Consider the following 144,179-nt stretch of genomic DNA (forward strand, 5'->3'; position numbering starts at 1 on the left):
TCACTTATCATCTTGGCTTTTAGAAAGCCTCACACTCACTCAGATACCTCCCATCAGAAAACCCCAGCCGTATCTAACCCAAAGAAGTTAATTTTCAGGAGAGTCTAGAAGGAGAAAACTCCTACTACCAATGTTACTATCTCATCATTCTTTCAAGATTCCTAATCCATCTCCCAACACGGTGTCATTCACTGCTAAGAATTTACTCCTAAATTCTTGACATACCCTACAGAAGATGATCTAGAGCATCATGCCCCCAAATCAAAGATCAAAGAGGAAGAAATCTCATTCACAACTCCTTTTCTTTCATTTTCTCATCCTCCTGAGTTTGGAAAAGGTAAATCTATCCTCAATAGTAGAAATATTCACTATACCCTTAGTCATCCTGCTCTCAGTCTAGTTACTCCAACAAATATGGTTTTAGCCCAAGTTCCTCCTGTAAACCTTAATCCTCCCCCATTAATATAGATGGTTGTTCCAATTTTCTTACTAAGTAAATATGCCCCTATTGATTTACCTCAACGCCTAAGTTCTATGCCTTAGGAATACCTAAAGCTTTTGCCTAGGTTCAATGGGGAGGATGAAAACACTACAGAGAGACACATTGAAACCTTTTGTGATTTTGTTGAGAATCTAAATGTGGAAGAACTGGATGTGGTCCTAAGACTCTCTATGTAACCCCTTGATGGAGAAGCCATAAAATGGTTTAAATCCCTACCCAATTCATCCATCACCACCTGGGAAGAAATCAAAAACTCCTTCACACAAAAGTGGGGTGAAAAGAGAGATCATGAGTATGTCCTCACAAAGTTAAATGCTATAAGGAAGAAGTTAGAAGAGGATATTTCATAATTCATAAAAAGGTTCAATAAGTAGTATAATAACCTGCCTGTTGAGATAAAGTCTCCTCAAGTTGTTGCTCATGTAGTATTAGTGGGAGCCTTTGAGTCCAAGTTTGGCTTTACCCTAAGGGAGAGGAAGTATCGTACTTTGGATCAACTACAAGTTGATGCTCTTGAAGTAGAATAAAGTTTCACCTTGGCAGGGAAGTCAAGAGGAAAGAATGAACCTACTAAGAAGAAAATGGGAAAGAGGAAACATTCTCCTCTGGTCAAGCTAAATAATTACCAGATCTGAAATGGGAGGAAATGGATAAACTCATTAAGAGTTTATCTCATAAGGTGGTGAATCTTGAGCTCGAGAACAAGAGTCTCCTGAAACAAAATGCTCAAGGTAACAAATGAGGTTATAACCCAAATTATAGAAGGCCACCATTGCAGATACTTCAAAGGGAAAGAAAATATCAACTTGATCAGATCCATCCTCCTCTATATATAGAAGATGATCTAGATGAACAACTACTAGATACACATGAGATGCAGGGAAACTTGTATTCCTCCTTCTCTGAAGGAGAACAGGAAAACATGGTTCACCAAGAAATATGTCATGATAGGGAAGCAACAATAAGTGAGGAATACATAGGTGATTATTGTAAGCAGTTTTCAGATTTTATGCAAGCACAAATACATCGAAGGTATGACATGAAATATTCAAGAAATAGGTCGAGGGAACCTGAACAAAAAGAGGAAACAACCCCCCAAGATATTCCCCTAGTGTTGGAAAAAGGGAAAGGGAAGAAAAATCCTGACTCATCCAAAATAAAAGTCTCCTTAAGTAAAGAATTCAATAGCTCCAAAGAACACACAAAAGAGAAGGCACTTTTTCTGATAAAAATTACCTATGTTAAGGAAAGATATGTGGAGCTTGGAGGCGTAGAAAAGGTCCAATCTGAATTCAATATTTAGAAAGAACTCGAGAAGGCAAATATCCCGGCTCCCCTAACTAAACTTCTAAAACAACCCACTTATAAAGCTCAAGTCTCCCAGTTCATGCTTTCATCCACCTCAATACAATCCCATGGCTGTTTAAACCTTCAAGAATAAATACCAATGGTTGTTTTTGGGCCTCATGTTGAAGAACTTGATCCTTCCATTGCATCCTTCTATGTGACCCTGGTAATTCATGACCTCTTGTTGCATAACTGTATGTTGGAATCTGGATCCTCACATAATCTCATGACCTTAGCTGTTGTTATCCTCCACAATGCCCCAAGGCTCAGAAGGGAGATCAAAGGAGGTATCCTCAAACCACTTGGGTTTAGCAACTAGCCTTGCTAAACTAGAGAGGGATCTCTCTATGAATTCATAGCTAATGAAGACTGGAATGGTAAAATATTTTAGGCTAGATATGCTAAGATTAGGTATCGTTTTGATTTTTTAGGATTTGATGCTGGATAAGGGATGAAAACCATGTAGCTATGTCAAAGTATCAAAGAGATATAACAAAAAAGATATAGAGGAGAAAGGTAGAAATGCTTTTGTGATGGCTTTAGGGTTTGTCGGTGTAGTGTAGTGTTTGAAAGAAGAAAAACGTATTAATGAGCATGTGCACCATGAATTCATTAATTAAGAAGGAAAATTACACAAAAAATGACATTTCCATCAAAGAAAAGCTTTATGCAAAGAATTCTGCTTATAACCTTTAAGGAAAATCATTGAAGAAATAAGATATGGAAAGGAGAGATGTATATCATTCATAAAAAAAATAGAATAGAAAAAATACTTCATCACAAACTCACTGCACAGGAATTCCTAGATAATATCTGCAAACTGCTCCTTTAATTTCTTGGAATAAAGTGTTGAAATACAAGCTACAAGTGTTCCCACCTTTGATGTCCAACCCATTCTATGACTGAGGAAATGATACATATAAACCAAAACAACATCTCCCTTCTCTTATGGGTCAAATCCACGAGTCTAGGAACTAATACATGAGGTGTTCCAACCAAACCCTAATGTCTAGGGAGGTTAAAACAACTCCTTCATTTAAACTTTGACTCAAACTACTCTCATAAATGAGGCCTAAACTTACATAAAAACAACTTAACAAGCCTATTTACCCTTAATTACATCATAATTACATCAAATTTAATCAATTACATCATAAAAACTCAAATTGAACTCATAAAACTGAGAAAACGTTGTTACAAGAAAAGACGCAGTGAAATCAGTCAAAAGTGTAGCGTGCCAGGAGAAAGCACAACAAATTTGGGAGAACTGATTTTTGAAGGCCTTCCCGAGGTCCAAATTCTGATCTTGATGTCTCATTGGAAAGTTGTGGATGTCTACTACTTGATGGAATCTTCAAGAGCTGAAAAAGGTTAATTCTAGCCCTCAAAACATGCATTCTCCCATAGGTACTCTAAAAACACAACATGCTCTTCAATAGGAAGGCAGAAAGGTGATTTTTAGGTTTTTTTTGGCCATTTTTACCTATCAAAACCTATTGAAGGTCTTCTCCCATAGTCTAGATGCGATATACAAGTCCTAAGGAATCTAGATAAGAAAACAAAATGTGATTGGAGCTCCCCATCAAAAGCGCAGCATGGGGCACACTACGTTTTTTATCGTATGACTGTGTCAAAAATTTCCAAAAATTCATAAAATACCAAAATTCTCCAAATATCTTCAAAATTGGTTTATGAAGTCTTGAATTTCTATTCTATGCTATTAGGGAGGCATCAACAAGAAAATCCAACTTACCATTCTCTTTTTTCCTGATTAGGGTTTCCTTGAGTTTTTCATTCAATTGCTTGATCTTGATCTTGGAAACCTGATTCCTTGTTTAGTAATGAGCAGCCATGTGTCTTTGTAACCTGTTGTATTTGTTAGCCCTCTTAAGAATATTTTCCAAATGAAAATTCATTTTTTCAAGCCAAAACTCTCTATTTTCATTGATTGATGTTACAATTAGGTAAATTGAAGGCATTTGTTCTCTTTGTTGCTGAAGTGCCCTTTTGAGGCCTCTACTCCTTGGCCTTTTCCTTGTTTCCTGCTCTTGATTCTCATTTGAATCCTCTGTATCAATCACTTCTTTTCCCTTTACATCCTCTTTGCCAACATCAACTTCATACTTTTCCAAGAATCGTTGATTTACCTTCAATTGCTGATTCTTCTGCTATAGGAATGAAATCAGGAAATGGGCCTTAGACAAGCTGTCCTTAAGCTCTTTGATATCAAGATCTTTCTCCATTATGACCTGATCTATTGTCTTATTCTCATCATTAACCTTCAAGTCAACCATATCAATGTCAAGATGGAATGGCTCCTCATCTTGAAAAGGTGCCTCATGCTGTGATGGTGATCCCTATTTTGTTGGTTCTGCTGATGTAAGCTTGGCTCCTTCGACAATATGTGGAGTAAATAAAAGCCTATTGCCTCTCTGATATGTTTGAGTCACCTCAGGCCTAGGTGTCCTCTCAACTGTAGGTCTTCTAAATGAGCTACTCTTCACATGCTTAGATGGTGTTGATGGTGTACTTTGGATTGTAGATTGACTAGCAGAAGACAACAAGATATCTGACTGAATGAATATCTACCAAGTGATGTTCTTTTGTGAAATATGATGCAATACAATTATTTTGATGAGGGCATGGTGAAAAAGGTTTTTTTGATGATCACTTTGTCTATGTTGCACCTTCTCTGTCATTTTATCCAAGTTTTAGGGGTAGTAGGGTAGGTTTAGTGGCTTTATCCCTGTGAAATGCATGAGCAGTCTAACATGGTATTTGTGCAATCTAGAAAATATGCCCTCACATGTAAAGTACTTCATAATAACCCTCATCAATGGAGAAAATTTCTCAAGGAGCTGTCCAAAAGGAAAAACCTTCTTAATGTTGTGTTTATAGTGACCTTTGATGAAAGGTTGATAGTTTTGCAGATCCAAGTCCAAGATCTTAAGACATTTTTCTCCACTGTTGAGTATCCTTGTGGCTCTTGCTATTACTTCAGTTGAAATAGTGAAACTAACTCCTGTAACAATAACCTTATCTCTCCTAAGATGAGTGGAAAACAAACTAGTCAACTTGGCATGGTATTTGACTTTTTGAACTAGCTCACAAAACCCTAAACACCCTACATTCTGAAAACATTTCTTGGACAATGGGGAGGACATAAGCTCATTAGTGTTGAGTGATTCAAACCTTGAAATTTGACCTCCCTTATTATAGGATTTCCTTTCCTCCATTTTGATAATGTGCAAGAGAAAACCCTAATTAGGAAAATAGGGGAATTGGATCAGGGGATAGGATGAAGGGTTTGGGCAAGTGAAAAGAGGGTAGGAAAATTTAGGGAAATAGGTAGGGGTTTTAGGAATGTTTGGGAAGTGGAATGGAATGAAATGAGTGTAGGATCTGGTCTAGAGAATTTTTACATAGTCCTAGTTAGGGAACTGCTAAAAACGCAGCGTATGGATTTTTGGAGGGTATGCAACATGAAAAAAGGGAAATGAACTGATAGGAGGTGTATAGAGACTTGAACTTACTTGTAAAATGTTGATTAAACTTTAATTTCCCGTTTGAAACCTTTTAAAATTGGTTTTGTGACCGTAGGAGAGAAAACACAATGAACTTCTAAAAGCACAGCGTGGCTGCCTAAAAGCGCAGTGTACGTTCTGGAAAACGCAGCGCGGATGTTTTGGAGTGACTTTTGGAGTATCATTTCCTATGAAAATGTTGAGGAAATGACTTTTTGGTGAATGAGAGCTCTCTACCAATGAATATGAGGGAGATAAATGAAATGATATGGTCTTTATAACTTGTTAAAATCAAATTATTCATAATGGTAGGGTGGCCCACCATGTGTTTTCACTTTAGATCTTGGAAACTTTGTAGATTTGGAACATTTGAATGCAACTTTAGAGAATTAGAACTTGTTACATCATTTTTGAAATAAATTACACTTTGGAACAAAACCTTTGAGCAAAACCCTATTACTACTCCTTCATTTGCCAGATTTATGAATGACATGACAAATTTTGATGACTTAACCCTAATGACCTAATGGTGACACTGAGCTGAATGAAGACCATGATGACATGAATGAGATGATGATGATGATATTTCAGTGATGGCAGATCAAAATGAGTGATGGTAGTGACCAGAACATGAAAATTTTGAAGGAGCGGTAATAGACCTAGACACACTAGCCAGTGACCAAATTTTATTCTAAAAACCTAATGAAATGATTAAAATTTGGCTTGAGACCCCTAACAAAACCTTGTAAGAGCATATTTGATCATTGTTGATAGGCATAACTGACTAACGATAACATCCGTGATGGAACAACTTGGCTTGCATATCACCAGACCCTAAAAGGACTTGCACTCCTTCGACTCTAACAGGGTCAAATGTTTGGGAATGATAAAAGATCTAGTGGTGAACCTGGATCAAATCCATATGAAGAGCGTAGTGATGGACATAGTAGTGGCATATATTCCTCCTCGATTTGGCATGCTTCTATCTAGATGTTGGGGTTCCAAAGTGGGGGGTTCTATCAAATTAGAACTAACTTATGCCACTATTCCCACTTTTGGAGGCGAGGAAAGGAGGTTGTACAGAGAGTCAAGATTTATAAAAATTGTGACCCCAGCTGAAGGTTCTAAGAATTCTCTTGTGTATGGGAAAGGGAGTGACCTATCCTACCTGTTGTTAGAAGAAGATGGGACTGCTTCAGAAGAAACACAAATACATATAATGATGCAACTATACGACCAACACAAATACAAAAACAAAGTATGGAAATTATACTTTGATGGAGAGAATTCCAAAGAGGGAAACAGAGTAGGGATATTGTTGGTAAGTTCGGAGGGTATCTTGATACCCCTCTCATTCAAGATAGAGTTTGAGGCAACCAAGAACGTGGTAGAGTATGAGGCATTACTCCTTAGGCTACAAACAACTAGGAATATGAATATTGAATGCTTAATCGTGTATGGGGACTCTAAGTTGATTGTAAAGAAAATAAAAAATCAGTGCCAGGCTAAACACCCTAGATTGAGGACCTACAGAAATGAAGTATGGGAATTTAATTGACAACTTCTTCCTAACCTTTAAAATCCAATTTCTGCCTAGAGAAGGAAACAAAATGGTCGATTCCCTTTTTGTAGCAGCAAGCAATTTCAAACCACCTCAAAATCTTCTTCTGAGATATGAGGTGGAGGTCAAACACATGCCCTCCATACCTGATAATGTCAAGAATTGGTAGGTATTCGAGGATGATGATCAAATCAAATGATTTATAGAGGTTTTTGGGGAGTTCTATAACTCAACTATTGATCAAGGGGAGGAAAAATTGGCAGAACAAGAACGAACTCCATGGGAAGGCACAATGGTTGGACATAAAATTCTACAATTGAAAGGAAATACCATTCCTCAAGGGCTAGTCCCACTGGAAAGATTATTTAAAAATAATTATGTAGCCTCCAAACCAATAGCTCTAGAGATGAAAAAACACGTAGAAGATTGCAATATTGGCTTAGAAGGTGATCCCCAGATGGTCAGACTGTCAAAGGGAATCCCCTTGCAATATAAACAAAGGTATTTAAATCTCTTTAGACTCTAAAAGGATGTTTTTTCTTGGTCTTATGATGATTTAAAAACATTTGATACTAACAGCATAAGATTCCTCTAAAAAGTGGAATAAAACCATTTAAGAAGAAGCGCAGGCAGATTAATCCACTCTTATTCCCCTCTATTGAAAAAGAAGTGAGGAAACCTCCACAAGCTAAAATCATAGTGCCTTTAAGGTACTTGGAGTGGGTGGCCAACTTAGTCCTCGTCCAAAAAAACAATGGAGAAATAAGTTTATGTGTAGATTTTTGTAACCTCAACAGGGCATCTTTGAAAGAAAATTACACACTGACCAAGATGGATTACATATTACAGAAGGTGATTGGATTAGTTAGAATGTCCATGATGGATGGGTTCTTTGGTTACAACCAAGTGGCAATCCACCCTGATGATCAGAACAAGACTGCTTTCACGACCCCTTGGGGAACTTTCATGTATGCTCGCATGCCTTTCAATATTATTACTGTAGGGCCATGTTTAAAAGAGATATGGATATAGATTTTGTAAGGGAAAAAGGCAAGTTCATAGCAGTCTATTTGGACGATATCACAGTCTTCTCTAAGACTGATAAAGAACACATCCTCCACTTGAAGGTCGCCTTTTAGAAATGCAGGCGGTATGGGCTATCTTTAAATCCCAAAAAGTCTCAGTTTTCCTTGAGTGAGGGGAGGCTACTAGGACACGTAGTAGCACAAGGAGTGAAAATTGACCCTAAGTGAGTCAAAGCTATCAGCTACATTCCTCTACCCAGAAATAAGAAAGAGATCCAAGTCTTTTTAGGGAGAATCAATTTCTTAAGAAAGTTCATACCCAACTATGCAAAAGTAGTGAAGGGTATTGCTGATATGCTGAGGAAGGAAAATGAAGTCAAATGGAGCCCTACCTCTTGGGATTATTTTACTATAATTAAAGAAGCTTTTACTAAAGCACTAGTACTAGTAAACACCAACTACTCCACACCTTTTTATATCTTTTCTTTTGCTTCTCCACATACTATTGCTGTAGTTATGCTATAGAAGAACAAATATGGTTATCAGCAGCCCATCACCTTCTTCAGCCAAGTCCCAAGAGATGCTGAGTTGAAATATAACATCTTGGAGAAACAAGCCTATGCACTAGTCAAAGCTTTGAAGGCATTTCAAATGTATGTACTACAGTCAGAAATTACACCATATGTCCCAATGAAAGCAGTCAAGGAAATTCATGTGCAAGGAGACAGTGAAGGAAAAAGGGGTAGGTGGATCGCAAAAATTCAGGAATATGAATTAGAAATAAAGCCTACTAAGCTCATAAAAGGCCAAGGGTTGGCCGAGATTTTATCAGAATCTAACTGCCAAGATTTGGGAATAAACCTGATAAAATAGGAAGGTAGAACATAAGTTCAACAGAATGGGATTAAAACAACAGAGCAAAAGATCTGTGCTAAATATGAGGGATCAACCTGGTATAATAATATCATCCATTATCTCTTATTTCCGAGGTGCCCACTAGGGCTGGATAATTCCAAATGCAAGACATTGAGACTGCAAGCTAAAAAGTATATCATATCCAATGGTCAACTCTACTCGAAGGACCTAGTGGGAGTTTTGTTGTTATGTTTAGTAGAAGGCAAAACTCATAAAGAGATTGAGGAATTTCATGGAGGCTTTTGTGGATGTCATTACAAATAGAAGACCACAACTCACAAAATCCTCAAGGCATGATTCTATTGGCCTACAATGTTTGGAAATGTTCATTTACAAGTTAGGTCATGTCAGAAGTGCCAAGTCTTTGCTGAGAGACAAAAACATTCTCATCTTCACATGATCCCACTGCATGTGGAAGAACCCTTCAGATAGTGGGGACTAGACTTCATAGGAGAGATAAACCCACCTTCTAATGGCAAAAAAAAGTGGATATTAACGGCCACAATTAATTTCACGAAGTGGGTAGAGTCCATCCCAGCCATAAACGCTACATAATTAGTGGTAATTAAGTTTATGGAGGAAAATGTATTATCGCCTTTTGGTTTCCCTATCAAAATCATCACTGATAATTCCCAAGTCTTCAAATCTGCAAAAGTCATCATCTTCTATTAGAAATTCAATATCATCATAGGAAATGATTTAGCTGAGTCCTAAAAAAAAAACTGTGGTGAGAGCGCTGAAGAAGACCATCACTGAAAATCAGAGGAATTGTGACACACAATTGAAGTTTGCCCTCTAGTCTAACCGAGTGACTCCTAGATGTTCCACTAGAAAATCGCCTTTCGAGATAGTGTATGGTAAGGCTACAGTCTTCCCAATCCATTTAGCAATTCTAGTGCGAAAGTTATTGCAAGAACTTGAGGAAGAGCCAAGTGCTTTGACATGAAGGATAAACCAATTGGTTGAGCTTCATGAAAATAGGGAACATGGGGGGGCTAAATTGGAAAATTACCAACAGAATATGAAATACCCGTTTAACAAAAAGGCCAAGGATTGACCTCTTCAACCAGGAGATTTAGTTCTCCGATGGGATGTCTGACGGGAATAAAATGGAAAACACGAAAAATTCGATTCAATTTGGTTTTTCCCTTTCAAAATTTTAGAAGAGAAATGAAATAATACGTACTTGCTCGAAAATCTGGAAGGTGAATCGTTGGAGTTGCTAGTGATGGTCAGTTCCTTAAATTATATTTCCTCAATTAAAGGTACCTATCTTGCACTCATTGTAAATACCAATGTGTTTATTGTAATAAACATATGAAACTTCCAGTTTTCTATTAAAAATTCTACTTTCACAAAATTATCATTTGTTCAGAAAAGACTCCATGCCCAAAGGAGACGTTTATAGATTGTAGGTCCTCGATACGTTGTGATCCAATGACCTATCCCTAGTTGGAGCCAATGTTATCACTAGATAGAACCAAGGCTTCTTCTTATGATCAAGATTATAAGCCATGAGCATAAAGGCCATAATCCAGATTCGAAGGAAGCACCCTAACCTGCAAAGAGTGAAAATTGCACATTAACAGGAGGATAAAGCAACTATACAAACCTAAGGTAAAGAAATAAGGCATAAATTAATGATGTGAGAGGAATCATAGTCTAAATTTTAAGGAAGTTAAAGTACGAGCTTCTTCCCTCCCCACAACCCACATGTGGCTGCATCCAAACGTAGTTTCGGCTGCATAACTGCAAGCGGTTTAACACCACCACAGGCTCGAACATTGAATAAGTTAGCGCTTGGTTGATGACCCTGAGAGATTCCGGCCTTGATAGAAGATTGCTCCACGCTGTGATGTACCCCACCGAAACTAGTAGGGACCACCTGCGATGTGGATTCCTCGCATTCGTGGTTGAAATATTTAGGGTATCTGCAAGGTGGTTGCATCTGCGTCAATGCATAAAAGGTAAAAGGTAAATTTAAAGCGGTGAACTGATGAACTGAGGTAATGCCTCACCCTTCTCGACCAACCCTCTGCCTCCACATGTCATCCTCTTGTGCCTCCATCTCCTACCACCTGGGAACAGATCCTTAACCCTACATAAAGCAAATAGAGCCCTAAAAATATTTACCCGACAATGATTTATTTTAACCACAGTCATAGAGTATCCCACCTGGAAAATTGCACATGAAATTTCTATCCATCCTCCCAGAGACCACGGGTGCTTGCCCAAGTCACTTTTATTCCCTTCCGAGCTCCAGGTAACCCAACACCACCCTGTTTCCTTGTTATCTCATTTTGTTTTATTCGAAAGGATGAAATAAGCGGCCCTTGCAACCCCAAACACTCATGAGATTAAAAACCATAATACTTGTTCTCTTACTGACACTGAGGCTCATATTGCAAACCCTATTTGTCCCTTTTCCCTCACCAACCTCCATTATATAATATTCTCGAGCCATGTGAAGAATGAAGACCCATTCCGAGTTGCGGCTTATGGGTTATACTACCAGATTGCTCCCCCAGTTCATCATCTCCCCAAGTTCATAATGTGGTTGTTGGATTCCTACCAATTTGAGAGGAATCGTTTTGTTTCCCCTTCAGGGAATGTAATCTTGGACATAGCCCCTCTTTTAATCCAGAGAGCTTTCAACTTCCCCTCAAATTCCTCCATCTGCTCCTTCACTGACTCAACCCTAGAGATATATTTCACTGTACTCCCTGCAAGAGAAATGCATTTGTTCTTAGAGAAAATTCTTGCTCTCAAGGCCAAAGCCATGCCCTCAAACATTCAACTCTTTCTAACTCTGTTTAAACCCTCCGTTCAACCAATCCTAGTTGCTATCATCGGTCTTTTAGGAAAGAACTTCACTCTGCAATTAAGCAAGATGGTTCTCGACTATCTACACAAGATGAAGCAGCGTGGATGCCAGTTAAAAATCCTAGAGTACCTTGCAAACTCCATCCGTTTTCATTTTAGCTACCTCAGAACTGATGCCTGCTTTTGTTACTATTCACTGTTATTTTATTTGTTTCTTTATACTCACATTGAAGAATTCCAATTCCTTCACTTGGATGTATTTACCCCCGACAAGGAAAGAAATTTAGTCTTTGACTAGAACATGTCTATAAGGAAAAGGCCAGGCTTAGGATGCTACTCTCAATTCCTCTCATCCTTCATGTCAATTTCCTATTGAATCATTAATGAATCCCCCCCCCAGAATCTTCCCTGAGCAAAAGGATCTCCTCCAACTTCGTGAGAATATTACAATTCGAGACTGGTACCTCCATGAGGATTACACATAGCTCTGGGTTTATGGTTGTGAGATGCCCCCTTATCATTTTCTAATGTTCCTACCAATGAGAGTGTTTTCCCTTGAATTTTTCAGGAAAATACTGCATGTGGATCTTCTCCAATTTGTACCGGCTAACAAAGGCTATATCTTTAAAATGGGACAGCTAGTAGGCCCTTTTGTGATAAATATGAGGCATACCTTTAAAACAATTGAAACTTTTCTCGAAGCCATGGAATTTGAGAAAGGTAAAATATGGCATTACAACCCCTGAGGTCTCCTTGCTCGGAGAAGGGAAAAGATTAAAGCCTCAACCTATGTGCATGATCTTAACCTTGAGGTCAAATGGAAAGCTAACTTTGATTCCTAGCCTCTGAATACAAACATGGAAACCGAATCCCCAGTTAGCACGAAGAAGACACAAAAGAAGACTACTGACACTTCAGGGACAGCTGACATGGAAGAAGGAACAACTCGTAAAAAATCAAAAAGTCAAGGGTAAGGAATAGAATAGGAATAAGAACCTAAACAAGAGCGGGAAGAGGAAGAACCAAGCATCTAGCTCCAAATGCAGGTGACTAAGAACCCGAGCCTTCAGGATAATTTGGAAATACCCCTAGAGGAAAGCAAGTTTTTCTTCCAATTGAGTTCCAAGTGGATACCTTCAGAACAACAACCAAATTGGGCCTTGATCTATTTGAAGCTCAGAAATAAAGATTAACACAAATGAATGAGCTAGATGAGATTCAACAAGATGTTATCCAAAGAACCAACATAGTTCAACAACACAGATCAAGATGGTATGAAAAAATCATCAAGGCTAAAAGGTTTAAGCTAGATTATTAGGATTTTCCTTTTTATTCCAAGTTCAAGGGTTTTCAAGGAAAGTTTCAAATTCACTAGCTTCATCCTTATGAGATAGATATTGTCTTCGATAATGGAGTATTCAAAATCAAAACTATTGACGATGAACAAGTTACTTTCCTGGTTAATGTTAATAAATTAATATTATATCATAAACCATTAACAAGAGAAGATTTTGTCAAGTATTCGCAAGATAATTCTGAATTCAAGTTTGTTAAGAAAGGAGATCTTTCTCCTCATTCTCAAACTCCATTATAATTTTCTTATCATTGTTTATATATATAAGCATGAAAACCAACATTGTTGGCATGTTTATACATAAAATATTAACTGAAAAGCAAGAGTTCTTGGCAGTTTAGATTTTCACAATTCCCTATCTCTTTTCCCATGTCCTTATTATTCCTCTTCTTCTAATAATTTTACAAATCTCAAGTAACACTTCTAAGGATCAACCTTCTCTAATTTTCATCAAGATGTAGCAGCAATATTCTTGTTTCCATGTAGAAACAAAAGTTTTTCAACAACTGCAGAATCATCGACATTTTGCAACCAATCTTAAATTCTGCAACTGATTTCAATTTTTACAACTAGACCAGTGTAAATTGATAAAGAGCTTCTAGAACCTGCAACAAAGAAAATTTTCAAATATGATGAGGTATGTAGGGTGTTGGATTATTTTTCATTTAAGGAACATTAGATTTTAAATTCATTGGATGATCATAATACAAGTCTCGAGCAATTAAAAGACTGCATATCAGTGCCTAATATTATATTTTTAAATCATAACCGTTACAACCTTACCCTGTCATAATACCCAAAACCATCACATCAAATCTCTTTAAAATCTCCTAAAATTTAACAATCTTATGGAATCAGATCTTAAAATCATGCCCATCATGTGAAATAAGCTAGTCCTATTATGAATTTAATACCCCACGAGCACCTTATTTCATCATCACTCAACCTCCATTCCATACCCTTCACCATCCAACTCTGTCAACCATTCCTCTTACTAGCCTCTATCACCTTTGTCGAAAAGAAACAGTCAAAGAATAAGACTTCTCCCTGCCATGGGTGTTACTGTTCAATCAAAGCCCAACGGAGTCAAGTTTCTTTAGGCATATCCATGAGTTAGAGAATAGTTGCAACAAGTGGGTTGGCTCAAATTCTTTGAAAACTTTAAGGGGCACGAGACAGAGGCCAAAAAATATTTTGCATGGGATTTTGATGGGGTATAGGTAGAAATTGGTGACATCAAACTTATACTTAGAGAGTCCATAATGGTAAAAGCTACAAAATTACTCAGAAATGTAGAAAGTTGGTTCAAAAATAGGAAAACCAAGGAGAAGGAGTAGACAAACTTCCTCAGAAACCTAGGTATGGACATTTCTATTTTTAAAAAAGGAATTCCAATAACACCATTGAAAAGTAAATGGAGGAATTTATTGCTAGTCATCCAAAAGTTCTTAACCTGTGAAGGGAGGTTTGGAACCATGTTCTTTTACCATGTTCGACTTCTGATGCATTTCATTGATGGGAATGAGATAAATTTTCCATATTTCCTACTCTATATCATCAAGAAGATGGAATCTAGTGTGAAGCAAGAATAAAAAACCCTTGACAATGCTCTCTATCATCATGGACTCATTAAAATTCTCATGGAATCACACTTAAAAGCCAAAGGAGACAATTGGCAGAGTTTTCGAGTCCGTAACCACTTTGTAGAATCTCAAGAGGAGGAAACAAGCATAAAAGTTAAAAGAAGCCAATGCAGAATTCTTTCAAACCCTAACCCTGAAGATGTAAATGAAAAAGAGGTTTCGACTCTTAATGAAACAAAGAAATTAGAAACCTTTCTAGAAATGCATGAATATGATACTCCTCATTTTCAGTTTTTGGAAAATATTAAAAAAAGGGAAAATAAAATTTTAGAAGAAAGAAAGCCAACTCAAGTTTCAAGCCACCTGAAGAAAAATATGGAGAAATAGGGGATAAGAAACAAGGAAGAACCAAAAAAAGGAAAAACATCCAAACCATTGAAGAATCAGGGGTAAAACTAAGAAGAAGCAGGCGAATTACTAAATGCTCAAGAGTGCAGTCTCTAGAAATAGTTGATATTGAAGAAGAAGATTACAAAACATCACTTCAAACTCTAAGCTCGACAAAGAAGACACCAAATATTGATTCAGTACAACAATAAATTTATGATTATGTGGAATCTTTGGAGCAAATAACACAACTAAAGGTAAAATCTCCTTCTCAAAATTAAGAAAATACTTTCAATGAAGAAATTCCTATGTCATATGGTACTCCTCAAAAAGAATACAAAATTGAAGATTATCTAAAGCAATAAATATATGATTTGGAAGTATCGAAGAAACATCTCAAACAAGAGCATGAGGCAATAAAGGTACAAAATGAAATCTGGAGGACTGAAAGGAAACAAAATATTCCTCAGAAAAAAAAAATGTTAGAAGAGAAAATTTTTAATGAAGAAGTCGAGGACAATATTTGATGGTAAGGAATAAGAGCACTATTTTGGATCTCCTATCTTAGGCTTCAAAAATAGTACACTGAATGAAGGACTCGGCAAAATTTGAAATTTTGATGCATGAGGACATGCACAACCTTCATTGTGGGGGAATGTTAAAGTATGAATTTGTCCTCTTTTTAACAATACTTTTTCCTTCCTTTCCATCCTTTTCCATAATAATTTTATTCTAGTTTCAAGCTAACAGGCTTATCATAGACATGCAAAATATCCAAAAAGGTATTAAAATTCCATGATTTATAATCTGTTGTTTGTTTATGAAATTCAATTAGAAAAATCTTATAGCTATTGAACCACATGCATACAAATAACCAAGAATTCTGCATCTATCTTCATTGTTAGACAGGTTCCAGTGCATCTAAGAATGAATAAAAGGTACGTGAAGATGGAAAATGGTCAATACATGGATATGCACCTGTCTGGATGATCTAGAAAGTTACATGTGTCGAGAGATCTAGAAGTCAAACCCAAAGTCAACTCTGGTTTTTACACTCAAATGGCAAGTAGATTTTGAAGGCAGTTTGTAGTAAGATCAAGTGAGGGTAGAAATGATAGAGAAAAGTTCAAAGTTGATGTGTATTACTAAATCCCTCATTATTTTCTCCTTCAACAACAAATCAAGAGAATAAATATTTTATTTAGATTTTACTTCTAAGTTGTTGAATTATCTCAATCACCTCTCAGCATGACTCTCAAACAATTATTTAATAAAAGAGTATAAAAATCCCTGAGGCGAGGATAGAGACATCCCTTATCATTGTTAATTTTTGCAATTATGTTGTGTTTAAGACTTTGCCAATTAATATAAATACTCTATTATGACCAATGCGTGGCTAAGTGATTTGATATTTGATTATGTACTTGCACTCAACAAGAGCCCACCCTGGAGAGATGTGAGAATAGAATAAATTTTGATTATGATCATTACAATTCATTTGATAAATAAATTTATTTCACTATAGTTTGTCAATGCATTATTGATCAATTCCTAGTTTAATTTTCATTGTTTTTTCTAAAAAACAAAGAACTTATACATATAAAAAAAAATTGCTTCCCATAGTTCATTTGATTCAGTAATTCAATTATTTTTTGTAAGAAATTTCTTGAATGATGGATATAGATATTTTAAAGTACAATTGCACATACTAGTAATCCCTTGAAGTTACAATTCGATTTGATATTTTGTTGAAGAAGTCTAGTTTTGATTTATCTCCTTCTATCAAGTAGAGTAGAAATAGTTAGAATATTTTAACGCCTTGCAATTAGAATTAGAATTTCCATTTTCCAATTAGAATTAGAATTAATAATTTCCATTCTGCAATTATAATTAGAATTTCCATTCTGCAATTAGGATCATTTGTGATTTTGACTTCATAGATTAAAATTTCAGTTCAGTTCAGTAATTAAAATTCTAATTTCATTTTTCCTTGAATTAATTTTAATAGAAAGAGCATGTGCATGGGAATGCTTTGATTCAATTTAACCTCATTTATATTTAGATCAATTTCATATTTTAAAACCAAAAATAGAATTCCTAGCACATATTGTGCACATGCACTTCATAAGTACATGAACCTTGGTTGAAAATTAATGAAGTAATTTAACCATAAATTAAAATACCCAACACTTAGTTTGTTGGAATCTTTCTATTCTTAGGTGATGCAATGTTGTTTCTCTAAGATTTTGTACTGTTGAAACTCTAGGATATGTTCTACTAATATTGTTGTTGTGATGTTGATACTCTATTTCACAATACTCTAATTTATGATACTTTGCTTTCTTGATGACATTACCAGGAATCAACACGTGAGGCGATACATACTCAAATTCAACCAATACCATTGTGCCAACACGGATCAAACCATCTTTTAACAATACAATCAACTCGGTTGTGAATGTTATGATTTTCCATTGTTGGCTTCTCACTAAATGAAGACATTGTTACAAGAATTTCTTTATTTTCAACAATTTTTTGTACTATGGTGTACAAGACTCTCAATTTGGATAGGTTGAGAATCGAGAGATTCTTATGTCTGATTTTGGCACTGAAATTAGGAACAATTTAAATCTATAAAGATAGAATCCCTCTACCTTGTACAGGGGTGGCACCATCGATTTTTGGAGAATTGTGCATCTATAATTTTGTAAGTTAATAAAAATATTTCATGGGTTCATTTCTCAATTGAAATTTGTTTGTTACTTTGTGAGTTGTGAATTACCATCTCCCTGCTAAGGAGGAAGGACCCTCCTCTTTAGCAAGGATCATTGAGTTAGCAAGGTAGTGTGTTTGATTCCCTCAAAATTATGTTTAATATTGTTTAGTTGTTACGGTTACATAATCTTATTGATGCGTTTCAGTTAATGAGTATTGATTAAATTATAAAGTATTTGATACTAGCTACTTGTGTGACAACATAGATCCTAGATCGATCCCTTTCTCAATCGTGTGTTACTTTATTCAACTGTTGCCACAATTTCTAAGTTATTGTTGAAACTGGTGATTATATAGATTGTTGCTATACCTGTTATAGTATGTTGGACAACCAATGATTTGATGATTGTGATGAGTTTTTTTTTTTTTTTATTGTGTGTGATTTCATTTGAGTGGTTTATGTAGGTCTTTTCTAGGAGTGTTATTCTCCTTTCTTGCAAGTGTTATTATGAATGTTTAAGTGATGCTTATTCTATAGGACTTTTTTCAATTTTATAACTATGTATTGAGTGATTAAAATAATTGAGGTTTGACAATGATTATTTCAATGTGTAAAGAGTGAGGAAATACAATGACTTTTGTTTTGATTGAATTCCATGATCTTAGGAAAAGTGTTTGATTAGTGTTATTTATTAATTTCTACCTACATATATTTTTCATAATAACCTTAAAGTAAAAATACCTACCCTGATTGAAAATTTATGTGTGTGCAATTAATTGGTTATAATTCAAAGAAAATTATTTTTCCCAACACTTGGGTCAACAACATGATTAGCCAAAGATACATTGCAATTAGGATGCTATTTTACTTGTCTCTAATGGGGGTGATTTGGTAAAGGATAAATTTTTGAGATTGGGGCAATGATAAATGAAGTGGATGATATTCTTTGATCGAGCATTAATAGGGAACTAAGGGTGGGGAGAGTGGGAGGGATCATTATTGATTCCAAAGGAAGATACAAAAATTCCTTTGTACAGGGTCAAGGCAAGGCTTATAACAATTAAGCTAAAGCACTTTCCTTGTTCCTAAGTCTGAGGATTATTGATGAAAGGGAATATACTAGATTAATCATAATTGGAGAATCAAAACTAATAATTAAATCTATTTGTAAAGGTATAGGGAAAAGCCAAAGTGTGTTATCAAGAATACTATATATTATTAGAAAGAAGTTGAAAGGTTTAGGAAGGTATAAATCTTCCATGTGCTAAGGTTATTGAACTGGAATACTAATAAACTAATTGATGTTGTGGAGGTATTAGCCTTGTGTGAGTGAATCCTTCCATGTTTTAAAATCTAGTGGCAAGTTGAATTTGAATCAGGGCATGTACTTAAAGGAGACATTGACTCACAAATATGCAAGGCATTTCCCTATCTATGAGAAAAATATTATTAAAATAAATCTTAGGACTCAGGAAACCATTATCACATAAACAAATTAGCTATATCAGAGTTAGTAGAGAAAATTTAGGCACACAAAGAAAGTAGGGACATGGAAATAACATCACTTATAAATATAGTGCATCATCAAAAGTAGGAAATTGTTGAGTTGAAGATGGAGTGAGATGGAGTGTGCCATGATTAGGCACATTGTGAATAATCTGATTAGTTTCCAAAATATTACATATTCTATGACATGTCGTTTTGTGGGTTCCACATGTAACAAAGAGGAGAAATTGTGTAGAAGTAATTGATAAACATGGAAGGTAGATCCTAAGAAACAACACTCCCTAATCATAGTGTTGGGTGTAGTATAGGGTATATTAATGGACCAACATTTAATGTCAATCCATGGTTTGTATAATTTGAGACACAACACTAGAAATGCTAGGGAAAGACTTGGGGAACTTGTAAAGAAAACCCTAATTTGTCTAGAAACTATCTGTTCGCACCTTGAGTTCTTGCACTAATCAATCCCTACTCTAATTTTGCACTCAAAAACATTCATTAGAGACCGAACCCTAACTAATAGAAATACTAATCCTATAGTCTACCAACAATTGTAAGAAAACCATAGCCACTACCAGTGATTGAAAATTAAACCCTAACTGTTGACAATCAAAGAGAAATCCCTAATTAACGACCAAGCCCTAACTATTGGAAATTTAGAGATCAAACCCTACCTATTGACCACTGAGAGGAAAAACCTAATTATTGGGAATCTAAACTCAAGCTCTTTTACATCCTTCACACCAAAAAAAGACTATTAACCTTCACACGATGTAAAATAAAAATACAAGATAAGCAACCAAATCTGTACTTGGTCCTGCTTGCTTTGTGTAAACTAAATAAATGCAAGAAAGTTTCTAAATCTGCTAAAGAATCGTATGCATAAACCATAATAATTCTATTCCATTCCAACAATACTTTCTTCAAACCTACACACAAATTCCAAATTGTCATAGAAAAATGAACTTACTGAATCATCAATGATTCTAGAAATGAATAATTACCACAACCTCAAATGAATAATTACCACAACCTCAAATACACAACTTGTAATAAAAAAACATAAGCTACAATTCTATGTTTAATGATCAAATTCCAAATTGAAAGCTAATTGAAATCTGGAAACAACCTAAAACAACAAAATGTTATTAAACGAAGGAGTTTTAGCAACTTTTTTTCAATCTCAAAAGTTCAAAAGCTCACAGTATATATTTTCTCAAATTCCAAAGTTATATTCTTCTTCAAAACTCCTTTATACTTGAATTCCCTTTCGAATCGAATTTGTATGAATGACATAATAATTTGAAATATAGTTACAAGTCCAACATACACAGTGTCCCACCAATTCTCAAAGTGAAGCCATAGGTATAACCAACAATCATGAAGATCTAAATATAAAATTTAAGTATGCACTTCGAATTCTAAAAAATGGACTTCTTTGACCACAATTTGTATGAAATGAACCCTGGGCTAGAAACTGATGTGTATCAGAAGATTAAAGAAATACAGTGCAAATATATTAAAATATTACCAACATGGCTCATCGAATCTCTTAATCACACGTATATATAACCTTTATTCCAATACGTAGGTCTAGGAATAACATTAATGTTTTCAAGGTTGATTTTTAAAATGCAGCTACATGTACATCCATGCCTTAATCAAAACTGCTTGAAATGATCCCACAAAACATAGAGATATAACTTGACTTAGTTATGCTTTAAATATGGTGTTTATAATAGATCCATTTAGGAGCCAAGTAAAAAAAAAAATTAATCCAAAATGTAGAGCACGTTATCTCTGTTGCAATAAATCACCATATTTTAAAGTAAGAATACAAACTAGCACACTAGTCGTTAAAATACCAAAAGCTTAGTACATATCTAAGATATGTCCACATAGAAGGAGAAAAGGGAAATGAGCGGACAATGAGATGGGTTGGGGGCCCTCCCAACCAGCTCGTTGCCTCTTAAAAGAAATCAAATTACAAAGTCACAAGTTGCATAGAAACATGACTATAAAACTTAGCAATAGCTTCCATGTTAAATCAATTCCCAATCTCTACATCGTATAAAGAGAGAGAAGAGTCTAGTGCCCATAAGGGAGTTGTACCCATAATATAAACTAGTTGCAGAAATCCATGATGATATCACTCTAATAGTATCACTGCCCAGGTGCACAAGCATGACTTGGATTTTATAAATTTTCCAATTACATAGCCAATCAAGTACAACTAAAATGGGAAAATATCATAACAATTTGTTATCAAAAGGAGGTATGACAAAACCAAAAACTAAGTGAAGAGATTATAGATCTGGTGCATGAAGAAATTGTTGTTTTTTCTCCTTTTCTTCAAATCTAGGCTTAATTTAGAAATATGGAAATTTGTGCTTTTCTTATACATATTGGCCCCAAAGAACCTTTTGTGTCTCCCATACCATGGAGAATTTTGGAAAACGACCCATGAATTACTCAATTTTACATACTAAGAACAAAATCCATGTCCTATACTTTTTAGATTCGCCCTCATCACACACAAATAGAGGAGGAAGTTGGTTGTTTGAAAACTATCGCGAATTTGGGCGGAAGCATTATTAATTTTCTAGAAATCCATTCATACAACCTAGGCATGTTTTTACTTACATGGGAGCATGAAAACATTGATGTGGACAAAATCATCTTCCTAATTTTCTCCTAGAAGCGCGTCGATATGTCAAACTACAAATAGGTTTAGGAACTATATTGCTAGTGCAAGATCAATCCAAGAATTTGTTTCATGCTACAATATGATCCTATATGGTCTTTTATCCAGTTGTTAGTGCACTAGCGACCAACTATTAATGTTCACTTGCCACATGGTGAACCATTATTAATAACAATCTCACATAATTCCTCTTAATTTATTGAAAAACTAGTGAAATTAAACAAGTTACCTTTTCATGCTTTAATTTAAGATAATTGGCCCAAAAAAATGCAAAATGATGATAATGACCAAGAGAGCTTGGTAAAAACATGAGGGATTACATATAGAGAAAAAAGGTGTATTAAATATGATAAAATTAAGGCCTAACACCCCCCATGCTGATCATCTTGCATCCTCATGCAAGCAAAATCTTTAAACAAAGACTAAAATTGATCAAAATTGTAAAGCTATGGTTTTTCTATTAAAGTCTTATTGCATCATTCATCATCTCAAAGATCTATGGCATGGAATAAAAAATTATAGGGCTAACTGAATAAAAACATGTAGGTAAGTGCCATATGATGTCAACTTCCTTTGCATCAATAAGATATGAAAGACCAAGGATGGATACCTTCAGTTGACTTAGATGAAATACTTACGAATCCTCTTGTTTACATTTATATAGCTCATGTAACTAGACATCAAAGGTGTCATGATTAATCTTCATTATTTTCAAAAAGAGCAACTAATGCTAGGGCTTCCATAAGAATGCTAACAATGTTGTCACCGTAGGGATAATGTCATCATGAAATAACCAACCATCCAAATTTCCACAAAGCATCTCAAGAACAACTTTAGTTAGTAGTTTTCACCTCAATATCCCCATTATAAATAAAATTGATATAATCATGTTTTACCATGGCATTAAAGATGAATGGAAACAGGGAAAAATAAAGATGACAAATTGATACCTTCTCAGGGTGACCATCCAAGTGTATAACTAAAGCTCCTCTTGTTCAAGCAAAGTGAATCACAATAACTAAGGGTTCGACATCCATGAAAACCTCCCTACTTCTGAAATATAGAACTCCAAAGCACAATACCTGAAGGATCTCAATGTAGGTTTTAACTATATACAGAAATTACCTACATACGAATTCAAAAAATAGAAAATAAACAATGGCGAGAAAATAAAACATAAAACAAATATACAATAAATTTTTTCCCTGGATCCCAAAATCGAGACTACCAAATTGATTTTTCATTATGTTCCTTTCATTGTTACGATACATATATATACATGGTGAAGCATTCATAAACCTAAATCCATTAGCCCTGGATTAGAACATAACTGTAGTTCCCTTGTCCGGATCTACAAAATACCATGGGCAGAAAACTATCATGCCTAAAGCCACGTAAAAAACCCATGCACAAAACCATAGGTAGGTCTGGCCACCTAATATAGGGTCTAAAAAGTTTTCCCGGGCCGCTGCCCCGAACCCTGTGCAGGGGGGCTGCCCCCACACCCGCCTTTTACCCCTCTTCTACGCTAGATGCAATGAACATGGGAGACAAATGCCCCCTCGTGCGTGCAACTAGTCGTAGAAAGTATGTAACACACACCCAACACTCAAAGGAATTCTCCAAGAGGTTTAAAGTTCATATGATGATTGCTTCAAAATGTGACCAAGGGTTTTTGAGATTTGAATATGCTAATGCGTGTTTTCCATATCTCTTTATCAGGCATAGCCTTGGCTTGTTCAGTACCTCGACAAGTTTACCTTAGTGCGATGCAAGCATAGTCTCACTGCCAAAAGGTCTGTTAAGTACCCTGACAGGTTTTCTTATACTTCTTGGTACTTCCCTTTTTATTATTTATATCACTCAAAAGATTTGAGATAGTGTATATTTCTTATTGGTAGCTTTTAGAGTGTATGAAGGAGGGTGGTACGAGAGTATGTTATATTTTCCAGGCACATAACTAATTTTTATATTTATCCCAGGGGTGACATAATCTATAATAACCTCAAATCTCAACTATTTAATGTATAATAAAGCACCTCAGATAATGAATGAAAGATCCCTCTAGTTAATCATGCTAGGGTTCTCATGAAATCTCATTAGGATTTTATAGAAATGGTCTACCATAAGAGGCTTTTCAACAATGCCTTCTAAGAGAATTTTGAAACGATTTATTAGATAACAAGTTGTTTGAGTGCCTAGGCCAAGGTCAGGGTTTTGGGACTATAAATGAAAGTATTAAGCACAACAATAACAAATCCCCCTAGTTGATCCAATGGATGATCTCAGACATGGAGAAAAACCAATTAATCAACAACCATAGTCAATTTATAAAATATGAGGCATTAAGAGTGAATTTCTTCGGACAAGACTTACAATAAGAGTGCGTAATAACATAATTTTCCATAGTTGTGCCTTAGCGAATTGTAGTTTAAAGAGTGTTGTTGTAACAATTTTATTTCTGATGGAATTTTTATTTATTTATTATATACTACCCTACCCTAATTTAGAGAGAGGAAGATCTCCTTCAAGTGTAGGAGTAATTCCAGTGTATCCATGTGCCTAAAAAATTGCTAAATATACTCACACCCAAGTTTAAAAAGTAAGCTTTAACACATACTAGAGTATGAGAATTCAACTGCTTTAATTGTTATGGTACCAAGAGCTATCAAATGATGAAGGAATGAGTTATGCTAATAATTGTTTTGAACCAGGCTTTGATGTAGTCTAAATGTTCACGGTTCTCCAACTCATTAAACGTTGTTGGCAGGCACTCCTTTGATATGTTATGAAATTCTTCCATGGTTTGATGATCACTCCCTTGGAGGCAAGAGAGCTCCTCGATCTTAGGCTCCAACATCTTCTCTACAGATTGACAAATATGGTTAAGGGAAATTCTAGGGTTTTTCTCTTGATATTGCTCATGTGCTTCAATAATAGTATTGGAAGAACTTCCAACTATATAATGTCCTTGTAATGGTTTTTGGATCGAGGTTTCTTCCTAGGGTAAATTCTTTGTGGTCATAGGTTTAGTTCTCGAATTCACTCCCTTCATCGCTTTGAAAGATATGACATTACATTCAATAGGGGAATAAGTAGGAAGAGCAAGTGTTTTAAATTGTTATGCAACCTAATTATTGGGATTAGGGTTTGGTTGCACAATACGCTGGGACCATAGAGGGGGATTACATGGTGGTGTATTGGATGGAAATTACAGTTGTTGTGGCTCATACAATTTAGTTTGCATGGGGAACTTCCCTAGAGAGGGAGATCCAACCCAACCTTGAGGCTGTAGGAATATCTCATTCGAGGGAAAGGGCCACTGTGGCCATAACTTAGGCTATTCAATCATAGGAAAACTATAAGTTTTCCATGGGACTGTAGGATTATAAATGTATTGAGGAACCTATTGAAGATAATAAGCATTAGTCTAAGTATTTAAATGATGATGGGTTTTGAGTTATGCTTGGTGGTAAATTCAATTCCTTGTTGATTTCCTGAAATTTTCTAGTAATCCTGGAAGTGATTGGAAATGATATGTTGATTGGTTCTCCTTAGAAATACCATAAACTTTTAGGCTGCTAAGTGGACACTCTTTGAGGGAGTGATTATCCCTACAGTTGGAACATAATATGAAGAGTGGTTCTTCAAGTTTGACCTATTTATGTTCAAACTGCAAACCGTCCAATTGTGAATTTAGAGAGCTAATAATATCAATTTTACAAAATTCAAATGAATTATTGATTTTAGCTATTGTGACTCCAATTCTTGTAGCGAATTTCAAAAATTGAGAGGAAATTTCTCTAGAATTATTGCTAGCCTTGGATATTCCTTTTAAATAGCTTATGCATAATTCACAAGCATCATTGTATGGTAGGTGTAAAACATCACCTGTTCTTATCAAATTCAAGAGCTCTAAATATTAGTCTTTGAATCCTTTGAGTATGATTTTTTTCAAGGTTTCCTTTTCCAATTGTTTATTCTCAGATTTTTGAAGGTTGTATCGAAATCGCTCCACATAATCCTCCAAAATTTCATATTCCCCTTGTGTCATACTAAAAATATCTTCACTGGCCTTACAATGGTCTTGGTATTTCTCTAGGAGTACATTCTTCATGTCTTCCCATGCTTGAATGCAATTCCCACCAGGGCTCATGAACCATACGAGAGCTGCTCCTTTTAGAGTAAGAGGAAACACTTTCAATCTTTGAGAATTAGCACAATAATCATATCCTCTATAAAGTACTTCAAACTCGAATAATAATGTATCTTGGTCTTTGTTTTTGAAACCATGAAAATTTTGTAGAGGAGATGGGGGAATTATGTGAAATTTTCCCCTCCTTTTGGATCTCTGATAGGGAATTCAAAGCTAACAATGTGTTCCATTTCTTCCCAAAATAAAAGAGGTTATTCATGTTCTACTTTGAGTCTCATCCTTCAAATGCTCCTTCCAATTTATTAGTGAAATGGGTGGTGCTTACAACACCACTTAAGTGAAGCCTTTGTAATTTCACCATTTAGATGATTTCAATAACTCAACATCAACATTTGATATTATCTTTGAACGTCTCATTGAAAAATTCCTTGAAATACCTTTTTTTATTCTCAACAAGCTAGATGGTATATTCTATTAGCACGTGGATAAGTATAAATGGGGGGGTTCTTACAAAATCCTTAGAAATTAAAACCATTTTAAAAATATAAACAAAATTGTGCAGGAAAGAAACAAAAACTTACGAGAAAAACTAGCTGAAGAAGAAAACCAATTTGCAGCAGGTCACCAAGGTCAATCCCTTAAGTGGCTCCCTAATAATAACACCAAAATGTTGGGTGTACTATAGGGTAGATTAATGTACCAAAATTTAATGTCAATATAGGGTGCATAAAATTCAAGATACAACACTAGAAATTCCAAGGAAATACTTTGGGAACCTACAAAACAAAAAGTTAATTTGTATAGAAACTATCTACTCGCACCATGAGTTCTTTCACTAGTCAATCCCTTCTCTAATCCTCCACTCAAAAAATTCATTAGAAACCAAACTATAACTACTATAAATACTAATCATGTAGTCTACTAACAATTGTAAGAAAACCCTAGCTACTGGAAATTGAAAAGTAAACCCTAATTGTTGAAAATCAAAGAGAAAACCCTAAGTAAGGACCAAGCCCTAACTATTGGCAATTTAGAGAGAAAACCTTAGTTATTAACAACTAAGAGACAAACCCTAATTATTGGGAATTTAGAATCAAGCTCTTTGACATCCTAAACACCAAATATGACTGTCAACCATCACATAATGCAAAATGAAAATCCAAGATAAGCAACCAAATATGAACCTGGTCCTGCTTTCTCCATGTAAACTAAAGAAATGTAAGAAAGGTTCTAAATCTGCTCAGGCATAATATGCAAAAATTTCAATAATCTATTCAAATAAAACAATACTCTCTACAAACCTACACAAAAATTCCAAACTTTCATAAACAAATGAACTTACCTAATCAATAACGAACTCTAGAAATGACTAATTTCCACAACCTCAAAACCATAACCTGTAATCATAAAAACATAAGCTACAGGTCTATATTTAATGATAAAAGTTTGAATTCAAAGCTAATTGAAACATGGAAGCAACCTACAACAACAAAATGTTAATAAAATAAGGACTTGTAGAAACATTTTTTGATCTCAAAAGTTCATAGTATATATTTTTATCAAATTCTAAAATTATATTATTCTTCAAAAAACATTTATACTTGAATTCCCTTTTGAATTGAATTTGTATAAGAGACGTACTATTGTTTGAAATGTAATGACAAGTCCAACATACACATTCTCCCGCCAATTCCAAAATTGAAGTTGTAGATATAGTCAGCAATCATGAAGATCTAAATATAAAATTTAAGTGTGCACTTCAAATTCTCGAAGAAATTGTTGATTTTTCTCATTTTCTTCAAATTTGGGCATAATTTAGAAATATGGAAAATTGTATTTTTTTTTTACAAATTGGCCCCAAAGAACCTTTCGTATCTCCCATATCATGGAAAATTTTGGAAATCAACCCATGTAATACTCAATTTTCCATACAGGGAACAAAACCCATGTCTCATAATTTTTAGATTCACCCTCATATGCATGCAAATGGAGGAGGAAGTTGGATATTTAAAAGCATGTTGTGAATTTGGGCTGAAGCATTAATTATTTTCTAGAAATCCATTCTTATGACCTAGGCATGTTTTGAATCACATGGGAGCATGAAAATATTGTTGTGGGAAAAAACCATGTTCCCAACTTTGTCCCAAAGTGCGCCAATATGTTGAACTATAAATAGGTGCAATAACTGTATTGCTAGTGCAAGATCAGGCCAAAAATTTGTTTCATGCTACAATATGGTCCTGTTTGATCCTTTCTCTAGTTGTTGGTGCACTAGCGACCAATTATTAATTTTCACCTACCACATGTTGAACGATTATTAATAGCAATCTCGCATAATTCCTCTTAAATAAAAGAGGGGAAATTAAACAAGTTACCTTGTCAGGCTTGAATTTAAGATAATTAGCCCAACAATATGAAAAATGACAACAATGACCATGAGATATTGATAAAAACATAAGGGATTATAAAGAAAAAAAGTGTATTAAATGCGGCAAAACAAAGGTTTGACACATAGAACTCAAGCTATATTGACCCATGCATTCCTTTAGCTTTCTTTTACTTATTTCAAAGTTTGGCTTTTATTTGGAATATATGTTAGAATACACCTTTATAAAAAAAATTAAGAACACTATTTTGGAACTATATATAATGTCGTGCCTATTATTTTAAAAATCATTTATATGAATTTTACAAATTAGTTGAAAAATACAATTTTTTATATATATATATATATATATATATATATATATATATATATATATATATATATAATATTTAATTACTTTTTCTTATATAATAAATATAATCTTAATCCACCCAACCCATTTTATTTAACATACTCACACTGTAGTAAAAAAATGTTGTGAATAAACTTATAAAATTACAATCAATTAAAATAATATAAATTATGAAACTCAATTAAAATATTATAAATTATAAAACATTAATAAATTTGAATTTTGATTTTACATTTAATAAACAAAATTGTGCAGGAAAGAAACAAAAACTTGCAAGACAAACTAGGTGAAGAAGAAAACCAAATTGTAGTAGGTCACCAAGGTCAATCCCTTAAGTGCCTCCCCGATAACGACACCAAAATGTTGGGTGTTGTTGGCTGTGGAGCCTGATTATCTTTTGTATTCAAAGGTTTCAGCCGAATGTATGCCCCAGCAAGATTGTACACTCCTCCATGCGGGGGGGGGGGGGTGCGAGGGGACTTGTCCCCCCTGTGGGGGTCTGGGGGGCCAATCCCCCCGGCTGGGGGGTTCGCGGGCCAACGTGCGCTAGTGGGGGTTTCGGGGGTAGCGCCCCCAAAGCTAAAAACAGATGTAAAATTGCCTTGTAAAAGTATAGTAATTTCTTATCAATCTGGGTGGTTCATTATGTGGACGAGCTGATAGTAGAAGTTATGTTTAATTTAGGGTTTTTTTCCCTAGAAGGAAACCCCTCACTATATATGAGGGAATTGTATTGCATCTATGTATATCTGTATTATGAGTGAGGAAGAGAGAGGAGATTGAGAGCGAAGAGGGAGTTACAGCAGATTTGCTATAGGTTGTATCTCTTCAGTTTGCTGGATAATATAAAAATAAGGACTGGCTGTTTCTCCATGGACGTAGCCCAAACTGGGTGAACCACGTATATCTGTGTCTCTCTTGTTTTATGCGTTTTCTGTGTTTATATTTCTACAATATTTTATGTGTTTCGTTGCTCTGTAATATATATTTTTCTAACAGGTGTAGTATAGGGTAGATTAATGTACCAACATTTAATGTCAATCTAGGGTGCATAAACTTCAAGACACAACACTAGAAATGCCAAGGAAATTTTTTAGGAACCTGTAAAACAAAAAGTTAATTTTTATAGAAACTATCTCTCCCGCGACTACATTAACCTCCCACCATAACTGCTTACGGGCACAGCCATCCGGTCTTTGTTTGTATTAACCCTAGACGGTTTTTGGCCCCTCGTGCTGACATACTCTATTTCTTGCGTAGATACTAGAGGCAGCTGTCAGCTAGCTGTATTGACAGTTATGGAGGATCTCGTTGATTATATTGTAGATCCTGCAGAGGGCATGCCCATTTGGACTCAACCTGTGACCAGTGCGGAGGATTTGTTTTCATTTGACCATGAATTTTCTGAGGAAGTAGAAGCCCTCCCCACCATCTCTAGACCCCGCATTCCCTCCATCTCGCTGCCCAAAAAAGCCTCGGCTATCTAGGATTTCATCTCCCCTCCACCCTTGCCCTGCACCTTGCCTAGTTCTGAGCCCTTGCAGCATCCTGGGATCCAAGCCTTTGGGCCGGGTTCGAGCTCATTTCCCACAGTGGTGGGTTTGTACAAACCCTAGGAAAGTCAACAGCCAGCTACAGATTCTCAGGTGCCTCTATCAACAACTCCTTTGGACACAGGGACACATCTACCTAGCAACTTCACAGGAATAGGCATCATTCTGGGGTTTTTCGACTCCATCCCAGTGAAAGGCCCTACAACAGAAAGGGCTTCAGACACTCAAGCGATGGTACAGCCAGGTCGAACAATTGAAGGCACGAGCAACAGACACAAAAAGGCACCTAAGAGGAAAAGGTGTCTACAACTGAGGAGCAGTGATATTTTCCTAAAGCTTTCCAAGGACACATCGTTATTGGAGTCAATGGATTCGACGGAGAAAGTTTTGGTGGGACGTGTAAGAGGAAGGCACTACAGTGTGGAGAGGCTACAAAATTGGGCGATGGAAGTTTGGGGTCATCATCTGACAGAACCCCCCAGGGTACAAACCTTTTTCAAGGGATGGTTTGCCCTCAGATTCAAATGTCTAGCCCATACAAATTGGGTACTCTCCACTATTTGGCACATCGACCAGGCCCCAGTTCTCCTCAAGAGATGGATGCCAATGTTTCATCCCGAATAAGAAAGAGTGGAGGCTGGGCCTATATGCGTTCGTCTTCCAGGCCTTCCCTGTCATTTCTGGATAGAGGAGATTTTCAGGAGGATCGGGGATGCAATGGGATCTTATTTAACCTTTGATGCCTCTTTCCAAACCACTGGAAGAATGGCCTATGCCAGGATATTAGTTCATCTTGACCTCTCGGATGGACTACCTGAGTACATAAACATTCAATGGAGGAATACTACAAGGAGAAAAATGTTGGATTATGAAGGAGTTCCCTTCAGATGTAGGTGTTGTCACAAAGTGGGGCATCTATTCAAAGATTTCCCTCTAAATAGGTGGAATACCAGGAAGGCTGCTAGATAGGCTCCTTTGGAATCTCATGTGCAGGAGGCACATTCACTCAGAGAACTAGTAAGGGAGGAACAACCTAGGGCTTCTGAAGATCTACCTAGGAACACCAATCCACACTCAGAAGGAATGGCTGCACTATCTGGATCTGGGCATAAGTCCACGGCTCCGTCACAAAATATCCCGAGAAAGAGTGGCAGGCTGCCGCACCATCCACCGCCACCGATTCCTGCACCAGCCATGGCAGCCTCGGATGACTCCAATACTTCAGGGTATGAACTCCATTTACTCGATCCCCTCTCAATGCTTTTATGATGTTAAAGAAATTATATTACCCGGGCTATCTTTGGGATTGGGCATAGTAAATTTTGATGCGGTAACATCCCAGATCACATGTGATTTGGCTCCCCCTCACACAGTTTTCCCTCCATGCCCCCATCTCTTTTTTGTACCGCCCCTCCGGTGCCCTTTTCCTCCTTGACTACTCTTTCTTTTCCAAGATACAACACACATTCTATAACAAAGAAACAGGAGCAAGATCAAGTCAGACTGGACTTCATTCATTCCCCTCCCCCTCCTAAGACTCTCCACGGTCGTCCCTCTCAAATTAAGCGTGCACAATCTCAAGCAGATGATGATATTGCTTTGGGAAGACAATCCACTATTCCTGGGGTCCTTAGAGCTAGAGAAGCCCCATTTGACCCCCCTCCATGAAGTTCTTATCCTACATTTGTAGAGGGCTAGCTAGGCCTGATAAAAAACTAGCTCTTTGTCGGTTATTCACTTTCGACTCGCTGGATATAATATTCTTACAGGAAACCCTAGGTCCTATTGTTGATTGTTACACAAAATATTGTCACCATGACTATTTGCAGTCAGTATGGGTCTATCATCATTCATACTGTCCTCCTTAGCAAGTCTCAAACCTCAGCTCTCCATGTCAAGCTTTAAAAATGAGAGAAAGACTTTAAAATCAATAAAGCTCTGGTTCCGCACTTTCTCTTATTGTTACCTGCGGTCCCGCAATCTATGTTCATGTTACCTGCGGACCTGCCCGCTCTGTCTCTAAAGGAGTGGGTGCGGACCCCTGTGAAAGTCAAAAAGGCGCAAGTTTATTCTTAAAAACTCACTTTGGGTTAATTCTGGATGATTCTAGAAGGAATCTTGACGTGGATGGTTTGCTTCTAGGTGGTTCATGCATCCCAAAAGTAAAGGAGCTAATCCCTTGATGAGAGGAGCTTATCCCTTTGAAGGAGGGCTTTATCCCTTTGAAGGTGGACCTAGTAACTTCCCTCCATTGCACTATAAATTAAGGCATTGGGCTAGTTGCTAGGGAGGTTAGAAGTTGAACATTTTTTAGGGTAAATGCTATTGGAATTGAGACTTCCTAGTTAAGCTTGAGAGGAGAGATTACATACCTTTTGGCTTCATTGGGAAGAGAGTGAAACTTGTCAAAGTAGAGGAGATTCTTGCTGGACCCTGGGAGGAGCTTGTACAACATCAAGGCACCAAGGTTGTAAAGTTCTTCTTTGATTAAAGTTAATACAATCAGATTCATTTTTCTCAACAAATTGTCTTATGTGATTTGTTTCATGAATTCCTTGATCATCATGATAAATATGCTTTATTATATTGGTTTTTCAGGTCCTATTTAATGTGTGTGCTTTTTTGTGTTTGCAGATTCTTTACAAGGGAGGTCATTTGAATCAACGGAGCGTGGCTTCCACAAACTTGCACTGGACCCAAGGTAGGCCTAAAACACTTGTTTGCTTTATTTATAAATTGCATATTCAGAGAAAGATAGAATTTGTTTGGTTTGCTTGTCGCTTGATATCATTAGATACTAGGGAGGTCAGTCTTGTCCGCAAGAACGACTTATCCAGCCGACAAAATGGCGACTCCGCTGGGGACTTGAATTTTTTATTTTTCCTTTGCTTTTACTTTGACTTGAGAAACTGTGTCTTTGTTTCTGGTTTTTGGCTTGATGTGCGTGGGATTGGGTAGGTTTAGTAGATCTTGAATTATTTTTTGTTTTTCATACTTTTGGGATAAGACCACACCCTCTGCTTGTAACACATTGCAGACATACCCACACTTTTGCTTTACACACAGAGCGGTACCGCACCTGGGAAAACTGGGGGCCTGCGGACCTTGTCAAAATTTTAAAAACTTGAAATTTTCTCATTCAGTCATTTTAGGATTTGTTTATGTGTTTTTAGCCTCTGTCCAGATCTGCACGTGACTTGTCAGGAACTTTTCTTAGGGTCATTCCATTGGCATTAAGGTTTTAGGTAAAATTCCTAGAAGTTTTGTGTGTCGGGTTTGATTTTCATTTGGTCTTGTAGTAACTCAGAGCTTAGAAGCCTTAGAAGCCTTAGATCACCTTGGTTTTTGCTAGCCTTCTGATGAGTCTGACCATTTCGTAAAATCTAACTTTGTTGAGGAATCCATCTTGTTTTTCTCTTTGCGAAACTTTGAAAAGACTTGTGTTGAAAGTTTTGGATTTCATTTTTAGAAAAGAAAACAAAAATTGGTTGTTTTTTGACTGATTTGTGATTCTGGACAAATTAGTCCTTAGTTTGCTTATAGCTAAGTAAAACATCCTTGAAAATAAATCTTGTAAGCTTTTACTTCAAATAGTTTTTTAGAATTTATAGATCTCAAGATTAGATTTTTCTATAGTTTTGAGTGTTTTATAAAAAAAAAAAAAAAATCTCTTTTGAAAAAGTTTGTTTTAGTAGTATTTGAGTGTTTGAAAAGAAAGGGAAATTTTCGTGAGCATAACTAGTTGTCTCGTTTTGAGTGTATTGGAAAAGACAAAAAGTTCTTCTTTTGATTTGTTTGTTAAGGAAAGATTTGTTTTTACAAGCATTTGCATTCTCAACTCTTTCTCTAGCTAGAAATTCATTGAAGAAAAATGATTGTTTTTCATCTTAAGTGCATTTTTAGTGATTTGGAGTCGAGTCTTCACACCATAAGTTTCATCTCCGCACCTTTTGACTTAAGAAAAAAACAATAAAAAAATAACGCTTAAAGTAAAATCTATCTAGTAATCTTTTTATTTCTAGGGCTCTTTATCACCAACATAGCTTAGGCTAGTATCTTGGAGTAGGGAGTAATTAACTCTCCAAGATAGTAAAACAAACAAGTAGTTGTATCTTGCGGTAGGAGATAAATTCCAATTGTTACATCTATGCTCTAGGAAGCTCCTCTTATAGGAGTCAAGCACGAGATCGTGTCTGAACCACTGGGGTAATCAATCCTTCCTCATTGGGAACGATACTAGATATACACGTATTAAAAATGGTAAACCTCAGATTAACCATTGTCGAGGAGCCTAGGGTCACTTGTTGGTAAACCTTGGATTATGTCAAGGAACCTTCAAGGGGATTGAGCTTGCTACTTTGCCCCTGCATGTGTATCGGATCACAGACTGTTCCCCAGGTATATTTGTTTCCGTTGGTAACCATAGTGACCATATTCTATAGGATTCTTTCTTAAGATGACGGTGGAGGGAACGTCCCACTGTACCTAGAGCAGACGTCGGCTAGACTCACTTGGATTTTCTGGGGGGTTCTCTTCACTCGAGACGGTTTAGTGGAGAAACTTGTGCTAGTCTATTCATTAAGCAAGTTGCCGGGGTAACTGTTCCAACCACCATTTCTGTATTGAATTCTGCGATGTTGGATTTCATCACCAACTAGTGTTTTCGGTACGGAAAATTACTGTTTGTGTGTGGTTTGACCTCCTCGATTCTTTAGGCGTGTGATTCAAAATTGTTTGGTTCTTTAGAGAATTTAGGTGTTTTTTAATTGAGAGTTTTCTTTGTTTGTGTGTGAAGTAGTTAAAATTTTTTTAATCATGGCTGAATTACCGAGGAAGTCCCGTAGACTTTGGGGCCAACCTCCTGTGTTTTCACTGAGCTAGCTTGAAGGGCTTCGAGCCCTTGTAACTCCTAGTGACAGTAGAGTTGGGTCACTTGAAGAAGGAGAGTCTTCTTTGGTTGTACATCCTGATTACCAAGTTCAAGCACCAGAGTATATTTTAGAACCTGTTTCATTTTTCGAAATTACTGGTAGTTTTTCTTCTACTAGTGATTTTGCTGAGGAACCTAAAATATCTGAACCTGAAACTGAACCTGCTGCTACTCCAACATCAGGATTTTCCTCTCCAACTTCCAGTGGTCCTGGTTCACCTAGGGTATAAAGAGTCATTACCCAAAATCTTCCTTTTGGACTTATTGCTATTGAAGAACTTGTTACTTCGGAATAAGGTATCCCTATCCCCGAAAATCAACCAGCTATAGAACTTAGGGAGCGTGAATCGATCTTTTACAGTCCACCTAGGAGGGACGCTTGGTATCTTTCATTGACCAATTTTTTGGAAAACCTGGGACTAAGTTTTTCACCACCTCGCATTCCTTTTCATCCCACACCTAGGGGTTATTATCGTCCATTAAATATGTCAAGATAGTTGTCCATGTTTTCTCAATCTTCAGAAACTTTTTTATACGACGGTCCTTCTATTCCCTCTGGGTATCAATGACTTACTAGTATTTTTTCGGGAGCATCTCCTCAACCTATTGAACAAGGGTTATTAACTGGTAATAACGGAACTAAGCCGTTGAGTGTAGAAGATATTCTTATGATGTCAGGTACTATTCCAAATCTGCAACCCCAAGGTGGCCAGTTACCACCTGGGGGGCAGCCTCAAGGTCCTCAATTATCGCCTGGGGGGCAACCTCAAGGTACCCAATTATCTCCTAGGGGGAAACCTCAAGGACATTACATACCTACGGGACAGTACATTCCTTAAGGTCATCCCCAGACTCAGTATGTACCTCAAGGTCAACCCCAGTATCAATATGTACCTCAAGGTCAACCCCAGTATCAGTACGTGCCTCAAGGTTATCAACCTCAAGGTCAGTACCCAACCCAAGGTTTCCAACCACCTTCCGGTCAGTCATTTGTCCAAGGAACTGCAAATGTACCTTTGAATTATCAACCCTACCCTCAACCTGGTTATGGTCCTCAATATTCTCAACCTGCTATGGGTCCATACCCCGGAATGAACTTAGTGTGGGATCCATCTCAATCTCAACAGATCTTGCAACCGAATGTGTAGTTGTCATCTCAAATTGGACAACCTTTGGTTTCTGGTTCACCCCAACAACCTGTCCAGTCTATTATTCAAACTCATGCACCTTCTGTAGTTTCTTAGCCTGGGCCTAGTTCGCCTCAAACTCCACCTAAAACAACTGCTGCAACATCTGTTCAATCTACCCCACCTACTTCTGGAGTATCTACGGCTCCGGTTTATACTATTCTTGTATCAACTCCTCAAGCATCCCTCAGTCTGGACCCTCAATTCAGACTTCGGTTCAAATGCCTGTAAGACAACCTAGTCCAAGTACGGTTGTCACAAGTCAACCTCAATTTACTTATCAACCGTACCAGGGACAGTACCAATTCGGTCCTGCTGTACAGCAGCCAATCTATCAGTATCAACCATACCCTAGATATACATATTAGCAACCTCAACAACCCCAGTACGGTCCGGTTAATCCTGGTTTTCCGGGAGGATATAATATCCCAAATGCAATTCCCATTCCTAGTTATCCTAGATATCCTCCTCCTGGGGCTAGCCTTATGACCCAGGGTTTCAGGGACCCTAATCGTCAGTTACCGTTCATTGCAACTTTGGACTTGCCTGATTTGTCGTGCCTTACGAACGATCCAATTAACTATCTTCCGTTTTGGCCGCCAATGCTGAATAATTTGCCTAGTGATATTCCTAAGTTTGAAGGCAAATCAGGAGAGGACCCATCGAACCATGTGATGACTTATCACCTCTGGTGTGCATCTAACTCCATTTCAGATGATTCAATCTGTTTAAGGCTTTTTCAACGCACTCTAATTGGTCTTGCGGCCAAGTGGTACATTGAGTTACCGCGAGCCACTTTTTATAACTTTAGTGAGTTAGCTACTTCGTTTTTAACTCATTTTCAGTTGCCAGTCAGATATGACAATGGCACGGAATTATTAACTTCATTAAAATAGTCAATGTCCACTTACATTTTAGATCACATTCATGAATGGAGACGTCGATGCCGTTTAGTGAAAGTTTTTATTCTGGATCAGATCTTAGCAGAATGGTTTGTCAAATCTTTATTACCGAAAAATCACTAAGGATGTAGCTAAGGTAGGAGTCGTTACTGAAGAGCAAGTAATTTCTCAAGCTCAGTACCTTGACTTAGTTTATACGTAGTCAGGTATGTTACACGAGAAAATCCCCGACCTTCCTAAACAAAATCAAATAACTGCAGCTCCTTCAGGGTCTCATGCCGCTGATGGTATGATTGGTACGGTTAATACCAAAAGTAAGAAGAAATATTCCAAGAATTCTTCTCCTATCATAACTTTACCAGATTCCCTGACAGGAGATTCTTCCGCGGAAATTTCTGCTGATATTCATGTTGTAGAGTCATCTACGACGAAATCAAAATCCGGCGGTAAAAAGAAAGGGAAGAAGAAAAATAAAACAGATAAAAATTAGAAAGAGAAACCAGAAAAAATGGAATCTACTAATCAGAAATGCAAACCTCGTTATCCTTGTCTCATTTGTGATGAAGAGCATTTTACAAGAGACTGCCCTCATCGTGCAGAGGTTGCGAAAATTGTCAAAGGTTCCCAAACGCCTGCTATTTTGAAGGATCATTTTCCTAGTCAAGATGGTAAGATGATAGGTTCTTCCTCAAATGCCTCTGAAGAACCCATAATGATGATGTCCCATGTTAGGATTGCGACTCAATCACAAGATTATGGAAGTAAAAGTCCTGTTGGTGGTAAGGAAGCAGAATCTTCTAATTCGAACCCATCAACTTCAACTCCCGGTTCCGATCCACTACAGATCGAGAAACCTAACCCAGACTTAGTAATCAAACCGCCCGCCAAGGGTATACTTCGAAAGTCAGCTTTCAATCCACATGCGAGAGCAACTTATAACTATAACATTGTTGAAGATTTGGCTATTTCACCTTCAGCAATGTCGGCTTTGGAAGTGCTGCAATCATGTCCAGCACAGCGTAAATTGCTATTGTCGGCTATAGGAGCTGTTGACATTCAGGACTCGAACCTTATAATTTTCGATCTAGAAAATAGTACACCTCGCTTACCTCATCAAATGGCTTTCTAGATTCCAGTGTTAGTAAAAAATAGACCTTGTTATAGGACTGTGATTGATGAGGGAGCCTCAACGTGTATTATGTCGATCCAGTGTTGGAGATCGCTTGGTTCTCCTACACTTAATCAATCCCCGACGATTCTAAAGGCCTTTGATGGCCGTGGGTTCCATCCTTTTGGCATTCTACAAGATTTACCTATAGGGGTAGAAGGCAAAACTATTAATCTAGATGTGGAGGCAGTTGATGCCCCTCTAGATTACAACCTTGTCTTGGGTCGTAGTTGGTCTTACGTTATGAAAGCTGTTGTTTCATCGGTCTTTCAGCTTATAAAGTTCCCTCATAATGGAAATATCGTAACTATAGACCAGCTAACTTACATTTCATCCAACCCAGGCTCTTCTGAAAGTATCCAGCATGTCGGCAAAACAACTATCCCTTATAAGGATGTTGGAGTATGACTAGTTAAAGACTCTGGTTTACTAGGAAATTTTCCTTTTCCTCCTATCAATGTATTGCCTTCTACTGCAACCATTCATATTATTTGATCAGACACTATTGTCTATAATGATCCTTGGATCGTACCTTCTGAGTCTGAGATAGATTCATTTGGTGATGCTATGCCTTTGAGTCCATATGAAATTGCGTATCAGGTTGTACAGTTGTTTTCTGACTCCTCTTCAACCGAAATTGACTTAATGAATGTGGTCCATGAAGAATCACTTTCAACATCAAACTCAGATTCAACAACGTTTTCCAAACTTGTTCACACTGATGAGCAAATTCGTGAAATCCTATGTGTTGATGACTTACCATGGGAAGATCTTCATCATAGGTCTTCATTTTTACCTGAGATTGATCGCTTTGAAAATGATTTTTCATCTATTTTTACGATTGATTATGTCAAGGAACCTCAGAATCCAATGAAAAATCTTGATTCTGAGTTAAATTTGGGAAATACTTCTCGAACTATTCCTATTGACATTTCGGTTAAGCCTGGAATTGTTGAAAACATTCATATAGGTTCCTCTTGTACGGAAGATGAAATTCAAACATATAAGGCCCTATTTCAAGAATTCCGTGATGTGTTTGCCTGGTCATATGAGGAAATGCCACGAATTGACCCAACAATTGTTGTTCATGAAATCAAAACTTACCCGGATGCTAAACCCGTCCAACAACGTTTGCATCAGAACCACCCACGAAAAGCTGCTGCTATTAAGGCAGAGGTTGAAAAATTACTTAAAGCAGGTTTCATTTATCCAATTCCATTAACGGATTGGGTATCGAATATTGTTCCTGTTAACAAAAATCAAGGAACAATAAGAATATGTATCGATTATAGGGATATTAATCGAGCCTGTCCAAAGGACAATTACCCAATCCCTATATCGATCAAATCATTGATGATTGTGCCGGCAGTGAAATATTATCCTTCATGGATGGTTTTTCCGGATACAATCAAATAAATATTCTACTTGCTGATCAACGAAAAACAGCTTTCATTTGTCCATGGGGGACATTTGCTTATTGCAAATTACTTTTTGGGCTCAAGAATGACGGGGCAACTTTTCAAAGAGCCGTGTCTTACGCGTTTCATGACATCAAACACATTGTGCAACCCTATCTCCATGATTTACCTGCTCATCCATTACATCGAGCTGATCATCTCATCCATTTACGAGCAATATTTATGAGGCGTAGGCATTATCAAATTAGGTTTAATACACACAAGTGTGTTTTCTGTATAGAAACGAGTCAGTTACTGGGGTTTGTTGTTTCGAAAGCCGGCATTCGCATTGATCCCTTGAAGGTTGAAGCTATTGTCAAATTGCCTCCTCCTTCGAGTCTTCGCCAACTCCAAAGTTTGCAAGGGAAAGCAAACTTTTTACTTCGATTCATTCCTAACTACGCCGAGATCACAAAGGGTTTTACCCGGTTTTTGAAATAGAATACTCCATTCTTTTGGGATGAGATAGCTGACAAATCTTTTGATGCACTAAAACACGCGTTGACCCATGCACCGTTATTGCATCCTCCCAACTATAACCAGGACTACTTCTTATATCTCGCCGCCTCGCATTCCACCATTGGAATGGTGTTAGTTCAGGAAGATGAATTCGGTAGTGAACATGTGATATATTACCTTAGTCACACCTTAAATCCAACTAAGCTAAAATATTCACATGTGGAGAAATTGGCATTAGTAGTTTTTCAAGCTGTCCAACGTTTTCGTCATTACATTTTACTACGCAAAACTACCGTAATTTCTGATTGCAACCCTATGATCTATATTTTGACCAAAGAATTGCTAGGGGGCAAGTACTCCAAATGGATTGTGATCCTGCAGGAGTTTGATTCAAAGAAATCTTTAGTTTTTGTGGAGTTGATGTGTGACTTCCCGCGTGCTGACACGGAAATTGTGGCGGAGGAACCCATTGCAGACGAATCCTTGTTTATAATCAGCACTTTAGATTCATGGTATGGGAATATCATAGTTTATCTCCAAACCCAATCCTTTCGGCTAGAAATTTCAAGATAAGAGCATCTAAAAATACGATTCGAGTCCCAACAATTCAAAATTATTGGAGATACACTTTATCGTCGTGGCGCGGACTTTGTTTTCCAGCATTGTTTAACTCACAAGGAAGCTGAAAGGGTTCTAAATGACTATCACTATGGAGCGTGTGGCGGTCATTTGTCTGGGTTTTCCACAGCCCAAAAGATATTGTGCGCTAGCTATTTCTGGCCGTCTTTGTTTAAAGATTGTATTAACGTGGTCCGAAAATGCCACAACTGCCAAATTTTTGATCGAAAGATGCGTGCTCCACCTGCCCCTCTCCACCCTATAATTTCCATTGATCCTTTTGTGAAATGGGGTATCGATTTTATTACATGTAACCCTCACTCGGCCGAGGGGCATGCGTATATCATCCTTGTGGTAGATTATTTTACCAAGAAGTGGGCCGAGGCAATGCCTACATTTGAGGCAGATGGCAAAACTGCTGCGATTTTCATGTTCAATCATATAATTGCTAGGTTTGGTGTTCCACAAGTGATTATCACTGATCATGGGCGTCATTTTCGAAACATTATGATGACTGAACTTACAAACCAACTTGGCTTGCTTCACGATAGTGAAAACTCCATATTACCCACCAGCTAATGGTCTGGTTGAAGCCATCAACAAAGTTCTAGTCATCCTGATCCAACGAATCATTGGGATTCATAGGTCGAATTGGCATAACATGCTATTTTCAGCGCTTTGGGCGTATCGAACCTCAGTAAAAACGTCAACCGGTTTCACTCCTTTCCAACTAGTTTACGGTTTGGAAGTTGTGTTGCCCATTGAATGCAAAATCCCGTCATTGCAAATGGCCATAGAATTACTTCCAACCACTTCCGAAGAGAAAAATTTTTTGTTGTACTTGGCTCAGCTAGATGAGAATCGACGATATTTTGCATTAGCAATCGAAGCTCATGCCAAACGTATTAATGCTCAGTATGATCGAAATGTTCCCCCTCGTAATTTTTCGGAAGGAGACCTAGTCTTATTGTACGATCAAGAAAATGATAAATTAGACACTGGAAAATTCGTACCCATGTGTCATGGTCCCTATGTGGTTAAGCGAAAGCTGGCAAAAGGGGCCTATGAATTGGTAGACTTTGATGAGGTCTCTTTAGGTAAACCCAGAAATGGTCTTTACCTGACGAGATATTATGCTTAAATCTGGGCGTGGAGATTTTTAGTTAGGTTAGTTTTCTTTCTAGCTGGTGTGTTTTAGATTAAAAAGTGTGCTTAGCTTAGAGAGTGTTTTTTTCATTATTCCTGCTTATCTTGATTTTACTCTTGATATTGCAGATGTCGACGTCTCTCCAAACATACATTGGTTTTGCTGATGGTGCTTGTCGTAATACATGGAACATTTCTTCCGCAGCTTGGGTTATCTATTCGCCCTCTGATGAGTTGGTATCTATGCATGGGGTAAGCCTCGGTCAAACAACGAACAACATTGCAGAGTATAGTGCAGTGATTGAGTTATTATCTGAATCCATCTCATTTGGGATTCGGAGTTTGATTGTGAGGTTAGATTCTGAACTCGTTGTGTTACAGCTTAATAGAGTATATGCCATTAGAAATCCAGTGTTATTCAGATTATTTTTTAGAGTTTGTCTCTTGGAATGTGAATTTGACTATATTGAATATCGGCATATTCCAAGATATTTAAATACATTAGCAGATGCAATTGCTTCTTGAATTTTAAGTAGACATTTGCAATAATCATACAAGTAAATTTAAAAAAATTCCATAATATGTTTTACAAGATAAGCCGGTAATAGTGATATAGTATAGCATAGAAGCGTGTCAAATATACATCGTCTTCGATCATAGGTTGAAAAACACCTTATGATCGGAAAAAATGATAGTACAAAAAGAAAAAAAATGTCATATGAGTCTACAACAAGCGATCATCCTATCACTGATGATGATAATGATAAGAAACCACTGTACGGGCCACCCTACAAAGGAACCTCCTGAAAGGTCCTAGGACCCCAATCACATAGTGTTGTAGCCCTAAGAGGAATGTCATCTATGCTGGTCTCCGGATGTTTGTTGTCAAATGCTCTAGATGGCTCTTCAATTCGGCCAAGGTCTCTGTAGATTCGTCCTGTGGGGTTGGTGCTGCTGCAGCTGGCTGTTTCCTCTCATAAGGCCGAAGAGTGGCTGGTCACCATGGACCTACATCTGCATTTGAAACTTTGTACTATCAATTTTGGGACGAAAAAAAATAAAAATTAGAAAATGTTGAAAACGATTTTACCTGAGTCATCCCATTGCTCTCTTGGTGGAAGAGCCATGTCTGGGTCACCACGATAATCTACCCCAGCATAAGGAAAGTCCTGAATAGCAAAAACTTGGTTCTCCAACCAATGAAAATACTCAGAAGTAAATCGAACGACTTCTGTCCCCTCCTGAGGATGACGGGCCATAACTGCAACCCAACACATCAGTTTGGGCTCTCGGGGAAGTCCAGCTCCAACGGTAAGATGCTGTGGGACCAACATTTGGACCCTCTCTAGACCAAAACTCATGACTAAAGCACCATATCCAAAGGTCTTCAGTTGTCCGTTCTTTGCTCTAGTCAGTTGGCCTTTCATATAGCCAACACAACCTCGTACCAGTTGAAGATGGTGCCTCGAAAGTAGTCTGCTGCCATCCGCATTTGGGATCCAGTGGCCACATATAGTGTTGCGCTTCCGCAGAGCCTAGTAAAAGTAAATGCAATCAATTTGAGCTCAGGATGGGATATGGTTTTGATATCTATCCCTTTGTCTCTAGTTTGGTCGTTACAGAATTCTAGCCGGAGGCTATCGACAGACTGGCCGCCTGGCCTAGTCCCGAATAGAGTCAAATGTTCACCTCTCTTAGGCAAACCAGTCAAAAAGTAAATGTCTTCTGGCTCCATTTCGAGCTGGTGGCCACCAATAAAGAAGCATTGGTCCTATATGTTTGACCTGTCTACCAGCCACTGCAAAAAGTCCACCTGGGCCCTCATGCCAGGTATGGCCCAAAATTTGTATAAACCGCATGCCTTCAATGCATCAATCGAAGGTTAATGATTAATCGCGGCGAGATCCACATTCTCGTGCTCCCGTTCCCACCAATCAAGCATGATGTATATCCTACATTTAATGAAAAGGCGGATTAGAATTTCTAAAATCAAAATTTTTGGGTAGAATTTAAAAAATTTAGGGTTAAAAACCTTTGTTGCGGGGACCGCACCCTCTCTGTTAGAGACAGTGCGTAGGTCCGCACTCTGCCTTCACGGCAGGTGCGTGTTGGCATTATGTGACAAGTGTTTTCCTTGATGGAAAATCACACAGATGAAAGATCATAGTGCAGCAGGTCAGCAACAAGGATTTGATGATTAGACTACAAGAATGAAGAGAATATATATATATATATATAGAATGAAGAGAATATATATATATATATATATATATATATATATATATATATATATATATATATACGCAGGTTCATCGTCACTGAGCCGCGTATACACGTGGGTTAGACGTTACAAATGTGCGTATGCGTATACACGCACTTTCATGCAAAGAAAAGCACGTATATGTTAGAGAACTTACTTTTGGTCCGTGGTAGTTAGTCCTTGGTATTTGAACCTATGGTTTTGGACCATAGTATCTCGTTAGATGTGTTGATCCCAAGTATTGGGTCCATGGTATTGGTTTGTTATGGTTTTGGACCATGGTATTGAGTAAGGCCTAAGACTATAAAAGGAGAAGAAGATCATTAGGCAAGGGTATCGAGAAAGTCTTGGATATCTGATGAAGTATGAGATCCAGTATGCAAGTCATGGGTTGATGATGCATTGCTTGATCTGATCTAAGGAGGGATTTCACCAGTTGATGGAGAACAAGATCTAAGGATAGATTAGGATCAAATGGTTTGAAATGAACTATCTCTATATGATTTATTATGCTTATTCTATATCTGTATACTGACGCATGTAATGATCTGAACTGGGTATAAGTTAAGTTTGAAATCACTGCCAGTCATGATTGAATATTTATAGATCTGTACGCGGGTTGAATTTGGTGTAAGCACGTATGTACGTGGGTTTGGTTCATTGTAGTAGCGTATATCATTTGAGCTATGATGTTTGAAGTTACAGGTGGTTCTAGTTGTTGATGAGTTCTGATGACAGTTTAATGGTGTCAGTATTCTGCATATCTTGTTTGGTTGATTGTGTTTAGCTTCAGTATTGATGGATGAGAACTAATATTGGATCAGGATCATAAAGAATCATATTTATGTGATCTGATGGACTAGATCTGGGTGCTAACACACATATTATCCTTGTATATGTACTAATCTGGATATGTCTGAAGACAGGAAGTGCATCAAGTTATAAGTAATTAATTGATGACATATACGTTGGTTCACCTTGGTGAAGTTGCGTATACACGCTGGTTCAGAACTTCCAAGTAGCGTATGCACTTAGATGCATGATTTTGATGATACAGTTGGTTCTAAATATTGTTGCAGAATTCAGTGTTCTGCTCTGTGTTCTGGTGACTGTGTTGTTGACAGGGTTTCAATGTTTTAGTGATTGATGATGCTAGTATTGATTGTTTTGTGCTTCAATGATATTTATGGGTCCAGTATGAAAATTTGATGAAACGTGGCCTTCAGATTATAGTGTTGTGCTTTAGGAGTATCCAGTCTGAAAATGTATGAAATGTGGTCCCTGGAGGGTGAAGGGAGATTGTAGGCCGACGCCTATGTACTAGTACATCAGCTAGTACGAGAGCAAAGGGGGTAGTATCTCCCTTCCAGTAGCAGCTAGAGAACAAGTGAAGATTGGAGCATTCAGTAGGTAGGCACCTACATACTAGTAAATGGATCAGCTAGTACAAGAGCTAAGGGGGTTGTAGCTCCCATACAAGAGAGTCTGGAGAACGAGAGAAGGTTGTAGCCTTCTACAAGTAGAAGCCTATGTACTAGTATAAGACTACACCAGTACAAAAATATTGTAAAATGAAGTTTCTTATTAAAAGAAGATAGAGATGACTTGCAGCAGGTGGTTTTCACCCACAGTGGGTTTCCACCTTATATCATGGTGTTCAAGTGTGCTTCTTGTGTGTGATGATCTGTTCTGTTTTACTGCACCTGCTTACTATTCATATGGTTGATGAAGTTCTGATGCACTAACTAAAGATCAACATTTAATGGATTAACTGAATCATAATTATTCTGGATATACGCTAGTTTCATTAGACACAATTGCATATACACGCGGGTTCCATTAACTGAAGTAGCGTATATGCATCTAAGTATGGAAATGAAAAAGTTTTATTGATTTGATAATACTGATTCACCCCCCCCCCCCTCTCAGTATTATTTCCAACAATTGGTATTAGAGCAGGTCCTTTGGTAGAAGCTTGATTGCTTGAAGGAGATCCGTGGAACTATGGGAAAGAAGCTTAAGAAGAAAGCACCTAAGAAGAAGAAGGCATCTCAGAAGAACTATGACAGTGGGTGTATTGAATGGGGACTATGTGGAAGAAGCACTTCAGATTCAGAATCACTTTAGAATGAAGATGAACAAGATCTATCAGGTATGAATTTGTTATCCTCTGGTATCCATCCATGTGAAGATGATGAAAGTGATAGCGAAGCAACTGATTTTGCTCTTATGGGTGAGCAAGAAAGATATCAAATAGAGGCAGAATTTAAAAGGCTTACAGAAAAAATTAGAGATCAACAAGATCTATTGAACAAAAGGGAATGTGCCTTCAAAGATGAATCTACCAAACTAAAAGCTCAACTAGAGGAAGGTAACAAGGTAAGGAAGCTATTCAAGGAAAAATGTCAAAAGTTGCAGGATGAAGTGACATCATTAAGAAATGAAGTAAATGAAAGAAGCACAACAATCAAGAAACTCATAGATAGATCCAGTTACTATGAAAGGCTTGAAGCTACGATCCTCTTGCTAAAGGAAGATCTTGAAGAATCAAAGAAGCAAAATAAAGAACTACTCCAAGCTCATGAAAAACAAGAAAATGAAGTTCTTGAACTAAGACATCAATTAGAGGAAGGAAGAAAAGTTGAAGAAAACATGAAGAAGCAATATCATGAAAAGGAACAACATCTTCAGGTTGAGGTAAATATTCTAAAAGAAAAATTAGAAGAAAAGGATAAGCTCTTACGATTTCAAGATAGTACTAAGATCTTGGATGATATTATTAGTAGTCAAAGGTATCCTGCTATCAAAACTGGTCTTGGTTTTCATGAATCTGTTAAGGGTGAATCTGGTTCACAAAGTAAGACAAGGGAATCTAATGATAAATCTGAAATGCTAAACAAGGAGATGAGAGGTCAACCTCATCAATAGCCAAGGAAAAAAATTCTTCAAAGAAAATATTTTACTCCTCCGATGAATAATATTGAATGTTATGTATGTCATAATCTTGGACATGTTGCGGCCAGATGCAGAAGTAGAATGGGTCAAGACCACCACACAGAAAGATCATCACGTTCCAGGTACCTTAATGGATATTGTTTTTCTTGCAATATGTTTGGTCACAAAGTTGCTGATTACTACAGGAGGAATATGAAACATGTAAGATGTTATGCATGTAATAAGCTTGGACATATAGCAAAGGAATGCAGGAACAAAGTAAAAACATCACACCAAAAGGAGAAATCATCATCACACTTGAAGATATGGAAGAAGAAGGAAGTACAGTCAGAAAGATGTGGCACAACACAATATACTCAAACACACCACAACACAGACATAACAGACTCAGAGGGAGCTGAAAGTGTAAAACTTCAGTGTCCTAAATCTCATATGCAAGTTTCATAAAGGAAAGTTTTGTATATACGTGAGTTAGACACTACTTAGTCGTGTATATGTCAGTCTGAGGAAAAGCAAAAGGGACAGGCTCAAAAAAGGGGTCTGATATGATTCAGTCCATTATTTTCTCTATTGGTCAATAGTTACAGTCTGTTGAGGATGTGTGGAAATGTCTTAATACTTGTAAGATGTTTAGAAGTATTTTGATCCTAACTTGATGATGATGATGTCTTGATGCTTATTCAGATCTAACAGTAAACAGATGGCACAGGTTGAGGGGGAGCATATGCCTTTAATAATGCATAGTTGGCATTATGGTTAATAATCCTTGGTGATGATGCTTATATGGCTAAATGATATATCTTGCTATGATGTGGTTATGAGTTGTCCATGACAAAATCTCATATGATTCTTGGGGTTACATAGTTGATGTTCATATCATATTTGTGGATTGATTCTTAGATGGTGCATATATGATGCTTACATGGTGATCTTCATAAGGATAAGGAGAAGTACAAAACTTGAATACACATCTTCATTGCTTGATGATGAGTCACTCATGTGCTGCTGTCATCATATGCATAAAGATCATATAATACTGTTATGATGCAGGATTCCTATAGTTCTTGGTGCTCATGTGGATGAGGATTGTTGATTGTTGATGATATAAAGAAGCCTTGACAAAAGATCATGAGCTCAAGATACATAGTGTTGGATACATGAATGATTACTTAAATTTGCATTGTTGGAGACATGATGATGATGAGTTCTTACCTATATGTTGAGAGACATACCTTGTCATAGGACATTTACAGGTTGCTGATCCGGAAATGGTTGTACACGAGTTTCATGAGGAGTATCCGCGTATATACGCTTGTTTCTGTGGATACAGTCGCGTATATGTTAATTTGAAGGAAATCAGTGGGCCAGACTCAGGGTAAGAAGAGTGTGATATGGGTCTGACAGAGAGCATCTGGCACAGCTTCGGGGGAGCAGATAAACTTCTAATAATGCATTGTTGACATTACCTTAGAAGCTCTTGGTTAGTGTACACAAGCTGTTTTTGGTTTCAGGTAGATCAGGTACAGAAGGAGAACATGGTTGCTGATCTGAATAGTGATTGACAGATGCTGCTGATATCAATTATTGGTGACTTTCATAAGTCTTTGGATATTTCGTCTCTATGTCATATATATCTTCAATTATTACCAAGGTCATGTAACAACCTATTTTGGTTTCCCCACTATGCCTGGGATGATTGATGTAATATTCTTGGTTGTCATATGTAAATTGTTGATGTATCCCCACTTGGTTGGGAAATGGATGTATGTATGAGTCCTTGGTGATAAGAAGGTCATGTATGATAGAGTCATGTTCTTCTTGTAGAACATCCTTTTGCAGATCTTGCTTACAGTCAGGGGGAGCATGAACATCACATTTCAGCAGAGCAGAGACTTTAGCATGTACTCAGAGGGAGCATGGTCAGATTCATACACCTTGGCATATACAAAGGGGGAGCTCATTCAGAGATTTCAGCAGGTACTCAGGGGGAGTATGGTCAGCGGGATGTTTATCAAAGAAAGTGAATATCTTGGTCCGCCCTTTGCCCTTGATGTCAAAGGGGGAGAGTGATTTGGTGTTGTTGCCATCAAGTCCAAAGGGGGAGATTGTTGGCATTATGATGCATGTGTTGTACTTGATGTCAACCCACTCATAAAAGAACATCTCACTTAGTTAGAACTAGATGAATCTTCAGAAGAGATATCAGATGTGATTGAATGCATGGGATGCAGGACAACTCAAAGGAATCAGATGATAGTTCTACGTGTGACAAGTTAGCTTTGCCATCAAGTCAAAAGGGGGAGATTGTTGGCATTATGTGACAAGTGTTGTCCTTGATGGCAAATCACATAGATGACAGATCATAGTGCAGCAGGTCAGCAGCAAAGATTTGATGATCAGACTACAAGAATGAAGAGAAAATATATATACATAGGTTCATCGTGACCGAGCCGCGTATACACGCGGGTTAGATGTTACAAAGGCGCGTATGCATATACACGGACTTTCATGCAAGGAAAAGCACGTATATGTTAGAGAATTACTTTTGGTCCGTGGTAGTTAGTCCTTTGTATGTGAACCTATGATTTTGGACCATAGTATCTTGTCAGATGTGTTGATCCCAAGTATTGGGTCCATGGTATTGGTTTTTTATGGTTTTGGACCATGGTATTGAGTAAGGCCTAAGACTATAAAAGGAGAAGAAGATCATTAGGCAAGGGTATCGAGAAAGTCTTGGATACCTGATGAAGTATGAGATCCAATATGCAAGTTATGGGTTGATGATGCATTGCTTGATCTGAGCTAAGGAGGGATCTCACTGGTTGATGGAGAACAAGATCTAAGGATAGATCGGGATAAAATGGTTTGAAATGAACTATCTCTATATGATTGATTATGTTTATTCTAGATCTGTATACTGACGCATGTAATGATCTGAACTGGGTATAACTTAAGTTTGAAATCGCTGCAAGTCATGATTGAATATTTATAGATCTGTACGTGGGTTGACTTTGGTGTAAGCGTATATGTATGTGGGTTTGGTTCATTGTAGTAGTGTATACCATTTGAGCTATGATTTTTGAAGTTACAGGTGGTTCTGGTTGTTGATGAGTTCTGATGACAGTTTAATGGTGTCAGTATTCTGCATATCCTGTTTGGTTGATTGTGTTTAGCTTCAATATTGATGGATGAGAACTAATATTGGATCAGGATCATAAAGAATCATATTTATGTTATCTGATGGACTAGGTCTGGGTGCTAACACACATATTATCCTTGTCTATGTACTAATTTGGATATGTCTGAAGACAGGAAGTGCATCAAGTTATAAGTAATCAATTGATGACATATATGCTGGTTCACCTTGGTAAAGTTGCGTATACACGTTGGTTCAGCACTTCCAATTAGCATATGCACTCTGATGCATGATTTTGATGATACAGTTGGTTCTAAATATTGTTTCAGAATTCAGTGTTTTGTTATGTGTTCTGGTGACTGTGTTGTTGACAGGGTTTCAGTGTTTCAGTGATTGATGATGCTAGTATTGATTGTTTTGTGCTTCAATGATATTTATGGGTCCAGTATGAAAATTTGATGAAACGTGGCCTTCATATTATAGTGTTGTGCTTCAGGAGTATCCAGTCTGAAAATGTATGAAATGTGGTCCCTGGAGGGTGAAGGCAGATTGTAGGGCGGCGCCTACGTACTAGTACATCAGCTAGTACAAGAGCAAAGGGGGTAGTAGCTCCCTTCCAGCAGTAGCTAGAGAACAAGTGAAGATTGGAGCATTCAGTAGGAACGCACCTACATACTAGTAAATGGATCAGCTAGTACAAGAGCTAAGGCGGTTGTAGCTCCCATCCAGGAAAGTCTGGAGAACGAGAGAAGGTTGTAGTCTTCTGCAGGTAGAAGCCTGTGTACTGGTATAAGACTGCACTAGTACAGAAATATTGTAAAATGAAGTTTCTTATTAAAATAAGATAGAGATGACTTGTAGCAGGTGGTTTTCACCCATAGTGGGTTTCCACCTTATATCATGGTGTTCAATTGTGCTTCTTGTGTGTGATGATCTATTCTGTTTTACTGCACTTGCTTACTGTTCATATGGTTAATGAAGTTTTGATGCACTAACTAAAGATCAACATTTAATGGATTAACTGAATCATAAGTATTCTGGATATACGCTAGTTGCATTAGACACAGTTGTGTATACACACGGGTTCCATTAACTGAAGTAGCGTATATGTATCTAAGTATGGAAATGAAAAAGTTTTATTAATTTGATAATACTGATTCACCCCCCCCCTCTCAGTATTATTTCCAACAGTGCGAACCCCTGACTCTTTTCCTTTTACGAAAAAGTCGAGGTCCGCAGGTTTCCTATGTTATGCCTGCGGACCCCCACGTGCAGGTTTTTAACCTAGAAATTTCCTAAAAAACAAAATAAAACCCTAAAAATGATTTTCAAACAGATGAAATGAAAGAGTAAGATGATGTGGATTACCTGGAGGAGAAGGCGTTCAATTCCAACAGACGGATTTTCCGCAATCTTCATGGGAAGTTTCTAACCAAAAGCTCTCTTTTCTCACTCTGAAGTCAAATGGTAAAAATGAATTTACAAAAGCCATTTTTATAAAAAAAAATTGAATAAATGAGTTTTTAATTTGTTTATTTTTCACTTTAAAGAGGTAACTTTTGAAGCATTTTTATCTATTTTAAACAGGTATGAGTAATGTTTGAGTTTTTGTGCAGGATAAGGGATTTTTTAGGCAAAATTGGTCATTTTCGACAAAAAACATTAGAGTCACCTTTAAGCTCTTTTCTGACTCCTAAAATATGAAAATATTTCTGAGTTTTTCTTTTTAAGCTCGTTAAAATGGAACTAAAAAGGCGGTCCACTTACAACCCTTTTCTGACCATAAAAACATGAAAAGATTGCCGGATTTTTGTTGTTTCAAATTCGATATTGGCTATAAAACGACGTGTCATTGATCGCTTTTTTATTTTTTCGGATCAGAGGCACTAATTATGAAAAGTACTCCTTGGTCGTAATGATCAAGCGATTCTCTCAAGTATTATTTTATACTTTTTCGGGCTTGGGAGACACAAATTTACGAAAAAGGACAACCATGGAGTTTTCTTAAGTTTTTTCAGACTCTCTAAAATTGAAAAACGTCGAGTTTCTCCTATATTGGACTTGTTAAAATTTAACAGTAAAGGACCTGTTCAATTACAAATAGGAACGGACCCCTCCTTCTTAGGGTTCGAATTTAAACTAAGTTGGACTCATCCGAAGGATGAGCTTATAATCAAGCAAATTTAATCCTCCTCAGGCTTGTTAAAAATAAATAGGTACTTGCCAGAAATGGTGGGGGAAAAGAGAGAAAAATGAGCCTATTTTTCATACTTTGTGTCTCAAAAAAACATTTAACCACTCTTGAACACGACAATTTTTATTCACCTGGGTTGGGAAATCCTTTGCCTAACAGTTGATCAAACCATATTGAAAGTCTTCAACCGGTTTTTAGGTATTAACTTTGGGTCAATTGCCACCAAACCATCTGCTGTGTTGTTATGTGTTCAAGAGGTCAGTGCAAACAAACCATTCATCTGCAAAATATCTGTCATCCATCTTGACCATCCCTGATTCAGTCCTTGCAACTATATTTCTTCAACCTTGATCTATGATTTTGTGTTGTGAGCTTGCCTACAATGGATCGATTTCTACCGACTTCAGCTCATTATCTAGAAAGATGATCTAGAAATCGTCAGTACCTTGGAATCTGCATGCCTCAATGGCAAGTTTCTCGCCTTCGACGATAGGTTGCATCATTGACCTTCGATCAAAGGATTCTGTGACATGTTTGACATCAACAAATCTATTCACATCTCATGGATTTTGCTAAGTACTTTGAGAGCCATTGACATTACTGGTGGTTTCTCTCACACTTGTTAACAATTTACATCATTGACTAGTAATCAAGTGGTTTCTACCATGTTCGACTTCAACACATTCATTCACATGGATAGAATCGTACTATTTCGGGAAGTAGAAATCAAGACCCTGGATCTAGTTTCCACCATCCAGGCTGCGAGAAATTTTGTATTCACTATACAGTAGACTATTCATAAGCAGATGGTTGCGTCCATACTGTGTCTACATGTGTCTATACTTGTGATGTATTACAAGATCATTCCTATATCAGAGAAGTAGTTAGTTTTCTAGTCAGTTTTGATCTGAGTATGGGAATGCCTACCTCAGCGATGATGTGATCTCATATATATATTTTGTATTGAATGTTTTTACAGGTTCCAACCGGGCTCTCCATAAGATGATCCTCGAAATGATAAAGTACTTCACTCTTCGTAGATGATAAATGAAATCCTTATATACTACAGACTTCACACTTTAGGGGGCAATCTGTTACACAAAATATTGTCACCATGACTATTTGCAGTCAGTATGGGTCTATCATCATTCATATTGTCCTCCTTAGCAAGTCTCAAACCTCAGCTCTTCATGTCAAGCTTTAAAAATGAGAGAAAGACTTTAAAAATCAAAAAATCTCTGGTTCCGCACTTTCTCTTATTGTTACCTGTGGTCCCGTACTCTATGTTCATGTTACCTGTGGACCTGCCTGCTCTGTCTCTAAAGGAGTGGGTGCGGACCCCTATGAAAGTCAAAAAGGCGCAAGTTTCTTCTTAAAAACTCACTTTGGGTTAATTCTGGATGATTCTAGAAGGAACCTTGACGTGGATGGTTCACTCCTAGGTGGTTCATGCATCCCAAAAGTAAGGAGCTAATCCCTTGATGAGAGGAGCTTATCCCTTTGAAGGAGGGCTTTATCCCTTTGAAGGTGGATCTAGTAACTTCCCTCCATTGCACTATAAATTAAGGCATTGGGCTGGTTGCTAGGGAGCTTAGAAGCTGAACATTTTTTAGGGTAAATGCTGTTGGAATTGAGACTTCCTAGTTAAGCTTGAGAGGAGAGATTACATACCTTTTGGCTTCATTGGGAAGAGAGTGAAACTTGTCAAAGTAGAGGAGATTCTTGCTAGACCCTGGGAGGAGCTTGTACAACATCAAGGCACCAAGGTTGTAAAGTTCTTCTTTGATTAAAGTTAATACAATCAGATTCATTTTTCTCAACAAACTGTCTTATGTGATTTGTTTCATGAATTCCTTGATCATCATGATAAATATGCTTTATTATATTGGTTTTTTAGGTGCTATTTAATGTGTGTACTTGTTTGTGTTTGCAGATTCTTTACAAGGGAGCTCATTTGAATCAATGGAGCGTGGCTTCCACAAACTTGCACTGGACACAAGGTAGGCGTAAAACACTTGTTTGCCTTTATTTATAAATTGCATATTTAGAGAAAGATAGAATTTGTTTGGTTTGCTTGTCGCTAGATATCATTAGATACTAGGGAGGTTGGTCTTGCCCGCAAGAACGACTTATCCGGCCGACATTGATATCACTTGCACTCTTGAGCGTACTCTCCCAAGATGGACTTTCTCGGGACTGGATGCACATGGCCGATCTGGAGGGCTTGCTTTAGGCATCAATACCCGATCTATCAAGATCATTAATTGTTGGGGCGGGGCTGGATTTTTTGGGGCGAATGTTCATTCGGTAGACCTAGGAATGCCTTTCAGAATCATCAACATTTATGGGCCTTGTCATAATCGACCAGAGTTATGGGAACACCTTCTGGGATCAAATTTATTATCTACTAATAATCTAATACTCGGAGGGGACTTAAATTTATCCATTGGACATTCAGAGTCCTGGGGTCATCGTGCCCAGAGAGACACCCTCTCAAACTACTTCTCAGCTACTTCGAATGTTCACCACCTGATAGATATCCCCTCAGCAAAGATTCAAGCCACTTGGAGGAACAATCGAGTTGGTGAAAATGGATTGGCTAGGAGACTGGACCGGTTTTTAGTCAAAGAACAAGTTATGGATCTAGGTCTCAACATAAGGCAATGGGTAGGCTCGGGTGGACTCTCAGACCCTCTAACTATATATATGGAAATGGATGGTGGTAGAGCAAGACCAAAGGGACCTTTTAAATTTTGCTCTACTTGGCTCAAGGAAGCCTCGTTTATCAGCTTCGTGACCAAATTATGGAAAGAAAACCCTCCAGGGGCGAGGGAAAATGTAACAGAAAGATTTATTAATAACCTCACAGAGCTGAAGAAGATGACCAAAAACTGGGCACACCAAAAAAGATTACAAGATGATCAAACTCTGAGACAGGTTGAGATTGAGTTGGCCGATTTCGAAAATCACTAGGATGGGCTGTATAATTCTGATGAACATAAGGAAAAAATCACATCCCTCTACATGGCTCGACGAAAAATTCGTAAGGACAGGGAAGATGTCTGGAGGCTGAGGAGTAGGGCTATTTGGATGTAGGAGGGGGATGCAAATACCAAATTTTATCAAAGGTTTTCTAATGGTAGGAAAGCAATTAACACCATTTGGAAGCTTCGGGATAATTAGGGACACACATCCAACACTTTCCCTCAGCTCGCTTCTTTAGCCAACTCTCATTTTAAGAATGCTTACAATGACCCCGAGGAAGCAAATTTGGTTGAAATTATTAGAGTTGCCCAACTTTTCCCCAAATTTGTGGAGCAAGATGAAGGCGAAGAGCTGATGAATGAAGTATCTTTAGAAGAGCTAGAGGCCGCTTTAAAATGGTTTAACAAGGACAAAATCTTGGAACCTAATGGTTGGACCATCGAGTTCTATCTGGCCTTCTTTGATCTTATAGGAGCTGATCTCCTTCGGGTAGTTGAGGAATCCAGGGCTACTAGACGCCTGGAAGCTGCCATAACCTCCACTTTTATTGCACTCATACCGAAATCAGATAATCCATCTTCCTTTGATCACTACCACCCAATTTCGCTCTGTAACTGTTTGTATAAGATTATAGCCAAAATTATTGCAAATAGGTTGAAACCAATCTTATCGAAGCACATCTCACCAGAACAATTCACCTTCCTTTAGGACAGGCAGATCCATGAGGTGATAGGCACGGCGTAGGAAGTGTTACACTCGCTTCATATAAAGAAAAGCAAAGATATGATTTTGAAGGTAGATTTATCAAAAGACTTTAACAGAGTGAATTGGTTATACTTAAGAATGCTTTTAACTCATATTGGGTTTCCCTTCATTTTTATAAAATGGATTATGGGTTGCATCACTAATATCCCATTTGGTGTCCTGATTAATGGAAGCGCATCTCCTTTCTTCTTCTCGGCAAGAGGGATGAGACAAGGCTTTCCACTCTCACCGCCTCTGTTTCTTCTGATCATGGAGGGGTTCAACAGGATTATCAAAGAGGACTACAGGAGAGGTAGATTAAAGGGTATTATGATTACAGAGGATTGTACACTCACGCACCTGTTGTTTGTGGACAATGTTCTTATTTTTCTTAATGGGAGAATTGGAGACGTAAAAATCATCAGAGCTTCCTTTTCCTTATTTCAGAAAGGCACGAGAATGACAATCAACGAAGGAAAATCTGCTCTAACTGCTACAGCCTGTTCCCAGCACGAAATACATTTTGCTCTTCATCGGTTCCACTTTGCACAGATTGGACAGGATGAAGGTTTGAAATATCTGGGGTATAAGTTAAAACACAATGGATATAAGATAGCTGATTGGACTTGGCTCATTGCCAAATTGGAGAAAAGACCTAGATTATGGTACCTCAGATATTTATCTCGGGCTGGCCGGCTCACTCCCATCAAGAGTGTTTTGGAAGCGACAACTATTTATTGGATGTCCCTGGCATGGATTCCAAGGGGCATTTTGTCAAGGATACAAGGACTCTACTACAGATTTTTATGGAGGGGTAGTCAGCCTGGAAGAATATTTGCTTGGGTGAAATGGGATGCACTCACACTTCCTAAAAAATGGGGAGGCTGGGGAATTAGAAAACTTGATGATTTTTTCATAGAACTGGCAACGAAGCTTGTTTGGTAGCTGGTCACATCTAACAGTCTATGGACGAGAGTGGCTTCCTCAAAATATATCGCCCCATTACAGATATTGGACTGAATCAGGAGATTGGTTAGAATCACATATGGAATTTGTTGAGATTGCAACAAGATGATGGAGCTTAGTGAAAAGAGTCGCCTTCACTAAGTGGGCCTGCAGGCTATTTTTGGCACAAGTCTATTTTTAGACATATGGATCATGTCTATGTTTATGGATGATTGATCAAGTTGGGAAAAATAGATGGACTTCTATTTTTGATGAAAGTGTGAGTGATCACAGTGTGAGTGATCAAGTCTATTTTTAGACTGGCTGTCAAAAATAGAAAAGTCAAATATTATTATCTCACAATAATATTTGGACTATAAACTTAATCTTATTCTCTTGGAGCACTTCAGTTTGAGCTACGGAAGTGGCACATGCAGCTGTCAGAAGGAAATTCGTTTTTCTTATGAGTCAGTTGAGTTGTTGCATGCATGACTTCAGTTAGAACTCAAGTGAGTTGAGTTTAGTGGACTGGAGGTACAGTTGATGGAGTTGTGTTCAGTTTAACTTAGTTAAACTGGTTGTAGTTAGTCTAACTGCAGATAGATTAATGATGAGTTGATAAACTAATTATTAACTCATAATACAACTAAAGAATACATCAGTTAACTCAGTTGCATGTCAGTGCATGTTCAGTTCAACAGGGACAGGTGGTAGAGAATCAGATTGCTATCAGTTGTGACTATAGTTGTGCACCAGATCTTGCACAATCAAAGGATTGAGTATGCCAATGAGTTTGCTCACGTATTTGGCCCGCATTTTAGCCTTTTCTCACGTCCACAAAGGGTGAGTGACTATTTTGCAGGTGAAAATCGAGTTTGGGAAGCTATTCTCATCAGTTCTTGAGCAGGTATTGAGCAGTGGAGGCAGGCAAGCAGCGGGGGAGATTTGGAGATCAAATCTGAGTTGTATTGTGTGTAACAGAGGTGGAGATACTTGTGAGAAGTATTATGCTGTGTAATGTTACATGACTCAATCATTAATATACAGATAGTGTGGGGTTTTTAGCGAGATGCTTTCCTCGTGATACATACTGTGTTAATGTGTGAATGCTCTAAATGTTTTATTGTTATTGATGCTGCTATATTCTTGATCAACGTAGAGGAGCTTATGTATTGTGTATGTTTTCCGCATTAGTACATGATCAGGATAATCTCCATTGAATATGTGTTAAATTATTCAAAATTTCTACATGGTATCAGAGCTAGATAATTGTAGAAAAAGTTTCTACATGGTATCAGAGCGGCTTGATTTGTAGAAGAGATTTTTACAGGATATCAAGCGAGGGTTGATCCGAAGCAGTTGAGTTGGTTGCTGGTGTAATTCGAATTTGCAGCAGTGTTTTCTTGGTGACAACGCAGCAATGTCTTTCAACGGATTGCGATTGGAGTATGCTCTTGAGGGCAGCTCAAACTATATTGCATGGAAGGACAGGATGGAGGCAGTATTGGATGATAACGGGCTGAAGGAATTCATAGATACGGATATCCCAAAGCCTACTGATGCTACTCAAGCTGATGCTTGGAAAAAGAAGATCGCAAAATGTCGAAGAATTCTGTTGGAGGGCGTGAAGGATCACATTGTGTCCAGCCTCCATGGAAAGGCTACTCCATATTTGATGTGGAAATCATTAACAGAATTATTCCAAAGCAAGAGCGATCAGAGGAAGCTGGCGCTCAAAGATAAACTTAGAAACATCAAATGCGAGAAGGGAGACAGTATTCCCAAGTATCTCACGAAGTTCACTCAGTGTCGAGATGAGCTGGGAAGTGTGGGGGTTACTGTCGATGATGAGGACTTGGTGAGCTTGGCTCTCCTTGGTCTTCCGAAGAGTTGGCATTCCTATCAGGACTCTGTCAATGGTCGGGAGAAGTTGCCAGGATGGGAAAGACTATGGTCAGATCTTGTGCAGGAGGAGATCAGGCGGAGTACCAGGGACGGATCTTCGTCAAAGGGAGCTGATGAAGAGAATTGTGCTTTGGCTGCCAAAGCAAAGAAAGGGAAGAGCAAGAAAGCTTCTTAGTCTGGTGCGAAAGGCAAGAAGCAGGATATGTCCAAGGTGAAGTGTTTTCACTGTCACCAGCATGGACACTATGCCACAAATTGTCCGCAGAAGAAGAAGAACAAGCAAGCTGCTGGATCTGCAGGGGGAGAGGCTTTAGCTTCTTAGTTTGAGCTTGATTTTTCATTGATCGCATGCTTGGTTTCAAGTGTGATGGGATCAGTGTGGTTCTTGGACAGTGGTGCGTCTTTTCACATGACGGGAGATAGAGATTTGTTCTCTGATCTGGAGGACAAAGATCTTGGAGTGCACATCGAGATGGGCGATGATGGTAGATACAGTGCGACCGGTATCGGTACCATTTCCTTTGAGAGGGAGTCTGGTAAACCCTTTGTATTGAAGGAAGTCATGCATGTTCCAGGATTGAAGAAGAATCTCATCTCAGTGGCGATGTTAGAAGACAAGGGGTATGATGTTGTTTTCAGCGAGGGAAAGGCCTTCCTGCGCAGCAAGACAACTGGTGAGACCCGGAAGATAGGGGTTCGAGTGAGGAACCTTTATCAGTTGCATGTAGATGGATGCGCAGCAATGGCAGGCAAGGCAGAAGGATTGGTGAGCTGGGATGATGGCGAGTTGTGGCACAGGAGATTGGGTCACCTTCACCATGGAGCCTTGAAGATACTGCAGTAGATCACTACAGGGCTTCCTAAAGGCACACTTGCGCAGTCAGATCAGTGCAAGGGGTGTACTTTGGGGAAGTTTGTGAAAGCCACCTTTCACGAGAAGGATAGTCGCGCCACGACGATCCTTGAGAGAATTCACACAGACGTGTGTGGACCTTTCTCAGTTGCTTCGACAGCAAAACACAGGTATTATGTGATTTTTGTTGATGATTTCTCTCGTAAGTGCTGGATCTTCTTCATGCAGAAGAAGAGAGAGACATATTCAAAGTTCTGTGAATTCAAAGCATTGGTCGAGAAGGAGTCGGGGAAGAAGGTGAAGGCTCTTAGGAGCGATAATGGTGGTGAATACATCTCGGACGAGTTCAAGGATTTCTGCAAGGCAGAAGGGATTCGTAGAGAGCTCATAGCTCCCCATAACCCACAGCAGAACGGGGTAGCTGAGCGGAAGAACAGAACGATTGTGGGTGCTGCACGGGCAATGTTGCATGATCAGGGCCTACCCCTTCACTTGTGGGCGGAAGCATGCAATACAACAGTTTATGTGCAGAACCGATGTCCTCATAGGATACTTGGCATGAGTACACCCGAGGAGGCTTATTCTGGTAAGAAGCCTGATCTTTCTCATTTGAGGATTTTTGGTGCTAACGTTTACATGCATGTGACGAAGGATGCCAGAAAGAAGTTGGAGCCGACTGCAGAGGTTGGGATATTTGTGGGGTACACTGATACGCCCCACAACTATCGTGTGTATTTGCCAGACAGTGGTAAAACTGTTGTGCGACGGGATATAAAATTTCAGGAGGAGAAAGCCATGAAGTGTTCGCTTGAGAGGGAGCTACACTTGCATGCAGATGAGGAGCTATTAGTTCCTAAGGATGAGCTTCAGGACGTGGATCAGCCACAGGACGAGGTTCATGGAGTGGAAGAGACCACTCATGCAGCGCCAACCATCAGAGGGCGAAAGCGCTTGACAGAAGCTGAGCGACTGGCTCAAGATGCAGAGAAAGTTGTAGGACCACCTACAGCCCAACGCAGGCAGAGACAGTCACCTGATCGGTACACTAGATACATGGCTCTTATGAGCAAGTGTGTTGTGACTGAGCCATCCTCTTTCGAGGAAGCTGTGGAGGATCCCGCATGGGTAGACGCCATGGTGGAAGAGTATGATTCTATTGTCAGAAACAGTGCATGGGAGATTGTTCCTAGACCGGAAGGGAAATCAGTGGTGGGTTCGAGATGGATCTACAAAGTTAAGCAGGCAGCTGATGGGAGTGTGGAGAAGTACAAGGCAAGATTTGTTGCCCGAGGCTTTTCACAGATTGAGGGGATCGATTATGAGGAGACCTTTGCACCTGTCGCAAGGTATTCTTCCATACGGACGATTCTTGCTCTCTCAGCGCAGATGGGATGGCACATTCATCAGATGGATGTGAAGACTGCGTTCCTCAACGGAGTCATTGAGGAGGAGGTGTACATTGAGCAACCCGAAGGCTTTGAAGTCTTCAGCAGCGAGTCGCATGTGTGCAGGCTCAAGAGAGCGCTGTATGGGTTGAAGCAAGCACCACGTGCTTGGTACACACGGATAGACAACTATTTCACAGGACTTGGATTCTCCAAGAGCGAGGCGGATCCAAACCTATACCAGATTGTGGTGGAGGGTAAGTTGCTTATCATTGTACTGTATGTTGATGATTTGATTCTAACGGGTGATGAGCTGTTGATACTGTCATGCAAGAAGGATCTTGCTACAGAGTTTGAGATGAAGGACTTGGGCCTCCTTCACTATTTCCTAGGATTGGAAATATGGCAGCGCAGTGGTGGACTGTTTGTTTCTCAGGGCAAGTATGCTCGGGAGATACTGGAGAAGTTCAACATGCATGGCTGCAAGCCTGTTGATACTCCTCTTCCTGGAGGTTGGAGGAAGGAGGATGCCACTTCGGGAGAAGAAGTGGATGCCACTGTTTATCGACAGTTGGTGGGGTCGCTGATGTATTTGGTCAATACATGACCTGATATATGCTATGCAGTTAACCAGCTTTCACAAGCTATGGTTAAGCCAACCAAGCTCTTCTGGAAGGCGGGCAAGCATGTATTGCGCTACTTGAGAGGCACATCGGGATATGGTTTGTGGTACAGACAGGAGGATGAGGTGAAGCTATGTGGCTTCACGGATGCAGATTGGGCAGGGAGCCCAATAGACAGAAAGAGCACATCAGGAGGGGTCTTCAGTATCGGATCGACAGTAGTTTCTTGGTACAACAGGAAGCAGAGATCCGTGGCACTCAGTTCAGCGGAGGCCGAGTATATGGTAGCAAGTTTGGCTGCATGCGAGGCTATATGGATGAGGAAGATCCTGGTTGGTTTGTTCGGTTCTCATTTGGATCCTACTGTGATTTACTGTGATAACCAGAGTTGCATTAAACTCTCGGCTAATCCTGTATTTCATGATAGATCTAAACATATTGACATCAGGTACCATCATATCAGAGATTGTGTGCAGTGGAGGATCATGTTACTTTCGTACATTCCAACGGAGGATCAGGATGCTGATATTCTGACGAAGGCTCTCACCAGGAGCAAATTCGAGTACCACCAAGGCAGGATAGGGGTTGCTGATAATCCATATCTTGTCGAGAGGGAGTGTTGAGATTGCAACAAGATGATGGAGCTTAGTGAAAAGAGTCGCCTTCACTAAGTGGGCCCGCAGGCTATTTTTGGCGCAAGTCTATTTTTAGACTATGTCTATTTTTAGACATATGGATCATGTCTATGTTTAAGGATGATTGATCAAGTTGGGAAAAATAGATGGACTTCTATTTTTGATGAAAGTGTGAGTGATCAAGTCTATTTTTAGACTGGCTGTCAAAAATAGAAAAGTCAAATATTATTATCTCACAATAATATTTGGACTATAAACTTAATCTTATTCTCTTGGAGCACTTCAGTTTGAGCTACGGAAGTGGCACATGCAACTGTCAGAAGGAAATTCGTTTTTCTTATGAGTCAGTTGAGTTGTTGCATGCATGACTTCAGTTAGAACTCAAGTGAGTTGAGTTTAGTGGACTGGAGGTACAGTTGATGGAGTTGTGTTCAGTTTAACTTAGTTAAACTGGTTGTAGTTAGTCTAACTGCAGATAGACTAATGATGAGTTGATAAACTAATTATTAACTCATAATACAACTAAAGAATACATCAGTTAACTCAGTTGCATGTCAGTGCATGTTCAGTTCAACAGGGACAGGTGGTAGAGAATCAGATTGCTATCAGTTGTGACTATAGTTGTGCACCAGATCTTGCACAATCAAAGGATTGAGTATGCCAATGAGTTTGCTCACGTATTTGGCCCGCATTTTAGCCTTTTCTCACGTCCACAAAGGGTGAGTGACTATTTTGCAGGTGAAAATCGAGTTTGGGAAGCTATTCTCATCAGTTCTTGAGCAGGTATTGAGCAGTGGAGGCAGGCAAGCAGCGGGGGAGATTTGGAGATCAAATCCGAGTTGTATTGTGTGTAACAGAGGTGGAGATACTTGTGAGAAGTATTATGCTGTGTAATGTTACATGACTCAATCATTAATATACAGATAGTGTGGGGTTTTTAGCGAGATGCTTTCCCCGTGATACATACTGTGTTAATGTGTGAATGCTCTTGATGTTTTATTGTTATTGATGCTGCTATATTCTTGATCAACGTAGAGGAGCTTATGTATTGTGTATGTTTTCCGCATTAGTACATGATCAGGATAATCTCCATTGAATATGTGTTAAATTATTCAAAATTTCTACAGAATTTTGATCATTTGGAAGGCAGTCCTAAAGGCTCTAGACCCCATTCGCACAAGTCTCACTTGGAGGATTCTTTCGGGACTCAGGGTTTGTATTGGAATCGATCCATGGATTGGATGCGGGAACATGCATAGACTGCCAATTGATCTTCTCATGCATCTCCGAGAGCATAACGTTACACACATTGCACATATTGCAAATGAGGCAAACTCTACTTTCCTCTCTCAGGCTTGGAAAACAGGCCATCAGCTAAACATCCCTCCTATATGGCAGCAGATCTGGAAGGACTTTATACAGGCTCTCTCGGAGGTGCACATTCGCATAATCGAAGGTGAAGATGAGCTCATCTGGGCATCGGCTAAATCAGGCAGATACTCTCCAAAAGACGGATACTTAGTTCTAGCGGAGCCGAGGAAACCACTAATCCTTCATTCCTGGTGGAAACACCTCTAGAAGCTGAAGGTGCCTCCCAGAACCAGATTATTAATGTGGTGCATTTTGCGAAATAAAATCCCCACGAGGGATAATTTAATAAAGCGTTCTCACCATGGACCTAACTGGTGCTATCTTTGCAAAAATGATTGTGAATCTGCATCCCACCTATTTCTGAACTGCCCTGAAGCACACAAGCTGTGGGATCTTTTAACAGCTACCGCCTCCCCTCCTTGTAACTCGCTGGTGGATACTCTGATAGAGGCCTGGAACTCTTGGTATTCTACAGTCACTCCTCACAAATTTTGGAACCTCCCTTTGTTGTTTTGCTGGGCAGTCTGGATTGCCCGCAACCTCATAATCTTTCAAAATACGCCACCCAGATGGCCTTTAATAGCTGCTAAGATCATGGCAAACTATGATCTCATTCCCGATGACCCCCCTCCCCCTCGAACCAGGAACATTACACAGGAACGGATGGACCCCCACAAGCCATGGGCATACTTTGACGGGGCGGCACAGGAAGATGGTTGTGGTGGGGGAGCCATTCTACATATAACTGAGAAGCACTCTTATAGTATGCTGATGGGTTTACGGAGGGGCACTAATAATTTTGCAGAACTATCGGCAACAATGCACATCATTCGTTTTTCTTTGGAGAGGAATTGCCATGCTTTACAATTGTTTGGAGATTCTAAAATTGTTTGCGACTGGTTGAATAAATATACATATTGCTGGTCTTACTCTTTGAGACACATTCTGGATGAGACTCTGAGACTGATAACTCATTTTGATTATTTTACTTGTAATCACATCTATAGGGAGCAGAACACAGATGTTGATTTCCTTTCCAAAGAAGCAGCGCTCTGGGAGCCGGGCATCTGGATGATCCAAGAACAAAATGATGGAGCACATTACCAATACTGTCATCGGCCGTTTATGGACATTATGGATTAATTTACAGAGTTGTTTTTTGATTCCATATTTTGTATATATTTTTGATATACTCTTGTTCACAGTACTTTGTTTAGACTGTTATCTCCCTGCGTGGATCAAGATAACAATTTCTTTTTGGTCTGTTGCATGCTATACTGCTAGGTTTAATATTACAGTTTTGCTGGGATATTACCTCCCTGCGTGGATATAGGTAACTAGCTTTCTGCTTCTTCGGAAGATGATAGACTCTCTATAAATATTATCTAAATATGCACATGCATCTACAAAATGTAATTTATAATTTTAATGAAATTACGAATTTTCCCATGGGAAAAAAAAAAGAAACTATCTACTCGCACCATGAGTTCTTGCACTAGTCAATCCCTGCTCTAATCTTGCGCTCAAAAAATTCATTAGAGAGCAAACTCTAACTACTATAAATACTAATCATGTAGTCTATTAAAAATTGTAAGCAAACCCTAGCTACTGGAAATTGAAAAGTAAACACTAACTATTGACAATCAAAGATCACACCCTAATTAAATACCAAGCCCTAACTATTGGCAATTTAGAGAGAAAACCATAACTATTAACAACTGAGAATCAAACCCTAATTATTGGGAATCTAGAATCAAGATCTTTGAAATCCTTCACACCAAATATGACTATCAACCATCACATAATGCAAAATAAAAACCCAAGATAAGAAACCAAATATGTACCTGGTCCTGCTTTCTTTGTGTAAACTAAAGTAATGTAAGAAAGGTTCTAAATCTGCTCAAGGATAATATGCAGAAATTTCAATCACTCTATTCAAATCAAACAATACTCTCTTCAAACCTGCACAAAATTTCCCAAATTTCATAAACAAATGAACTTACCTAATCAATAACAAACTCTAGAAATGACTAATTGCCACAACCTCAAAACCATAACCCGCAATCATAAAAACATAAGCTATAGGTCTATGTTTAATGATCAAAGTTCGAATTCAAAGCTAATTGAATTATGGAAGCAACCTACAACAACAAGATGCTAATAAAAGAAGGACTTGTAGCAACATTTTTCGATCTCAAAAGTTCATAGTATATATTTTTATCAAATTCTAAAATTATATTCTTCTTCAAACCACATTTATACTTGAATTCCCTTTTGAATTGAATCTATATAAAAGACATACTATTGTTTGAAATGTAATGACAAGTCCAACATACACACTGTCTCGCCAATTCTCAAAGATCGAACTTCTTTGACTATAATTTGTATGAAATAAGCCTTTGACTAGCAACTGATGTGTATAAGAAGATTAAAGCAATATGATGCAATATATTAGTATATTATCAACATGAGTCATTGGATATCTTAAGCACATGTATATATAACCTTTGTTCTATTACATGGGCCTAGAAATAACATTGATAATGTTTTCAAGATTATTTTTGAAATGCACCTACAAGTACATTCATGCCCTAATCAAAGCTGCTTGAAATGATCCCACATAACAAAGCGATATAATTAGACTTTTCTTGTGATATAAATATGATTTTATAGTAGATCCATATATGAACCAAATAAAAAAAACAAAGAATTAATCTAAAATGATAGAGCATGCTATCTCTATTGCAACAAACCAAGAGTTCTGAAAGTAAGAATACAAACTAGCACACTAATATTTAAAATACCAAAAGATGAGCGTAGATATAAAACCTATTCACACAAATGAGCAAGGATAAAAGGGAAATGAGAGAGGATAACGAACTGGGTTAGGGTGCCCTCCCAACCAGCTCGTTTCCTCTTAAAAGAAATCAAATCACAAGTTGGATAAAAACTGGAATATAAAATCTTGCAATAATTTCCATGTTATATCAATTCCCAATCCTTACATCATGTAGAGAGACAACATAGTCCAATGCCCATAAGGGAGATGTCCCTAGAACCTAAACATGTTGCAAAAAACTATGACAATATCACTCCAATAGTATTCCCAGGTGCATGGGCATGGCTTGGCTTTTATAAATTTTCCCATTACATAGCCAAATCAAGTACAAATAAAATGGGAAAAGATCATAACAATTTTCCATCAAAAGGGGGTCTGACACAACCATAAAGTAGTTGAAGAGATTATAGATTGGTGCATGAAGAAATTGTTGATTTTTCTCATTTTCTTCAAATTTGGGCATAATTTAGAAATATGTAAAATTGTATTTTTTTTACAAATTGGCCCAAAGAACCTTTCGTATCTCCCATATCATGGAAAATTTTGGAAATCAACCTATGTAATACTCAATTTTCCATACAAGGAACAAAACCCATGTCTCATCATTTTTAGATTCACCCTCATATGCATGCAAATGGAGGAGGAAGTTGGCTATTTAAAAACATGTTGTGGATTTAGGCTGAAGCATTAATTATTTTCTAGAAATCCATTCATATGACCTAGGCATGTTTTAAATCACATGGGAGCATGAAAATATTGTTGTGGACAAAAACCATGTTCCCAATTTTGTCCCAAAAGTGTGCCAATATGTCGAACTATAAATGGGTGAAAGAACTGTATTGGTTGCAGGATCCGACCAAAAATTTGTTTCATGCTACAATATGTCCCTGTCTAATCTTTTCTCTGATTTTTGGTGCACTAGTGATCAATTATTAATATTCACTTTATATATACATATATATAATTTTTTTAAATCTTTAATAAATATTACTTTTAATTAATTTTCCTTTAACTAATAAATATAATCTCAATCAACCCAACTTATACCCTACCATTTTATTTAATAGATAATATATTATTGAAATCTTTTATCTAATAAAAAACAGATTGATTAAACACTATTAAAAAAATATTTATAAATTTTATAAAAAAAATTGAAATAAAATTCTGAACTCCTTTATTTAAGATACCCACACTCCGCTCAGTGAAAATGTGGTCAATAAACTTAACAAAAAATTACAATCCATTAAAATAATATAAATTATAAAACTCCATTTAAATATTATAAATTATAAAACGTTAATAAATTTAAATTTTGATTTTACATCTCATAAACAAAATTTATAAAATATTTTCATATTCTAAATAAAAAACCACCTCATCAACCTCCTTAATATGGACCTAGACTTAATTAGAATGCGAATCTTGTAAATGATATAATACCACCTCATCAACCTCCTTAATATGGACGTGGACTTAATTAGAATGCGAATGTTGTAAATGATATAATATTAAATGAAATTTTTTATTAAATAAATTATAATGAAATTTAAAAATGGTTATCAATTTTATAAAAATATTATATATCTACAAATTATTCAAAGTAATCTTTTATAAATTATATAAAAATTATGTATTTTAAATATATGAAAATTAATAAATTTGTAAATATTATATTAAATTATATGTTATTATTTTTTTTCATAAGGGTAAAACATATTTTTGATATATATATATATATATATATATCTATATATATATATATATATATATTGTTAAGTTTGGTAGGACCTTTTTATTTTCTATTTAAACATAGGCAAATTTACACCTCATCGATCGGCTAGGTGATCTCAACTTGCCCCAGAGGGAAACCAAGTCCATTGGCCACCTATATGTATTGTAGGCCATCCAAAAACAATAGAGTTTTAATCTCTCTAACTAAGCTATATATGTCTCTAGTTCATGTCCATATTCTAGATTTCTAGCTATACATAGACTTGCATGATGGAAATTAAAAGCTATCTGCATATAAAACAAAACTATAAAGCAAAAGTAAACATAGAGAAATGACTAGCCCTTCTACTCCTCCGAGGCCGATTCCACTAGTGCAGGGTCCTTAACTGTTGATCTAGGCATCTCAGACAGTTCTAGGATGCATGGAATGTGTCTTTCAATTCTATCCAACTTGATGTCTTGCTTATGGAGCTGGAATTGAATTTTCTGCATGTCTTGCTTATAGCTCGACATGCCTTGGAGTGAAGCTACCATGCCTATCGAGATTTGTTACATGGCTTTTCCTAATAGTATCTTCATTAGCCAATAGAGATATAAGGTCTGCTTGAACTGCGTGATTCTTCCTCTAGTGTTGCTCGGGTCCGGGACTAAGGTCCTCCAATTTTCCATATCCTCCTCTATCTCACTACCCTGCTTTATTTCCTCTTCCCACTCTTCTAATAGCTTCTGAATTCCCTCATCAATACCCTCACGGTAGGCCTCTATGGCTTCAGTAATAAGGTTTTCTACCGACTTTCTTCCCCTGCAGGGCTCGAACATACTCGACTCCTTAAACTTCCGAGAGGTCGGTCCCCTCCTTCCTCGACCATGATCTCTCATAGGTCGAGCCATGTCGTAACTTCCTGAGACCTGTTCACAGTGACAATTTGTTAATCTAAAACAATTTAATATAATTTGGTTCCTTCCTTGAATTGTATTGCGGCAAGGTAAGCCACGTCGTGCTCTTCCTCAATCCTTTCCCTATCAAAGTCCAAGCTAGGATGGTCGAGAGAGCAGTCCCTAGAGGGGGTCTACCTCCAACATCCCTTTATCGCTCCCCTTATCCATACCCACTGCCTTCTAGCCATAGTCAAGTAAGCCACTTCTTGCCACAACCAAACATGTGATCCCGCCCTCACTCCATCATATTTCCAAGCAGTAATTGGTAACCCTTCCCCCTCTACCCAAGAAATTTTAGCGCTACCACTCTCTTTATCATGCTCAGCTTTCTCCTCTATGTCCCTGGCCATACCGACTGCCTTCTAGCCATAGTCAAGTAAGCCACTTCTTGCCACAACCAAACATGTGATCCCGCCCTCACTCCATCATATTTCCAAGCAATAATTGGTAACCCTTCCCCCTCTACCCAAGAAATTTTAGCGCTACCACTCTCTTTATCATGCTCAGCTTTCTCCTCTAAGTCCCTGGCATTTCCATATTCCCAGTGGGAATTCCCATTATCCCAGCAAGTGCTTTGGCTACAGTAGCATGGCCTACCTCTTATGCACCAAGTTAACTGCTCCCCCCTTCCCCAGTATCCATTTCATTGCCATTGCTCACAAGCCTTCTACAACCAACCCCGCACCAACCTCAGCTAATAGAACCCGGGTTCTCCAGACCAGATAGCACATGGTTAACACAACAGAGACCATAGGAAATACCCAACAGATCCAAGATATAAACACAGAACCAGGCAATTGCTACCAGTTGCCTACCCCATTGCCACCAACAATTCTCGACTCCCCAATTAAGCTTCCTACTATCCGCTCTATCCCACCAGTAAATCCCCGAACAGGATGTCATTGCAATGGAGGAGCAAGGCCGAAAAACATACCCGTGTATAGATGCAGGTCGTCTCCAAGCTTGGAGTCGAAAAATTCGTTGCCTTCCTGTTTCTCTGCATCACTTTCTTCCTTTGCTAGCCATAATACCAACTTTTCCCTCTTGCCTACCGTATTCTCCTTTACATCCTACCTCACCTCCGTCCCTGCCACCTTTCCCACCACCCTTGCATGCATTCATGCCAAGGGTTGCCGCACCCATCACCTTGAGCATGTGGGGGGTGTCAGTACATGTCTCAGAGGTACACATCATTACTATATCCAAGTTCTCCCAACCACTGGATCGCACCCCGATCGGGGTATACTTTTGATATTTTATTCGAAATAAAAAAATACAATTTTTTCGTTGCAAAATAACTTACTAAATAATTAAAAATATTAACTAAGCATAAATCTTAGATATAACATAGATCTTAAACATATTTTGAAATTTAACTACATCTTATTTGCTTAAAATTAAACAGATGAAAATTAATAAATAAATTATAGAAACGAGATTAAACTTTATACGTACAATACAATCTACCTTATGTTTGTGAAAGTAATACAAATGAAACTCGCGTAATATAGAAATATTGTTTCTAGAAATAATAAAAATACACACTATATCAAATTTATTTTGACCATAATTTGATTAATTTAATACTAATATAAATATCAATTTATATTAGTTAATTATTATAATGAGCTATAAGACTTTATATATTTTATTTAATTTATTTCAACTAGTCTAGATTTATCTTAACTCTAGTTCTATCAAACGCTGAGAGGAATCAAATAAATAGAGGTGCAAATCTAAAAAAATTGGATTCCTCTCGGCGCTTAGTAGACCCAAAGTTAATACTGACTCAATTGTTGATTCCTCTAGTTACAAAACAAAACAAAATTGAGATAAAATAATCAATTTATTGTTGCTAGTTTTTGGGCTCCAGGTTTTGACAACCCATGATTTTGGCAATCGTATTCTTATGATTTTGCCCATGATTTTCAAAACCTTGATCCCTCAAGTTACAAAACAAAACAAAAAAAAACAAAATTGAGATAAAATAGTCAATTTAATGTTGCTAGTTTTTGGGCTCTAGGTTTTAACAACCCATGATTTTACCCATGATTTTTAAAACCTAGAGCCCAAAAATAGACAACGCTAAATTTTAGCTTAGGGTCGATTCTGGTTGCTACCACTATACCTTTAGGGGGCTACTACAACTATACCTCTAGGGCCTATGACTTGTCCTCCTCTCCATAGATCGGGTTACAACAGGATGGATTGAACCTTGAATCTCTTAGTTTGCACGATTTCATATCACTTCGATCACCAATTGAACTGCCCCCAAGGCTACTATTTTAGCTAATTTTTATTTTAATTACTAATTTATTTATTTTATTTTATTCTCATTTTATTTTTATTTTTATTATTTTAATTTTAATTCCATTTTATGTAATTTGATCGAGTCAAATTTTTTGTGTCAAGAGACACTCTCCAACCTACTATGGTAGAGATGTAATGTCATGTAAACATTTTGACCAATTGAAATAAAATTAAAATAAAATAACCCTATGTTAAAATAAAAATAACTTCAAACTAAAATAATAAAAATGAAAATTCTATGCTATAATTATTATTTTTTATTAATTTTTTCTAGGTAGTTAATGTAAACTTGATTTGGTCAAGTTACTAGTGGTTTTTGAGCTTTAGGTCTATGATAACCCATGGTGTTGACCCATGTCATTCATGTGGAATATAGTCTATTTAAAAGGGGGAATCAAACCAGCCTAGATCCATCTTAACTTCGGATCTACCAAGTAGCAAGAGGGATAAAATTTGTTTTCACTTTAAAAGAGATTTACATCTCAAGAGATTTGATCCCTCTCGACGCTTGGTAGATCAAGAGTTAAGATGGATCTAGGCTGGTTATATAATAGGACAAGATAGGACATTACAACATCTCTTTCATGTTGGGCTAGAGAGTGCATCTTGGCATAATTATAATTTTATAATTTTAATATAAATATAACTAGTAACTATAGTTAATTTATAAATTTAATATATATAATATATAAATATAAACTTATAATACTTGTTAATGTAAATATTACAATGAAATATAATATTTTAATTTCACATTAGTTCTTACTAATCTTATAATATTAAATCTATAATTCTTTAGAATAAAGATAAATTATAGAAAATATTATTACATTATATATCCTTGAATAAATTGTGGGGGACACAAGAGCGGGAGGGGTAATTAACTGCCCCGATGGAGAAATAGAGCTCAAATTTGCATGGGGTTGGGGAAATCCTCCAATAACCAGGCAAAGGCATTAGCACTTTGGTAAGGTCTAAAACTAGCTCTTGCAAGAGGCATTCGTCAAATATCTGTATTGGGTGATTCAATGCTAATTATTCAAAAATTCCACAAATATAAAAATCTCAGTGAGAAAGATTCGCCCCCCTTGGATACATGGATTAGAAATCAAATTAAAAAAATTGACTCTATATTATTTTCATATAAAAATAGAGAATAACAAAAGGGCAAATGAGAAAGCCATTAAAGGTGCATGTCTTAATCAAGGTGTTCTTCTCCTGGGCTAAGGAGACCCATCATTTCAATATATTCCATGAAGCCCAATTGGAATAATAAATTGGAGGTATGGGATAATTTAATCAACAAGGCAAGATGGAGTGATCGGGCCCCAAGATATGTCATGATATTAATAATTATTTTAGTTAATATTTTAATGACATCCTTGAAGCAACGATTCTCAATTTCAAAAATAGGTTTAGTCTGCACCTCTAGGTGGTTATTGGAGACGACACTCATCACTCTCAAGGACTACATATGTCATTCAACATGTGAACCCACCTTGGGATATATCATATTTCAGGATAATACTTCATTCCTTTGCTAGTGGATTAAATTTGGAACATATGATCATTGGATGAAGGATAGGGTGCAGGACGCTGACAAAATCAACAATGAAATGTGGTTCAATAATTCAAGGTAATTCAATGAAGATGGGGATTAGAATTGTGAGCATCCTTGGATATAAATGGCAAGTGATAAGGTTGGAAAGGCTCATAATTTTAGCAAATTTTTGTTTGTTGTTAAGCACGGCCTCTCTAAATGAAGAAGGTGACGATAGTTCTAGGCTGATCCAAGTTGTGGCTTTTGCTGGAGGATAACCTTACCAAAATAAATAGATTTGGGGAGACATTTGTGGTGGAAGCAAGTTCACATTTCTATCTGGTAATGCAGGAGATTGAGGCTCTAAGAGAGGAAGTAGAGAGACTCATATTAACAGTGGTCAACCTGGCCACGAAAGTTGACAAACTTAGTTCAAAGGTAGAAGGAATAGAAGTGTAAGTTGAATTCGTAGGTCTAGGTGTTCTCAAGGAGGTATTTGGACTCCAAGATCCCTCCTCCCCTGGTTCACAAATCCACTAGGCGAGCCTACGGATCAGTTGAATCCAAAACTCACAATGCAAACAATGGAAGAAAATGACTGTTCGTTGACAATCATGGGCCTCCAAGAATGTAGTCTTTTTTTAGAATCTCCATTTTTTTATAAATGTTATGTAAAATAATATTATATAATGGCTTATTTTTGAGATCATATAAGATAAATCTTGTTAGAGGCATATTTGGGCATAGGCAAGGTAGTAGTAGACATCATTTTGAACAATTATGGAATTCAATAGATGATGATTAGTCCATGAATGTAAGAGTATTGGCCCATTTACCAGATTGATTAATACACGCTACCCATTTCTTTCAAAAAATTTAGATATAATAAATTATGGATAAGTTTGTATTTTAAGTTAATCTAAAATATATAGTTTTGTGTGATGGTTTATAGGCTCTGTAATGCACTCAATCCTCAAGGCGATTTTATGGAGGTAAGGTATACAATCTTTTATCTTTCCGCAGTTATCCTAGATTTCATTTTTGAATTCATTTTCGCTTTTTCTTTTGGAGAGCTTTCCAACAATATAAATTTTACCTCATTTCAAGCTCCAAGCATAAAGTTATGGCCCTCAAAAGATTTTTACCAATTCATGTCCAGTCAATATTCATACAACTGAGTCGTGCTAGACTCGCCACATGTCACCACCATACTACATCACATCATTAAAGACATGGATGACAAGTGGGTTCATTGTTTTGAGTATTTGTTATTGGTTGGTTAAAATATATGAATATATACTTGTTTCTTTTTTTAATAGAAATGGGTAATTTTTCATTATAAAAGGGTCATGATTTAATTAGTAGACATTGTAATACAAATATAGATAAAAAAGATCTCATGTTGTGACCAAAATTCCAATTTTGGATTAAAAAAAAAAAAACCTATAAGTTAATTGACTAAGCACTAAATATTCTTGTATAGTGTGTATATTGTCATACATACTAACAAAAAATAAACCAAAACATTCAATGTGTTTTAAATTGAGAGATAATTTAAAAGGTTGGCCCATAAAGAGCCTCTTTTGCACATGGTATTCTCCATCATGATTGTTCATGGTCCTCTCCATTTTTTGATGAGCTAAAAGATATGTTTCTTCTAATGCTACTTCTAAGTTTCTCTCTTCCTAGATAGCTTAAGAACCAAATGAAATTGCTTCACTAACTAGAGGTGGAGAAGTGTGCAAAAAGCACTCGGGAAAATTTATAAAACTAGCCAGTCTACACTAGCAACCACTAAGTCCAATTTTGTTTTCATTTCCAATTATCTTGATTATTGAGATTGCATGAATCCCTACAGGCCTTTCTCCATCTTTTACAAAATTCAAATTTGCACCTTATTCTCATTTACATGCCCTGAATTCTCCTATACCTCCTCCAAAATATTTTCCTCTCACATATGATACAAGTTGTTGTATTGTAATGTTTCATTGGTCACAACATGTTACGCCTTAGCCATCCCCTTTACATAGACTCATATTTTTAGCTTGAGGTCAACCAACTTGCACATGAAACATCTCCAATTTTACCATTGGGCCACATTGACTACTATAAAACAATATACCCAATTTAGTAGACCTTACATCAATCCTCCCCAACACCCTACCACGGCCCTGAGAAATGTTCTTCCACAAATTTACATTTGTGTAGTAGGTTGTAGTAGTGAAGGAAGAAACCATAAGTTCCAAGTAATCCTACACAATTATGAGATACTACCTTGTTTCTTCCACATATTCCTCTTCATCATTGTTATAAAGTATGGGAATGGGGGTGAGTGCGGTAGCCATAACTTCTTATCTTGTCAACTATCCAGGTGTATCCACATGCTTGCTATAGTTGTGGTTTATTAAACATGTAACCAATTCAAGAGAGGGGTGTGGGGATTGAGCCCTCACTTTTACATTAATAAACCCTTCTTCTAAGTGATTTCTAATATTGGAAAGATGGTTTTCCTTTCCATTGAGAGCCCACAAGACCTAGAAATAGGATATGGATTTAAACTGCTTGGTTGGACCCACAATTCTCTAGATTATTCTCTTTAATCCAATTGAATGGGGAATAAAAGATTGAGGAGAAATTGTATGTTTATGGAGGAACATTTGAAACTTGTGACATGTTTAACCCCTATTGGCATATCTTTAGAGTCATTGAAATACAATTAAGGCCTTTGCCTTATTATTCCCATTGATCCTTAAAACCAATGCATAATACGTTTCTACACATCCTCTAGGATCAAAGAGGATCCCCCCACACTTACCACCCTTCGTTTCACTTTGAAGTCCCATAAAAAATAATATATATCAGGTTATATTCATGTTGTTAGGGCTTTCCATCCAACCTTATGAAATATCATTTTTTAGAGTAATTGCATGGAGTATTTAATACCCAAGTTATTCACTATGAGCCACTCTCATGAGGAACATTTGCTAATGACCAATTTCTCATGAGCTTGAATAGTGTACTTAACTCTCATTCCCAAAGATATTCTCATATAGTTAAAAGTGGGTGGCTAACAATTGAAGTAAAACTCATTAGAGCTTATAAACTACCCCTCTCCACTGAAAATTTGTCTCTATCCTCCTTAAATTCAAACAAAAAAGATTAAAAAAATTCCTTGTGATAGAAGAACTCAACTAAGCCTCTTATGATTGAGGGCCAATGACCTTTTACTTAGGACTGTATGATTTAGAGCTTTGACCATGTCTCATTAGAATTCCTTATTAGGGTATTTTTTGAAAACAAAATGGTTTTGATTACGTGGTTTATTGATTTTACCTAGAATCTTAACCATTCTATTTACAAACTTAAAAGTACAACATTTTTTACTGTCAAAGAATTTTTATTATGGGATTTTTTAGTAATTTGAATAATGATCCCACAAGGGGTTGAACGCTTCAAAGGGTGGGCCACCACCACACATGTTATTATTTTACATTAGGTAAAACATTTCCCTACAAAATGGGGAAAAATGAAAAAATGTCTCCAAAACTTTTAACGCTAACCCTAACCTTTGCTTGTTGCTTCCACCTTCCATGTTTTAGTGCTAAATGAGATATTTGTACTTTAATAATACAAAATTAGAATTAACATATTTTTACTAATTGTTAATTGAATTTATACTTAGGTGGTTAGGAGAAGGATTAGGATCCTCCCAACCCAAATTCAATTCCTATATTAACATATTGAATTCATAATATATTATTATAAAACCTTCAAACTTTTTTGTTTATTAATCTTATACCTTGAGAAAATATAAAATTTATTTTAAATACCATTCTCAAAATGAAATGAAAAAAATACTCTAATTTTTTTTGCCAAATATATAATTTATTAAATATTTAATGTAATCTAAAATCTTACTTAATACATGTTTGATATTCTACACATTAAAAATAACACCAAATAAACCAACTACCTTTCATATTCCACACATTAAAAGTGATACAAGTTACTTGTAAAGTTAGAAAGACAACGGTACAAGTTACGTGTGATGTTAGAAATGCAACAAACATCTTTCGTATTCAAGTTCGAGTAAGAGCCATATTTCTATGGTGGGAATTTGTTTAACAAGAATAATTACTTACCATGTAAGCAAAGAATTTTATATGAATAATAAATAATAAGAGTGAGAATAGGTAATTCTATGAAACATCACTAATACAATATACATTACTATATAATATTATTTAAAAAATATATTAATTATTTTTATTAGTTTTTTTAAATGAAGAAAAATTTACAATGTATTAATTAATTTTTTGGTTTTATTAATATAATTTTTAAATTTTAATGTTTAATCAGTGTGGTATGTAAATAAAATTTAATTAATTAGAATAATTTGTTGGTGGTTTGTAAATGAAAATTTTTATTTTTATAATTTGTTTAGGTGTTTTGGGTCATTAACCAACTTCCTTATATCTAATGAAGATGGATTTTTAGTCAATTTGAAGTAATTGTAAATTATCTTCCAAGACCAAAATATGATTTAAATAAGTCAGTGTTATACACTAGATATCTAACATTTCATCTAATTTCCTCGAAGGTCATTATATGATATCTAAAATAGCTAGCGTTTAGCCTCATACAAAAAATGTATGATTTAACTTTATATTCATAAAGAAATATATATTAACACTAACATTACTCTCAAGTGCAAATTCGAGTGGCCTAATAGTTAAGAACATGTGTTTCCTTATGGAAGGTCACATGTTTAAAACCAAAGTGAAATATAATTTGTACATATTAATTGATTACTATTAGCTTACTATAATGAGACTGAGATAAACATTCCCTTGATATGAGACTCCCAAATCATTATTAATGAAAATGTTATTAATTTTAAATAAAAAATTCTAATTTCTAATGAATATTGACTCACAAATTGTCATACTAACTTCTTCCAATTTATAAAAAAACATTAATATTATTAAATAACAATATATGTTCATTTCGGTTAAAAAAAATATACAAATTATTTATTTTGAAAAAACATACTTCATACGATTTTATTTCGTTTCACAATTACAAAATACAACCCCATTAATGATACTTCGCTTCTTAATTTTCTCTTGAGAAATGTAGTTGTAGTCCGGTGACAGAAAAACATGTTACCGACTTCAATCTTCGACCACTCATACAATATTGTTAACAAAGTCAAGCGTTTGATAATTTGATAACAGTGAAATATGCTCCACTAACCTTCATGATATAAATGCAAACTTTTTATATTTAATTACACACTATAATATTTGCTACTTGCAATGATTATTATGTACAAAACACGCTAAGTGTTATATATATGATTATTGTGTAGAAAACATGCTAAGTGTTATATATATATATGTATGTGGGGGTAATGATGTATTATTAGGTACGTAACATGCTAGGTGTTATATATAATTTTTGTTTTTTACTAGAATTAGTTTATAGAAATTGTAGTTTTATAGTATTTGGTGGTGAAAATTTGGCAGAAATTTTTTGAAAATTTATAAAATTGTATATACATTTTAAATCATAAAGTAGGAGGCTAGAATTTTTTTTCATTGCATTATTAAGGTTTAGAAAATTTATAATTAAATGATTTACATAATTATTAGATGAATGGGAACCCAATTGCTTTTGGCAAAGGATTGATTTCAGCTCCTTAAGTTGTGTTGGTGTAGACTAGCTATCTTGTCCTATATCCCTTGGATGAGAATCTTAACAAATATATTGGCTCATACTTGAATATCATGACCATAAACATATGCACAGGTTAGTAATATAATTAGTAATAAATGTTGTATGACAATTTATATTTGGTTTTGAGTTGGAAATAGAAAAAAATTAAAAAATAAAAAGATCAAAATTACAAGACAATTAAAAAGGTGAAAATTTATAATGGAAAATTAAAGATAAGATATTAAATAATTAAATATTTATCTATATGTTAATGTAAAATATTTGGAAAATATACATATTTTTTAATATATTGAAATTTGATTTTTTATCATTTAATTGGTGGAGAGAATGGAAGCCCTCATATTGTAAAGTGACGGCCAAGAAATTGAAAACAAGAAAAAACACATAAAAATATTTAAAAACATGAAAAAGTGTCTCTCCTATTAACTAACCAATTAGAAAACAATTTTTTTCAAAATAATATGAAAATAAAAAAAATTAAATCATCAATATAATTTTTTTAAGTGTTATAACATATTTAATAAAACATAAAACGAAAATTGATTATACTTAATAAATTGAAAAATGAAATATATATATATATATATATATATATATATATATATATAGATAATTTTTATGTTTTAAAATAAATTAAATGTTTAAAGATCATTTTTTTAATTAATTAAATATAATTATAATTTTTAATAAATTTAGGGATGACAGGAGGGGGAGGGATTATAATTAGCTGAACAAATAGAGACTCAATTTGCTTGGGGCTTGGGGGTTACTACCAACAACCAAGTTGAATATATTTCTCTTTGGCAAGGATTGAAAATGAAAATTGAAAAGAAAATCACAAAAGTATCAATATTCAAAGATTCAATGATAGTCATTTGACAGGTGAAAAAATCTTAAGGAAAAATAATTTTAGATATCCCTCTTACACTTCAAAGGATTGTCTTAATTTCCCTGCAATTCGAGCAAATCAAATTCTTTCATGTGCACAAACAATTGAATTTAAAGGCCGACTCATTGGCTTTCCAAGGCACTACAATGGAACAAGAGGCATTAGAAATTGACCAAAGGATAGTAATGATATCATATATACCATGCTATGAGAAGAAATGTTGAGGCATAATGTACTAATAATTTTAATAAATGTAGAAACATGGAACAAAGATGGGAAGACCCATCCCGTGCTCTAACCATGGTCAACAAAATGGGAATAAAGGAGAATCACCAACCAACATTAACAACATATCTTTGCCATGGAGTGAAGGAATGCCACTTTCCCTATCCATTTCCCATCTAGTGACTGCCCTTGACCACATACAAGCACAAGTGGAACTTGAATTTAAGTTCTCAAAGCAAAATGGGGATATCTTAGGTGTGGAGAGCCTAAAAAATGTAACTAAATTTACCCCTCTGCACTCAGACCTTAATTTTCCCCCTCCTCCATATTATTTGGATTTCATTCCAAGGAATAATATATGATTAAAACATGGATTCAAAGGCTTTGGAATTTAATGTACCAAGGTGGCGATATATAGGGTGAACTAGGTTTAAATGGAGCAACAGGGATTTCGTTTGACCCTGTTCTGAGCAGCATAGCTATAATTGTGAGCAAAGGTGGTTATTATCTCTTGTTGAAATTTGTGCGACATTACAAAGCCCAGTAATGGCTGCACAAGGGGAGTCATCTTCGCAAGGGTGAAATGATAATCTTAAATTGCCTTCTAGAAAACCTAATGGAATCCATTGATGAACTTTTAGAAATATTGAGTCATAGGGGGAAAAGGAGGATAACAAGTAGTTGATACTCAAGCTATTGATGAATGCCAAGTTTGAATTTCTTCAGGGCAATATGGAAAACATTTAGTCTGAGATGCTCACAAAATTAGCAATGATGATCCTTGAGATTGCAGAAATCATAGAAATATCTAGTAGTGGTGCCAAATCCAACATGAAAGTGGCTAGGATATGCGAGGACCAGAAGAAAAAGAAGGTCAGGGGATCTTGATTGTATGGAGCAACATGCTAAGGGTGACAACTCTTCTACACAAACTAGCTATGTCAAATGGTTACTTTCTGTTAGTTACTTAGTTAAACATGAAGTTTTTTAATGTACTTTAGGTATATATTGCTGCTAGGGGTATTTTGTAGAGCCTATGCTAGGATTCTGCTTAGAAAAATTGAAAATCTATATCAAAAGTAAAACAATCTATTTTCTATGCTTCTGAAGGTAGCGCAGTTTTGGATAGTGAAGCATTTTGTAAATATTCTCACCTAGACTTTAATTTTTTTTATTTAATGCGAAAATCCTAACCATTTCTTTGTATATATAGATATATTTGTAAGCTTGTCAGTTCCTTTCTATTCCATTTTCAAAAATAGGCAAGTGTTACAAAAATATCATCCAAGATCAAATGGCCTCAACCTACCCATTGGGAAACCAGGTTTGTTGGCCATCTGACAACATTATAAGCCATCCAAAATCTAAATATTATGAGAATGTTTAGCAAAGCTATATAAACCTAAGTGTCTTTGTATCTCCTACTGGCTATACGTATATAACATAAAAACATGAACATATTACTATTCATTTGTACATAACAAAATTGTATATCCAAACTATGTGAAGAAACATACTAATCGTCTAAAGATTCTATTGTTGTTGGGTCTTTAGCACTCGATCTCGAAAACTCTATTTGTGGGAGGCATGGAATGTGCCTCTCTATGCAGGCTAGAAGAGAATTTTGTTGTTGGATATGATGCTATATGAGCTGGAATTCCCTATGGATTTCCTGGATTTCTGTTGTTGGCTCTGAAATTCTTGTAAAGGTTGAAGTCAAAGATTTTACCAATAGAGTCAGTATCATCTAGAAAAGATATAGGTCTATTGGTAATGAGTGCATTGGACTTTGGTGTGACTAGGGACTAGGTTAAGATCCTTCCACTCATATAACTCCATAACATTATTCTTTGTCTATTGCCCAATTTCATTTTCGTAGCCCGTGATGATATGGCGGGCTTGAGGGTGTGGACTATTCCAATAGGTCCCGACAGTTTGCAAAATGAGATCATTATTGGTTTTCTGACCCCGACTCCTAGATGGTTGTGGTTGAGGTCGACTGCTTCCCTACCCATGGTCTCAAACTCTACCTCGACTACCCCTAGCATTTCTCTCATGAAGCGAGGAAGGTTGAGCCATCACTTGGTGATGATAATCGTAGGGATGGGGAATACATATCAAAATTGGCACCAAAATCTCGACCACCGAAGACTTCGTCTAGGTATAAAACCTAAGAACTAGTAGACGACCTAGAGGGAGGTAGCACATGACTAAATTAATGTGCATACTTGAAAGTGTTAGAAAAATATGTGCAGTAGAACAATGATCATTAGATTGAACCAAATGAGTGTTTCCCACCCTCTTGACATGGTTTCATCCATAAATTTTGACATCAGTGGTCCAGAACCCACCATATGCCCATATATAGGAGACAATACTAAAGCACATGGTTATCCCCTCAAATCCTCCCCCAGACAAGCCAGTCAAGGGGTTATTCTGACATACAGAGGAAGTAAACATAATGCCCAAAAACTTGATAGACAATTTAGCTAAACAAATACTCTAAAGATGAAAGAGCGCATAATTTGGCAAGATACTAAGATAGAGAGAAGGTTTTTTAAGCAAGATCCGCGAGACCCCATATGACCCAGCTAAAAAGAAAACCCATGTGTCCCATAATTTTAGAAATAATTATATTCTAGACTAGAAATACACACCAGTAGCCTCCATCAACAAACTATTGAGATCCAGGCAGAACATAGGGAAAATGATATGCGAAAATTTGATTGTGTGAATGTACCCATGAAAACAATGACCATGAGGGTGAACTATTCCAACAACCATTAGGTTCTGATCCCAATATTTACCTTTCATTGCTATCCAAGTGTCGAGACCTTTTCTGGGAAGGCCTGTAATACCTGGGACAGTTCCAGAAACTCTTCAGCGCTACTGGCATTGAAACCAAAGGTCTTGTTTGCGATCCTTTCCAAATGTCTTCGATTGGAAATACTTAATCTCCTTGCCACCTTTCACATGGGAAAACATGAATGAGTGCGGCCACGCATCCAGCTGCCGTGCCTTATCATTAATGTCATGACAGGGGCATGGATTCCACTGATGCCTCACAACAAGCTCTCACCCCGATAAGGGAATATTGATTTTATATTTTATTTTTAAAATAATTTTAATATTTTTTTCCATACTCAACTAAAACCATAAGTAAAATATATTTAATGATATCCATTTCCATTAAAACCATTAATCATATCCTTACATCATACAAATGGTAAAATCTTAAATATATAATTTCTCACTTGCGAAAGAGAAATAAAGAAAGAAAGAAGAAAGAAAGAATATATATATATATATATATATATATATATATATATATATATATATATATAATCATTAAAAAGATGTTTATATAATTTAATGATAATTATATCTTCGTATATAATAACGTTAGAGTTAGAGTTAGAGTTTGGAAAATATGGTTGAGAAAAAGTGGAATCCAAATGGTTAGGTTATGTGTGGGAAATTTTATTGTGTTACACTAAGTTTGGTTAAAGTGAAAAGGTCATTCTTGTTTTAATTTTGTTTGTGAGGATAAATTAAGAAAAAAAGAAAAGAAAAATAAGCTAATAAAAATAGAAATAAGATAATTTTGTTTTAATTTTTAAATTAATATAATTGAATTTTGAATTTAATAATAAAATAATATTAAAATAATATAAGATAATTTTGTTACAAAGTTTTTTATATTTTGATTAATATAGTTGAATTTTAAATTTAATAATAAAGTAATATTAAATAAGTGTAATACATGTATGTTATTGCTTATTACTTGCCTCTTATGCAAAAGTAGAGAACTTTTATGGAGTGAATGAGATCATATAAATTAGTTATATTAAGTGCATGATTTAAGCATCACAAACTTGGTGGAGGGGGACTCAAATTGATAATAATCTAGTGGTACATGATAATATAGTGACAACAATTAAGTAATTAAACCATCAAAACAATATTATGAGTAATAAAATATGTTAAGGGAAAAAGGTGAAAAAATGTTGTTATTAGGAAAAAATGTTGTTATTAGAAAGAACACAACAATTAAATGAAAGCAAGCAAAGAATGATTATAGTGTAATAAATATTTTTTATAAAAAATAAGTATGATAATGAATGGAAATAAAATATTAATTATGGAAAATCTATATATTTAATTTTTTTGGATAATTAATTTATGAGGACACTTAGTGATTAGATTGTCATTAGAAAAAAAACATTGTTATTAGAGAGAATACAACAATTAATAGAAATCAAGAAATGAATGATTATAGGTTAATAAATATTTATTGTTAAAAATAAGTATGATAATGAATGGAAATAAAATATTAATTATGGAAAAATCCATATATTTAATTTTTTTTGGATAATTAATTTATGAGGACACTTGGCAATTAGAGGTTATTTTTTTTTTTAACAATTTTTAATATTGAAAATTGATTTTAAACCACATAAAATTAGTCATCCACCAATCAAATATTAGAAATTCAAAGAAAAAAATTCTATTTCTTAAAAAATAATTTTGATATTTAATTTTACCAAAACTTAATTAATTTGCATTTTATTTTGTATATTTAATTAATTAAGAATCGTATTATTTTTTTGTCAATTAAGATTTTTATTAGCTCTAAAAAAATATAACGTCAAGATACATTATCTAGTTGACCATAATTTAAATAGAGTTCATTATAAGAAGTTTCAATATGCTTCGTGGGAAACCAAATAGTTTTAAATGCCTACAATATAAGGAAACTTTTCAAAATACAAATGTCTTCATCAAAACACACCTATATGCTACAATACTACATAACAAAAAATTGTTGTCCAACATTATGAACATTTAGGAGTCAGATGAAGTAAGAGGTGCAGGATATTTGGCTTTAGATCCTAGAGGTGTTGGTATATCAACATCACACTAGAAGTGGTGCTCTAAATGAGCAATCCAAGCCTCCATTCTTTCTAGGAAAACTTGTTGATTCCATTGAGCACATGTAATGTCATTCAATGTAGAAAATATATCATATATTTCTTCCTATTTTTCTTTTAAGACCCTGCCCAAGAGGCTCTTCATTTGCTAGTGTAAAGAAATGGAATTAAGGCATTACTTCCTTCTTCCCCTTGTATAAGTAGGGTCAGGAACCCATTGTGAAACCTCTTCCAATATATATGAGTCTGAAAACACTTATCTTTCCATGACAACATGAAATTCAAGGTGACAAATTTTGTTGTAGGTTTTAGGGGAAACAACAAAGTGACAAGTTTCAACAACTTCCTATGTCTACCACTGGGATCAACTATGGCCTTGGGGGCCAAGACCTTCACCTCCTCGAGGAATTCTCATACGTTGTTGAGGCATGTTGTTCGAATAGAAAAGGTACCCAAGATATGGACAAATATTATCAAAAGTAGGAACAAATGAACATGTAGGGATTGCATAGAGAAAGGAAAGAGAAAGCCATAGGCTAAACCATAGATTCCAACACAGGGTGCGTGATTTAAAGAGTAGAACATTAAGAAATTCAGGGAATGGAGTTAAATTTCTAGGACATAGTTTCCAACCATACAACCTTAACCCATCACAAGATATATTACCAACGATACAAGAGTCAATTAATTATATGCAGGAGGAAATAAAAAAAAAAGGAATCAAGTAATACCCTTGACCGAAAGCCTATTCACAAGATGGAGATGGAATGTTGAAGGGTGGAATGAAGCACAAACACCTCAAGTGCCTAAGAAACACATTCCGCCTTATGAATTTCCCCATCTAGACTACCAACACACCTTTCTACCCCATCTTTCCTTACATGTTTCGGGTCAAAATCCAACCATCTCCACAAAGCCAAGAATTTACGCAACCACGGAGAGTTACCACTATTTTGTTGAGCAACATAGATGAAGCCATTCTAGGAGAGAACAACACATAACATTCCAAAGAAGTCATAGGCATGACCTGGCCCCTCAACACTAGTGGAAGCTTGGAAAGATCCTACTTGCGGTGGGGCATGGGAAACCTAATGTTTAGAAAACTCTGCAGCCTGAATTGTAAACTGTAGCATTGGAGCGATATCCCACTTTCCATGTTTAATTGCGTTGAATGGTCACATGATTGTGCATATAGGGGGGTGGACACACCACCCCCTTCATAAATTACTTTCTCGATGGTGGGGTGGCGGGCTCGGCCCTCTACCTCCAATACACCTCGTTTTCCACCCCAGTTGGGGAAGGTTGTCATTGTATTATTGAATATTATCAATGTTACAATATTTTTAAATTTAACATAGAAGATATTTATAAGAGATATTGAATACCCTTATATGATACGATAAAAAAATTAATATTTCTTTATTCATGTCTAAAAAGTTGAGAAAGTTAGACAAAATCCCGAACATGAGTGAGAAATAAAGACATTTCAAGTCAACCTAGCTAGATAATAAGGTCGTAAACAACTTAGTTAAGTCTTGTTCCAACCCATTTATCTAATTAAAAATAGGAATGATAATTAAGATGGATGTGCCAAATGTATTTGATAGGGTTCAATAATCTTTCCACTTGGAGTTTTTTGTAGGCTTGGATTCAATTAATGTTTTGTATGTTGGGTCCAAGCATGCATATGTTATCCTTGAATTGCAAATTTAGTAAATTGTAGATCCATATCATTCTTTAGAAGTAGAAAAAGGCTTGCAACAATGTTGTCCACTCTCCCCTCTTCTAAATATCATAATGATAAGGTCTTGAGCAGAAAATTAGAATAAAGGGTAACATGTCGAATCCAAAGAATGAGTTTCACAAGAGGAATTAAATGAATCAACCATTCTTAAGTTGTGGATAAGACCTTGTTTTTAGGGGTTGCTACAATTATTTTTGCAAAAGGATTTAAACAAGTACTTGATAACTTCCCAATGCATTAAGAGATAAAGACAATAAAAAACATTAAATATATGGTCGGAATGTGCCAATGATGCATCTTCAGATCATCTAAAAAATCACATGATTCCTCTATATGACATTGTTGATGAAGGTTCCTTGATTAATGTTCTAATACTTTGGTGATCCTTGGAATAAACACTTAGTTATTCTTTAATTTGTCACATACCATAGAGATATCCTAAACACCTAGTTATTTCTAATCTAATCAAAAGGCTTAACCTTTACACCTAACAACGATTTGGTACTTATTTATTTTTCTCATTTTTAGGCTGTGGGGAAGGTTTTATTTTACTTTTGCATCCCGAAATCAACAAGGCCTAAAATCACACAAGTCTACAACACTTTGTATCTTTTCACTTAGTCTTTCACAAATGTGGGGTCCTGCATTACTTTGGTCCCACATCACTATCCCCACATTATCTTATCTCTACTCCATTCTATACTTACGATATTGCTTGTTTGAGGCATCTCTTTCTTGTAGGACCAAAAAATTTAAAAGAACTTTAGGTGTCCTACAACTTGCGTTTCCACAATCCTCAAATTGTCTTATTTCTGACTCAAATTTCACCCTCCCATATTGTTGGGTCCTTCGCTTTGAGGAATTAAAGAACGTTGATGACAGGTCAAACAGTTGATGATATTTTGAAGAGATAGCTGCTGGGAAGTTGTAAAGGAGACAACCAACAAAAAGGAAGGAACTCGTGGAGAACTACCAGTCACGGAGGAATGGTGGAGGAAGGAAATTACATCCGAGCAAAGAAGAATAAGGACATATGAGAAACAAAAGCAATCAAGCAAGGAATAAGACAGAGTCTCCAAGAAATAACTGGTAGTCCAAGTAGAGGTAAAAATATAAGGGTGTGGGAAAGGGAGTAAATAAGGAGAAGGTACCGAATTATTGTTGCGGACCTGTTTGAGCCACAATGTATCTATTGATGTGGTTATGCATTGATATCTATGATATCTCTGTAATTTTGATATGGCACTCTTAGGCTAGATATATGGCGATATGAATTAATAGAAAAGGGATTTTGCTGGGATATTTGTGTAGTGCATGAAAGGTTATCTGACTTCTTAAATTTTTTTAATAGAGTCATATCTGTGTCGTATTTCTCTTTTGCATGTTCATGATCTACTGGGAGTAAGTTGTCTAATTGATATAGTTCAGCTACTTGACCTCTATGTTCCTCTTGTGACCTCTCACCGGTATTGGACTTCCAACCCCATCTAATTAAGGTTATGGAACGCATCGGGTGAGACTACTTATCCTTTTTAGGTAAGGTGAAAATGTCGATGTTGTGTTAGACTACAACGGAGCTTTGTTTTCCCCTGTTCCAAAACCTGGGATATCAACCCTGTTGATATTTTTACGCCAACAAATGGTTCAGTTGCCCAGGACCCTGAAATTTCAGGAACGAGTTTCGAATATGCTATCAAGGATCTTTAAGGAGACGCAATATTGGCGGTAGGAGCAAGTGGACCAGTTTTTCTCTCAACAAGCTCAACTCTACCGACAAGGTGTAGGGAAGTTGAAGGAAGAGATCCTATACTTGGAACCAGGTAGCGATCAATACGAGATCTTTTGGTGCAAGTTTCCAGAGGAGCTTTACAACTGGTTGCAGAGATTGCAAGTAAAAGGAAAAACCAGTGGAAAAAACCCATATTGCCATGCCTGGACTCAAACAGATCTTATCGAGCTACATCGCTTTGAAACATATATGATGTGAGCTACAAATTTATGGGTGCAGACCACACTAGAGGGATACATCATGAAGTTCGTAGCAGAGAGTTATCAGCCTATTTCTAAAGCTGAAGTTGTGTTCAGGTTGGTATTGAGAGGAAGACTATTGAAGGAAATACCATTGTGAGTTAAGATTCTAATGGTGGAGGATAACTTGCTGGTATTCCAAAACCCTAACATGGAAGCTTAACCGCCTAGTACTGGGGGAAGTACCTAAAGTGGGAGATGCTACTGAGCAGGGAACAATGAGAATGTCACCAGAATGGATGCAGATGAATTTCAAAAGACTAGGGATCCAAGGGTGCAAATGAGAGTGTGAATAGCTGAGAAATGGTAGGAGAGGGTTATACATGCAATTAAGAGGTTACATAAGAGTTTACACCAAGAAGGAGCGGTGTTAATAGATCTGAAAGAGGAAGAAAGTGTGGAAGTTGGTCCAGTGGGAAGAGCAGATATGGACACAACAAATGTGGGTCTGGAAGGTGATAGGGACTGTTGTTGGGAAAAGTATCCAATACGGAATGACCCTATCCCACTCTAAGGGTGATAGTACCTCAGCAAAAATCAAAGCAAAGCTATTCGAGATTACTTCTTTATGAGATGTAAGAGAGAGGAGAAAGAGATCCACTAACCGTTGTCTTCCGCTAATGATTGATCCAATCTTCCCTCTTTGCTGCTTGCTCCCAGCTCCTTGCTCTTTCACTGGCCCAGCTACACCAAGATCCTGCAAAATGGCAAGAGAGGGAAACTACAAGAAGCATACATTCATAATTGATTCAAGGATTAGAATAAATCAAATATACAAGCATAACAATACACCATTGAGATACATGCATATAGAAGAACCTCAAATGCTTTATTAATGGAAGAAGTAAAGTTCTGAGAGTGTTACAACCATAAGAGGCCCAATCCAGCAACACCTCCCAGCAGAAAGAAATCTCCTCTTCACCTCCTTCAAGCAAATCACCCAATAGTTCTATACTCAAACCAACAACACTTCCTTACAGTCACAAGATTCCAGCCTCCCTAGACCTCATGAGAGAGATCTATATATAGGATATTTGGAGAAAGGATGAGTCAGCTTGAGACTGGCATGAAGCTGACTAGTGTCCTCTCCCACTTAATTTATTCTTTAGTTCTTGAGTCCACTTGGAGGTTCTTACTTCCACTTGGAGATCCAGACCCTCTTACTCATCACTAGGCGAATTCCCTGATCCAAGTGTCATTTTGGAAGCTTCCTGGGCATTGACACCTTGAGGAATGACTGTGCCACTTGGCCAATCTCGCCCAGCGCAGGTAGCCTTCATTGAAGTTGACATTCAGCGCAGGTACCGAGTGGAGCAGTTGACATTCAGCGCAGATGCTCAGTGGAGCAGTTGACATGATCCAGAAATAGCTTGTTTTTGAGTGTTTTCAGGTGGAGAACTGATTTTCAGTGCTGTGGTTTGCTGACCTTGTTCCTCTAGGGGTAGGAAAAACATGTTTAGGGACTTTGGATCCCTTAGATTATTTACATTTCATGCTTCATGCTGTAAGGCACAAAAATGTCTATAACAGGGACCCACCACCGCCAGTAGAAATGGAAATTTCAGATGGAATGCTCCGACGAAGGTCTGAATTATTAAATGCACTTTTCTATAAGGATACTATTTGCTAAAAATGATGCATCCAATGAAATTAATGATTTTCCTTCCCAAAGATCAAGTAGTATCTCCCCCAACCTTTCCCCGGTACTCCATCATAATCATGATAAGTTTCTATCTAAGTTAATTAAAACTATAAGAGTTCACAATGGGCATGCTAATCACAAGGCTAGTGCTAGTAGCAGTGGAACTAGTAATAGTGGTATGAACTTGCAAGGATCATTGTATCCTGGGTTGCGGGGATTTGTACTCCTTCCATAAGTTCAGTCAAATATGGTAGGATCATTCACTAGGTATCTCAAGTTCTTTGGTAAACAAAACGATGATGTAGAGAAACATTGGTAGCTGTGTGAAGCCATTTGGAGGACCCGCCAGACACTGGATGATGTAAAGTTAATTGAATTCTAAACCACTCTTAGAGAAAGAGCATTGAGATGGTTAATAAAGTGGTCAGAACTACACTAGAATCCAACTGTAGATGATGTTAAGAGGGAATTTGTGCAGGAATTTAAGCTTCCTTAGAATAATTAGTAGGGGTTGTCCGAAATGTGGGAAATAAAACAGTGGAAAGGAGAGACTGCATGGGATTTGATGTAGAGATTCAAGGATGCGATTGGTAAATTGAACTAACTGATAGACCCAAATCATCAATGGGACTGGTTCATTAAATAATTATTACCTCTTACCCGAACACCGTTGACTCAATAGAAAATTGACACGTTGCAAGATGCTTTGGAGAAAGCGACTCAGATTGATGCCATGGTGGGATATCCACATGAGTATCGGGGGGGAGCAACACCTCATGATTCATCCATATTAGGTCTACAACATCAAATTGTGAACCTGATAGAGATTTGAGGGATCTACAACCGGCACGACTGACGTGACCAAATGTATGGTGTACTAATTTTCTAATGGAAGGTCATGTTGCTATGGAATGTCCAAGGTTGCGGGGCCCAAACACTACACCTACACTAGTGGGACCACCTGGATTTACACTCACTATAGGAGTTGTGCAGATAGGGATGCAAGGATTGTACACAGGGTGCAACCAATTTCATGCATTCTCAAATCGGCAGAATTCAACACAAACTAAGTCATGCGAAATATCCAGAGGATATGGGCATCCCCCTCATCTTTTTCTGATACTACAAAAATACTCCAATGTTCCAAACAACACCTTTTGTGAATTATGTGCTTCAACAACTCATCATACTAATCAGTGTAGGGCATTGGATGCCCTAGCTATCTGTTTGGACTGATCGACCTTCCGAATCAATGAGACTCCTCGAGGATGAGGAGGAGGAGGAACAAGGGGAGGTAGGACAGGAGGAAGAGGCCTAGTTCATTGTTATAACTGCGATCAACAATGATATTCTATGCAAGATTTCCCACTACCCAGAAGACCATGGTTCTCTTAGTGCAGGGTCAACACACATGCAACAGAGGATTATCCAAAGTTGATTGTTAGATGGGAGGAACACAACCACCAATGGGGGGGAAATATAATCAATGCGGAACCGAGGTTTCCAGAGACAACTCCCCTCTCAAATATCAACATAGTCACATGCAAAGGTAAAAAGACTAAAGCTAACATAGGAGCCACTGAACAACCCAAGATTATAAGACCAACTTCCCCAAATCACTCATATGACCCTGAACAATAGAAGCAGTATTACAAGGAATATATAGAGACTTTCAACAAATTAACACTAGTTGGAGGGCCGTAGGAGGAGAATATAGGATCCATTAAAGCTAAGATCTCAGACCCACCACATTCCAATGTTCAACCCATAGAAGAAAGGTTAAGATTATTTCTACAAATCATGAACGACGATAAGATGTTGGGACAATTGCAGAACAATATTAAATCTGCTATCATGGACAGGGTGCTTGAGGGAGAAATAATATCTGCCAACCTACCTGAAAGACACTCTAGGAGGGTGTGAAGGAACAAGAAGAGAATGGGAAGGGAGTTCTGGATTGATGCTCAGATTGCAAGTTTCCAAATTAAGGACACCATGTTGGATCTAGGCTCAGATGTCAATATTTTTCCAAGAAAGACTTGGGAAGCCCTGGGAAGGCCTAAGATGACGTTTTCACCAATCCAACTGCGTATGGAAAATCAATATTGTATCCTCCCAGTTGGACGGCTAGAAGACGTGGAAGTCGATATAATGGGGATGAAGACCTATGCAGAATTTGAAGTGATAGACATCATGGGGGACAAGGACCCCTACCCAATGTTGCTTGGGATAGACTGGGCTTTTGAGAACTACGCCATAATTGATTTAAAGAAGGAACTGATGAATTTTGAAGTAGAAGGGGTTAGAGTGATCCAACCCCTAGACCCTTATCAAGGACCAAGGTTCACAAAACTGACAAATGACAGGGAAGAACCAGAATTATTGGATCAACTATATAGACTAACAATAGGAAGAAGGGAGGATTACATCAACCCAATGATAGAAGGGTCCATCAGCTGGCAGAGAATTCAGAGTTTGGAGGTTGGCTTGGAGGTCGCTTGGGATGATTGGCAGCATAGTGGATACAACATCAACACTAGGAATTGCAACACAATTTGTCAGATCAATTTGATTGACATTGAGGTACGATAATTACATATTTTCAATGGTATAGATTTAGTCGATTATTTATCAACAAAGTTGATGCAACTGTTCTTAAAGAACACAAAGTACCTCTACTGAATGTTTCATTATAAGCAATGTCGACAAGTTGGTGGGGATTTCATCACAACCATCTCAGAGAATGGTAGAAGATCAAAAGAGAAATGGAAGTCATATTTCGACAGGAAGGGGAGTACCCTCAAGATTTTGTGAAGTACAGGGGGGACTCTGACCCTCGAACATTTGCAAGAATGTGAGGACAGATGGAACAAGGAAGGAGTTCCAAAGGAGTTGTGGGTGCATGGTTTTATACACAACCCGGGGACCTTTCCAAAATCATGGTATGTAAAGGAAGAAACAAGGATCTAGACTGGAGATTGGGATTGCTTGGATGATAATTTTGTCAGCAAAGTTTCCCTCTCAAACAATGATGAAAGGTTGATCGAGGCATTGCAAGCTATCAAGCGAGTTTTGATTACAACAAGCTAGCTAATGGAGGGATGCATATATCAGAGCACTCTAAAGCATACATATGAGTCTGAATATCATGTGGTCATAGCTTATGGGAAGGTGGACAGAGAACCAAACGAAGATGATCTGGAGGAATTACGTCATCTAGCATTCAATGAAACTTAGGGGGAACGAGACATGAAGGATGGGCCTGTGATCAATGCTCCACACCTACTCCCCTTGAAGTTGTGGAAACATAACATCAAGATTAATGAAAATCCGAAGTTAGCCTTGATTGGAGATTATTAAGACAAGCAGTCTACAAGAGAGATCTTTGATCTCTTGAAGATCATGCTTAAACCAGATGCAAAACCAATAAAGCATCGACCATACTAACTGAACTCGAGAGTTAATGAGAAGGTGAAAAAGGAGATAGATAATATGTTAGCATAAGGGATTATATTTCGAGTTGATGAAGTAGAGTGGGTAAGCCCAATCATTACACAAAATAAGGAGGATGTTGCAAAAATAAGGGCTTGTGTGGACTACCATAGTCTAAACAATGGTTGTGTTCATTATCATTTTCCCACTCCATTTAGTGATGAAGTTATAGACAATGTGGCATGGAATGAAGGCTATTATTTAACAGATGGATTCTCCGGTTATCTCCAAGTGAGGATCACAAAGGAGGATAAGAAGAAAACCACATTTACCATGGCATGGGGGTCCTATGAATATCATGTTATGCCGTTCAGAATCAATAATGCACCTGCAGTTTTCTCAAGGATTGTGATTTCCACTTTTATATATTATATACACATGTTCTTAGAAGTTTATAAGGATGATTGGACAATTTATAGTTTTCTGAAGAAACACTCTAGTTTTCTTGGAATCATGTTTGATCAATGTAGACAACTGCAAATCTCTTTAAACTTGAAGAATTCCATATTTTCAGTCCCCTTTGGCATGCTCATGGGCCATATAGTATGCAAGGAAGGAGTGTGCGTAGACCTAGTTAAGGTTGTGGCAATCGTGACCATGGATCCACCCACAAGTGTAAAATAACTTAGGTCCACCTTGGGCCACACATGGTACTACGGGAGGTTCATCTGCAACTGTGCCTCGATTACTGCACCAATGGAGAAGCTATTAAATAAGGCTGAACAACTCACATGGTCAAAAGAATGTGATGCTACACTTAATATACTAATAGAGAAATTGGAAAGTTCACCAATCCTAGTTTATCGAGATTGGAAGAAACAATTTCATGTTCACATTGATGCCTAAAATATTACATTAGGAGCCATCATGGCTCAGTTTGGGGAGAGAAACCTCGATCACCCCATTTAATTTTATAGCAAAAATCTATCCACGGTAGAGAAAAACTATACCACAACCTAGAGTGAGGTGCTTGCGATGGTATATTCACTTCAAAAATCTGACATTACCTGCTGGGAGGTCCGTTCAAGTTTTTCACTGATCATTCTACCTTGAAGTATTTAGTGAACAAACCCATACTTGAAGGTAGGATTTGCAGATGGCTTCTATTATCCCAAGAATTTACATTTGAATTAATTGTTAAGCCTAATCGACTGAATGTGGGGCCCACCTCTTGTGGCTAGAGTCAGGTGAAAGTGGAGGATCCCTTGATGATCAACTACTGGATGTCGATCTATTTCGAATTGAAGCAGTACCAGAATACTTGGAGGATATAGTGAAATTTCTAGCTACATTTAAATTCCCAAAGGAATATACAACAACACACCGGAGGCATATGTTCGTTCAGACTACAGATTATCAAGTGATTGCAAGACAACTGTACAAATTGGGCCTTGATCAAGTGTTGAGCAGATGTGTCCACGAGAGACATGATGTATTATGGGAGTGTCATTCAAGGGTTGTGGGAGGCCATGTTGGGGGAAAGGCCACCACAAGGAAAGTACTACAGGCAGAGCTCTGGTGGCCCACGATTTTCAGGGATGCGAAGGAATATGCCAGAAGGTGTGACGTTTTCCAAAGGGTTGGGAGACCATCACACTGAGATGAACTTCCCTTGCAACTAGTACGCGCACTATAGATCTTTGAGCAACTGGTATTGGACTTTATAGGACCTATCAATCTACCGGAATTCCACTCCCATGCCAGATATATCATCACCACCACAAAGTACCTTACCAGATGGGTGGAGGCCGCACTGGTTAAGGACTGTACTGTGGATACCGCCACCATATTTATTTTTGAGAACATCATCTCCATATTTGGGTGTCCCCAGAGTCTCACTAGTGATCAAGGGACCCATTTCATAAATGAAATAGTTGCTTCATTACTTTAGAACTTCATGATACAACACCATAGGAGCAACTCGTATCACCCTCAAGAAATGGCACGGTGGAGGCTTTCAATAAGATCTTGGAAAGGGGCCTGACCAAGATATGAACAACTAACAGGGACGATTGGGATGAGTGGTTTCCAGTGACTTTGTGTGCCTATCGCACAATTTTTAAATGCTTACACAAGCATACACCTTTCTAGCTAGTATATGGACGGGAGGATGTGGTACCCATAGAATTCGTTATTCCCAGCCTTTTCATTGCAAGTTCCACTCATATGACGAAGGAAGAGTCAATTATTAAGAGGTTGGAGGGACTTTCACAACTAGATGAAGCTAGGTTCAAGGAACAGTTCCATCAAACGGTCGAAAAGTAGAGGAAAAAAACGTGGCATGAAAGGCACATTAAGCGAAGATCATTCACAGTAGAAGGACATGTTCTGCTATATGATATACAATTCTTGAAGTTTCTAGGGAAGCTATAGATGCATTGGTTAGGACCTTTTAATGTTGTGAAAATAAAGGAATCGGGTGCAGTCAATCTTGCGCAACTAGATGGTGTTCTACTGTCAGGATGGGTGAATGACACACGACTAAAACCCTTCCAAGGATGAAACAATTCCACTCCAAATTGATACATCTCCAAAAGGAGATTATAGGTAGTATTAGGTAGCGTCAGTTACTCCTTTGTACTGTATTAGTTGTGTCTATTATTTTAGTTAAAGTTTTTCTAGAATAAATCTCCCACCAGGTCTCGTCCAATTGCAGAGATACTTTCACCCCACTACAACTGCTTGTGGCCGGGGAACAACCACACATGTTAGGTGTAATTTATGTAACAATTAGGCAATAATTTGGAGTGTCACCTCAAATTTCTATTAAATCTTTCCCATAACACCCATAATCAATTCCTAGGCATCACCCATCATGATACCATAATTACCCATCAAATCCACCTTTCCATTTTCATTTTTGCTTCATCTGAGTTAGGTCCAGCTCAACCGATGACAATGTTAACACGAATGGGAATGCATAAGGAAAGTTTATGTAGTAATTAGTTAGGAGGTCTAGTCAGAAACATCATGTCAAGCGTTTCTACTTAATCTTCATGGTGATGATAATTTTCTCAGAGTCTAAAACCGAGGTGGTACAGTTTCCAAGTTTAGAGTTTGTTCCTAATTCTCATTGTGTCAAGAACAAGTTCAAGGCCCCTGTGATTTGTGTATATCAGCGTCGTTATATCTTTTTTTTTTGTTGATAAGTGGGTGAATCCTGAAAATCACTCTTACCCTATGGCTGAGAGGCCATGACTCAGGGGCATCTAAGCCGTCAAAATCACCTGAGGATTGCACCCGGCCTGAGCCGCACTAGGGGAAACCATGCTGGATTTTTGGTATCGGCGAGACTAGAACCGATGACCTTTTGCATGCGGAGCGCCTTAACAACACGCTCCTTCACCGACTGTTCTAAATCTCTTTGATTATCAGCGTCGTTATATCACAATGACGAAGGATGTGATTTATTTCCCAGAGGTTGAATTCGATAAAAGAATCATAAAGCTAGAACCTCTATATGGTAAATATGATAAGGTAGTGCTTGTCGACAACGACCTCTCAGACACCTTCAACTTTCCAACATAAAGCGAGAGGTATACATTGAACCAATGTTGAAGGCTGATGGAAGTCAATCCAATAAGGCAACATATGATTTCAGGGGGATTCAATGGTCGAGGTTGCTAAACCTGAGGAGTCTTCTCGTGTTTTGGATGATAGGAGTAGCCATGCAGTGTATTAAGATTCTTATCATCCAGATGCGTGGAGGATCATTTTGGCTCAATATGGAGTACCCAATACATGCGGTGGACCTTCAGAGGATCATAAGCCTATCTGATTCCGGGGATGCTGTATCGATGGAATTTCAAACAGCTTCAAAGCGAGAAAAGAAGACAGCGGATGAGAGATACTAAAATAGGTACAATACCTAGAAAGGAGGCAAGGGTACAATTATAGGACCAATCAACACACCAAATGTTAAATTCACTTTTTAAATTATTATAGGGAAATTCATGCAAAATTTATCGCGGAATTAATGCACATTATATACTATTTCGGTGGCAGGGAACTGCATACACGGTGCACAACTGAATTGGTGCAATTTTCTACTTCACTAGTTGTTTAAGGCCTACGAGGATTTATACAAGAGAGCCACCCATTTCATCTTTGGGTATCTTGTTGTTATGCTAACAATGTGGAAATGGTGCCCACCAGAGGGGTGATAATTAGCTCTAATCATAGAAGACCAACCACGAGATCTTAGGTATACACCTTGTCAAACCTTGGGGGACCCAAGCAACAAAGAAATTAATGAGGAATCCTTTATTGGATGGTACCACAAGATGCTAGAAATCGTCAAGGTCACGGAAAGAGTCCCAACATTCTTACTTGATGATTACTCACTAAACATATGGTTTGGTATCGACCATGGCCATGTTTGGATACAACCGAAATGTTTCCATCTAGACACGTTTCAAAAGAGGGCTCAAAAGTTCAAGCTGACTGAAGTAGCATTCCACATGGAGATTAATTCCTAGTTAGGGATCATCAAAGAAGTACGAGAGGGGAAGCACATATATTTGTTTGGAGGTATGGAGCTAGCATCACTATGGGGGAGACATCTGTAGCATCAAAGAAAATTATGGTTGGGGAACAAATAGATACAGTCATAAAAAAGGTCCAAAATCAAATGCAGTCCATTCAGGAGACCATGGTCAACATTGGAGTCTTGGTAAGTACCTTCCCTAGTTTCTTTGAATTTCAAAGTTCAAGGTTGTATGAGTTTGTGGCTCATGCTTCCCTCGTCACTTCACTCCCTATAGTGGGTCACCATTCCCAGTCAGAACTGGTGATCCCAAAGCACCATAGTTCAAAAGCTTAAAAAATTCTAGTCAGGTCAAAGAAAAAGAGCATGATCACCTCCACACAGATTGTCAATCTCACTGATGAAGAAACTCCATCATATACCACCTCACCCATTGTCAAAGAACATCCACCCTCCACTTCCGGCGCACCACCCCGATAGTATAACCCATCACGTCGTACAACATCTACTTCTGCCACAATTTCAGACACCTTACCCCCTAGGACACTGCTAGGAACATAAACGGAAATGGAGGTAGACTTCGTTGTCTAGTCCATCACGACAGTTACCAGTGGGGAAGTCACGCCAAAATCCATGTTGTCTTTTATTGCTCGAGTCAGGTCCACTCACGATTATGGAATGAACCACTAGCCCTCCCATTACCACTACACTCCATACAAAATCATTACCCTTTCATCTTCCTCCGTCAGTACCATCACATTGAGCTCCCACTCATAGAAATCCCTCGACAGCCAAAACCCCGCAGCATCGCACTTGACCACAGGAGCACTCTAAAAATTCTATTGTCAGTGGAAAACCATTGCAAGCTTGGTTTCTTGATCTAATGACAATGAGTCATGGTGATATCCAGTGTTGGTCCTCAATCCAACAGTTTAATTTTATTCAACAAGTCACTTGTCGGGCATAGGAGTTACACAACATCCTATCCACTGAGCACATGCAACGACAACATCAAATTCTCATTCTCACTACAGAACTTGATCACCTTCTCCAAAAAAAGAAACATCTCCAAATGTAGTTTGATCAAATCACTAAAAAATTCCAAGTATTATGGCCTTCAGTCTAAGAAGTGGTGGTTAATGCCCCGAAAGATTTTTTTGTGTGTACCCTCATCAAATGTTGTGATCACATTCAAGCAGCATGTGTTGATCTGATATTGAAAAATCGTGAACTCAAAAACAATCTTGTTGATGCCCACAAGCCACTACCCAACCTAACCACCCAATACATAGCTAAGATCAAGAAAAAATGTGTAGATGTAGTGGACCTAAAAGAGACACTCATTAAGGCTGCAGAAGAATCTCACACCCTTCAACAACAAGTGCATGGCTGGTATGACTATTTGGAGAAGAAGAATGAGCTTTTATACCATATGTGTAGTCGTGTCATTCACTTTCTCAATGAAGCTCGAGGCACAAAGGAAAAGAATCAACAGAATGATATCTTAACACAGGTTAATGAGATTGAGAACCAGATACAACAGGTGGAGGATGAATCTGCAAAGACCAAATAGATACTTCGGGACCTCCGACCACTTGCATAAACTCATTTAGAAACACTGCAGCAACTCAATGAATAAATATAGATGGAATGGAACCCTCTACTGGAAAAAATCCCAATGCAACCCACGACCGACATTGCCACTCAGTTCCTAGCTCAGGTTGCTACCCTCCCAACCACATGGTAGGAAGCCCTCAATGAATATAGTCAATTCAGATAGGAGACCATCAATTTAGTCCTTGAGTTGGTTCCTTCATTTAGAGAGACCAATAAAGGGGAAGAAACACAGGAACCAACACTATAGGCATTAGCGACACCAAAAGAATAAGCGAAACTAGGGGCATCAACAACATCAAAGGAGGCAACAAAATATTGACTGGGTGACGAGTCAATGAACTGTGGTCAAGGCTTGTTAGGTCCTTCATTTTTAGGAATTAAAGAACATTGATGACATGTTGGACATTTGATGATATTTTGTGGAGATAGCTATTGGGAAGTTATAAGGGAGACAACTGACAAAAAGAAAGGAACTTGTAAAGAACTACCAGTTGTGAAGTAACGGCGAAGGAAGGAAACCACAATCAAGTAGAGAAGAATAAGGAAAACCAAGAAATAGAAGCAACTAAGCAAGGAAGAAGGCACAGTCTCCAAGAAAGAACTAGTAGTCCAAGTAGAGGAAAAACTATAAGGAAGGGTGTGGGGAAAAGGGAGTAAAGAAGGAGAAGGTACCAAATTGTTGTTGCAGATCTGTTTGAGCCACACTGTATCTGTTTATGTGGTTATGCATGGATATATATATGATATCTCTGTAATGTTGATATGAGGATCTTAAGAATATGTAATATTGTATGGCCATATGAATTAATATAAAAGGGAGTTTGATGGGATATTTTTGTAGTACATGAAAGGTTATATGACTTCTTAAATTTTTTTAATAGAGTTGTATTTGTGTCATATTTCTCTTTTTCATGTTCATGATTTATTGGGACTAATTTGTCTAATTGATATAGTTCAGCTCCTTGACCTCTATGTTCCTCTTATGACCTCTCCCCGGTACTAGACTTCTAACCCCATCTAACTAAGGTTACACCATACCTCGGGTGAGACTCCTTATACTTTTTGGGTAAGATGAAAATTTCGATGTTGTGTTAGACTACAATGGAGCCTTGTTGGCCCTTATGCCCAAACTTAGAGTCTCAACCCTCTTGATATTTTACGCCAACACATAGTCAAATTTTCATATGTGGATCTCACATAAGCACTACTTTCAAGGGTAGTTAAAGTATGACTACCACTATATCCCACATATTTGGATTGATTCCATTATTAATCGGGCACAATCTTCACAAATTCCCCAATAAGATGTCAAATCCAAGTGGCAATTGATATTAATGAACTTAATGTATCTAAATGAGATATTATGAGAAATGGGTGGAGAATTTAATAACACTCAATATCACTTATATCCAAGTTAAATGTGATATTACTTTACAGGATTGCTAACTATTGATGAAACTTGTGTAACAAAGGATGTTGAATAAAAGAAAAGAACCATGTTGCAGAGACACTATTAACACTCTTGGACACAAATATCATGATTTTTAGTGGTCTAAAGCTTATAAGTAGTTCTCAAGGATCACAAAAAAGGAGAAAAGTTTGAACAAAGTATGGACTTCAAGAGTAGCACAAGGTGGATGTTGGCTCAAAGTATTCAACTTCAAAGAACTTGTTTCATACCATGTAGAAAAATTTAACAGAAATAGAAAGCCAACTCAACTTGAAGAAAGTGGTAAAACTCTTGTTCCCTTAACATTGAATGTTTTCAAAAATACATTGCGACTCCCTACTAATAAAAATTTTACAATCTCTAAGGGAGGTGATTTTTTGGATGCATAAACCAGAGGAGTTGATCTTTTGAGTTTTTTATAATAAAAAGGACGCTTAATGATTGAAAAAGTTCTATTTAGATTGAGGTACTTTCACTTGTATTTTTGTACAAACAATTTGCATGGTTATTTTTGATAACTATCCCAAGATTCCACTACTCATATACAAAAGTACACCCTTTGTGTCCTATTCTACTCTATACATGAAAATGTTATCCTTGATTGGGCTCACAACATCTCTAATGAGATATCTTATTATCTGGGAAATTTCATTAAACAAAGAAGTTCTATATGACTTCTTATTTGGTTTATTCTCCTTACACTGTAATGTATTAAAAACTTTCCCTAGTCAAGGAGAGTTGATTTCAACAAGGACCCAATTCAATTCTAGTATCCAACATTGTGAAAGCACGAGGCTCCATTAGGTTTTTTATCAAATTCAAAATTCCTTTATTGCAACATTCATATAAATGACTAATGGTTCTGTTATAAATAGGTTTATAAGAGAAACTTTGGCTTTTCGCATTTCAAAATGGAATTTTTAGTATCAAAATGAATTTTTCTACATTAGATTTTTTGGGTTTCTAGGAAATCCTCTTCTTCTCCCTAATTATGTATGTGAGAAGTTCTTCATATAAAAAATACATAGACAATATATATCTTGAGCTCATTTCTTCAATGAGAAAATAAAAAAGAAATTAATCCCATTTCCAATAAGAATTGGATACATTGCTGCCAAAAACATATCTCATTTAGATGAAATTGCTTCTTATTTTGACTATTTTAAGATGAGGGAATTCTAGGCATATGGAGGTTTTGATCTAGAGGGTCTTTTCTTCACTCACATGTTTTCAAATGGTTATGGTTCATTCTTCAATAGATCAAAAAATTTGGGTGATGGTGGAGGAGATAATAGGAATATTCAATATGATTTTGCTTAACGTCAAAATTTGTCTCAACAAGATGATTTTATTACTCTAGTCAGCTCAAATTACCAATGCAAACAAAGAGGAAAAAATACATCTAGTAATGACTTCGATTCTCCATATTTTTCTTAGATAAGTTCTTTAGTCACTGGAAGTAAAAGTCATAATAACATTATTGAAAAAAGGAAGTCTATGAGTGAAATTGCAGGTGATGGAGGTGAAAAAGATCCTCCTAAAAAGCCACTTGAAAAATCACACCCTATTTCTAGAAATTCTAAATGAAAAATAAATGTTGTTGAAAATACAACGCAAGATGTTTAGGAATGTGAAGTGAATTATAAATATATGGAAATAGATGCAGTTAAAGTTCCTTATTAGGAAAAGGAATAACTGATTAAGAGTAAGAGTATAGCTATGGATTTGACTTGTGATGAGCCATTAATTTTTGAAGAAGATTTGGTCACTCTACACTTGCTTCATTTAATAAAACATCTAAAAATTAAAAATTGAAAAGTCAATTTAAAAAATAAAAGGTGGCGGAAAAATGTAATTACGAGATAGACATTGTAGGTGTTGAACCTTCACAAGTTTTGGAATTTCATAAAGCTACATGGAATATTATAAAAAATTATATGATGAGTAAGAAAATGAATTTTTTATGTTGAAGAAATGAATAAATGAATTAGAAGATTCTTTGTTTCCCAAACCATTGTTTACAAAGCCAATTTCTACTGTAAAACCAATTGAAATTCTTAAGACACACTCGATTTAAGTTCTATAGGTTTTAACCCTGTATATAAATTATCTGCAAATTAATTCTTAAAAAAGAAAAATATACAATGGAGAGAGTTTAAAAAGATATATAGATGGAGATTTTCTCTTGGAACCCAAAACTGAGAAAACCAGATTGATTTTTCATTATATTTGTTTTAATGTTAAAATACATTATATACATGCCGAAGCCTTCATAAAACCCAATCCAATAACCCTGGATTAGAACATAACCGTAGTTCCCTTGACCCGATCTACACAATAGCATGGGAGAAAACCATTATGCCCAAAACCATGCATAAATACCATGCAAAAAACCATGGGTAGGACCTCCCACCATCCTTGGGTATGCCCAACCATTATTGGGTCCGAATATTTTTTCTTTCCCAAGAAATAATATACCACATACTCAAAATTCTCCCACTTGTTGTTTTATTTCCACATAGGGGGCTACATGAGTGAATAGTCATTGGTCTAGGGCTACAACACCCATTGTTTCTCTACAGCAAAAAAATTCTTAGTGCTTATAAACTTTGTCAATGCATCTGCAACATTCTTCAAAGTGTCCACCTTTACCAACAAGGTTTTTTTGTCTTCAACAATATCCCTCACAAAGTGATACTAAACATAAATGTGCTTCTTATTTGAACGATAAGTAGGGTTTTTTGCGAAGGAAATTGCACTTTTGCCATCGTAGTTTATCCTTATAGCTTGTTGAACCAACCCTATACTTGAACACAATATTTGAAACCAAAATGAATCCTTGCATGCATGAGTGGTTGCCTTGTATTTACGCTTTGTAGTTGAAAGTGCCACTACAAACTATCTCTTTCTCATCTAAATGATTGCTCCTCCAAATAGGTTAAACACATACCCACTTGTAAATCTTCTATGATCCAGATCTCTAGCCCTGTTTGCATAAAAAAAGCCATGTAAGTTCAACACCCTATCCAATCTTGTTCTTCCTTGGTAGCATAAACCATAATCACTAGTGCCACGTAGATACCTAAAAACATTCTTCATTGTTGTCTAATGCTCCTTCCTTGGTTTTGATATAAACCTACTCAATGCTCCCACTACATGTGAAATGTCTTCTCTAATACATACCATTGCATACATTTGACTACCAACTACACTCACATATGTAACAGGAGACACATCCTCGTCCTCTTCTTTTGTCTTGGGACACTGTTCAGTAGATATTTTTTCTCCTACAAGAATATGAACCTTCACTGGTTTGCTATCCTGCATATTAAACCTCTTCAATATTGTCTTGACATGCTTCCTATGGTTTAACTAGAGCTTCATCATTTCCCATTCTCATTTAATTTCCATGCCCAAAATATATTTTTCATCACCAAGATCGTTCATGTCGAATTTAGAGGACAATTAGGTCTTCAAATCCTACATAATTTCCTTGTCATTTCCAATCACCAACATATCATCCGCATACAATACCAAATAAATAACACGGTCACCAATGCACTTAAAATAAACACAATGATCCTCTTTACTCCTTATGAAGCCAAGTCCCTGTATAGATGTATCAAATATTTTATACCACATCCTTGGTGACTGCTTTAACCCATATATAGACATTTTAAACCTACATACTAGTGCTTTCTTACTATTCACCACAAATCCTACTTGTTGCTTCATGTATATCTCTTCTTCCATATACCCATGAAGAAATGTTGTCTTCACATCCATCCGTTCTACCTTGAAATGAAAAGAAGCAACAATAGATAAAAGTAATCTAATAGAAGTTAACTTGGAAAAACAAGAAAAAATATCACCAAAATCAATTCTCGACACCTAGGAATAACCTTTTGTTACCAACCGAGCTTTTTATTTCTCCACCTTGTCTTCCACATTCATCCTATTCTTAAACAACAATTTTCTACAAATGGGTTTCCTTCTGGACGACAACTCCACCAATGAGAGAGAGGACTTCTTACCAGTCTATACCTCATGTGGAGTCTTATCTTCCAATACTAATGAAAGATCTATTAAATAGGTAACATGCAATATCCACTGCCTCTGCCTAGAATTCCTACCCTAATTCAGTGCCAATGAGCATGCTTCTTTCCCTTTCAATAAATATGATCCTATTCATTCTTTTTGCAACTCTATTCTTTCCATAATATTCTTTTCCATGTTATACCACACTTCTTATAGAACTCTTCTAAATACTTCTTGCATAACTCTCCACCTTTATGAGTCCTCAACACCCTAATCTTCTTCTCTATCTTATTTTCCACCATAGCCTTAAATTATTTAAACCTGTTAAAGACTTCAGATTTCTTCCTGAGTAAATATATCCATGAATTCCTTAAGAAGTCATCTATAAATGAGCCATAGTACACAGAGTAACCGAGTGATGGAACAAACATAAGTCCAAACATATCACTGTGCACATGCTCTAATATCCCTTTCGGCCACTTAGCACCAGAGAATTATGCTTCCCATATACAAAATGTCACAGAAATCGAAATCCTGAGAGAAATTAGACATATCTTCTACCATACCGTTATCATGTAGTATTCAAAGACCCTTCTCTCCAATGTGTCAGTATTTGATGCCACAACATAGTCTTTTCACTAGAGACTACAAGATTTTCTTCTCCACTTTCAAGAACCTCATAACTATTGCATTCATTAGTAACAATACTGCTCAACAACTTTTACATATTTATGATCCAAACTCCCCTCATCAATACTAGTGCTCCTCGAACCATCTTTCAAGTATCTTTCTTAAACATTGTTTTCACACCTGCATCATCCATCTTGCTCACATAAAATAGATTTTTGGCCAATGCATGGATATGAAAAACCCCAAGAAGTGTTCTAACCCTTCCACCTTACAACTTCATCTTGACTTTTCCTCATCCTATGATTCTTTTACTCATCTCATCACCTAGGAAGACATCACCACCATCATATTTCTCGTACTCATAGAACCACTCCCTATGGAGAGTCATGTGAAAGGATGCACCTGAGTTAATCAACCATGACTTAGTATCTATGTGTGTAATTGAAGAAGAAGTGAAGTACACATCCCCACCTTCATTTGAGGTGGTTTTCACTTATACAAAAGGAGCATCATCAGATCCCTTTCCTTTCTCAAGAGTTTTAGATCTACTATCCTTTTTGTAGTTCCCTTCTTTTCTGCATTTATAGCATACCTTTATAGCTTTTCCTAGAGATTTAGATCTCCCTTTAGATTTAGATCTCCCACTTGAGGATTTATTTCTATTTCTATTTTGGCACTATCCTCTTATGGGCAAAACATCTCTATTTTTTCTCTCCATATTTTTCCATCTCATCTCCCTTGACAATTGGATGAGACTATTTCATGAAACTTCAAGGTAGTTGTATTTCTACCTATAGAAACATCTAGAGTATTCCAGGAGCCTCAATTAGAGGAAATTTCAACCTAAAAGTGGCCTCCTAAGGAAAATAAAACAAATAATAGTTAAAATAATAAAATAAGAGTTATGAATTTTGGAGGGAAAATACTAAAACTACATTTTTTAATTGTATTTTTGGCTTATCTCCTTATAGGTTTACTCAAATTTCAGGTGTAGACACTCATTGGATGTGGAATTAAATTTCACATCCAACGAGTACCCATTATGTATACTTTTGAGAAGACCCACAATAATAAAAATTGAAGATACATTAAAAAAGTGTGTTGAACACACTTTTTTAATGTATCTTTAATTTTTATCAATGTGGGCATTTTCAAAAGTATGCATAATGGGTACTCGTTGGATCTGGAATTTAATTTTGCATATAATGAGCATCTACACTTGAAATTTAATTTAACCTATAAAGAGGTAAGCCAAAAATATAATTAAAAAAAGGGTAGTTTTTCTTCTTTTCCCTCCAAAATATTTTCATGTACCTCTTTTTAAATTTAAAGGATTTTGATTGGCTTATATATTATGATATGGAAATTACATGAAAATTTCAAGGGCACTTTTAGGTTTGAATTTCCTCTAATCGGCGGTAGAGAACACAATAGAATGATGCACTTATCTTCATCTAAAATTTTAATATCAATATATAACAACTTCCTTACCACAATATTTAAGGAGTTTAAATGCTTTATCACTAAGTCTCCATCCTTCATCCTCAGGTTATACAATTTTTTTTGTAGGAATAATTTGTTCACTAGGGACTTAGATTGATGCAAAGTCCATAACTTGTCCCACAAAGCCTTTGTTTTAGCTTCCCATGAACATTCAGCAATCCTAAATCTAAGAGACACAGTCGCATTGTGTTCTTTGGCTTCCAATATAATTTCACCCAATATTTTGTCGACATTCTTATTGGTGTTGGACGTGAATCTACAACAATCCATTAATCTCTATCCACTAAGATATCGTCCATTTTGAGCTTCCACAACTCAGAACTTTGTCCATTAAATTTTTTGATCTTTATCTTTCCATTGTTCATCATCTCCTTTCACTTCAAGAATCAATCTTGTAGATATCCCATTATAACTGGCTCTACCACATGCCTGAGCAACAAACCCCTCAGTCGCAAAGATGTCCCCTTGAAGACGAAATAGATATGATACAAAAATGTAGTTTTTAACACTATACAAACATTACCTGCAAACAAATTCCTAAGAAAGGAAAATATATAATGGCGAGAACTTAAAAAAAATATATCCACAAAGATTTTCTCCCAGAACCCAAAAATTGAAAAACCAGATTGATTTTCCATTATATTCCTATCAATGTTACAATAAATTATATACATGCTGAAGCATTCATAAAACTCAATACACTAACCTTAGATTATAACAAAACTGTAGTACCCTTGACCGGATCTACAAAATACAGTGGGAGAAAAACCATTATGCCCAAACCATGTGCAAAGAACATGCACAAAATGATGGGTAGGTCTTCCTGCCATCCTTGGGTCCACCCCACATCATTAGGTCTGATCAACCATCATTGTAAGAGTATAACACATACCCAATAAGTTTGAGATTGAAAGGAGCTTCAAGTGTATTGATTGAGATAAGAAATTATGTTGTAGATAATATGAGTAAATGGATTACTTTAATCCTGGAAAATTGGGAATTATCTACCAGCATAACAAGTATTTCTACAATGGGAAGGTTGGAACGGGAGGGTTAATAGTAAACCTCGAAGAAAGGAAAAAAATAAAGTTCGCATGGGGACTAGGCAATGCCACGAACAACCAAGCAGAATCTCTCTTCCTTTGGCAGGGTCTGAACATCAACGTTTCTAATGGTATCAAGAACTTGATTATCATTGGTGATTCTATGACGGTAATCCAAAAATGCTTGAATCTCTCTGAGAATGAGAACCCCCTCGATGTTGAATCCTCCCCAATCATTGTTAGGATAAATTATCTATTAAATTTTTTTGAAAATGTGAAAATGTTCCACGTGTTGCGGCCAAAAAACCATGTGGCAGACACGCAAGGCAACATCGGGTTGGCTTCAGAGAAAGGCTCCTTACGCATCAACCAATCCATTAGAATATGTCACATCACTTGATTCAAATTAAAATTTTCAAGCTGGTGCAATACAACTCGGGTATGGATCTGCAACACATCAAACTAGTAGTTATTAAGTTTATATCCCTGATGGTGTTTTGCAGTGCATTGGGAGTAGGGGTGGTTGGAGAAGTTATGGAATATGCGTGATAGCTGTAATTTAAAGGCCATGATCTGTGATAGGTGGGTGATGTATCCTCGATTATTTCCCTGGAGTTTTAATACAGTTCCATTCTTAGGGTGGGTAGGTACCATCGAAATTCACTCTAGGCTTGTTTCAACAATGGAGGAGATGGAGGGTAGTTGTTTCGCCATGATGCATAATCGATTCACATTAATGAAGGATAAGATGGGAAGGAATGTTAGAATGAGCCATGAAATTATTTATAGCAGATGGTTGCGGATGGTAAATCCCAAGATCTTGTTAGTTCAGGGTAGATTAGCCAATAAAATGGCATCTTCTAGCAATGGTAGTGGTGCCGAAGCTAGGTTGGGTTGAAACGACAAGTTAGAAGACATGGTCAAAAACTCCTGCAAGCATGTCATAAAGGAAATTGTAAAAGAAATCATTGAGAAAATGGAAGTTTTGTATGCCCAATTTTTGGTACTCGACAAAGACAAAGAATTATTGCAGAAAACTATGGAGAGCCTATGTACAGACCTGATGAGTCTGAGACAAAAGGTGGAGAACATTGAAGTCAAAGTTGAGACTGCAATAGTTGGGGCATTGAAAGAAGTATTTAGATTTGGGGATGACTCTGTCCCTCATGTTGAAGGTGTTGCATACACTTCTATTAAAGACCTGGAACCTAGGGTGGGCGATGTTGAAGAACTAGTTATGACTGCGGATGAAGCCTCGGGAGAAATTGATCTCGGAAGTAGCGCGTAGAAGTTACCTTTTAAGTTATATCTATGTTTTGTTGGTCTATAGAATATGGTGGGGTTTTTTGGAAAGTCTATAGTATAGACTATGTACAAAGCTCATTGGTAAATAATGTTGGCAGCAATAGGGTCCTTCTTCAGGTTAAAATGATGGACATTTTTGAGAGACTACTCTCCAAGATTGTATGGGACCTAGAACTTTGTAACAACCCTAGTGAAAATTCCATGTAATAAAAGTTAATAAAGGAAAAAATAATAACCACGGTTGATGGGACATTTATTTCAAGCTGAATGTTAGGCAAGACATCCTAGGGGGTGTTCATTTGATTGTTTATGGCTAAGGAAATTGGCAAAGGTAATGGATAAGGATTTGGAAAGGAAAAATGACATTTTTGGCATGTTTATTTATGAAAATAATAAAAATTAGGAGAAAAAGGAGGCGAAAGGTCACAAGTTTCATGTGAGGAGGAAATTGAAGGAAAATAATGGAAAATGAAGAAAATATAGGCCTCATTCGTAAAAAGGCTTCTGAGGATTAGTTGGTAACCTTTTGTCAGTTGAGTTTTGGAGCTCTCTCATTATTTTCTCTCTCTCTCTCATACCCTTGGACACTTAGAGTTTCTTGAAATTTTTTTGGCATTGGAGCAAGAAAGGCAAGGAAGGCAAGAGGAAGTAAAAATCAAGTGGGGAAAGGTAGGATCAAGCAGCTACATGAGGATTCTGTTCAGGTATCGATTTGCATGTGCATTTTCCTTGCTACATTTGACATGCATGGAATTTCACATGGTTCTTTTATAGCATGGCATGGGTTTTGTCAGGTGTAACAGTGTTTTCAGCCTAGCCTTGACATTTTCGGATAGCCATGGTGTGATGGGGTTTTCATGTTTTGGTTTAGTTGGATTTCCATATGGATTCAAAGCTGAGTGAGGTGGATCTTTGAAATGATAGAAAAAATGGACTAGTAACTCTTGAGCTAGACTGTAGGTTGCGGTAAAGCCAAATTTTGTGTTGCCTCATATGGCCTAGGAATCCTTGCCAGTGAATGGAAGGATATATGGTAAAGCCAAGAGATGGTTTTCTATCTGTTGGGCCTAGTAATCCTGGGTTTGGGATATGTGGTAAATCTTGGAGTGTGGGTCTCAGTTTAAGTCCTAGTGATCTGGGTTTGGATTGCGATAAATCCTGAGAGACTAGGAGACAACAAAATTTCTCACGATGTAAGTGGAGAAATCTGGTGTAATCCATGCTTGTTTGACCTAGCGATCGGGTGGAGATCACGATAAATCCTATTATGATGTGTTCATTGTGTTGGCCTAGTGATCCATGATGGAGTACAGTAAATCCTAGTTTCTATTGATGAGGGTGAGGTGGTTTAGCCTCGGTATGCCCTGGTTGGTTCTTTTGGTTTGAGTCTCACACTCATGCTTGGAATATGGCACGGGGGTGAATGGCTGAAGAGAGATTTGGCTCAACCATTCTATGGTTGGATGGAACATGGTAATCCCATCTCTGGTTAGTTCATTGCATTCATTAATGAGAAATTCATTCCGTTTATTTCCATGTGCAAATGTATTGATGTATATGTGGATTTTGATGGCTGATATGTTTATGGTATATCTGTTCCTATTATGCTAGTTATATGTATATTTTATGACAACAACTATGTATGTATCTCAACATGTTTTTACTTGTACATGAATGGATAATGTGTCTATGACCTAATAGATGATAATGTAGCAAATGACATGAGGGAACAATGTTTCATAATGATTCTTAGATAAGTATGAGGTCCCTACACTTAATTTTGTTGTTTACACTTGTAGGTTACATGTCGATGATATGTTTGATGAAATGCTTGGCATGGCTAGTAGGGGTTTGACAAAGGTCTTGTTGGACTTATTGATTTTGCATCATTGTTTCCTTATATTTTTACCATTCTGGGCAGTGGCCTAGGCTCTGGGCATGAAAAAGTGGCTTAAATATTGGGGTCATTGTTGGCTTGATGGGGCATAACCCAGGTTCAACGTTAACTATGCCAACCAACAAAACCCTAAATTGTTGGCCCTTTTGACAGCAACCCACGTAGCACAGGTTGTAGTCTCACCCGAAGTCTTATTGGGGGATGATAGAACTAGGTTTCTACATCCAGAGGTCTGTGTGATGGGTTCCTACAGATTCTAGGGATTAGTTATGTCTTCGTGAACCCTAACCCTTCCAGAACAGTTAATAATAGTAAATCTCATCAACAACAATTATATCTTCGGGAAGGTCATTAACTAGTCATAACATGCATAATTTATACCGATCTACCACTTTCTCACATTAGATAAACATTTATTGATATAATTTCAAATACAGAGCGAACACACATAATAGCAAAAATAAATATAGATGAACAAATATGAAAATTATGGATAAAAATTGTCATTATTAAATTGTATCTTCAAAGTATAGACTCTTCTTCCTTGTGCACTTAGCTGTAGGGGCCTGGACACTCAACTTGCGAACTTACCAAGGTCTTCGTGTACTCAGCTACAAGAGCCTTCCCCTTCGACTAAGTACAGGAAACATACCTTCCTACCTTAGCTTACTTGCCCAAACAATGATTTTCCATTTTTTCATGGTCTCCTGGACTCGCTATGACTCTTCTATTTATAGCCTTTCCTTTTACAATACCATGGTCCACAGACCATGGGCGGATCTCAAAACCTTCTTAACACCTAACAACCTAAGGGACTAAAGCCCCTTTGACTCTTACTATCTTTGCGCTCCGCTTCCACAAATCATGGATACTTTACATTTTTACAAAAAGGAAATACAAAATTTAACCCCAGGGACCCCATCCCAACAGGCCCCCAACACAATTTGGTGACTTGTCGTCGAGTCACTCAGCTGGCGTGTCAATATTTCAAACCTGTAGATCAGTTATGCCCTGCATAGCTACCTACTACACTTCCTTGACCAATTTATCCATAGGGGGGCCTTCCACCGCAAGAGCCATGGTCCTTTGAGTTTGTTGCATGCCCTTAAGCTTACTTTTCACTGATAGAGTTAGCTGGTTGGCCTCCTTTGTCCAAGGATGTGTTCCTTCCAAAAGAATGGACTCTTTCCAGCGTGACTCTTCAATTTCATTTTGAATTTTCTTCCCTTCTTGTAGTTCGGTGAACCGTTGTAATGGCACCAAAGTGCTCGTAGTCAATCTAATCTCATCTGAACTGCTGCTATTTTTCTCTAAGGTCTACGCTAATCTTCTATAGAGTGGGGTCCTCCTGCAGACACATCCATAATTCCATGGATTTCTTGAAAATCTCTATGCAGCCTTGACCGCTACTTCTAATGTGGCCATTCTTTCCTTTATAGCAGCTCTACGCTACTCTTGAACCTCTAGCGGAGTTGTTGGATGTAGCTTCAATTGCAGCTCCAAAATCTGTAGCTGTAATTCAAACCAGATTCGGCCAATTTCATCTTTAGACTCTTTGACTGCCGCGACTATCTTCTGGATCTTTTTCTGTCGACACTGCATCAACTGCAATGTTAAGTTCATGCATCTCATTACACGCCTGTGTAATCGCTGCTTCTAAGTGTTGGTTGCGCATAGAAATTTCTTCCTTTTCCTTCAATGTCTGCGCCTTTTCTTCAAAGATCTTCTAGTTGTTTGTTTTTAATTCATTAGTCACTAGAAGTACATGTTTCTCCCCAACCTTCAACTCATCTGATACTCGTTAGTGTAACTCATGCAGGGTTTGGATAGGGAGTGTTGCGAGGTTGATGCCCAGATTCTTGATTTGCGAAATCTAGGCGTTGGCCTCTTCTGAGTCGGCGCGTAGGCCCTTGTCTGACAATTGAGTCACACGGAGATCCAAAGTCTGATCTGTGTCCAACACTGTCACGCTTTCTTGATGTAGGCTCACCTGAATCCGCTCGCTTAACCTACGCTCGCTTGTAGTCGGCCTGTCTGGATCTGGAGATCGCGTCTATCCTTTTGCACATTTTCCAGCGCCTGCTAGTACTGCTGCTCAAACTAGGTCCATAATTTTGTTGTAGTGTCTTGAACCTTTTTTCCAATTTCATCTATGTCCCCTTCAATGAGGACTAAGGGAAGCACATGGGTGAATTTATCTCACTTTTGTTTCTTCCAAGGCCCCAAGGTTGTCTTCCTTTCTCTTTTCCTAACCACAAAGGGGGTTTCTAGCTCCACACCCCCACCCTCTTCTGCATCTAACCCTTCTTGGTCTTGTATGTGCTGAGAGTCAGACTCCTCAACATCGATTGTGGTTTCCTAAGCCACTTTCTCTTTGTTAGCAGCTTCCTTGGAAACAACTTCCTTAGAAGTAGCTTCTGTTGGGAACGGGATGTCCCAAGGATAGTTTTGGGGCTAAAAGCCCATGTTTTGGGTCAATTTTGTAATAAAGTAGTAAAGTCTCTGCATTTTGTGGTCGTGGAGCATGAAGGTGTCAAGAGTCATAAAGGGTTGTCTGCCCTTATTTTGTAAAGTGTAAAGTCGGCTGTAGAGATCTACCCATGGTCCATGGACCATGGGATTGTATAAAAGGAGATAAGTAAGCTCTAAGTAATTCGAAGTCTTTTAATGAAGAATGGAGTGAAGAGTCTTGGTAGAGAAGTCTAAGTGTTCGGGTTTTAGCGTAGGTGGATGCTTTGTAGCTGAGTGTGCAAAGGCCTAGGGTAGAAGTCCGCAGCTGAGTGTGTGGACCCCTGCAGCTGTGTGCACATGGAGGATAGAGTCTATAATAATATGATGATATCAATAAAAAAAAGTATTCTACAAATTTTGTGTCTTTATTTCCTGTTAATGCATCTGGTTATATTGCAATTTGGGTTTAATCTACAATGCTTATACGATGCGTGAATATATGTGATTATATTGGGTAAATGAACGAAAGTAAGAATATAAGATTACACGGCGCTAATTGTGACTGTTTAGTAAGATAAGTAAAACACTTAAGATAACTTGGGAACTTATACAATACACTGTCATAGTAGTGCAAAAGTACTTGAACCACAGGTTAGGGATGTGCGAAGGTCAATCGTACTCCTTCGCGGAGGTACTGAAGGACAAAATAAAAGGCTAAACTGATAGAGCCCTAAAGCTTCAGTGACCTGTGCGAAAGTAGTAACGGAGGGTATAAGTCGACATCACGACCATCTCAGGGTGTGGAAACTTGGTTCCAGCATGCCCCCATATAGCTCCGGGTGAGACTTCGGTTTGCGCTCTGCGGGTTGATGCCAAAAGGGCTAGTAGTGTAGGGATTTGTTTGGCTAGCTAACGCTGAACCTGGGTTAGGCTCCACATAGCCAACAAATGGTTCCGTTTCGATTCGAAGCTTTGATAGCGAGTTCGATGTTTGAGAAATTACCATAGGTGACACAAGAACCATTTAATAACGTCATGTCGACACCTACCGAAGTTATGGATGTCGAAGTAGTGACAGCCGAGGAGGCTGTGCCAGAAGTTGTTAGAAAGGTAGAGGAAGTTGTTGGAAATAATACTGAGAGGGGGGGTGAATCAGTATTATCTAGCAATTTAACAAATCTTCCTTATTTGATCTTTTGAATTATTCTTGCATATCAGTACCATAAAATAATGAGCATGAACAAAGAAAATAGACAGTCACACCAAAGAACACAAGATGTAAGGTGGAAACCCAATGTGGGAGAAAACCACCTGCTGCAATATGTCTCTATCTTCTTTCAATTTAGAAATTCTTTTACAATGATTTTGTACTGGTGCAGTCCTTTACCAATACGCAGGCTGCAACCTGCAGAGAGCTACAACTCTCTCTCGTTTTCCAGTCTTTCCTGGAAGGGAGCTACAACCCCCTACTTCTTTTCATGAAGAATCAAATGATCAACAAGTATACAACAGTTACAGTCCACTACAGTTATCAGATCAGTAATCACAGAACTAACCCAGAACACCTTATGAACAGAAAAATACAGTCAACAGATCATCTTAAGACAGGGACGCAATTTTTCTTTCTGTGGCCTGCGACTGGACGCAGTTTACCTTCTGCTGCTCTGCGTGCCGACGCACTGTTCCTTTAAACTGCTCTGCGTACCGACGCAGCCAACAATACTATCGCGCCGCGTCTTTTGCTTCAGAGACGCATCCAATAATACTATCGCGCCGCGTCTTTCGCTTCAGAGACGCACCTGAGCCCTTACTGTACTGCGTCTCGGTGCACTTGCCCTTCACTGAACCTGCGTCCCTTCAGATATAAAAGATATGAAGACTTCAGAACTAGCCCAAACAGTCAGATCTGCAGATCTGATCATGCTCCATAGAGATCACAGTCCATTAGAAGATTCGCCCTCATAGATCTGGACTAGATCTCACCAAGAGATATTCAACCAAAGACGATGATCAATCCAAATGAACTCCTTTGCTTTATATAGGCAAGCTCCTCCCCAAAACATGGAACAATACCACGAGCCGACACCATAGAAACACAAAACCGTCGGCTAGATACCACACAAGAAACCCCCACGTGCTTTTCTCTGTCTTGAAATGTGTGCACTGGGTGGACGCACCCCCTGAACGGCCGGTCGGCGTCCCTGGACGCGGTTTCTGCATGGTATACCTGCGGGGGCGCACTTTCTGAACCGATTGCCTGCGTCCTCCTTAATTTTCATCAAACTGAGAGCCTTACCACTGGATTTGCCATCAAGTACAACATCTGTAACATACAATCATACCAGAAAACATAATGCCAACAATCTCCCCCTTTGGACTTGATGGCAACCTGACAAACTTCAGCTTCATTCTCCCCCTTTGACATCAAGGGCAAAGGGTATGCTCCCCCTAAGCTCATGCTCCCCCTATGAATCAGATCTGCAGCAACGTACCACCATGAAAGAGATAGAGACATATTGCAGCTGTTTCCAAGATCTCCTTCTCCATAATGCCAACAATGCATTATGTGCTCACCCTGAGCCTATACCACCAATAAGAAGATGTTCAACAATAAGATGATGCATCAACAACTCCCAGCTTTTGCTTGAGGTATTCAAAAGTATTCCTGGGCAACGGTTTGGTGAAAATATCAGCAACTTGTTCCTTAGAAGGAACATACTCCAACTTGACCTTCTGTTCAAGTACTTGTTCCCGGAGAAAATGGTACTTGATTGGTATGTGCTTGGTTTTTGAATGCATAACCGGATTCTTGGAGATGCTGATTGCACTTGTGTTGTCACATAAGATAGGGATTGGAGGTGTACAAGTGATTTGATAATCCTGCAAAGTCTGCATCATCCAAAGGAGTTGGGTGCAACAAGATGCAGCAGCAACATATTCTGCTTCAGCTGTAGACAAGGCAATTGAACTCTGTTTCTTGCTGAACCAAGATACCAGTCTGGAACCCATAAAGAACGCACCACCACTTGTGCTTTTCCTGTCATCCATGCTTCCGGCCCAATCTGCATCTGTATAAGCATGAAGAGTGAGATCTGTATCTCTAGGATACCATAAGCCATAATTTTGAGTCCCTTGAAGATATTTGAAAATTCTCTTCACTGCCTGAAGATGAGTTTCCTTCGGATTTGCCTGAAATCTTCCAACTATTCCAACTGCATGCATGATGTCCGGTCGGGTACCTGTCAAATATAGTAGACTTCCAATCATAGATCTGTAGGTTGGTTGATGTACTGCTGCAGATTCATCATTTGCACTGAGACTACATCCTGTGACCATGGGTGTACATACTGGTTTTGCATCTTCCATGCCATATTTCTTCAAAATCTGCTTGAGATACTTGGTTTGAGATAAAAGGATTCCTCCTTCCTTTTGTTGGATTTGCAAACCAAGGAAGTATGTCAGTTCTCCTAGCAAGGACATTTCAAATTCTTTCTGCATGACTGAGGCAAAGCTTTGACTCATAGCTTCTTCATTGCTGCCAAAAATAATGTCATCTACATACACAACAAGTATTAGCAATTTGTCATTTTCAACTTTTATATACAGATTGCTATCTGCTGAACCTTTTGAAAAACCTTGTTGATGAAGATATTTGTCCAACCGGTAGTACCAAGCCCTTGGGGCTTGTTTGAGACCATAGAGAGCCTTTTTCAATCGGCATACAAGATTTGGATCATTTCCAAGAATGAACCCATCTGGCTGTTCAATGTACACTTCTTCTTCCAAGTCTCCATTCAGAAAGGCTGATTTTACGTCCATTTGAAATACTTTGAAGTTCTGAAAACTTGAGAGAGCAAGGAACATTCGGATGGCCTCAAGTCTTGCAACAGGAGCAAAAGTTTCTTCAAAGTCTATTCCTTCTTGCTGCGCATACCCTTTACAAACAAGTCTGGCTTTGTTTCTAATTACTTCTCCATTTTCATTCAATTTATTTTTGAAGACCCATTTTGTTCCGATAACATTCTTATCCTTTGGTCTAGGAACCAGCTCCCAAGTGTTGTTCTTTTCGATTTGCTCAAGTTCTTCATCCATTGCTTTCACCCAACATTCATCTTTGCATGCCTCTTTCACATTTTGTGGTTCAGTAGAGGAGAGTAATGCCAAATAGCTTGAAGCTTCTGCAACTGTTCTTCTAGTTTGTATACCTGCTTCTTTCTGTCCCATGATCTGAGATTCTGGATGGTTCTTCTGAACATATCTGGATGGAGTCTTTTCTTCTATTCTTGTTCGTTCTTCTGCATCTTCATGAGGTTCTTCTTGAGATTCTTCTTGAGGTTCTTCTTCTTCATCATTCTGTTTTTGAGGGTAGCTTTCATCTTCTTCGATGTCTTCACGATGTATTTTCCTAGGAATGTATCCCTTCTCATCAACCACTACATCAATGCTGTCAACAATTCTGCCAAGTCTTTTATTGTAGCATTTGTATGCTTTGCTATGTGGAGAATAGCCAAGAAGAATGCCTTCATCTGCTCTAGGATCAAGTTTGCCAAGCTGCTCTTCAGTATTCTTGATATAGCATTTGCTCCCAAAGATTTTGAAGTGCTTTACCGAAGGAGTTTTACCACTCCAGAGCTCATGAGGAGTTTGAGTGCTGTTCACCCGGACATTTGTCTTGTTGAGAATAATAACCGCAGCATGTGCAGCTTCACCCCAGAAAGTTGCGGGAGTTCCTGATTCATCAAGCATAGCACGAGCCATTTGTTGGATTGTTCTGTTCATTCTTTCAACAACTCCATTTTGCTGAGGAGTTCTAGCGTAGAGAATTCTCTCCTTATCCCATGTTCATCACAGAAATCGAAAAATTCATTTGAAGTAAATTCCCCACCTCTGTCGGATCTGAGGCACTTAATTTTGTGACCGATTCATTTTCAACCAAGGCTTTGAAGGATTTGAATTTTTCGAATGCTTCATCTTTGTGCTTCATAAGTCCTAACCAAACAAACCTGGAGAAATCGTCAATAAATAATATCAAGTATTCCTCTCCTCTAGGTGTTCTTTTCCTGAATGGTCCACATACATCTGTATGTACTAGCTCAAGAGGCATGCTAGCTGATCCTCCTTTCTCTGGAAAGTTAGTCCTGGTTTGTTTTCCAAACTGACATGATCTGCATATGGTGTTGTCAGGAATTTTGATATCTGGAAGATCGCGAACTGCCTGATATTTGCATGCTTTCCTTATTTGTGAGAAGCTTAGATGTCCCAACCTTCGATGCCATAACCAGTGCTCTTCATCCTTTCTTAGATAGCATTGTTGTTGTCCTTCTTCAAATATGTATAGATTATTTGGAGTTCTTTTCCCTTTGAGAACTGTTTTACCTGTATCAAGATCACGAACAAGACATCCATTTGATCTGAATATAACCTCGGTTCTTTGATCACACATCTGGCTGACACTTAGTAGATTATGCTTCAATCCATCAACAAACAAAACATTTCCAGCCTTAACATCTTCTTTTAAAGGAGCAATACCTTTTCCTTTTATAGTTGCAGGAGTATCATTTCCAAAAGAGACTTTCTTTCCCTTTTCTAAAATAGAATAAGACTCAAGTTTTTCTTTATCACCTGTCATATGCTTCGAACATCCACTGTCAATGTACCATAGATTTTCCTGTCCTTCTGCATAAAATGCTATCCCACATCTTTCTGTTTGAGGTTCCTTTATTCTCCATGTTTTGGTTCCTGAGGCTTGTTCCTTTTTCCACTCTTGTTCCTTTCTTTCCTGAAACCTGCTTCTGCATTCAAAGTCTTCATGACCAAAATTATTGCAAATAGAACATTCAACTTCATTTTCAAGTGCCGAAAAGCTGTTATAGGTCTTTTTTGTAATCCCTGTCATACTTTGTTTTTTAGCTTCCCTAGTCATGATTGTTTTATACGCAACACATTGAGCTGCTTTGTGACCAAAGTTATGGCAAGAAAAGCATTGTCCATTGAAGAAGCTTCTGCGGTTTTTGAATCTACCAGCCAACTGATTGTAATTTCTATTTTCATCTATTCTTGAACCAAACTGGGAAGATTTTACCTGTGGCTGGTTGTGGCTTTTGTTCACCCTTAAGCTGGATTGCCCCTGATAGTTTCTGTTTGAAGTTTGTTCCTGCTTTACCTGATGATCTTCATTGTGCTTTTGCTCATTTCTTCTTGCTGCATCAAGATAACTTTTTGAAGTGGATGCTTGAGAAGTTTCTCCATTATAGCCCAGACCTGTCTTATTTAGTGGAGACCGCTGCACACTGATAATCTCATCCAAAGTTTCAGATCCTTTGACAAACTTTAGATTAATAGCTTTTGTTTTCTCAATTTCTTTTCTAAGACCAACAATTTCACCTTCTAATTTTTCAAGATGTTTTTCCTTTTCATCAATTTGAAATTGTAGAGTATCAATGATCATGTTCTTTTCTTCTATACATCTCTTGAGTCTAGTAATTTCATCATAAAGGTTATCCACATCTACAGCATCCTCATAATCATCATCTTCAAATGCCATTAATAACCTATATTTATTACCTTGTTCATCTTCATCACTGTTTGATAAGCCATCACTATCTTCATGGGTGTAGTAGCTTTTCTTATTTGCACTTTGTTTCTTGTTCCATCTAGCTGGTTCCTTTCCTTTATCCTTATAAGGACATTTTGCAGCATAATGACCTACTCTTCCACAAGCAAAGCATTTGAAGGGTAGCTTACCTCTGAACCTTCCAGAACCCCTTTGAAGATTTCTGACAAAATTTGATTCTTCTTCCTCCTCTTCTGGAACATGGCTTGCTTCATAGTGATCTTCTTTGCCTGATGCCTTAAAAGTAGCCTCCCTTCTGTCTGATGGACCTCCCTTTCTCATTTCATAAGCAGTTAGAATTCCATGTAGCTGAGACATAGTGAGAACACGGAGATTTTCTTTTTCTTCTATTGCAGATACTTTAGATTCAAACTTGGGGGATAATGATCTTAGAATCTTTTGAACTACTATAGACTCTTTTATTTCTTCACCCAAATTTTTCATACAATTAACAATCTCATCTACCCGAAGAAAATAATTAGCCACACTTTCATCATTATACATCTTGAGAGTCTCATATTGAATCCTGAGAGTTTGAAGTTTAGCTTGTTTTACCTGTTCATCTCCTTCATAGCTCGTGATCATTTTGTCCCATATTTCTTTTGCTGATTTGAAGTGCATTACCTTCATGAATTCTGTTTGGGATATACTTCCTAATAGAGTACTGACTGCTTTTGCATTTGTTTCATACTTCTTTTTCTTAGCTGGATCTGTAGGAGTAGCTGAAGGAAAAGCACAGCCTGTTTCTACAATGTCCCAAACTTCTGTACCAAGAGATTGAAGATATGCAGTAACTCTTACCTTCCAATAATTGAAGTTTGTCCCATCAAAAACCGGTGGCCTGATTGATGCTTCTCTCTCGTAGTTGCTCATGATGAACGATCTACCTTCAAGCGATCAAGCTTTTCTGAAGGACCTGCTCCGATACCAATTGTTGGAAATAATACTGAGAGGGGGGGTGAATCAGTATTATCTAGCAATTTAACAAATCTTCCTTATTTGATCTTTTGAATTATTCTTGCATATCAGTACCATAAAATAATGAGCATGAACAAAGAAAATAGAAAGTCACACCAAAGAACACAAGATGTAAGGTGGAAACCCAATGTGGGAGAAAACCACCTGCTGCAATATGTCTCTATCTTCTTTCAATTTAGAAATTCTTTTACAATGATTTTGTACTGGTGCAGTCCTTTACCAGTACGCAGGCTGCAACCTGCAGAGAGCTACAACTCTCTCTCGTTTTCCAGTCTTTCCTGGAAGGGAGCTACAACCCCCTACTTCTTTTCATGAAGAATCAAATGATCAACAAGTATACAACAGTTACAGTCCACTACAGTTATCAGATCAGTAATCACAGAACTAACCCAGAACACCTTATGAACAGAAAAATACAGTCAACAGATCATCTTAAGACAGGGACGCAATTTTTCTTTCTGTGGCCTGCGACTGGACGCAGTTTACCTTCTGCTGCTCTGCGTGCCGACGCACTGTTCCTTTAAACTGCTCTGCGTACCGACGCAGCCAACAATACTATCGCGCCGCGTCTTTTGCTTCAGAGACGCATCCAATAATACTATCGCGCCGCGTCTTTCGCTTCAGAGACGCACCTGAGCCCTTACTGTACTGCGTCTCGGCGCACTTGCCCTTCACTGAACCTGCGTCCCTTCAGATATAAAAGATATGAAGACTTCAGAACTAGCCCAAACAGTCAGATCTGCAGATCTGATCATGCGCCATAGAGATCACAGTCCATTAGAAGATTCGCCCTCATAGATCTGGACTAGATCTCACCAAGAGATATTCAACCAAAGACGATGATCAATCCAAATGAACTCCTTTGCTTTATATAGGCAAGCTCCTCCCCAAAACATGGAACAATACCACGAGCCGACACCATAGAAACACAAAACCGTCGGCTAGATACCACACAAGAAACCCCCACGTGCTTTTCTCTGTCTTGAAATGTGTGCACTGGGTGGACGCACCCCCTGAACGGCCGGCCGGCGTCCCTGGACGCGGTTTCTGCATGGTATACCTGCGGGGGCGCACTTTCTGAACCGATTGCCTGCGTCCTCCTTAATTTTCATCAAACTGAGAGCCTTACCACTGGAGTTTCCATCAAGTACAACATCTGTAACATACAATCATACCAGAAAACATAATGCCAACAGAAGTTGCTCCAGAGGTTTCTGAGGTATTAGCTGAAGTTCCCAATTCACCACGGACACCTAGACCAAAGCCAACCCCAACGAAAGAGGGTGTGAAGGATTAAAAGGGCAAGCATCCTGTAATACCAGTGCATGCATCACTGAGAAGAAACCCACCAAAGGACAAGCCTACCACACAAGAAAAGGGCATAGCCATCAATCTGGAGCTGGAGGAGGAAGAAATTGAAGACATCCTGATGGATGATGAGGACTTAGGGATAGACATAGAGGAAGTTAAAGTCCAGGATGCTGACCCTATCACTTGGTTGCCTGAGTACATCCCTCTGCTCAAGGGCAAGACCAAGGTGCCGAAGGACGTTGCTGAGAGGAAGGTCCCCTTGCAAACCCCTCTGCTGTCAGATGATATTGTCTTTTAAGGACCGTGCTTGGGATGGGTTCCTCTGTTAAAAATAGAATACTGGAACTTAGCTTACCATGAGAAGTTCCCTCACTTAGCGGCGGAGCAGTTGATGCACCGCATTATTGACACAACCACCGGGATGACCGCATTGGAACTATGGAGGTGGCTCAAAGGAGTAGACAAGGCAGGTCTGCTCAACATGCTATGGGTGCCGCACTATAACTGCACCCTGATTACAGTCTTGGTCATCAAGCAGTTGCTCTGCTTGGTGCATGATGGGTGTTTGTGGCTAGAGGAGCCAATACCCATCACCGACCGATTTATCCATAGGATCACACGGTTGCCATACATAGGAGAAAATCCAACCATGATGTTTGGTGAAAAAGGTGGCGAGTAGGCCCTCGCGGAGGCCATGAAGGAGAAATTTAAGCTTGTGAAGAAGCCACGTGGATATGCCATCTCAAGTATTAGTGACCCTGTCGTAAAGGTGGCCACACAGATTTTGGCAGGAAAGGTGATGAGGAAGTGTCGCGTAGATGAAGTGCTAGCACCTGTTGTTGCACTAGCAGCCCAATGCGTTGAAGGAGTCCAGTTCAATTGGGCGCACTATCTTTGCGGTGAGTTCCTTGTGAACTATCGCGAGGCATAGGAGCTCAGCAAGACTTTCCACTATGTGTGGCTTTTGCTATCTATTGTGTTGGTAGCTTGGGAGCTGCCAGAAGACAGTCAATTCCCCTCGGTCATGTCGGACCTACCAGAGGCAGCGAAGTACGCTTCACTGTGGGCGGCCAAGGATGCACAATGCATCAAAGACAACAAGATCTTCTAGATCTTGATGGATATGAACATCTACATGGCTATCAACACAAACCACGGTTGTCACCTACTGTGTTTTCCAACCTACAGGGGTATGTAGAGTTTAAGGCATACTTTCACCATGTGTCAATTATGGTACAGAAGGACCCTGCGTAGACATGGTATGACTTGCCTTACCTGGAAATGAACGATGCAATTGATGTAGTACTTTATTGTTGGCCAGCTGAGTGGCGCACTACGTCAGACTTGGCAGTGGGGGATAGCAAGTCCGCTGCACAGCGCAAGAAGGAGGCCAAGCTCAAGATGGCGGAGCTGGCCGAGAAGAGGAAGAAGGAGGCCACTGACAAGGCCCAGGCAGAGCGCAATGCCGCCTAGTAGATAGGAGGAACAGAGCAAGGCTCTGACAAAGGCGCGAGGTTGCCTTCGCCCGAGACAAAGGAAGAAACGAACAAGTAGAGAGAGCAGCATGGCACAGACCCGTAGGAGACGTTCGTCCGCATCAAGCATCCAAGGGAACAGGAGAAAGGAGGGTCAAGGAAGAAATACAAGGCCACTAAGACATTGTTGGACCAAATCACCCTCACAGAAGGGGATTTGCATGACATTGGAGACACGGTGTGGGATGTCATCGCAGAGGCCCTACAACAGTTTGAGCAGCAGAAGCAGCTAATATTAGGGGCCATCCAGACAGATCTACAAGAGCTACAGACCCATGCTTCCTAGGTTGGCACGATGTCCGCCAGCCTCGCTACCAGCACTTCAAAAGATGCTGAGATGCTGCACGCAAAGGTCTCCAGCGCGATAGTGCTGCTAGGTGGAGCACTGCTCACGAACAATGAAGCTGGCGGGCCCATTGTTAGCGCCCTCAAGGGAGTGGGGTTGAACTTGGTAGTGCTCCCTGGTGAGGCACTCCACCTATTGCAGGATGGAGTGATCATGGAGATGAGGGCCTGTGAACACTAGGCTTTATAGGTAATCAGCGAGCAGAGGATTAATAATGAACAGATGGCCCTACGGTGAGACTCTGCCATTGCCACCATGACCAAGGTAATCGACAAAAACAAGCGTATAATTCAGGTCATGGAGGAGGCATGCCGAATGGTCCCGGAGTTGGCCATTCATGAGGAAGAACCGGTCGAGGTGCGCATCCGCAAGCTTGCTACAGGGGTGTGCGATGCTCACACAGAGATCGCTAGGATTTAGCTAGAGATGAACCTATAGATTACCGAACTATAATTGAAGGCCTAGACTTCAACTCCGCCAAAATTAAAGGAGCAGCGTGTAACTGTTGTCACAAAAGCAATAGCGGCGATCGACAGTGCTGTAACAGACTACACAAAACTTTTCGAACAGTCATTCAAGGTCCTTACGAGCTTAGGAAGAACCTAATGTACAAGGGTTGGAGACAGAAGCCTGAGAACTACAACAGTGCTATGACGAAGTAAAAGATAGAAGAATTCATTTGAAGGTAATTTTTGTACAGGGTTAAAACCTACATTTGGTATCAGAATTGTTTTAGCTTCAAGGGGATGCCTTTGCTACTAAGGGGTTTTTTAGGGCCCGTGGTAGTGGGAGATCTGTGGGGTCGATTCTTGCAGTGAAAGAAGATGGAGAACAATGGAAAGATAGAGATCGGGAAATTTAATGGTCAGAGTTTTGAGTTGTGGAAGCTTAAGATGGAGGATCTGTTGGTGGACTGAGATAATAAGATTGATGTATATCCAACATGACACTAATAGGAATACTATAAAAATATTGGGAAAAGTTAGATCGGAAGGTGAAGAGCGAAATATGATTGTGTCTCTTAGATTTAGTATTGTTAAATGTATTAGGGGAAGCTATGACAAAGGCTTTGTGGGACAAGTTAGGGACTTTGTATCAATCTAAGTCTTTGGTGAACAAAATGCTCCTGCAAAAAAAATTGTATAATATGAGGATGAAGGATGGAGACTTGCTGATAGGTAATTTGAACACCTTTAATACTATTGTAAGCCAGTTGTTATTTGTTGATACAAAATTTCAAATGAAGATAAGTACATCAATTTGTTGTGTTCTCTACTAGATTCATGGGATAGTCTAGTTTTTGCAATAGGTAGCAATATAACTACCTTGAAGTTTGATGAAATAGTCTCATCCTTGTTGTCAGAGGAGATGAGATGGAAAAGTATGGAGGGATAGAATGGAGATGCCTTGTCTATATGAGGGAGGTCACAAAAAGAAAAAGAAAAATATACTACATATTAGAGAGAAGGGCCTTCAAATACTACATGGTAATGGTATGGTAGAAGGTATGTCTAATTTCTCTTTGGATTTAAATTTCTGTAATAATTGGGTATATGGGAAGAAGAATAGGTTGAGTTTCCCCTTTGGTGCTAAGAGGGCAAAAGGGATATAGAGCTTATTCATAGTGATGTGTTTGAACTTATTTCGGTTCCATCACTGGGTAAGTTTGTGTACTATGTCTCATTTATAGATGGATTATCGAGGAATACATGGATATTTTTCCTTACGAAGAAATTTGAAGTCTTTGAGAGGTTTAAATAATTTAAGGTTCTGGTGGAAAATTAGATAGAGAATAAGATTAAGGTGTTGAGGATAGATAATGGTGGAGAGTTTTGCAAGAAGGAATTTGAATATTTTTGTATTAAGTTTGGTATAACACGACAAAAGACTACTCCATAGACACCTTAGAAAAATGGAGTTGCATAAAGAATGAATAGGATGTTGATGGAAAAGGAAAGAAACATGATCAACGGTGTTGGGTTAGGATAGGAATTCTAGGTAGAGGTAGTGGATACTGCATATTACCTATTTATATATCACCTTCATCAATGTTGGAGGATAAGAATCCACATGAGGTATGGACTGGTAAGAAGCCCTATCTCTCACATCTCAAGGTATTCGGCTATGATACATATGTACATGTTCCAAAGGAGAAAAGAACCAAGTTAGATAGTAAATCTGAAAGGTGCATCTTTATTGGGTATAAGGATGGTTTAAAAGGTTATAAGCTTTGGAACCCAAAAACAAGGAAGGTTGTGTACAACTAAGATGTGGTGTTTAGAGAGGTGAAGGATGTTATTAAACATGAAGGCCTACCAAAGGAACCTAAAAATATAAAGTTTGATCTGAAGGAGGAAGAATCAGACTCTACAACAAAATATGAATCAGAAGAGGAAGAGCCACAAACTCCAGTTTTGAGAAGACCAATTCAAGAGAGAAGGAATCCAGAGAAGTATAGTCCATCTACTTTCTATTCAATTTTCTCTTTATCTATTACTGATGATGATCCCAGAATTGTCAGGGAGGCAATCGATTCAGAGGATGGAAAACTCAAGAAAGAGGTGATGGTTGAAGAAATGACATCTTTAAACAAAAATGAGGCTTGGGATCTAGTGAAGTTGTTGGATGGAAGGAAACCCATTGGAAAAAAATGGGTGTTTAAGAATAAGATGAATGAAAAAGGAAATGTGGAGAAATGCAAAGCTTGATTGGTAGAAAAAGGTTATTCCTAGGTGTTGGGAATTGATTTTGGTGATATTTTTTCTCCTATTTCCATGTTAGCTTCTATTAGATTACTTTTATCTGTTGCTACTGCTTTTGATTTTGAAGTAGAACAAATGGAAGTGAGGACAACATTTCTTCATGGGCATCTAGAAGGAGAGATCTACATGAAGCAACTTGAAGGTTTTGTAGTAAAGGGTAAGAAGGAACTGGTATGCAAGTTCAAAAATTCTATGTATGGGTTAAAATAGTCACCAAGGATGTGCTATCAGAAATTTGATACATATATATGGGGACTTGGCTTTGCAAGGAGAAAATTGGATCATTATATATATTTCAAATTAATTGGTGACCATGTTATTTATTTGGTCTTGTATGTGGATGATATGTTGTTTATTGGAAATGACAAATAAATTATCCAATATTTGAAGACCCAGTTGTCTTCTAAATTTGACATGAAGGATCTTGGTGCTGAAAACTATATTTTGGGCATGGAAATTAAATGAGATCGAGAAAAGAGAAAGCTCTGATTAAACCAGAGAAAGTATGTCGAGACAATATTATAGAGGTTTAATATGGAGGTTAGTAAACCAATGAAGGTTCCTATTCATGTAAGTGTAAAGTTTTATTCTACTGAATAGTTTACCAAGACATAGGAAGAGGAAGAGGACATGTCCCATGTTCCATATGCGAGTGCAGTTGATAGCCTGATGTATGCAATGGTTTGCACTAGACCAGACATTGCACATGCAGTGGGAGTATGGAGCAATTTTATATCAAAACTAGGGAAGGACCATTTGACAATAGTGAAACAACATTTTAGGTATTTGCGTGGCATTAATGATTATGGTTTGTGCTACCAAGGAAGACCAATATTGGTTAGAGTTTAGGACATTCGTGGCTTTGTTGATGTATACTGGGCTAGAGATATGGATCAGATAAGATATACAAGTGGGTTTGTGTTTAACCTATTTGGAGGAGCAGTTAGTTGAATAAGCAAGAGGCAATCTATATTGGCATTTTCAACTATAGAGGTTGAATACATGGCATCCACTCATGCAAGAAAGGAAGTAGTTTGGTTTTATAGACTGTGTTCGAGTATGGGGTTGGTACAACAAGCTATAAGGGTAGACTGTCACAGCCAAAGTGTAATTTTATTGGCAAAGAACCCTGACTATCATTCGAAGACAAAGAAAATTGACGTTCAATATCACTTTGTGTGGGATATGGTTGAGAAGAAAAAGGTGTTGATGGTTAAGGTGAACACTTTGAATAATGTTGCAGATGCATTGATGAAATTTGTGAGCACTCGGAATTTTTCTTGGTGTAGAGAAACCATGGGCATTGTAGGTCTAGACCAATGACTAATCACTCATGTGACCCCCTGTGTGGAAATAAACAACAAGTGGGAGAATGTTGGGTATGTGTTATATTATTTCCATGACTATGGTTACGTGTTGTACGTTGCACAAGGTGAAGTGGGTGGAGTCACAAGGGGGCCATAAGCCCCCCCTGTCAGGGGGTGGTAGACCCCCTGCACAGGGTCCGTGGGAGCACCCCAAGATTTCTTTTTTATGTGGACCCAAGGATGGGGGGCAGACCCAAAGATGGTGGGCGAACCTACCCTTGGTTTTGTGCATGGGGTTTGCATATGGTGTTTGGCATGACGGATTTCCGCCCATGGTATTTTTTAGATCCAGTCAAGGGAAATACAATTATTTTCTAATCCAGGGTTATGGATTTTCATTTATGAATGCTTTGGCACGTATATATATGTGTTGTAACATTGAAAGGAATATAATGAAAAATCAATCTAGATATGCCTCTATCACATGCTAACTCTATGATGTTATGAAAAATCAAGACTCTTATATAAACAAAAATGCATATTGTCCTAAAGGAAAGATAATTTTTTATAAGGAGCTTGAGAGACAAAGTGCCTTCTTTAATAGTAAAGATCCTTAACATATTCTTTCTTCGGCTTCTTTTGAGGTTCTCTCACAACATCAACTACATGAGCTTCACTTCTTTCCTTTCTCTTGTTATTCTGTTGGTTTGGATAATCCCTCTTAAAGTGTCCAAAATCATTACATTTAAAGTATTGAACCTTGGACATATCTTTCTTCTTGGACTTACCAAACTTTCCTTTCTTCAGCTTCTTGACTCTAGCTAGAAATTCTTGAGACTTCTGATTGGATCCAATGTCATATTTTACCTTGATCCTTGATTCTTCTAGAATGCATTGAACCCATAGCTCATAAAAAGGAGTTAAATATTTCTTAGAGTAGATGGTTGTTACAAAGATGCTCCATTCTAATGTAGTGCATTCAATACACAGATGGCCATTTCTGAATCAAAAATTGATTCTCTAAGCCCTTGCATATGGTCTCTTAATTGAGACATTTTGATGAGAAAGGATGTCATATCCCGATCCTTTGATTTCTTCATTCAATATATCTTATTCCACAAAGACATCTTTTATCCTAATGTACTTACAAAGTACAAGCTTACTAGCTTATCATGCATACCCTTGAAAGTCTTGAAATTTTCAACAAATGGAAGAAGAGGATCTTTAATGGATTCAATTATGATCCTATGTGCCCTAACTTCCCATTTCTTGTATTTTTCTAGTTCTTGAGTATTGTTGTTGCTAGGTTTAGTAATTTCCCAAACAAAATATTCCACTACCTCATGTTCTATGAGTTTTGGGTCAATCCTTTTCTTCCATGCTAGGTAATTTGATGCTCTAATGAGCTTATTGCTCTCCTTGCCAAAAGAACCCATATGGCCTATAGTTTTAGGAATTGAGTAATAATGTGAAACTTCCTTGATAACCAAGATTCTACTTGATGATATCTTCAACCTTCTTTATTCTTTCAATATATTTGATGCTTCCTTCAAAGATTCCTTCCAAATAGATCTCCTTCCTAAGAGAGGTCAACACCCTTCTTGTAGTCTTCTTCCCAAGCCTTCCTTTGATGAGAGCTTGATGTAGTCTTGGTATTATTCAATGTAGAAACCCTATATCAATAGGTCTTCTACTTCTTTTCTTGAGTTATTACACAAATGTTTCCCCTTGACAATCAACCTTTTCTAGTGTCCTTACATCTGCCTTCTTTGTTCACCTTAACTCTGATCCCATGTTGGAAAATGCAAAGTGGAAGCTTATTACTTCATTCTTTTCCTTAAACTTAATATTTTCTTGTGAACTTAGTTACACTTATTTTATTCTTTAATTAAATTTTTTCGTCAAACAAATATTAAGAAAATAAGCAACAACAACAAAGGACATAAATATTAGGCTCTTAGCTAGGAGAAACCCCCTCCAATGGAAAATCCTAAAAAACTCTTGTCTTCTTATAGAATTTTCTTCAAATGAGATACAAAGACCCAATCCCTAGACCAATTCCTTCTACAAGTACGAAGTAAACCCCTTCAACAATTCCTTCCTTGATTCTACACTAATCAACATCAAACTATGACTTCAACCTGCCAACTTCAATACTGCAACTCATCTTGCTACTTCGACCCTATAATTTTGGTCTTACAATTTTATATAGAGACCCTAATATAGGTTCCTCCTGAGATCTTCCTAGACCAAGAAAACCTTTCCCAAGGTCAACAAGGTCAAGATAGAGTAATCTTCCTTCCAGCTACAAGATACTGCACTTTGTCCTACTGTAACTTGAACCTACAATTTCGTCCCTCCCAAAAAGTTGCATAAACCCTATATTTCACACGCGTGAGAGAGATAAAGACCAAAAACAGAGATTTCACTTCCTCCTTGGCTTTCTCTTTCCTTCTAGACCTTCACTCTCCCTTTTCTGCTTCTCCCAACTACATATGAACTTCTTAATGTGAGATTGAACTTATGGATTAGTGAGTCCCAAATGAGGTCGAACTTCTCCTTTATATAGCCTTTCCAAGGAGTTGAATTCCATCCTTCAGGTTGACTTGAAGGTGCCAGGGCTGACTTGTACTTTTGGAGTTTCCAGGACTTTTTAGACTCAATAATAATTCCTTTTACAATTACATTTTTCCCAGAAGGGTCTTATAAACATGATGTTGACTCCTTTGATTCATGACAATAAATCCTAAGACCTAGCAAACCCTAGAAGAATGAAGAACATGCCTTTAACTAGAATACCATCAATAATAAGCATGAAACCCATCCTTTAATAATAACTTTTTCTTTTTCTTTTCTTGTTTGTTACATAAGATACATATTGAAATGGGTACACCAACAATTATGAAGATTGAAACTAGTTACATTTTCAACACCATTCAGAGAGAAATTCCTCCATTCTATTTCTGAAAGGGTCATAGACTACGGAGCTCCCATGATTTTTAAAGGAAAGAAGAATGGTGTTAAAATACCCTCCAAAATTGCAGTCCATTTGCCAAGGCCCCTCCTTTCGGCTGAGAAAAGAGTCCCAAAATTTCCCTTTATCTTTGTAATCGATAGGGGCATAAACATTGAGCATAGAGTATAACTCTTTAGATTGGAAGTCCTCAAGTCTGACTGAAACCCAATACTTAGACTTAAATATGTTTATTAACCTAAAATTGGAGGAAACCCAATGAATGCTTAAATCCCCAAAAGCACCACAAGAGCTTTGAGTGACACTAGTGTTCTTCCTCCAGAACATTTTTGACTTCCCTAACACTTCTTCTGTAGCTAGGTTAGTCTCATGGAGAAAGAGAACAACATGAGTTTCCGAGTTTACCAAAAATATGATTACCTAGGATTTAATAGGGTTACCCAGCCCCCTTATGTTCCATGAAATAAATTTCATTTAGACTTAGAAGTGGAAGACTTACCTCCTCTGATTTTTGTGCCATGTGACTCTTTTTTCCTTACATTCTTTAATATCTTGATTATCTAGGATTGGTTCCCCAACTTGATATTCTACTCTGCCTCTATTTTCCTCACCTTCCTATTTGTTGGACGTCCCTTTTCTTTAGGGTTTTCTACTTCCCTTTTGGAGTCACTTGACCATTTGATTTTTTCTTAGCACTTCTTGTTTGTACTGGAGAGAACTCCTCCTCATTCTTGTTCATTTCATTGAACATTGCTTCTAAGATTTTGATCCTTTTAGCTGGGGTAGTCATGGGAGATTGGGTAGGGTAGGCATGAGCAGACTTCTCATGTTGAGGCTCTATTTATTTCTCAGTCCCTTTATCCTCCTCCTCCACAAGAGAGACATTTTCAACCTCAATCTCATTTTCCAAGAGCTCAAGAACCTCTTGAGTCAAGGTCTCAAAAATGTTTGCGAAAGAGGATGTTATGTTTTGAGTAGTTGCAGTTAAAGATCTATTGGCTCCCTTGCCTTTGTTTTCTCCTCGCCTATGAGTGTGCCACTAGCCCTCTTGAGATGGAGCAGATCCATTCCCATTTTACTTTTTATTTTTCTTCCAATCCTAGGAAAAATGTCCATAGTCATGGCAAGTTTTGCATTTAAATGGTATCTTGTCATAGTCAAGATACTAGATACATCTCCATTCACCTTAAGATACGATGATTTATAGCAGAAGGCCCTTCTCCAAATAAACTTCGTTGCAGATCCATGTATAGGTAAACTACTAACCCTTTGGCTCTGCCCTGTCAAAGAAATGACAAACCTCGTTGCTAATGGCATTTAAGTATTCATTACTCTAGCAGGCAAGGGGAAACCAGGGAAGTTTGACTGACACAAGAACTACCTTGGGGACTTCATCATCAAGATTTACGTTGATGGACCATGCCTTTAAATAAATACCCATGGCACCAAATAAATAGTGTCTATTACAGAATATAACGTCACAATCCTCCTTGAGCTCAAACAATAAATCAAAGAAGCTATTACCCACGTCATAAACTTCCAATTACCCTTCATCATAGACTTCATGGTCCTCTCTACCCACTTCTCCACATATTTCACGGAGGGCCACATGCCCATGAATTTTTCCACCAAGGCTTTGTCATAGAAGGTCAGATACATCCTCTGAAAGCTAGCATGAAGAACTATGGATGATATATTCTCTTCCCTCTTAATAAACGTTTGTTGAGCTTATTTTAGCCACATGTTATCCTTCAACGAGGAGATAAGCTGCCTAAAAGTAGTTTCTTCATTGTCCTGGTTTTTCTACCATAGCTTAGATTGCGAAAGGAACATCGAGATTATCAAAATTCCTAGGGAAGAAAAGTTAAGGTTTAAATTAAATATTTTGATTGTGAAATGATTTATGGTTTTTGGGCATCTAGTATTGATAAGCCATGGTAATGATCCATGGTATTGTAAGAAAGAATATTTACAAGGTAATAATATCCATGTTAAAGTGGGCGTGAATATGCATGGTCAATAATCTTGCTATATTGGAAGTTTATTGTAAGTATTAAGTTTTTATGTGCTTATTAATTAAATTTAAATATGGTTACGAAATCATTATGTTAATTTATATGGATTTTAAGTTTTACATTTTGCATTACATTTTACATTTATATATGTTTTAATTTGAATATGACGTCGACACTTAATTTTGTTTCTTTTTTTTCATATATATATATATATATATATATATATATATATATATATATATATATATATTCCAAACATTTAATAATTGTTGACAAAATTACTTGCATTACATTACTTACTTATATTATACACATCTCCCCTCTACTGGGCTATAGAGCACCTTTCGACACAATACTTAGAAAGGCATGAGAACTTATAAGGTTAATTGGGGAGAAGGGTGGAGATATCGACCATACCACTGCATGGGGATACTTTGGTTCCTCACCATAGTTGGGATGCTTGAGTTAATAGGCCATAATTCCAACATCAAGAGTTGGGTTGAGTGTCGTAGCTCACTCGGAGAGAATCTGTATGGATTTGCAGGGAAGCTCGGGGAACTTGAAATTACAACATGGATTGGAAAATTGAAGAGGATAATGGTGAAGGAAGTAAGGATCTTGTTGTTTCCCATCAAGCCTGTGATGCCTTGAACTAGTGGGCCATCCCGCGTGTGGAACGTGAGGTGTACCACTTTATGGGTAACTTTGAACTTTCTTAGACTTCTATGCTTTGATATTGCTTTTTGGCTTAAAGTTTGGTTAGTTAGATGGCTCGGTATCTCTAGTAACGATAGTGTTTGTTGGATTATTTTTTGGGTGTACTATTTGAGACGTTGTCATTGTGGACACTCAATTATACAACTTGGGTTGGGGGAAGGGCTTCTAGTTTATTAATTTAATTCCTAGTTGATTTTATGGGTATTTGATATGGGTTCCTATATAACCTATGATTTCCTTTAGGACATATCATTAGTGACTTTGGAATCAAGTGTTTTGTTGTGGTCTACCCCTTCTTGTTTCTTAATTGATATTTTGTGGAGTGGTTTAATTTGGGTTCAACCCTATCGACCCAACACCATGCAACATCAACTTATGTGATTCCACATAGGTTGGGGGGGGGGCGGCGGGGGGGGGGGGGGCGCGCGGCGGGGGGGGGGGGGGGCGCGATGGTTGAGGCTCTCAGGGCTGTAATCAGGATCACCAGTAAGCCCTTGAGTCTGTCGAAGCTTTCCACTCAGTAATTCTTGCCGATATTTGAGGTGAAATGAAAAATCTTGAAAATATGGCTATCATAGACCATCATTATATGTATGATTAGTAATTATTGGAGGATTTTGGATATATAGTTATAGACCTTGCCCATACCCAGGACCAAAGGAAGCAATACGTTCAAGTTCTCTTTCTTATTAGAAGATGAAAACGTTGATGGGCGAGATCATGATGGAAAGAAAAACATACCAATTGAATATTTTTCACACCTTGCAAATGCAAAGAGAGAGCAACACAACATTAGGTTCTACATGGAGAGGATGGATGCTTTTTTGAAACAAATTGAGTGCCACATTCGATGCATTGCTACCCCATAAATACACCAAAGCCCTAGCACACAAGATCCAATGGTAATGAACTCTTATGATTCGTAACTGATAGATGTTTCCTGTTGGTTTTATGTGGCATGATGTCTTTTTAGATTCACTAGCGAAGCTTCAAATTCTACACTTTTTAAAGTTATGGACTTGCTACTCTATTGACAGATGGTAAAAATACTCAGTTTCTCCTTGGGTAGGTTGAGACAATCTTCCAGAAAGTCTTATGACAATGTATGAATGAACTATGTAATATCTTTTTAGATTATGTGAGGTAATACAAATTAGCTTACAAAAATGAAATAAAGACATTTGTTTATAAAATATTGTAGTTGTCATTATTTTAATGAGCTTTTTTAATTATTATTCAATTTTCTTATATAATAGAAAAAATGTAGACATTAGAGATTACATGCATAATGTAAAAATGTTCTATATTAAAAGTTACATTAGATTCTAATTAAAAATGTAGATTCAATGTAGAACATATTATAATAGCTTTAATAAAAACTAATAATTAAATCAACCTAGATCCATCTTAACTTCAGATCTATTAAGAAGTAAGAGGGATCAAATCTCTTTTCACTCTAAAATAGGTTTGCGCCTCAAGGGATTTGATCCCTCTCAACGTTGGGTAGATCTAGAATTAAAATAAATCTAGATTGGTTATTAATCACATTTTATTAAATAAATGTTAATCATTTAATAAGGAAAATATATCGAAGGATTATTATAAATAACTATCATTATTTTACTTTTTCACATTTATTTATTTATAAGAGGTATGATTGTGATATAAATTATATATAAAAGACAATTATAATTATATATTTGTTTATTGGGATGGAATTTACATCAATTTTTTTTGACATTTTTTCTTATTTCAAAAATAATACTATAATATAGTATATGAAGTGAACTAGTTTATTTTATTTTTAACTAGCCTAGATCCATTTTAGCTCAGATCTATCAAGCGTTGAGAGGGATCCAATATATCAATGTGCAAACCTCTTTTTTGATTGCCAAACTTGAGGAAGGGTTTGCACCTCGATAGATTTGATCCTTCTCGGCACTCGATAGATCCGAGTTAAGATGGATCTAGGTTGGTTGTATAATACTATATAATATCTATATTTGTATCTATTCATCTCTTTCTTATTCCCTCCCTCTATCTCCCCGCCAAACATACACACTCTCTGTCCATGTCTATCTTTCCCTCTCTCCCTCCCTCTTCCTCTCTACCTCTCTCTCTTCCCTCCCTCTCTCCTCTGTCCCTCATTCTCTCTCTAATTCTCCCTTGTCACTTCCTCTCTCTCTCTACCTTTATCGCAATATGTTTTTCTTCTCCCTTCCCTCTATCTGCCCCTCCAACTCCATGTCTCTCTCCTCTCTCTTAAGTCCCATCTTTCCCACCTCCCTCTGTCTCTCCCTCCCATCATTCTCTCTATTTCTCTGTCTCTTCCCTCTAACTCTATCACTATCTCCCTCCCTTTTCCCTTATCTTTCTCCCCTACATCTCTATGCATCCCTCTCTGTTATGAAACCAGCTCAAGAAAAGATAGAAAAGATAGATCAACGCCTTAGAATTCAGCCTCTTCGAGGGGGCAACCTCCTTTACATTACATAAATGAACAATTCTTGGATGATACAAATGACAAAACCTCCTTTCTATATATAGGAGTCTAAGGAGTCACAATATAATCCAGCCGACCTAACAATAATAATATAAAGCCACAAAAATAACAATAGAGGGATTCTATGGGGCACAAAAATAACATGGGGGTAATAGGGGCACAACAATATAAATAAGGGGTATAACTACAATAGTAATGGGGTAATCACTAGTATTATAGGGACCCAACATGCCCCTCTCCTTCAAAAAAGTGTTGTCCTCAACGCTTGAGTAGTTCTGGATACTTCTGCATAAAATTCTCATCCTCCCATGTGGAATCTTCAGCGGATAAGTTCTTCCACTTGATAAGATACTCTGAAATTGATCGATTTCGTAGCTGTCGAGTTCTTGTTTCTGTGACTGCTTCCGGTTCCAATATAATTTTTCCTTCCTCATCAAGTTCTGGCAATATTGTTTGAATTGGGAGCTTGTCGCCTATAACCTTCTTTAAACATGAAACATGGAAAACTGGGTGCAATCGAGAAGCTGCAGGAAGCTCCAATTTGTATGCCATAGTACCAATCTTTTGCAACACCTTGTACGGACCATAATACTTTGGTGATAATTTATTATCCTTCTTAGCTTGCTTTAGGGACATTTGCTTATATGGTTGTAGCCGTAGGAATACCCAATCACCTACATCAAAACTTCTTTCACTGCGATGTTGATCTGCCTGTTGTTTCATTCTATTTTGTGCCAACACGAGGTTATCCTTTAAGAGTTGGAGGACTTGTTGTTGATGTTCGATGTGATGTTCCACTGCCTGAACCTTAGAATTTTCTCTTAAATATGATGTGATGGATGGTGGTTGATACCCATAAAGTGCCATAAATGGGGTCATTTTTGTTGCTGTATGGAAGGAAGTGTTATACCACCATTCAGCCAGAGGCAACCATTTGACCCATTGTGTCTGTTTATCAGATACAAAGCAACGAAGATATCCTTCCAAACATTTGTTTACTATCTCAGTTTGCCCATCAGATTGAGGATGATAAGATGAGCTATGAGCTAACTGAGTACCAAGACAAGAAAATAATTCTGTCCAAAAATTTCCAGTGAAAATGGGATCTCTGTCACTTACAATAATCTTTGGGTTTCCATGTAGCTTTTGAACTGTTTCCATAAATGCAGTAGAAACTGTACTGGCTTTAAATGGATGTGATAATGCACAAAAGTGTGCATACTTGGTAAGTCTGTCAACTACCACCATGATGACACTCTTTCCCTCAGACTTGGGTAAACCTGTGATAAAATCCATTGAAACCTCCTCCCAACGTTGGCTTGGAATGGATAAAGGTTGTAATAGACCCGGTGTCTTAATTGTTTCAACTTTATTTTGTTGGCAAACCAAACATTCCGCCACAAACTTTTGAATATCTGATTTAAGGCCATCCCAAAAAAATTCCTTCTTAACCCTGTGGTAAGTTTTTAAAATCCTGAGTGCCCTCCTAAGGGAGAAGTGTGCAATTCCATAAGAATCTTTTGTTTTAGCTGGGAATTCTTACAGAGGTATAAGCGATCTTTGTACCATAACGAATCATTTTGCCAGCTAAATGTATCAGAAGTACTGGAATCTTGTTGTAGCTTTCGAATAAGTGCCCACACTTCTTCGTCATTCTTCCATTCCTCCCTTGCTTCGTTTATCCAATCTGGTTGGATAATAGAAATGGCACACAACAATGCTTCCACATCCTCATCCTTTCTTGAGAGTGCATCTGCCACCACATTTTGCTTCCCTTTTTTGTAGATGATTTCAAAGTCATAACCCAACATCTTTGTGACCCACTTTTGTTGCTCTTCAGAGGATAATCTTTGTTCTAAAAAGTATTTAAGGCTATCATGATCCTTTTTACCTTGAAGTGTCTTCCCATTAGGTAGGGTCGCCATTTCTTAAGTGCATGGAGTATTGCCAACATTTCCTTCTCATAAATAGCTTTGCTTAAAAACTTTCCCTTGATTGGACGACTTTCAAAAGCAATGGGTCTTTCATCTTGCATTAGAACAACACCAATTCCATTTCCTGAAGCATCACATTCCACAATAAAGGTTTTTGTGAAGTCCGGTGTAGCTAAGACCGGTGCTTGGCACATTGCCTCTTTAAGATGTTCAAAGGCCTTTGTTGCTTCCGGAGTCCATGAAAATGAATCTTTCTTCAATAATGTTGTTAGAGGTGCTGCTATTCTCCCATAATTCTTAAAAACTTGCGATAATACCCTGTCAACCCAAGAAATCCTCGCAGATGCTTTATGGATGTGGGGATTTTCCATTCCTTAATGGCTTTAATTTTGCTAGGGTCTACCTTAACTCCTTCATGAGATACAATATGACCCAAATATTCCACCTCCTGGACTCCAAAGAAACATTTGGATCTTTTTGCATATAATTGTTTCTCCTCCAATAGTTGTAGCACCCTGTCAACATGTTCAACATGATCCTTCCAAGACTTGCTGTAGATTAGTATATCATCAAAAAATACTAACACAAATTTTCTAAGGAATGGTTTGAAAATTGAATTCATCAAACCTTGAAATGTTGAAGGTGCATTGGTAAGGCCAAAAGGCATGACCAAAAATTCATAATGACCCTCATGAGTTCTAAATGCCGTTTTCGGAATGTCTTCAATCTTCATTCTGATTTGATGATATCCCGAACGAAGATCCAACTTGGTGAAGTAAATTGATCCATGCAATTCATCCAGTAATTCATCAATGACAGGAATGGGGAACTTATCTTTAATAGTGAGCTTGTTGAGCTCCCTATAATTCGGACACATGCGCCATGATCCATCCTTCTTGTGCACCAATACTACTGGAGCTGAGAAAGAACTTTGACTCGGTTGAATTATACCAGCCTCTAGCATTTCTGCAACCATACGTTCAATTTCACTTTTTTGGACATAGGATATCTGTACGGCCTGATGTTTGGAGGAACACTTCCTGGAATCAGATGAATAGCATGATCATGATCACGCATAGGTGGGAGACCTTTGGGAGTCTCAAATACCTTGGAATGATTGTCCAGGACTTTTTGGAGATCTGGAGAAATAGATGATTCGAATGTGGAAACATCTAGCGAACATAATTGTGCAATTACACCTCTTTGCTCCTTTTTTAGAAGCTTTGTCATGCCATTAGAGCTGATTATCTTTCCTGGTTTCCCTGCAATACCCCTTAATTCAACTTCCTTTCCTTCCGTAGAAAATTTGATGAAAAGTTCTTGAAAATTAAAAGCTATTGTACCCAAGGATTGTAGCCATTGGACTCCTAGTACAACATCAACACCTCCCATTGGAATGGAAAGCATTGGGCTAGTCAATACATATTCTCCCATGGATAGCTTGATATTATGGCACTTTCCAGAGCAATTTATTGTTCCTCCATTTGCAATCATCACTTGACACTCTGGTGCTGGATATAGGAAGCAATTCAATTCTTTTGCTACCCTACAATGAATAAAATTGTGGGTGCTTCCTGAATCAATCAACACTATTACCTTTTTCTTCTTGATTTGTCCTTCTATCTTGATGGTTTGAGGAGTGGTAATTCCCGCCAATGCATTACAAGATATGGTCGGATTTATTTGTTCTTCATCTAGGCTTTGTTCCTGGAGTATATCCTCTTCTTTTGACCTTTCTTGCTCCTTTTCTTCTTCCTCTTCACAATCTATGTAGAATAATTTCTTCTCAGCACACTTATGACCTTTTGTGTATTTGCTATCACAATTGTAACAAAGCCCTTTTGCTCTTTTTTCTTCCAATTGTTGTGGTGTCAACCTTGTAGGTTGTGGAAGACTAGGGGCAACAACACTTCCGTCTTTATAGTTGTGAATGGTATGCTTCCTAGTTGCCATAATTTTGCTTTCCATTTTTCTTGCTAACCTGAATGCCTTCTCTAATGAATCAGGTTCCCAAAGGCGAACATCATGTTGGATATTATCCTTTAAAGACCCTATGAACACATCAATCCTATGCTCCTCTGGAATATCTTTTACCCTTATGTTCAATTTTTGGAACTCCTCAATGTGCTCCATTATTGAACCCTTTTGTTTGAGACTTATCAATTGGCTAAAAAAAGTGTTGCTTTTTGTATCCTCATAATGTGCTATCAATTCTTCCGTAAAAATTGCCCAAGTGATAAATTGTTTACGAGAACAAAGCCATTGATACCATACAAACTGATTTGGTTCCAAATATACAGTTTCCATACGTACCTTTTGTGCGTTTTGCACATTATTGAGATCGAAGAATTGCTCCATCTGTAATATCCATGTGGCGGGATCCTTGCCATCAAACTTCCTCATATCGATTTTTGGAATATGGTGATTCTTCGATCCAACATTAGTGTCTATGGAATCATGATTAACATTTCTTTTGTTCTCATCATGAGTTTCCTTTACTACCTTTTCACCATTAGTAAGTATTTCTTGTAGAAAATTTGCCAAATCTGTCTTCAAATCTGCCATGCCTGTCTTCAAATTTGTGTTCAAATCTATCTTCAAATTGTCCATCTTAACTTCCATGCCATTCATCTTAGCTTCCACGCCATTTATCTTAGCTTCAGTTAACTTTTGTTAGCGTGACATTTGTTGCACTTGTTCTTGTAATTTTGATATATCATGTAGCATTTCTTCCTCTTCTTCATGAGTCATGCTAGAGCTTTCAGGTTCCTTACTAGGTGTTTGCATTTTCTTTCCTCTGGGCATCAGTTACCAATAATAATGCTCTACTATGCCCTTTGAATTCCTTCAAAATAAATTTTCAAACCAAGCTTAAGCAAAAATTTAAAAAATTCTACACACATTTTTCACTTTGTAGGAGCTTGATATTGCCTCTGATGTATCTCTGTACTTTCCAATCATTTAGTTCTGAATTTGTGATCTATAGTAGCTCTCTGTGTCCTCTTTCCAATGCCACCAGTCTGATCCAAATTGGATTCACCAAGGAAGAGTTATGCACAATCTCCCAAGATGACCTGATTATAGACCTTTCCAGAAGAGCGAACTTGTATGAAGTGCCACGTGTACAATTTTCGATCTTTGGTTCTGAAAAAGATATACAAGAAGCTACAGGCCGTCCTCTTTCTGTACCTTCTTACGAAATTTCAATCTGATTCCTAGAGAGAAAGTTATGACGATTTTCCCCAGGTCACCTATTTTGAATGTAATTCAGGAGTCTGCAAAAATACCAACTTCCTCAGATCATATCTCCGCAAATATCGCGCAAACAGCTCTGAAATTCATACCCAAGGTTCAACGCGATTTCTTCTCAAATGGGTTTTGTTTGCGACTTCTGAAACATCGCAGAAAAACGTTATAGCGAAAATGCCACGATGACCTGTTTGGAGCAGCGAAACCCTAGAATCCAAAGCTCTGATACCAAATGTTATGAAACCAGCTCAAGGAAAGATATAAAAGATAGATCAATGCCTTATAATTCAGCCTCTTCGAGAGGGAAACCTCCTTTACATTACATAAATGAACAATTATTGGATGATACAAATGACAAAACCTCCTTTCTATATATAGGAGTCTAAGGAGTCACAATATAATCCAGCCGACCTAACAATAATAATATAAAGCCACAAAAATAACAATAGAGGGATTCTATGGGGCACATAAATAACAATATGGGGGTAATAAGGGCACAAAAATATAAATAAGGGGTATAACTACAATAGTAATGTGGTAATCACTAGTATTATAGGGACCCAACACTCTCTCTCTCTCTTTCCCTTTTCTCCCTGTCTCTCTCCCCTTCTCTTCTCTCTCTTCCCTCCTCTCCTTTCTCCCTCACTCTCTCTCCATCTCTCCCTTGTCACTCCCTCTCTCTCTCCCTCTCACCTTCTCTCTCTCCCCTCCTCTCTCTCTTCCTTTCTCTTCCACCTCCCCATCTCCACCCCCCCATCACTATCTCTCCCTCTCTCTCCCCCCGCCCTCCAACGTTGTCACTATCTCCCTCCCTCTCTCCCGCTCCCCTTCCCCCTCCCCTATCTACCCTTCACTTTGCTTGTTGTCGTCACTTGGATCCTTAGTTAAGATGGATCTATGTTAGTTCTTACTAATATTATTTGTATTGTATAAATTTCACATCTTTAAATATAAAATTCTCATTTTTAATTTTATTAAAACCTTAGTTTAACTTTTATGAGAATATTTTTAGTAGTCATGAGGATAGAGGGTTATATATATCTCAAAACTAATTATAATGGTTTTCCTATAAGATTCTATTAAAAAGATGTTATAATATTAATAAAACATTTTATTGTTAAATAAGCTATGGATTTTTTAAATGTGGTATTGATAAGTCATGATATTGTATCAAATCATATTTACGAGTTAATAATATCCATGGTAAAGTG

Source organism: Pinus tabuliformis, chromosome 7 (assembly GCF_031772625.1).
Source record: "Pinus tabuliformis cultivar Carrire ecotype Pingquan chromosome 7, CPIR1, whole genome shotgun sequence".
Taxonomy (NCBI): Eukaryota; Viridiplantae; Streptophyta; class Pinopsida; order Pinales; family Pinaceae; genus Pinus; species Pinus tabuliformis.